This window comes from Saccopteryx leptura, chromosome 11 (genome assembly GCF_036850995.1).
Source record: "Saccopteryx leptura isolate mSacLep1 chromosome 11, mSacLep1_pri_phased_curated, whole genome shotgun sequence".
Taxonomy (NCBI): domain Eukaryota; kingdom Metazoa; phylum Chordata; class Mammalia; order Chiroptera; family Emballonuridae; genus Saccopteryx; species Saccopteryx leptura.
The window spans coordinates 5,730,616-5,869,959 of record NC_089513.1 but is presented as its reverse complement, the minus strand read 5'-3'; the positions used below and the strand labels follow the sequence as shown (position 1 = coordinate 5,869,959).

Here is a 139,344-nt window from a genome sequence, read left to right as displayed (position 1 = left end):
AATTCCTAATTGTGGGTGAGCTATTGATAATTCATTTTCTTGTTGTATGTGATAAAACTCTGACTTAAACCAAGTAAGCAGACACGAGTTACTTCTCATCTCACTCTAGAAAAGGATCTGGCCTCGGAGACTCAAAATACTTCAGCATTCTTGTTCTCAATGCCTTGGCTTTGCTGCTCTCCATATGTTTGTCTCATGCTCTTGTATTACTGGCAGGATTCCCCAACACGGAAAGGGAAGAGAGGACTGTGGTCCAGCTTCCACCCTTCTGTGTAGTGACCCAAGAAGAAAAAGAAAGCATCCCTCTCAATATCTGTATATTGAATCCATGGGGAAAAAAAAAAAAGCCCCATTGGAATCATCATTGTGAAGTTACCTGATCCTACATTGCTTATTCACGCTCTAAACAGGACAGCAGGATATTATAACCGTACCAGAGTTATAAGGGGTGATAGCAGGAAAAGGGGAAAGTACAACACTTTGGGTATGGGGGAGAGGGGAACCTGATGCCTCTATAGCAGGGATTGGGAACCTATGGCTCGCAAGCCAGATATGGCTCTTTTGATGGCTGCATCTGGTTTGCAGACAAATCTTTAGTAAAAAAAATAATAATGTTAAAAATATAAAACATTCTCATGTATTACAGTCCATTCATTTCCTACCGCTCATGTTCATGGTTGCGGGTGGCTAGAGCCAATCCCAGCTGTCCTCTAGGACAAGACAAATTTTTATTGGATAATGCGTAACATATATGGGTCGTTGTGAGGTCAGGAAGTAAACTTCCCTCCTTTTAATCAAGTAGTCAGCTAGCTAATTGCAGAAACCCTTTTGACAAAGAAGATGGCTAAAAGAAAAAAAGATGAGGAGTATCGTACTTTTCAGCAGGAATGGACAGAGGAATTCGCCTTCGTGGAGAGAGTAGGTTCTGCAGTGTGTCTCATATGCAATGATAAAATTGCATCGATGAAACAGTCAAATATAAAGAATATAAAGTGGCACTTCAACACACGCCGTACTACACTTGCATCAAAATGTCCAATGGGGGACAGCAGGAAGACAGCATGTCAAGAGCTACTGTGCAGAGTGCAAGCTAGTCAGCAGCAACTCTGTGTTTGGACCCAACAAGGTGACTGGAATTCAGCTAGCTTTGCTAGTGCTTTAGCAATTGTGAAAAACGGAAACCCATTCACAGATGGGGAGTATGCCAAAACATTCATGCTTGATGTTGTCAATGAACTTTTTGACGACTTTTCAGATAAAGACAAGATAATCAAATGAATAAAAGACATGCCTCTCTTGGCAAGAACTGTTCACGATCGGACCATCATGATGGCAAATCAAATTGAGGCAACACAAGTGAAGGACATAAATACAGCACCATTCTTTTCTCTTGCTTTGGATGAGTCAACAGATGAAAATCATTTATCCCAGTTGAGCGTGATTGCAAGGTATGCTGTCGGTGACACACTACATTAGGTAAATCTTGCTGGTTTGCCTATGAAAGAGACAAGAGGGGAGGATTTATTCAAGTCTTTCACTGAGTTTGCTAAAGAAAAAAAAAATCTACCAATGGATAAACTTATTTCGGTGTGTACTGATGTTGCTCCGTGCATGGTGGGAAAAAACAGAGGATTCGTAGTGCTTCTTCGTGAACATGAAAAGAGACCCATCCTAAGTTTTTACTGCATCCTACATCAGGAGGCACTTTGTGCTCAGATGTGTGGCGAGCAACTTGGTGAGATGATGTCACTGGTCATTTGGGTGGTCAACTTTATTGTTGCCCAAGCTTTAAATGATTGCCAGTTTAAAACACTGCTGGATGAAGTTGGAAATAATTATCCTGGTCTGCTTCTGCACAGCAATGTGCTTTGGTTGTCAAGAGGGAAGGTGCTCAGCCGTTTCGCAGCTTGTCTGAGTGAAATCTGGACTTGTCTTGACATGAAAAACATCGAGCATCCTGAGTTAGCTAACACTGAGTGGCTCCTGAAGTTCTACTATCTTGTGGACATGACTGAACATCTGAACCAGGTCAATGTGAAAATGCAAGGCATTAGAAATACAGTCTTATCCCTTCAACAAGCAGAGTTTGCATTCGAAAACAAGCTGGAACTCTTCATCGCCGACATTGAAACAGGTCATTTACTACACTTTGAAAATCTGGGAGAGTTTAAAGATGCATGCACAGCAAGTGACCCTGCTCAACATCTTGATCTCCAGCAGCTAGCGGGCATCACATCTAATCTTCTGCAGTCATTCAAAGCATGCTTTGGAGAATTTCGTGAGTGCACTTGTCTTTTTAAGTTCATCACCCATCCACACGAGTGTGCAGTGGATAGCGCCAACCTGAGTTATATTCCCGGTGTCTCCATCAGAGATTTTGAGCTACAAACTGGTGACCTGAAGGCCTCACAAATGTGGGTGAATTAGTACAAGTCACTGAATGAAGATTTGGAAAGACTTGCATGACAGCAAGCAGAGATGGCAAGCAAACACAAGTGGGGAGAAATGAAAAAACTTCAACCCACGGACCAGCTGATTATCAAAACTTGGAACACGCTTCCCGTCACATACCACACACTGCAGTGTGCAAGTATTGCTGTACTGACAAAGTTTGGCTCTAGGTATGCATGTGAGCAGTCTTTCTCACATCTAAAGAATGTTAAGACCAACCTACGATCACGTTTAGCGGATGGAAGTCTCAACGCCTGCATGAAGCTTAACCTCACCACCTATCAACCAGACTACAAAGCCACCAGCAAAACCATGCAGCACCAGAAGTCGCATTAATGGTAATAAGTACTTTAGTCAGCATTGGTTAGCAACAGCATAACAACGTTATTAAAAAGAATTCAGAGACTTATTGTACTTTAAAAGTGTTGGTCTTACATAAAATGCACACATTTACTTGTATTTAGTGTTAAACATATTGTATGGCTCTCATGGAATTACATTTTAAAATATGTGGCATTCATGGTTCTCTCAGCCAAAAAGGTTCCCGACCCCTGCTCTATAGCCTCTACGCCCTGGCTTCGACAAATAGAAGTTGCAAGTGATCATAACGGCTACGGATAACACTGTTTTCAGACCAAAGTAGACTACTTAGAAAAAGCACTGCCCCCTTCTCCCTGACAGGTAGTTACTATCAATATAAATAATCACTGCTTTACAGGCAGTTAAACATGAGGGTGCCTCTTTGGTATGGACTGAATGTCCTCGTCACCCCATAATTCATGTTAATATTGAATCCCCACCATGATGGGTAGTATTAGAGCTGGATCCTTTGGGAAATGAGATCCTAAGAGTAGAGCCCTCATGAATGGGATTAAGATTAAATAAAAAACAAACAAACAACCATCTAAGAGCTAGGAATGGGTCCTCCCCAGACACCCAATCTGCTGGCCCCTTGACGTGGGCCTTCCAGCCTCCAGAACTGAGAAATAAGTAACTGTTGTTTACACGCCTGCCAGTCTAGGGCATTTTGTTACCATAGCCCCAATGGGCTAAAATATTCCTTCTTCCAGGAATTAAGCGCATGTCAAGCCATATCCTATTCCTGCTTGCAATGTACCCACAAGGCGGCAGCTCCTCCCTCCATCATCAGGGGATCCCACAGCGCAGGAACAGCCTTGCACCCCAGAAGGGAGGCTTTGCCCATGCAGGTGCCTGCAGCCAGACAGCCGTCTGTGCAGCAAAACCCAGCAGTGCCTTGACCCTTTATTTCTCATTTTGCTGAAGGAAGAGGTTATTGGCCCAAGGGGAAATTTCTTTTATTGTTACAATTAATATAACAGCTACATGTACATTAATTGGGATACTAACTTTTCTTTTATGAAGACATTAAAAAGAAAAAAAGGCACAAACAAACAGGATTCCGAAAAAAGAGGGTTGGATCCCATAGATGTGTGGGAGGTATCCATGGCTCCCCCAGGGCAGGAAGACATTCTGTGTGCCTTACAGGAAAGTCACCTGCACCCCAGCCTGTCTTGTTTAAAAATGAAGATCATGATCTATTAATAATTCTGACCTCTAAGAAGGAAAAAGGAAAAATATTTGGAGCCTGAGGTTTCATTCCCCCACTTACAAATTTTTCTAATCCTGCCCCATAACTGTGTCCTGTAAATTTACATAATAGCTAATTATTAATGGAACTTTCAAATTCTAATTTATCTTCCCAATGCTAAAATAGAAAATTAATAAATAGTTCATACCATTTTAAAGCAAAAGGTTTTAAAGAAGGTGTATTCCTAGTGCATTTCAAATAGCAGAGCAACATGTATCTGAACTCAGCTTTCTCTGCACAGTTGAATAAATAGAGTCCGCCATCACCATCAGGCAGGAAAAAAGAAAGAAAAGTCATCTGGGTTAGAAAGGGAGAGGAAACCTATTTTCGTTTGCAGTTGAGATGACCTTATCTATAGACAATCCTAAAGACTCCACAGAGTAATCACTAGAGTAGAGGAAAGACTCTCACAAGGTTGCAGAATACAAAATCCATGTACAACATCAACTCTGTTTCTATACACTAGCAAATCAACCATCCAAAGTCAAGAAAAGCAATTTTATTTATGACAACAGCCAAAAGAATAAAATACTTAGGAATACAATTAACACAGTAAATGTAACACTTTTACACTGAAAACTACAAAATATCATTGAACGAGATTAAAGACCTCAATAATATAGACATCCTGCCTGACCAGGCGGTGGCACAGTGACTAGAGCATCAGCCTGGGACACCAAGGACCCAGGTTCAAACCTTAAGATCACTGGCTTGAGTGTGTGCTCACCAGCTTGAGCGTGGGATCATAGACATGACCTCATGGTTGCTGGCTTGAGCCCAAAGGTCACTGGTTTGAAGCCCAAAGTTGCTGGCTTGAGCAAGGGGTCACTGGCTGGGCTTGAGCCCCATCCCCACCCCCCAGGCAAGGCACAGATGAGAAAACTCAATGAACAACTAAAGAGCCACAACAAAGAATTGATGCTTCTTATCTCTCTCCCTTCCTGTCTGTCTGTCTGTCTCTCTCTCTCACATGCGCATGCTAAAAATATTTTTAAAATAGGGGAAATAACTTTGTGGAGAAACTTGGAAACCTCATACATCGCTGTTGGGAATGTAAATTGGTGCAGTCTCTGTGGAAAGCGTGTTGAAAATTCCTCAAAAAGTTCAACATAGGATTAACATACAACCCAGCAATTCTTAAATATATACCCCCAGATATATACCCAAAAGAACTGAAAACAGGTATACAGACACATGAATGTTCATAGCAGCACTATCTGTAACAGCCAAAGGTGGAAAAACCCAAGTGTCCCCCGGGGGAGGAGTGGATTACAAAGAGCAGTGAATCCATGCAATGGGATAGTATTCAGCCTTGAGAAGGCAGGAAGTAGTGGTGCCTGCTACAACCTGCAGGAACTTTGAAAACATGATATTAAGGAAAAGAATCCAGTCACAAAAAGCCAGGTCTTATATGATACCATGTATCTGTGTGTTCGTCTGCTCAGGCAGCGGTAACAGAATGCCACAGGCTGGGCGGGTTAGACAGCACAAGTTTATTTTTGCACAGTGCTGGAGGCTGGAAGTCTGAGATTAAGATGCCGGAAAATTTGTTTCTGGTGAGTGCTGCCTGCTTGCTGTAACCTCATGTGGCCTTTACTCTGTGTACTGGGACAGAGAGAGGACATGTCTGGTGACTCTTCCTCTTCTTATAGGGACACCCGCCCTATCAGATTAGAGTCCCGCCTTTTTTTTTTAACCTCCCCCTTAATGACTTCCTTAAAGGTACTCTCTCCAAATCTGTCATATTGGGAGTTAGGGTTTCAACATATGAATTTTTTTTGGTGGGAGGCGGGGTGGACAATTTAATCCATGACAATATGAAATATTCAAAGCAGGTAAAGACATGGAGCCCCACAGCACTGGTTGTCAGGTGTTAGGGGCACAGAGAGGGGGTATGGGGAACGAATGATACATGGGTCTGACGTCTCAACACGCAGAGTCGGAAAGGTTTTGGGTGGAGAGAAAAAGGATGGTTGTACAACACTGTCAGTACACGAAATGTTGCTGAACTCTATGTACACTTGACTCTTGAATAAAAGGCGATTGTATTGGCCAAGAAAATGCCCAGCAAAGTGGGAGCTGCAGATGCCTCAGTAGGAACCAGGTCTTGGAAGAAAGACGTGTCTTCTCACAGGAGGTACAAATATCTTTTTTAAATATTTTTCACTGAGCCTGAGCAGGCGGTGGCGCAGTGGATAGAGCATCGGACTGGGATGCAGAAGACCCAGGTTCAAGACCCTGAGGTCGCCGGCTTGAGCGTGGGCTCATCTGGTTTGAGCAAAGCTCATCTCACTCCATTCCTGTCTATTTCTTTCTCTGACTCTCTCTCTGTCCCTGTTAAAAAAAATTTTTTTTTCACTGAACTGTACATTTAAAATTTTTAATTTTCTGTTATGTCAATTTCTCTTTCATTAAAAATAAGGGAATTTTTTTTTTAAGTCAGAGAATAACATGTTTTGGCAAGCCTGTGGAGAAATTAAACCCTTATGCCCTGAAATGGAAAATGTTGCAACAACTTTGGAAAATAGTCAACAGTTCCTCAAAAAGGAAAACAGAGGGATTCTGTATGACTCAGCAATCCCATTTCTGGGTATATACCCCCCCCCCCATGAAAGCATAAGTATGCACAGAAACTTGGACGTGAATGTTTACAGCAGCATTCTTTATAACTCGACCAGCAGGGGTAACCCAAGCGTCCATCACCGTATGAGTAGGTAGACATCATGTGGCTCATATAGACAAGAAAATGTTATTCAGCCTTTAAAAAAGAATGAAATTCTAACACATGCTACAACATGCACGAATGCCTGAAAGACACTGTGGGCAGTAAAGCCAGATGCAGGACAGATCCTACGTGGTCCCACTTACCATAGTGGACATTCGAGTCAGTCCAGGGACCTGGATTAGGAGGTTAGAACCGCAGAATGTAAGACTCCCAAATGGATTTAAATTGCGGTCGTGGTGAGTGTGTGTATGTGTTTGTTTGTTTGCATCCAGGGGCCCTGGACGCCCAGAACGTCAGTCAACCCCGAGCTTGTGTGTACCATTTTTTATCTGCACACAGGCACTGTTCTGAGGAGAAAGTCCATGGTGTTCATCAGATTCCCCAAGCATCCTATCAACCCGCAGGAGTGTAAAGAGATGGATCCCGTCCACGCCCACCCTTTTCAGAGGTGGAAACAGATTCTGAGAAGCAAGGCCTCAACGCCAAGGTCAGGGAGTTCGCGAGAGTAGATTCTGCTGCTCTTCCCCACGAGGCTATTTTGAGTTTCAGGTGACTTTCCCTGTGGGAGTGCTTCTGACTGTCTTTAAGGGCACTGCTGGAGCTGGCTGTCTTTGGAACAAAGGGGTAGATTGTGGCACACCCCCTGGCTCTGCTGACCCTGCCTTTACAGAGTCCTTGAGTGAGGGAGGGAAGAGGGAGACCAGAACAGAAGCAGGGAAAGGGTGCAGTGTTTGCTGACAGCAACTGGGAGGGGGAGGTGCCCGCTGGAACTCTGTGGATGTCCTTTGGCCTAAATGACTCCCCTGAGACGGAGGCAGGAACTGGGACAATGGTCCTCATATCAGAGCAGAATCTAGATGCTGCAGGGCTGGGCACAGCCCGGTCCAGCTTCCGGGGAGAGGATGGAGACATTGGAGAGCGCTTCGCCCGGGACTGTCAGCCAACAAAAGGAGAAGGAAGAAACTTGGCTGAGCACAGAGACCAACGGGCTGGCTGACAAAGCTTCGCTCCGGCCCAGGAAACGTAAGCCCTCTTCTTGTTGACAGCTAGCTGTGTTTCAGTAAAACAATCCTTTCTCAGGAAGGCAGGTGCTTTGGTGGACAAATTCTTCTCAATGAGCACCCATCAATAGGTGTGGCTGGAAACGTCCCACTGCCAAAGCACAGAATAGTTCCTTCCCGTAAGGGAAGTGCCAACGTGATTCAGTGAGTAACGGCAGGCTGCCCGGAGGCGGTGCCCTTTGCCCATCAGCCTCAAAAGTGTTGTGCCAAGAGACACAGCACTCGAAAGAAGTGTGAGTTAAATTGGTAGAGGAGAACAAGCACCCGGTTACCCCGTGGGGCACAGAATCTCCGGCTCAGAGCAGCAGTGAGCACCCAGGGCCAGTTCCAGGATGCCGGGGAGCGGTGTCGTTCCTGGGACGGAAGGGGACCTTGAAACCTCACGTGCTCAACTCAGGGGACCCACTCGATGACATGGCCACGGATATGGAAGATCCCAGCCATGAGTCACTTTCTTGTACATGACTAAGCAGCTGCCTCTGTCGGGCAATGTGGACAGCAAATATACGAGATGTCGGTTTGCTTTTGCTCGGATCCCTGAAATAAGCCGTGGGAAAGTCTGGGGCAGGGGTCTCAAACTTGCGGCCCGCGGGCCACATGTGGCCCGCCGAACAATTTTGTGCGGCCTGCAGACTAATCCACGAAGTTCAAAATATTTTGGATAAAATTAAGTAAGCCTAAGGGCCTACTTGTATTTTTCATTTCTCTAGCATCCTAGCTAGATATTAGCTTAGTTAACAGCAGTTGTGATGCGAACTACAGTTTCTGGTCGTTTTGTGACACTGAGTAAACTGCATGTACGATTGTGCTTGTTGTACTGATTTTTTTTTTGTTTTCAACTGCAGTGAGAAAAGTGTTGCGTAACAGTTGCCTTTTGTAGACCTAGTGCGGCCCGCCGAATGGCTGTGATCTTGCTCTGCGGCCCACATGCTGAGTTGAGTTTGAGACCCCTGGTCTGGGGCATGTTAGGGAGACTGTCTGGACAATGGCCTGCGGACTGCAGCCAGAATTTGGATTATTTACTCTGTGAAAAAAAAATTTTTTAAATGATTATTCTGTGATGTCAAATGTACCGGTTTCTGGTGATACAACTTTTAAAAACCATATACTGACTATTGAGCTATCTAAGAATTATCTGTAATGTTTAGCATGGATAAATTTTAATGAAGAATAAAAAAGAAACTACAAATCTGTATGGCAAAAATAAGTCCTACGTAGATACAATTTGTATCTCAAAACCATATGAGTGAATGTTACACGAGCTGCTTAGCATTAGGAATTGCAAAAATATCTCACGTGATTGAGTGGTGTCGATTTGACAGCAAATGCAGCAATTTTATTTTTAGCATCAGAAGACTAAACACACAATAAACTCTCAAGAAGGGTGTATCACCAATAGTCCAGCCTGGTTATTTTAACCAACCAAATAATTCAAGATGATTAGATTTTTGTTAAATTATATATTTTGGAGTATGCACTACAAAAGTAATCATTGTCATTGAGGACATGTTTGAAATGACAAAAAGGTGAAAAAGAGAAAAATTGCATTTACTTTTACTTTAGAAATTCTTTAGATGGGTTTCTTTGCTTAGTTTGGTTACATAGGCACAATTTTACATTGCATATCATTTTTTGTTTACCTTAAATAAAGATCATTTTCCAATGTTATTATATTTTATTTCCAATAATAACTTCTGTTATGATACCATACTTTCTAAATTGCACTTTAATAGTTGCATAACATTCCATTGGTCATTTATTATCTATAATAGCATCAGAAAACAGATAGGAATAAATTTAACCAAAGAAGAATAAAACTGTACTGAAAGTTTCAAAATGTCATTGCAAAATTTTTTAAAGACCCCAATCAATGGAAGGACATCCTGTGTCCCAGGTTGGAAGACCCAACGTTGTTACAACAGCAGTGCTCCCAAATTGATCCATAGATATAATATAATCCCTAACAAAATCTCAAAGGCCCTTTCTACAAGGAATAAACAAGGTTCCTCCTAAAGTTCCAGGACTAGAGAGGCTCACAGACACCATGGAGAGATGCTCAGCTCACGTGGTTTGTGAATCAATTCAAAACACACAGTGGTGCACGAAGGGAGGGGTGGGGTGCAGCACAGCAGGGGAAGGAACCCACTCCCGTACTCACAAGTACTGCAGCTGAGGTTGAGAGGAAATGTCTGGGATGGTAACATGCGTCCTCTGTGAGGACGAAGGGTTGAGTCGCTCTGGATTCAGTTGTGTCTTCCCACCTGGCTTCCTACTGCACAACCTTGGTTCTGCCGGCATGTCTTAACTGGAGCACAGGTGGGGGGCCAGGCGGGGCCCAGATGAGCGGCCAATTTAGGGATGCTTACCCATCAACAGAGACGTGCCACCACCAGTGCCTAATGAGGTGGTCGACTCAAACCATTCTTTCCGCACACAAACACGTTTGCTGCTTCCCTCGCATTAATCAGACGCAGGGGGTCCTTGAGTTATGACAGTCTCAACATCCGGTGTTTCAAGAGTACGACGCTCACTCCCATAAAAACTTTAAGAAAATGAGAGGGGAGTGTGTCAGCCTAGGCCATTACCGTTGTACTTACAGACTACGTCGTCCTTACCGGCCAGCCTGGGACAATTCTTTAAGAAGGCAGAAGTGTGATCTAGGGGGACCCAACCCCCACATCACAAAGCCAAGCAGAAAGTGTGGTTTGCAGCCGAAAGACAATGACTTAGAAAACGTCATGACGACCCTGTCCAATGTGCCCGCCTCATTGGCTGTGCATCACTATTCCAGAAAAGCGGGTGGCAGTGTCTCACTGACACCACAGAGACCTGTGACCTGAAGCCCCCAGGCCCAATCTTTGTTGCTTATGTGTGATGAACCCATGTTCTCTTCTAGGTGAAGCTCAAGAGTAGATCCCCCCAAAGGAGTAACATACATTTTCTCTCTTGAATGGGGAAACTGTCCTAAAATTTTGTTACCAGCTAGTGGTCAATATTTCAATATTTTACCTGAATGTTCCATTTATAATCCATACCTCCTTCAGGATTTCAGAGAGGTTTATTTAGCGGTCCCAGCTAGGACAAAATGATGTGTCTAAGCATCAAACCTCTAGTAACCGCCCCATTTCCTACACATCTAAACAGGATCACTCTCAAACGCTATGTTAAATTTTCTCTCTCTCCCATGGGTTATAAATTTGGCTGAAAATTCTCTCCTCGATTCCATCCTCCAACTGAAAGACCTTCACTATGTTCCGAAATGAGCTCCATCTCAGGGATGTTATTATACGGCTGTGTTTAGTTTTTCTGTGGAGCAAAGCTCAGTTTATCATTCATCACAGATATACAGCTTAAATTGTTTTTGGAATACTAGCAGAAGTGAAGACTATATTGGAGTTTTAATAATTAATTAGGAATGTGCAATGTTAATGAAGCTCAATATACTTTGTATGATTTGTTATAGCACAACATGTGTATAGAAAAGCATACGTTACACTATTTAAATGAGGACACAGAGGTGGGGGAAAAAACCCACTACCCATTGATAACATCCTCCCTGTTTTAATTTAAAGCAAGTTCGTATCATACTATTGAAATCAAGCATAGGACTGCCCACATAGAGCTATTTACTACAGTACATACTCTACTTGTTATAAAATGTTTTCAAAGTAACATTTTGGCATCAACAATGATATTCTTTAATTTTCTGTATCTGTTAACTAAAATAATAACAACTTTCAAAGTGTGGTAATTATAAGAATATGCAATAATTCCTTACTATAGCAGGAGATATTGTTCTCATGGAGAATATACACTACTCACAAAGATTAGAGAATATTTTATTGCTTCATATATTCATTTTGAAATATGCCCTAATTTTTGTGAGCAATATAGTTTTATAATGATAGTTTTATTTCTGAAAATATTTTTGAAAGATACATGTCCAGATTATAACTACTTTATACGTTTTAATAACAATCATTGTGCATTTAGCAATTTGCCCTTTCAAAACATCTTTTTCAAAAGATAGGAAAAGAAGTTATTGCCCTCCCCCACCTCAGTGGAACTCAGAGTTCAGTGAAATCTAGGACTTTAGCTCGAACCCTCATACATCTTTACCTTTTTTAGGCAAACTTCAGTACAATTATTGGCCTGAGAAAGCACCTGATTTCAAATTTAGATGCAATGTTTGCAAATTTTGCACAATGGTACCCTCTGGTTTAGTCTCTGCATCCTTCTTAAGGAGCCTATTGTTTGTTATCTATTTAAATAACGTGTTCAAACACCGTTCACAGAGTCTACACAGGGTCCTATAACAGGGTAAAGCACTTTCCCAGATTAGGGAAGCCAAACCAGCCTCTGTCCCCATGCTGACCCTGCGCAGTCCAGCCTCAGGCTACACGGCTTGAGTAAGTGTCCCCCCTATACTGTCCAAATTCCCAGAGTAACCCTCCTATGCCCAATTTCCCTGGAGCTGCCGACTTAATCTCTGCTAAGGCTTCAACTACGGTTAGGGGTGGGCTATTATTACTCAGGAACTGAGCTCCCTTGGAGGCCAAGCAGGACTCGACGCTTCTAGACAAGCATTGGGTGTACTGCATCTCTGGTGTCAACCTGGCCCGGACACGCGGTACACACACTGTGGTGAATGACTGAGTAAGTGAATGAACGAAAGGATGTCACAATGATAAGAGAAGGCTCATTATTTGGAATTCCCTCTACTTTTGGCTCAGCCACCAAAGCTGGGGAGAAGAGCGCCATCTCTGTCACACTGCCACAGGCCGTCTCCTCTGGTCATCTCGTCTTTCCAGCTGGAGCACTCAGACAGACACCACTCCCAGCCATCTCTGCTGCCCTCCCCCCACAGACCTACCCTTTGACTGACTCGAGAGTTTGTAGGGGAACCAGTGCATCACCTCTAATGCATGGTGCGCAGGAAGAGGAGGAGCAAGAGGTAGGGGGGCGGGATGGGGGGGCGGCAACAAAAGGCACAGTGAGGGGCGGGCAGGCTGCTCCAGGCTCCTGGGAGAATTTCAGAGCCTTGACTTTCAGAACAAAACACCATGGGAAGCTATCTAATCCAATGCCCTTCCCCATTCACCAGAAAAAAACCTGAGATCGAGCAAGAAGTGACTCCCCAAGGTCACAGAGCTCGCGCTGGGAACCAGGTCCCGTGTTCCTCATCCTTAAGGGCGGTTCCCAAATGCAGCCCCACGGCTAGTGCACACTAGGGTCATCGTCCCGCGGCCCATCACGATGAAAGACATGGGTTCACTTACTTTTCCTGAAGATGTGGCACTTCTCTCCCTCGTGCCTAAGCTGACGCAGAGATGGCCCATCTTCTTCACGCCAGAGAATATTTTGATTCCAAGCCTATCATCTTTTTTTAAAATTAAAGCCAGTAGTAGCTCCGAAGTGAAAGTGACCAGGATGGAAAAGTCACCAGGATGGAAAGTAAACAGAAATATGCCAGTGTCGGGTCACAGCGTCTTTTCTTGACTTGAATCTAAGGCTCGGCCACCATGGTGTGTGTGTGTATATATATATATATATATATTTGTATTTTTCTGAAGTTGGAAACGGGGAGGCAGTCAGACAGACTCCCACATGCGGCCGACCGGGATCCACCCAGCACACCCACCAGGGGGCGATGTTCTGCCCATCTGGGGCGTTGCTCTGTTGCATCCAGAGCCATTCCAGGGCCTGGGGCAGAGGCCACAGAGCCATCCTCAGCGCCCGGGCCAACTTTGCTCCAATGGAGCCTCGGCTGCGGGAGGGGAGGAGAGAGACAGAGAGGAAGGAGAGGGGGAGGGGTGGAGAAGCAGATGGGCGCTTCTCCTGTGTGCCCTGGCTGAGAATCGAAGTCGGGACTCCTGCACACCAGGCCGACGCTCTACCACTGAGCCATCTGGCCAGGGCCCGCCCATAGTATTTTTTAAGACGCTAAGGTAGTCTTGCTGCCATCAGGGTCAAAGTCTGCCTGTCAAAGTAGGCATGAGAGTTCCACAGTGCCCCCCTGACCGTCCCTGTCACTCGTGTGCAGACTTAGGGTGGAAACTCACACATTCCCTCTGCTATCTATGTCAGCATTCCTCCTGGTCAGAAGCACATACACTTAGCCACTTATTCAAAAAGGACAGATTAGGAACCTGGCCTGTGGTGGCACAGTGGATGGAGCGTTGACCTGGAATGATGAGGTTACTGGTTTTAAACCCTGGGCTTGCTCAGTCAAGACACACACTTGACAAGCAACCAATGAACCACTAAAGTGAAGCAACTATGAGTTGATAATTCTCACTCACCCCTCTCCTCTCTCTGTAAAATCAGTAAATAAAATCTTAAAAAAAAGGAAAAGATTATGAAATCAGAGGGTTGAATTGAAGATCGAGCCAGGCCCTCTCTGGGCTGAGAATGTCAACATCGCTGGACCCCCATGTCTATCTGTAGAGCAGAAGTGATATTAACACGTTATTCTTCAGTATTATGGAAATCAACAGTGGTGATGCATGAGGAGAGGCCCGGTGAGTCTATGCTTTCGTGTGGACCGATGCCTGTCCCAGATAGGAGACGTAATGTGTTGAGAGTAGGCTTGCCTTCAGAGATACGGCAAGACACACAGGCTGATGACCTGCTCTGAGGCACCCTAGCTTCCCGTCTGGAAACTTGATCATCACAGAGAAGAGAAGCAAAATATATCTGTCTGGATCGAAGACCAGTTGTAGATCCATTCACCCTCCTCTTGTCAAGGCTAGGCAAGTAGTATTGATAGTAACTCCCTTCAGTGCTGCTGGATTTCAGAAAGCTCTTATGCAAGTAAGTTGAGGAAGCATTGGCATTTTTTTTTTTTTTACCATGACGGTTAATGAATTGCTCACTTCACATCTATTGTATTTCTTTTTTTTTTTTTTTGTGTGTGTGTGTGTGGTATTTTTCTGAAGTTGGAAACTGGGAGGCAGTCAGACAGACTCCCGCATGCGCCCGACTGGGATCCACCCGGCATGCCCACCAGGGGGCGATGTTCTGCCCATCTGGGGCGTCGCTCTGTTGCAACCAAAACCATTCTAGCGCCTGAGGCAGAGGCCACAGAGCCATCCTCAGCGCCCGGGCCAACTTTGCTCCAATGGAGCCTTGGCTGCGGGAGGGGAAGAGAGAGACAGAGAGGAAGGAGAGGGGAAGGGGTGGAGAAGCAGATGGGCGCCTCTTCTGTGTGCCCTGGCCGGGAATCGAATCCGGGACTCCTGCACGCCAGGCCGACGCTCTACCACTGAGCCAACCGACGAGGGCACATCTACTATATTTCTAGGTTTGGAAAAAAAAATTGCACAGAACACAGCCTCAGAAAGAAAAAAAATGTCATATTTTAAAAACTCGAAGTAAAAGTGTCCTGAATGGTGATGTGAGTTCCTCTGTGGCCTCATCTATAGTTTACTCGGTGTCACTTCACATTAAAGACCCAAACCTCCATGATTTCCCAATCACAGTCACTTAAACTCCGTGGTTTCTCGCAGGTAAGCTTCCCAGGACGAATTCACCTCTCTGCACCCGGGGTAACGGGTAGTGAGCAAGCGTCTTCTTCATGGAAAACCTGTCTCTCCAAAACAGTGTTGAAGTCAACGGCTAGTTAAGTGTCTGAGGAAGGATAACAATCTTCCTTTTTAGGTGTCCATAAGCCTATTTGTTTTATTAAACTAGGTTTTCCCACTTGAAAATATTTATCAGTTTGGTCAGAGAATCCTGGGGACCGGGAGAGGGGTTATTTTACTGCAAGAAAAAGACTACATTTCACTTGGAAACTATTAGCCTTTTTCCTGAAGCAAGGTAGGTTTGGGAAATGAAACAAGTTCATATTGTGGAGCGCCAGTTAGATAGGCATTGTGGGGGCAGGAGCAAACATTCCCCTACCCTCCAGTTTCTCACAGCTGGTCTAATAACCAGATAAATGTGAGGCAGATCAGCAAATAGCCAAATGTAATGCAAACCTATGTACAGGAGCCCTGCATACAGGAGAGAGTCAGGGACCCCATATGCAGGAGAGGTTCAGACAAAAAGGGGACACGAGGACATAAGACATCCTGAACTAAGGATGAGAGAAGGTGACTAGGGGGTTTCAAAGGGTCATTGCAGGATGACAAGAAGAACAGATGCTTAGTAATTAGAAAATTATCCTCTGTCCTACCAACAGGTCAAAAAATCACCTCTGATCATCTCCCAATGTGGGCACTGCCCTTAATCCAAGTTCTTGTGAGTCATCAAGGAAGGGGCAGAAGTTTCTCTTGAGCCTGTGGCTGACGTTGCCTTTAGCTTAAAACAATGTGCACAACACAGAGGCACGTTTTGGGGCGACTGGTTCTAAACCCCCATAGTATGATGTCTAATTAGACTTAATCACTGTATATTTTAACAGCCTGGCCGTATTTTCTCTACTCAGGGACCTAAGTGTCAAAGTGCCTGGCTAATAACTATCCCAATAATATTTGAATGAATATCAATGCTGATTAACTTTTATTTTATTTTATTTTTTGTATCTCTCTTGTGCTGTGTGTGTAACTGTTGGGAGAAATTAATAACAGGGTGGAGGAGGAGGGACAGAGGAACCCACTGTTCCTGGGTTCAGAGGCTGAAGGGTGCTGTGCTGGGTTGGTGTTCGTCAAATAAGTTTGTAAATATGATATATATGTTTACTCGCTTATAGTTTGCATTGGATGTGGGGGGACAGGCTGTAAGCAAGCAGGATTCTTAGAGCCTAAGGCTTAGTTTTAAGACTAAGCCTTTCCCACTCTTTTTGATGTAGGGTGGTACACTCTCATGAGGAATCCCATTATGCCTCAGATAAGTGACTTTGTATCAGAGACTTCCTTTTTGTATATTGGATTAAAGATTTTGATTTCTACACTGTAAAGTGGGGCAGACCGGGAGCTTGCTCTCTCTAGGTTCCTGAGATTAGCATTAGAGAGGAGAGCAGAAAGGAGAGCAGAGAAAGGCCACATGGAGGAGAGGAGAAGCAGCCAAGATGGCAGAATGCTGAAGGAGAAGCCAGTTTGTGCAGAGTTTGTGCAGGAGAAGGAGATGGGGAACAGAGGTGAATAAGTCTAGTGAGCTAGAAACCTTTGATTCTAGGAAACTCGGATAAGTCAGTAGCTTTGTGAGCACTGAATGGGTGGGTTTTGGAACCCAGTGTGTGTTTTTACTTGCCCACCAGTTGCAAGTTAGGATTAAAGGTAATGGCCCACCAGTTTTTGGCTCCATTGTTTCTTTACCGTCTGTCGGAATCAAATGTGAACCTGCACGGGCCAGGCAGCTGTGGTGATGGCCGTGGCTACTGGCTTTACAGTTGGGGAACCATCTGAATCCTGAGGGTATCGCCCCCTGGGTGCAGCATGCATCCTAACAGCCCTCTCTGGGTTAGAGGAACACTTGGGTAGTTCTTTCAGCAACATATGAAAAGAAAGAGCCCAACTCTGTAAATTCAGTTTGCCAACCATTCCTCTTGGCTATCCAAACTCCAACAGGATAGGAAATGAAATCGCATCTGAGTTAATGTTCTCTTCGAAGGGTGTGCTCAGTTTTTGGGCAGATAAAATATATTATGCTCATTTTGTTAAAGATGGTGCTGCCCACATGGAAGTCTGTCGCCCAGGTGATATTAATGTGTGTTGGGAGCGGGCTGTGGGCAGGCAGAATCCTTGTAGCGTGGGGCTTGGTTTTAGGACTAAGCCTTTCCCACCCTTTTTGATGTGGGGTGGTACAATCTCATCATGTCTATGATAAGTGACTTTGTATTAGAGACTTCCCTATTTTGTGTATTGGATTAAAGGTTTTGATTTCTGCACTATAAAATGGGGGCAGAATGGGAGCTTACTCTCTTAGTTCCTGAGATTAGCACTAGAGGAGACAGCAGAGAGCAGAGAACAAAGAAAGGCCACGTGGAGGAGGCCAAGAGAAGTAGCCAAGATGGTGGAGTGTTGAGTGAGAAGACAGTTTGTGCAGGGAAAAGAAAGGAGATGAGGAACAGAGGTGAATAAGGCTGGTGAGCTAGAAACCTTTGATTCTAGGAAACTCGGATAAGTCAGTAGCTTTGTGAGCACTGAATGTAAGTGGGTTTTGGAGCCCAGTGTGTGTTTTTACTTGCCCGCCAGATGCAAGCTAGGATTAAAGATGGTGGCCCACCAGTTTTTGGCTCTGTTGTTTCTTTACCGACTGTCCGAATCCAATGCGAACCTGCATGGGCCAGGCGGCTGTGATGGTGGCCTTGGCCACTGGCCATATATCAGTCAATGAATGAAGAAGGTATTTGGGAAAATGTCCAGGTCCTAGTTGAACATTCCCAGCCTTTTCCAACAACTGCTCTCTCGTAAAGACTCATTTCTGTATTCATTTCAGCTTCCTTTAATTGCTTTAATCGCCTGAGCAGTGGTGAGGTTTTATAGAAGGAAAAAGTGACAGTCCATCCCCACATTCTTTTCAAAGGTGTGTCTCCTGCTAGGAAAAACCAACTCGGGTGTGGCAGAGGCCACAGTGGGAGGTTACAGGCTTATCCAAAAAAAAGCATGAGAGGATTCCACATCCGCAGACAATGGAAAACTCACCATGTAGTGCACTGCTTACTAACTACCTCATTCAAATTGGAGCCAGAAACAGACAAAAAGTAGTCTGATGGGAAGTTTTGAAGTCATTATTTTTTGAAAGCTTTTCTTTTTTTCTGCATAACAATGACATCTTTTTTTTTTTTTTTTTTTACACAAATTTGTAGGGCATTACAATGCAAAGCAAAATACTGCCCGAATCTGAAGGAATTCCAAATAATACATGTTGGGCAGATAAAATGTATTATGCTCACTTTGTTAAAGAGGCCATCGCCCAGGTGATATTAATGTGTGTTGGAGATCGTTGTAACCTGGGGCTTGGTTTTGGGATTAAGCCTTTCCCACCCTTTTTGCTGTAGGGCGGTACAATCCAATCATGCCTCAGAGAAGTGACTTTGTATTAGAGACTACCCTATTTTGTATATTGGATTAAAGGTTGTGAAGCTACACTATAAAATAGGGGTAGAACGGGAACTTGCCGCTTGGTTCCTGAGATTAGCAAGAGAGAGCAGAGGAGAGCAGAAGGAGGCCACGTGGAGTAGGCCAGGAGAAGCAGCCAAGATGGCGGAGTACTGAGTGAGATGCCAGTCTGTGTAGAGTTTGTATCTGGGATAAGGAAGGAGATGGGGACTGAGGAGAATAAGGTTGGTGAGCTAGAAACCTTTGATTCTAGGAAACTCGGATAAGTCAGTGGCTTTGTGAGCACTGAGTGTGACTGGGTTTTGGAACCCAGTGTGTATTTTTACTTGCCCGCCGGGTGCAAGGTAGGATTAAAGGCTATGGCCCACCAGTTTTTGGCTCCATGGTTTCTTTACCGACTGTCCGAATCCAATGCGAACCTGCATGTGAATGGCCCCGATGGCGGCTCCTGGCCTTACAATACAACAGCTTGAGTTTGAGAGAAAACCAGTAATGGGGAGTGAATATCAGTAACGGACATTGTCCACTAACTTCAGCACGCAAGAAACTCCACGTAATCCACTCACTGTGAGGGGATTGCCCCATTTACCTTTCCCGTATCCAGAAACGAAGGATCACCCAGGACTTCACTGCGGTTACAAATAAAATGCTTGGTGCTTTATTTCTTTGTTTACTCAAAATTATTTTTTACAAAACTTAATTGCAATGACACATAAGACGAAGGTCTACTGCATAACATTCACTCCCTTATCCCCTAGTAAAGAATTTTTTTAATTCACAGGAATTTCTGACAATGTTTTGGAGAAAAAAAAATGTGACATATTTTGCGTAGCAATGGAATGTTGTTTTAGTGAGTGGGAACAATAACAAGACATACTCAGAAACAGAATAGGTTTTTTTTTTCATTTAATGGAAAATACTTTTCAAACATAGTGCAGTTTATCTACAGAAAGACCAGTAAATAGAAAAGTGAAATGCATTGCTCCTTTTCAGAACTGTAAGAGTCAGACAAACACCTAAGGCTTTATTTACATGGACAGTGTGTTAAAAACTCTAATGTAAAGCAGTATTATTTAACAGAGTGATTGTGTTAGCTGCTCTAGTAATTTGTGCTTTTCTCTGTTTTTACAAACATTATGATATGGATAGGTATAGATAGATAGATAGATACACAGATACATAGATACATAGATTAGATAAATAGATAATAGATATTTAGATAGGTGATAGAGAGATAGATAGACAGATAGATAATAGGTAGACAAAGAGGAAAAACAACCAATTTATAGCAATGGGTTTCCATATGTGTATTTTAAGAATGGGGCACATTTAATGCAGAACCATTTATTTCACTTAAAAAACTGTGTTGTATCATCTCCTGTACTGCATTGCTTAGGATTGCAGGTAGATTGTTGACATAATTATCAATATCTATTAATGTGCACAATATAAAACAAACAAGTACTTGGAACTTTTAGGCCCCCAAGTGCACTAAGTGAAAAACAAAACAAAAATAAAACATGAATTCCAAGCTTGCCATTTCCTTTGGCAACACCCACCTTCCCTGAAGGCCACACAGGGAGACTTCTGCAGAGCCCTTCTCATCTGGCCATGGAGCCTTTGCTGTATCATTTCTATCATCGTGAAGTTGCCAATACTCTGATGAGAGGAGAGGACAGAGATGAGAGAGTGGCCAGGGGTTCAAAGGCTAACTGGACATCAGCACTATTTTGGGAGCTGATAAAATGTGAGTATTTTCAGTATAAATGTGTCCCAAATATCATATGCATACTTACGTGCAACATTATTTATCGTTTTCCTGAAATTCAAAGTCAGTAGGGCCTTCTGTGTTTTATCTGGCAACCCAAGTTGCATGGCTCTTGGTAAAACCCGATCAACACACTAGCAATTTCTAGTTTTTAAAACTTTTGTGCCTTTGTAGAGATCACTTTGGAGAACTGTAAAATAAAGATAATTCCAATCTTACTACACATAAGCTTCTGCATAACCAGAGATCACCATTTGTATTATCAGATACCCCAGTATGTTAGCAATTAAAATGCAAATTGAGGCTATTTTTCCTGATGAACAGACTTCAGAGATGGATAAAACTCATGAATAACTGATTAATGGTGGAAAATGATAGGTGGGTTTTAAAGGCATTCTGAGATAAGTCAATCAGTGAAATTGGAAGCAGGAAAAGGAATAAATGGCCATATAATTATAAGATACTCTATGGATGACACAAGAGCAAGGCATCTCCTTAGGGGAATGTGGACACAGGGCTATTTCTAGAAAGAATTGAGGAACACATAATCTTATTATGTGCTTCCTTCTCTTCCTAACCATCAATTTCTGCCCAGCTGGAATCTAGTTAAATAAATTTCAAAGGCTCCCTGGAGGGAAAAAAGAAAGGCCACAGAAAGACAGAGGGTTTGTTCCTTCTTTTGCTTTAGAAATCGGGGGTGGAGGGAGAGAGAGTGTAGGGACCGATCAATGTCACAATAACCGATGGGGAGAAGAGGTGGGAGAAAATTGGATCAACCTTTTCATTTTCTCCTGCGCTTCTACAACAACAGGCCACTTGAGACAAAGACTGATCCCACGTATGGTCAAGAAACTCTAAAATATGGTCAGCTGTCATTTATAACAGATGCCAACGTTCCAGGAGTTATCGATTTGAAGAAGCAGGAGATAAGTCATCTGTTACTTAAAAGTAATAGAAATAGCCTGACTCTCAACAGTGTGCAAAAAAACTCATCCCCAAAGATATTTCCATGCGTCATCAGGTCAGTTCATGAATGCACTGGTTCTCACAGTCAGATGTGTCCCTGGTCATCCCTCCCCCCCCCCCCCCCCCCCCCCCGCCCGCCCTTCACTCCAACACCCTGGCCTCAGACACAGGGAGAACCAGGCGGCACTCAGAGCTCCCTTGGTCAGGACCGTCTCTGGAGTCTGCCCGGCTGAAACCAGGGATACTGCCCACACCTTCCTTCTAATTCACCACCAGCAGTCCCAGCAACTGAGAGCTGGCCCTCCTTCCCGGACTTCCCCTCTTCTTCTCCTTGAGGCTTCATGTCGCTCTGGCCTGTGACTCCCTGAGACAGAGGTCAAGTGCATGAGAGGGAAGTTTGGTTCTAAGTAAAAATCAGAGTGGAACGACGTGTCTGACAATTTTGATATTAGGGTCACCCGTTTTCAAGTTGGGGAGACCTTATGTTGACATGATCTCTGATGTATGTGAGTGGAATCGACTTTCTCCCCACACACGGAGAAAGTGCAACAGATGAACGATTAGAAGAGAAGCTATAGAGAAAGCCAAGCCATACAGTGATTCAGAGCTGCCGTGAAATCACGGGTGACAGGTAGCATGAGGTTTGATCACACATGGTCCAAAGCGAAAGCAAGGGTACAATCAGACTGATAACGGTGTTTTTCCTAGCTGACTGTATCTTTCTTTGCTAGTTCAAAAAAGAATCAATCACATTAAAAACCTGAAGTTGCTTTTCCTTACGACAAACAGGGCAGTAGCTTCTGCGACATGATCTCATTGGAGAAGGAGGTGACAGAGAGCAGGGCACTTCAGGGGCAAGATGGGTGTATTATCGCCCAGGAGAAGCCCAGCAAGGGGAGACTCCTCAATTGGGCTGTTAGAACTTGTATTTTGTACAAACATGTCCATAGGTTTTGTGTTTGCTTTCCTCTAACAGGGTGTTTCCAGCAGTATTTGCTCATTTCTCACACCAGTGCTAGCGTTCCTCAGCATAGCCTTCTCTTTCATTGTTTTCACATCCTGGGTTTCCCATGGAAAAATTATTTCTCTACATATTGTCTTCCAATATGATTTTCTGAAGCCCAATATTCAATGAAGAAGAGCTATAATTTTTAATACCAGGTGCTTTAATAGTGACTTGGCAGTAATTAGTCTGGTTTTTCATTTCCCCCCAAAATTTGGTGTTTATAAAATTTACACAGAAGTTTCAAATACTATATACAGTATAAGGTGCCATTTTCAACAATAGCTTCCAACCCTCTCATTCACTTTTTATGTTGTTTTATTATTTTTTCAACAATTATATTGTTAAAACTTCAAAACAAATTTGAAAGAACAGCACAAGGAACCACCACACTGCACACATTATGAAATTTTTACCTCAATTTCAACATGCAGCTCCTAAAAATATATATATTCTCCTTCATAAAACTATCATATAACACAAGGAACGATAATGCCCTGATACCCGGGCTATTTTCAAATTTCCCCCAATTTTCTGCAAATGCTTTTTATAGCTGGCTTTATTTTAGTGTTTGTTTATTTTCTTTTTCAAATGACAGGTACTATTTGTGCTAAGTGAAAATTCTGTGCCAATTGTGCATGCGAATAAATAAGCGTGTATTCCATTTTCTTGAGTTCTACAGGCTGGATTAGAGGCATTTACGTACGCCCAGCCATTTTACATGTGGTGTGTGTACGCCATGTAACATCCCATCACAAGTGTGTGATGTCAGATTCACATAAGACGTTGCCTACCAGGCAGAATCGCTTCTGGTGAGGCTGAGACAGTCAGATCACCTACGACAAGCAGTGTTGAATTTGGGATGAAGAAGTAAAGCGAGTCCTTTACAACTTGGCCAGTGTGCTCCTAGAAAACACAAGCTATGCAAAAGTATGAAATAAAACCCCCAGAGTGCATGAGGGAAATGGGGTAGAGGTACAAATTTCAAAAAGTCCATCAGTGTCTAACCTGAGGTGGTGCATGGGATTAAGGCTCGGCCTGGAATGCTGAGGTTGCAGGTTCAAAACCTTGGGCTTGCTTGCCTGGTGAAGGCACATACGAAAGCAACTATTACAAGTTGATGCTTTCTGCTGCTCTACCACCTCCCTTTTTTTCTCTCCCAATCCTCCTTCTAAAATCAATAAATAAAATCTTTTTTTAAAAAAAATATTCATCCATAACACACTTAAACAAACACACATGCACTGGAGAAAGGGAACCTGATGCCCTGGCCAGATGGCTCGACTGGTTGGAGCATCGTCCCAAAGCCTAGAGGTTGCCAGTTCAATCTCTGGTCAGGGCACATATGGAAACAGCTCGAAGTTCCTGTCTTTCTCCCTTCCTTCTCTTTAATTAATAAAATAAACATTAAAATAAAAGAAAAAAGAAAAGGAAACCCAATAAAAATGATAGCATAGTTTTACAAATATTAAATGGCTTAGAACTAGAGAAACGCTACATAAGCAGAGTATTTTCACTTGAAAAGATCTAAAGTCAGCCTGTGAGTGTCAGGAGGGTGACTCCGGGGGATAAAAACATGCTTCCACAGTGGGAAATCTGTGGTATGCTCACGCGGTTCCTGTGGATGTTAACTGAAGTGTGGTTTTAAAACAGGTGTCACAGCAGAATGTCATCTGTGGGTTGATGCTTTAAAACCAGGCGACTACCCTGCTCCACACCAACCTTCCTCTCCCTGGTCTTAGCCTCTATTGATTGTCTCTGCCTGAGTCATTAATTTCAATGGCAGCTGCGAAGCATTGACTTTCATATTCCGTCAACACTTCTCCGTTTATAAGCGAGCATCGATTTGCACAAAGACCTCCTTCTCTTCTCCTCTCCTCCTCCTGCTGAGGATGGTTTGTGTTCCCCATTGGGAATACACACAAGTCTAATCCTTCCATACCTGGCTATTTGTTCAGCATGTTAAAGCCATGATGTTAGATTCCCTCATTACTACTCCTGTCTCCCAATTAGACATTCCCGTTTCTTTAGATCTTTCTCAGATTACATGCTTTGGAACTCCTTCAACATTTTGGTCTTTTGAATGAGCTCCAATTTTTTTTTTTTTTGTATTTTTCTGAAGCCAGAAATGGGGAGGCAGTCAGATGGACTCCTGCATGCACCCGACTGGGATCCACCCGGCATGCCCACCAGGGGGCGATGCTCTGCCCATCTGGGGCTTCGCTGTGTTGCGACCAGAGCCACTCTAGCGCCTGAGGCAGAGGCCACAGAGCCATCCCCAGCGCCTGGACCAACTTTGCTCCAATGGAGCCTTGGCTGCGGGAGGGGAAGAGAGAGACAGAGAGGAAGGAGAGGAGAAGGGGTGGAGAAGCAAATGGGCGCTTCTCCTGTGTGCTCTGGCCAGGAATCGAACCCGGGACTCCCGCACGCCAGGCCGATGCTCTACCACTGAGCCAACTGGCCAGGGCCAAATGAGCTCCAATTTTTATACAGAGAATATAATTTCCAAGTGAGGTCTTCTGATTGAGTGGATTGAGACAATCGCTTTCTTCACTCTGGACATTAGAGTTCTAGTCATGCAGTCCAGGGTCACCATACTTTTCCTAAGGTCACATCTTACTGTTGATTGATGCATTTTCCCTGATATTGCTGAGCTAAATTTCCTTCAACCATATTGTTCAAGTATTTTAAGAGCAAATATCAGCCCTGGCTAGGTAATTCGGTTGGTTGGATCGTCACCCCAGTATGCTAAAGTTGTAGGTTTGATCCCCCACCAGGGCACATACAGAAATCAATCAACCAATGAATGCATGGATAAGTGGAACAATAAGTTGATGTTCCTCTCTCTTTCTCTCTTTCATATCAACCAATAAATAAAATTTTAAAAGACCAAATAGCAAGAATTTAATGTGTTAAATTCCTTCTTACTAGATTCAACCAAAATTTCCAGCTCTTTGTATTCCTTTTTTAAAATTTATTGGTTTGGTTGATATGGTTGATCAAACTATATATTTTTCATGTGTACAACTCAATATGACACCATCTACACCCTGCATCATGTCTCCCATCCCCCCAAATGTATTCAGTCTTTTATACTAGCTAGAAATCTAAGGGGCTTTGTATTCTTGTCCAAGTCATTAATAAATTTGATCGGCAAAGGACCAAGGACAAAGCTTGCATTTTTAAAATTATGGTCACTCATCCCGAGTTCAGTCTAACCGAGCGCTCTTGCCTCTAGCTAACATTTCCCCATTGAATCCTCAAAGATATCCTATGACAGATCTTGTCCAAAGCACTGCTCAACTCCAAATACCCTGGGTCTCCAGAACGCCCTTTAATTACCCCTTTGGTCACACTGTCTAAAAAAGAAGTAAGGTTAGTGATATCACTTGTTTTTAGTGAAACCATGCATGGTCTTATGATCTTGGCTTCCTTTCTAAAAAAGTTCACAAACTGCTGAATATCAAACAACTCATTCAACATTATAACAAGAGATCTTTTTGAGAAGTAAACACAAAATTCATTCAGGGAGAATTATCTTAAAATTCAGATAAAATAATAAGTTGTCATGCTTATTTACATTTTTCTAAATTTATACGGTGTTCTGATGATGGATGAATATTGCAGAATCATGAAAATTTAATAAATAGCAATGAGAATAATTAATTTCAAAAGAAAGCTTTTCCATTTGTGTTTTTGATGTACTGTATTATGCTTTATTGCTATAGATAGATAGATAGATAGATTTAACATGTTTTCATTATCTTCAAGAGTTTGTGATTTCCCAAAGGAAACAATGCTGAAGTCAGTCCTATTCTCCAAACCTGTTTTTAAAAGTTTTACATTATTAGTTTGCCAACACTGTGGTGCAACCACGTTAAATAATGTTTCTACAGCACCACTGTTATGTGATGTTTGATAGGTCTATACATCTATCTAAACAGAGTGAGGAGGAATCAGTTAACAGGCTCTAACCAAAGCGATCGTGGTAATTTCATGGCAGGCAATACAAAAAAAGACATTGGTCTGTGTTAAAACTTTAGTAGAGCAAGCTATATCCCAGAGTGGAAATGCATGCTGTAGAGCTGACATGACATTACTTTGTACAATAAGAATTTGACTGAGAAAACATCTAGTGGCTATTTTTTTGCATAGCCGCTGAAGACATGTTTCTGGCAAGAAAGTTTCCCCAATCTAAAAACAGCACAATCTACTGTCTTTGAATTCATGTAGGAAACCAGTCAGTAGTGAAACATCCAGAATCTCTTGTGAGTTAGTGCTTTTGCAAACCAGCAGAGTGAGGCTTGTTGGCATCGTAAAGACGTGTGAATATGCTGATGCACTTAAATGTTTGTTCTGTTTGTTTTAAAGAACTAATATCCAGCCTGACCAAGCGGTGTGCAATGGTTAGAGCATCGGATTGGGATGCAGAGGACCCAGGTTCGAGACCTCGAGGTTGCCAGCTTGAGTCGGGTTCATCTGGTTTGAGCAAGGCTCACCAGCTTGGACCCAAGGTCACTGTAGTCCCACAGTCAAGGCACATCTGAAAAATCAACCAGTGAACAACTAAGGTGCCACAATGAAGAATTGATGCTCCTCATCTCTCTCCCTTCCTGTCTGTCCCTCTCTCTGACTGTCTCTCTCTCTCTCTCTCTCTCTCTCTGTCAAAAAAAAAAAAAAAAAAAAAGAACTAATATCCATGCTTAAGGTTTAGGGAGCTGACCATGAATATACAAATAACTTGATATAGACTCAAATGCTAGGCATCAAATCCAAGAGAAATAATACATTTACTATTGTCACACTATCCAAAAGGGTTATTTCACTTACAAAATAGAAAACACTGAAGTCAAACAATATCAATTCAAAAGCAATTTTAAAAAATCCTATTTAAAGGAGGATAATTTCATTACTTTGTTTTCCTTGGAAGGAAATGAGCGTACTGCACTTATTGATGGAAATTCTGCTAGGAATCCTGGAGCTAAATATTACTTGGTGATTTCCATCGGCCATTGAAATATCAATCACCCCCCCCCCCAAGCGTCCAATAATTGTCACATTAAGCAAGGAATAACATTTATAAGGCAAATGCCCTCTTTCTTTCTTTCCTCACTGAAAACAGAACAGAAACTGTCTGCCTCTGTCTCAGTGAGGTGGTTTTTTTTTTTTTTTGTATTTTTATGAAGCTGGAAATGGGGATAGACAGTCAGACAGACTCCCGCATGTGCCCGACCGGGATCCACCCGGCACGCCCACCAGGGGGCGATGCTCTGCCCCTCCGGGGCGTCGCTCTGTCGCGACCAGAGCCACTCTAGCGCCTGGGGTAGAGGCCAAGGAGCCATCCCCAGCGCCTGGGCCATCTTTGCTCCAATGGAGCCTCGCTGCGGGAGGGGAAGAGAGAGACAGAGAGGAAGGAGAGGGGGAGGGGTGGAGAAGCAGATGGGTGCTTCTCCTGTGTGCCCCTGGCTGGGAATCGAACCCGGGACTTCTGCACGCCAGGCCGACGCTCTACCACTGAGCCAACCGGCCAGGGCCCAGTGCGGTGTTTTTTTTGTTTGTTTGTTTGTTTGTTTTTTGTATTTTTCTGAAGCTGGAAACGGGGAGGCAGTCAGACTCCCGCATGCGCCCGACCGGGATCCACCCGGCACACCCACCAGGGGGCGATGCTCTGCCCATCTGGGGCCTTGCTCTGTCGCGACCAGAGCCACTCTAGCGCCTGGGGCAGAGGCCAAGGAGCCATCCCCAGCGCCTGGGCCATCTTTGCTCCAATGGAGCCTCGCTGCGGGAGGGGAAGAGAGAGACAGAGAGGAAGGAAAAGGGGAGGGGTGGAGAAGCAAATGGGCGCTTCTCCTATGTGCCCTGGCCGGGAATCGAACCCCGGTCCCCCACACGCCAGGCCAACGCTCTACCGCTGTGCCAACTGGCCAGGGCAGTGAGATGTTTTTTAATCTAGGTAATTACTGTGGTTTTGGTCCTCTTGTTTATCTTGACAGCCGACCTTTTAGAAAATTATGGGGTATATATCCTACCAATGAAATCAATTTGTTACTACTAAGTTGTACACAGCATCTTTTCCTGTGGAAAAGTTTAATGTTCCTTTTTTATGACCTTCCTGTGAATTTATTTCTCTTCCCTGCCTTCACCCCATCTAAACAAACTGTATTAATTATAAATTAAGCTCTGGCTCAGGAAATGACTGACCATGCTTTTCATTGGTTTGTAGTGAGCTCCCCTGAACTATAAAATTAGTGGAATAGAACATTGTCCAGGTTCTGTACCAATTATTTTTAAAATAAACATTTTTCATCTAAAATGAACACCATACAAATATATGATTTAGAAAATAGTTTTTTTAAATTAGAAGGAAGTCTTGGCTAGTTTCTCTAATGGTGTAACATTGCCCAAGTCCATTACTGTCTTCAGATTGATGAGTCCCATTGTGGATGGCATTTCATTACATAAAATAATGCATACTCTTCTACATAGGAATGATCTTGTTTATCCTTAAGAGGGAGATCACATAGCAAAGAAAGTCATATTAAATAATTATTATATAATACTTTTCAGGCTGGTGAAGCTGAAAGGATTTTGATTTCTAGATATGTATTGTTATACTCAATAACTCTATATTATTGTAATTTCACACACTGACAAATTAAGATGCTATTTTCCCCCCTTCTAGTCTTTTTGGAACCAAAGGTCTTGTGATTCTTAGATATGCCGGTCATGTTTATGATACTTATTTTGACATGAATAAACTTTTTCCCTTTTCTTTTGTTTTTAAAAATTATTTTTATTTATTTATTCATTTTAGAGAAGAGAGAGAGAAGGGGGGAGGAGCAGGAAGCATCAACTCCCATATGTGCCTTGACCAGGCAAGCCCAGGGTTTTGAACCAGCGACCTCAGCATTCCAAGTTGATGCTTTATCCACTGCGCCACCACAGGTCAGGTTCCCTTTTCTAATATAAAAATGTTCAGATACGATTCATAGTCTTACCTGAGCCATAAAAACAAAAGCATTCATAGAAAAGAAAGCCCTGACATAATTTATTTTGAGAGTTACTGTCTAATATATCATGCCACATTTTCCATCCAATATGAATAGCAGACTGTGCATTAGAGTCTTAACTTGGAAGGAAATAATTCCAAAATAAGAAAGAAAATATAAATGTAGCCACTTCTAGACTACACAGACAAAAAGAAAAGACTAATTAGGACCCTTTGTTTCACACAGAAGACACAGTTGACATAATAATGAGTTCAAACATGTGAACAAATTCTACAGGAAGAATAGGGGAAATGTGTCTGCAACAAATGTCCCAATCAGAAATGAGCTCACGTGGAGGAATTTTTATTGGACCAAAGAAAGAAGGTCTTTACCTTCCATTTGTAAAACACTGGAATGGAAGCAGGGTGATTTATTCTTTTAGCAAAAGAATAAATAAAATTTCCAACCAATGTAGACATTTGTAAACTACAGAGAAAAAGGGAGAGAAAGAATGGGATTGATATGGATGACTGAAATGCACAGGTCATTTAAACTTTACAAGTTCATGACTTTTATAATTTTTTTTTTTTTTTTACAAAAACTAATAACTATCATACAATAGTTAGAGGAATTACAGAAATAGCTAAGTTGAATTTCAGTTTAATTTCCAAATCTCAGCCTTTGTGAGGATGCTAATGGCCTCAAAGCAGGCATCCCGGTTGACACTAATTAGTTAACTATGTTCTCAAAGAGAATACGATTTGAGTGTTATCTCTAAGATGTTTTAGAAGCTAATGAGACTGAACTATCTGTGAATAGTTTTTTTAAATCATCATTTGAAAATGCAACCAACTATTCTGAACTCTGATATCTGAAAAAAAAGAAAAGCGAGCGAGGCTCTGCAATTATAGTTGAAATAGTGTTAATGAAGAAGAGAGCCTGACCTGCGGTGGCTCAGTGGGTAAGCGTTGACCTGGAGTGCTGAGGTCATGGGTTCGACACCCTGGGCTTGCCCAGTCAAGGCACTTATGACAAGCAACTACTACAAGTTGATGCCCCTATCTCTCTCTTTCTCTCTCTCTTTCTCCTCTATCTCTAGACTCAATAAATAAAATTTTGAAAAAAAGAAAAAAGTTAAGTATTTTAATATATACACATAGGAGGATGAAAGAATGGTGGAATAACTACATGAGGGTTTTTACTAGGGACACAGAACCACTGTGGACATGCTTTATTCTACAGATATCGCTGTAGGCGTTGACCTTACCCAATCTTGGAAACTGGTTAGATAGTCTCTGGAAGGCTGTCATCTTCCTGTCCGGTGTTTGACTGTCAGTCTGCAGAGCCCCAACAGGAAGAGAAGACGGTGAGAAGTGGAGGAGAGGGACCTGGGGGACCTATGAGCGTGAGCAGCAGTCCCCAAAGATTGCCGGGAGCGTGAGCAGCAGTCCCCAAAGATTGCCGGGAGCCTGGTGCGTCTGGCACCGCTTTGGAGGTTGGTGCTGCCGCGTCCTGCAGGGGCTGCAGGCACCTTTGAGCTCAGAACTAAGTGCCTGGCCCAGGGGTTAGAAAGGAGATAGCAGGTGTGTGTGTGGGTGTATGTGTGTGTGAAGCAGCCATCCGTCCACCCCGGTCCTGCCCACGCAGGGGAGGTGGGCCAGCAGGAAAATGACCACACACGTGAGGTGCCAGCACACCTATATCTCTCCCTGGACTTCCTGAGCTACGAGTAACAGAGTAACAGGACAGTTACTTCACTCCCCTTCTCCAGTGTCTCTGTGACATTCTCTAACGACAGGTCTATGGGACGAGGACTCCGGGACACACTGTTCAGCCTCGACTCGTTAGCACAATGCCAGGCTGCCAGAATGTGCTAGGGATTATTCAGAAAATAAAAATGACAGCATGGTTCCAAACTGTCCACTCCAGTGACACTCCTCCAAGCAAGAGACCTGAATCACATCCATCAGCCTTCTGTGCCAAAGCGGGTCCCTGTCAATCAGAGCGCTGGCAGACGCAGGAGGCAGGCCCAGAGGGCTAAGCCACGGAGGACAGGCAGGAGAAAGGCGGCGGGCAGAGCTCAGGACTGGCAAGGGACAATGACACCCTGGAACGAGCAAGACTGGGAAGCCATGACCCCCGCCCAGTCCCCAGAGCGGCCTGATTGGGCAAGAAAAGGGGACAGCTCCAGTGGGTAAGGGGGGGCTGAGAGGCACCCTCACAAGCCCTGGAGCCCAGGAAGCCAGCCCTTGTCCGAACTGCAGCCCAGTGCGGGGGGGAGGCGGGGGGAGCAAGCACCCCAAGTGTTCTCTCTCTGCTCCAGGTCTCCACTCACACACGATCTCCTGACAGTGCTGGGCCCGCGTGGACACCAGCAGGCCTTCCGGCCCAGGCGATCTCTCGGTGGAGGGCAGCCTCCCCGGACAAGGCGCAGGGCAGAGAGGGGCGGGGAACGGGTTTGAGTGGAAGACAGGGTAAACAGCACAGTGATCAAGCTGAAGCAAAATGTCTTTTCATGAAGTTGTTTTTTTTTAAATTTTTTTATTTATTCATTTTAGAGAGGAGAGGGAGAGACAGAGAGAGAGAAGGGGGGGAGGAGCTGGAAGCATCAACTCCCATATGTGCCTTGACCAGGCAAGCCCAGGGTTTCGAACTGGCGACCTCAGCATTTCCAGGTCGACGCTTTATCCACTGCACCACCACAGGTCAGGCCAACAGTTTTTTTTTTTTTTTAAATGACATTTGCTGATCTTCCTGGGAAGTTACCAGTCCACAACAGAATCACATAGATGACTAAGGATAACGCATTTCTGAGAAATGCTAACATAACTCAGAGGGCCATTGTTCCTAAGGGTCCGTCTGTCTACCCATCAGGATGGTTTTTATTGGCTGTTTATGTCATGCTCCCTCAGGGGCCAGGACACTCGCAGAGCAGGGGCAGACCCTCCCAGGTGCCCCTACCCACTGCCTGATGTGTGTGCAGCTCGCCACCGGCTGGGTCCTGCTTGCTCCCCGGATCTCACACCCCACCGCACCTCAGTGTGGAGCCAGCACTCCTCGGCCTGAGCTGGGGACAGGCAAGTGGAGGCAGCGTCTCCCCTGCCCACGGGCCTGCTGCCCTACCTGAGGCACTGCAGCTTCAGCCAAGGGACACAGTGCGTACCTGGGATGAGGACAGGCAAGCACCTGGCCCTGCCAGTCACCCTGGATAAGCCATGGTGCTGCCAGCCCCAGGTGGAGACAGCTTCTGCCACGCCCCAGGCCAAGTTGCTGTGGTCCCTTACCCACAACAGAACCAAGGTGGGCCCTAGGCATCCAGGAGGGGGAGAGCAGGTGGGTCCTAGGGCAGGGGCCTGACTCTGTGGGAGCTGGACCATGTGAGCTGGGGCTCCAGGGCCCTAGGACATATGCCATTGCTCATGGGATTTCACTTAACAAATTCAGATTCAAGGAGAAGGCCATTCAGAATTCCACTACAGAACGTTAACCCACAATGGTGATCTCCTTCTGACTGTGGGCCTCCCGGGTAAGGGGCTGGTCCCAGGCCCATGAAGCCTGCCCTGGGTAGGGCTTAAGGGTAATTTTTTTTTTTTTCCTAGAAATTCTCTCAGGAATTTTAAGCATCATTAAAATAAAGCCAATTTCCTGTGTCTGGAACATCTTACAAATATTCATGAAACGAGACTCCATTGAGTAATTGTTGAATGTCTTGGACCTTGAAATAGAGATTTCTTTTTCTAATTTAGTGTAGGGGCTTTCTATTTATTAATCAGTCACTGAGTGATGTTTACTTATACTATGGCTATAGTACCATATTTCCAATAACAAGACATGGATAATACTGACCTAGGAGGAGAAGGAATTTTATTTTGAAAGACACTTGGGATTGTTGTGAACCTGAGGCAGCTGGAAGACATTTTATAAAGCTACAGTTTTAATTCTGACTCTAAAAATCCAGCTAATTACTTCTTTCCAGATGTTAAGGTTTTAACGTTTTATTCTCTCCCGTGTCACATAAAATTATAGTAAATAAATTTGTATGCATTTGGGGGGGGCGTGTAAAGTGAACCTCACTAGTCAGCTAGGGACAACATAGAAGGAGCATCAAAGATCTTCTAGATACGTTTTACAACCACCATGACTTTTATTTTGCTCATCAATTGTGTTCACCAATCAACTCTTTTTTCTTTTCTTTTCTTTCTTTTTTTTTGTATTTTTCTGAAGTGAGAAGCGGGAGGCAGAGAGACACAGTCCTGTATGAGCCTGACCGGGATCCACCCAGCATGCCCACCAGGGGGCGATGCTCTGCCCCTCAGGGCATCGCTCTGTTGTGACCAGAGCCATTCTAGCACCTGAGGCAGAAGCCATAAGAGCCATCCTCAGCGCCCGGGCCATCTTTGCTCCAATGGAGCCTTGGCTGCGGGAGGGGAAGAGAGAAATAGAAAGGAAGGAGAGAGAGAGGGTGGAGAAGCAGATGGGCACTTCTCCTGTGTGTCCTGATCGGAAACTGAACCCGGGACTTCCGCACGCCAGGCCAGTGCTCTATCACTGAGCCAACTGGCCAGGGCCTTCACCACTGAACTCTTAACTCCAACTAAACCCATTCACTGAACTTCCACGACCCCCATTCTAGTCCAAACTGCCGTCATGTCTTCCTGGGCTCTCTACTCCTCCTACTTTCCACTTGGTCCTGCTAAAATCCATTCTCCATTCAGACGAGAGGGGCCTTTTAAAAATGAAAACTAGTTTGCAACATCCCCTGATGAAAATGGTCGTTCCTTTCCATCGCTCTGAGACCAATGCTGGAGCTCTGTCCCCGTGAGGCGTGTCCAGGTTTGGCCGCAGCCTCCATTCTGACTTCATCGTCTTTCTCCCAAGTACCTTTCACCATGCTCCAGCCGGACCGGTCTTCTCTGTTCCGCGAATATACCAAGTTCTGTCACAGTGTGGAGATTTCCCAAGACGGCTTCTTTGCAACCATGCTTCCTCTTCCTCCTCCTTCAAGTCACTTCTTTGGAGTGGCCTTCCTGGAACAACTGTGTAAAGTGCCACCAATCCCTTCTCCAGTTACTGTTGACCCCATCATCCTTATTTTCTACATATCGTATCTGTAATTTTTTTGTTGTTCAATTGCTTAATAATTCGGTGTTGGCTCTTTCCTCCACCTCCTTTCACCCATTCCCACTAAATGCATCTCTTTAAGGTCAGGCTTGGGCTGCTCTGTCCACTCCCTTATGCCCTGCACCTAGAACAAATGCTTGGAACCTAGGAGATGTTCAGTAAATACTTGAATATTGAGTGGATGAAAGTTAACACCTTGCTCCATGGCTCTCAGCAGTCTACAGGATGCTGTTTCTGCTCCTTGAAGGAGATTAATACTCTAAGTCAGCGGTAGTCAACCTGGTCCCTACCGCCCCCTAGTGGGCATTCCAGCTGTCATGGTAGGTGGTAGCGGAGCAACCAAAGTATAAATAAAAAGATAGATTTAACTATACTAAGTTGTTTTATAAAGATTTATTCTGCCAAACTTAGCGAAAATCTGACATAAAGTACTTGGTAAGTAATTATTATTATATGCTTTAACCTGCTATAACTCTGCTTTATAAATTTTATAAAGTAAAGTTACTTCCCTACTTTATAAATCACCATTACTGTGGAACTGGTGGGTAGTTACTACCAATATTAACAGGGATACAATAAAGTGGGCAGTAGGTATAAAAAGGTTGACTGCCCCTGATCTAAGTTATTTGTGTAGCTTCCCTTGGCTCCTTTGGCCAGGAATAACCCACTGGGTGGCTTACGACAATAGACATGTTCCCTCACAGAGCTGGAGGCTGCAAGTCTGAGACCAGGGTGCTGGCAGGGGCCATGCCACTTGTGAAGGCACCGGAGGAGAATCCTTCCTGCCTCTTGGGTATAGTGGTTGGAAGTAATTCTCCTGCCTTTGCTTATAGGAGCAGCATGCCCATCTCCACCTGCGCCTTCGCAGGGTGTTGTCCTGGTGGGTCGTTGATGAATACTCCTCTCCTAAGGAGCCAGTTGGGGGTGGATACAGCCCACTCCCACCTGGCATTACCTCATATTAAATAGACCACATCTGCAAAGACCCTATTCCCAAATAAAGTCACATGGACAGGTATGAGGGATTGAGACTTCAACATATCTTTTGGGTGACACATTGAACCCACAGCAGTACCTAACACGGTAACGAAACCCAGGGCTCCGAAAAGGAAATTCCTTTCAACTGTTTTATTGGTGACCCCCTCCTTGAGATTCCCTGCTTAGATGGGAAGCCAGCCCCCAGCAGCCCAGTTCTCTGTGGCTCTGACTCCCTCTAAGCCTTCCTGCGCTCTTCCTTTCACAGGCTGAGACCTGGTGGATTCATCGTTCTGATGGGACCCGCTGGGCCACTTGCTACCCATCCCTCCAGAGCCAACCGTGACAGCCCCAGAACGGCTTTCGTAGCACATATACTATACTGGATCTCCAGACTGATTCAATATTGATTCTAGTTGTATCATTTAATTAAATCATAGGCATATATATATATATATATATATATATGAGCTAATCTGAGAATCTAATGACCATTTATAACATCGCATTTTTCCTTAGAAACAATGACTTGTAAATTGAATTTATAATCCAAATTACAAATAAACTTGTGGAATAGAATTGCATAGGTAACTTGGGGAACACTTAGCTATAAAAAAACACATTAAAGATAATGTGAGAATCAAATAACAGTATGAGAGTACCATACAATCACAGGGTAATAAACTACTAGTGACATTTAATTTCCTTACATTGATTGATTTTAGAGACAGAGAGAGGAAGAGGGGAAAGAGAGAGAGAGGCATTCATCGGTTGCTCCACTTAGATGTGCGTTCATTGTTCACTTCCCATATGTGCCTGGATCAGGGATCAAACCCTCAACCTCGGTGCTTTGGGACCCTGCTCTAACAGACTGTGCTAACCGGCCAGGGCCACAGCAAGTGACATTGACACGTGCTCTTGATGCCAGGGAGGTAAAACTCCAAATCTCCAAGTTCAAAGCTCTGACACAGAACTTCCTTGGTGACATAGGAAGGGCAGTGTGTTTTCCTTCCTCTGGATCGCCAGGCCACCCTGTTGCTCTAGAATGACAAACATGGATAAAAATTCATTTTATCTGAACGTGCTGACCATGCTACGGATTTCCAGCTTCTGAATTCAGTTTGCTAACAACTTCTCATCTTGCAGTAGAGAAGGGAACTTTCAGAAATGTGATTCCACCCAGGGTAGAGGTCTCACTGGGGAGAGATGGCAGTTCAAGGCCATGCTGAGCTGGTCATATGAGTTCTGGCTCTCTGCCTCTTGGAGGGAAGAATTACAGTACCTTCTTCCACTGTAGGGTGAATGGGGGGAGCGAATTTTATGTGATGTTATTCTCTACTCTAGGACATTCGCCCTCCTAAGCTTCCAGAAGAGACAAACACTAGCCATTCACTCCTTATGGGAGCAGGGGGTATTTGCTGGATTGCTTTGCCCTGAATCCATAATGTCCCCTTACGTAGTGAAAGACTCCTTAGCAGTCAGGGGGCCCTGAGTCCTGGAAAGACAGAGGGAAGACAGGAGTGAGAGATTTCTCTGAATTGTCTCCACATAGAAATCTTCGACCTGAAACAGAAGATAACGTGAAGCTGGGCCTGATGTACCAGGGACTCTTGTCACCTTCGAACACCATTTGGCCGAAGTGTTATTACCTTTCTGAGTAAGCCAACAGGTACCCACATCCCTTCCAGGTCTTAAAATCCTCAGTACCCCTTGTCCTGGGAGGTTGGCATCCTTCCTTTGATGTTGGCATGTTCCCAGAGATCAGAACCCAGTGGCCAATGGAGAGAGCACAGACATTGCCCCTTAATAATCATGCTCTGGAAGGCGGGGCTACTTCTCACTCCCCGAAGGTTAAACCAGCCGCCCCCATGCCTTAGAGCAGTGGTTCTCAACCTGTGGGTCACGACCCCGGCAGGGGTCGAACGACCAAAACACAGGGGTCGCCTAAAGCCATCGGAAAATACATATTTATTATACATTTTTTTTTTTTGTATATTTTTTCTGAAGTTGGAAACGGGGAGAGACAGACAGACTCCCGCATGCGCCCAACCGGGATCCACCCGGCACGCCCACCAAGGGCGACGCTCTGCCCACCAGGGGGCGATGCTCTGCCCCTCCGGGGCGTCGCTCTGCCACGACCAGAGCCACTCTAGCGCCTGGGGCAGAGGCCAAGGAGCCATCCCCAGCGCCTGGGCCATCTTTGCTCCAATGGAGCCTTGACTGCGGAAGGGGAAGAGAGAGACAGAGAGGAAGGAGGGGGGGGGGTGGAGAAGCAAATGGGCGCTTCTCCTATGTGCCCTGGCCGGGAATCGAACCCGGGTCCCCCGCACGCCAGGCCGACGCTCTACCGCTGAGCCAACCTGGCCAGGGCCATATTTATTATACATTTTTAAATTTATTATACATTTTAAAATTTATTATACAATACATTTTTAAATAAAATATGTATTTTATAATAACATTATAAACACAGGGGAAGGGCAGAGGGAACACAGAGTTCATTATAACCTGGCTCTGTTCTAGATAAACCAGGACCTATAGTGACACTAGTGATTGGGAAACTGCAAGAGCTTTGATTGGGAGGAGACTGCAGTGACTCTATGACAAAGAACAGAGGTGGGGCTGGGGGGGGAGGGGCGGGAAGGCCCAGGAATACCTTAATAGTGCCCTATGGCTGGCACCACAAAGTACCACAGACTGGGTGCTTACGTAATAGAAATACATTCTCTCATGGTTCTGGAGGCTAGCAGGTACAAGGTCAAGGTGTTGGCAGCGCTGTGCTCTCTCTCAAGGTTCTACGGGAGGATCCTTCTCCACCTCCTCCTAGCTTCCGGTGTTGACCACAGTCCTTGGCTTGTGGCCAAATCACCACAAGGTCTGCCTTGGGGGCATTGTCCACAGGTCTTCCTGCTGCATGTCTGTCTCTGTGTCTCTTCTCTCATAGAAACACCAATCGCATTGGATTGAGGCCCGACCCCACTAGTACGCCCTCATGCTAACTTCACTGCGTATGCAAAGATCTTCTCCTTCCAAGCAGGGGCACATGTGGAGGCTCTGGGAAGGATATGAATGTTGGGGACCATCCTTTACCCAGCACAAGTAGCAAACAGGGAAGCTGGAATGAGTGGAGGCTGCTTGTGACACTCAGGCAGTAGGGTAGAGGGACATGGGAGAGGAAGTCCAGAGTGTGGAACTGGGTTCACTTGGGCCCCGGGGGTGTACTTAGCACTGAAAGTGCACTTGGCATGTCAGGACGAGGCTGGAAGGCTACCCACTGTATTCCACCTGCGTCTGCCCAATTCTCTCAAGTCTGGCTTCCTTTTTTCCCCCTTCTGAAAGGAGGGGAAGCAGACAGACTCCTGCATGCGCCCCAACCAGGATCCACCCAGCATGTCCATGAGGGGGTGATACTGTTCATCTGGGGCGTTGCTCTGTTGCAATCAAAGCCATTTTTTAGCGCCTGAGGCAGAGGCCATGGTGCTGTCCTGAGCGTTCAGGCAAAACAGGGATGTATTCAAAGGCTGTCGGGGGCTGGCACCAAGGACAACCTGGCCCAGGGACCTGACTAGGGTGCATCTGGTTTCCTCTCCTGTCCCATGAACCTCCATGTTCACATCTCTTGCTCCAGGGTTAGTCCTGGGCGAGTCTCTCAGTCATGAGCACACCTTCCAGCTATATTGGGCGTGAGCCGGAAGAAGATAAGAATTCCCCCCAAACATCCACTTGGATTGTATATGGCATCTCAAAATCAGCATATCCAACATTCCTATATCTCTTATGTCAGTTTCTGTCCCTGCCTTCCAACCCTAAACCAAAAGTAATTCATCCTTGACTTCTTTTAACTCACCCATCCGTAGCCTCCCTAATCAACCACTAAATCCTGCTGAGAATAGCTTCTAAATATTTCTCAAAGACATCCTCTTAAATCTATCCCTAATACCATTGTTCTAGTGTAAGTGCTCATCATCTCTGCTGGGCTTCCTCCTAGTCTTTTCTTCCTCTTAATATCCACCTTCCTACCGCAGCCAAAATTATCTAATTTGAGGTTGATTATCAACCTAAAAACAAAAGCCAGAAGACAAGATGGCGCTGGAGTAGGCGGACGTACCAACATCCACCTCCCAGAACCAAAGTGGATTACAAACTAATTTTAAGAACTATCATCTGGAAAAGCCAACTTTGGACTAAACTAAGAGGACTCTTCAACCAAGGAACACTGAAGAAGCCACACCGAGACTGGTAGAAAAAGCAGAAATGCGGAGAGGGCTGCCTAGCTCCCCAGAGTGAACGGCAGCCGGGAGAGACTTGCATGGTGGGAAGTGAGTTTAGCAGAGAGGGGAGGGTCCTGAATCCCAGGAACAAAGCCCCAGCCTGCAGCCCCAGAGCCCAGAAAAGGCATAAGGACAGTATTTATCTGGAAACAAGTCAGGATACTGTTTGTGAGAAAGAGACTGATTTCTCAGACCCAGGATCTTTCTTAAAGGGACAGCGCAGAACACCTCTCTCACAACCACTCACCCGGGGCTCCGTGGGATGGGGAGAGAGGAGAGGACCGGATTGCAGGAAGAGAGTGTAATCTAGGAGGCACAGGTAGAAATATTTTGGGAGACAGCCACCCTAACCCCTGGGACGAGTCACTCCCCGAATCTGAAGTGAACATTTCCCCCGGAAACAGCAATACCAGCAAAGGGAAGCAGGACACCAGCCAAACAAGCTCCCCCGCAGCACTCAGAGCAGAGTCGCTTAGAAGGAGGGAGTTTTCGGGGCAACAGTAGTGAGTGTTAGGGTCTGAGCTACAGCGCCCCCACCCACACGGCTGAGGGCTCGCCAGAGAGCGGCGGCGGGATGTGGAAGTGCGGTGCTGTTGGCAAGGGTAGAAGCCGGGTGGCCACCACTGGGCTCACGTGTGAGCTCAGTCTTGCCCTGCTGGGGAGGAGGGGGGGTGCAAAAACAGTCAAGCCCAGCTGCCGGCAGCCTGTAATGCAGCCTGCGGGAGAAGGGCGGGAACCCCGGAAAGCGTGGAGACCCGCCCGTGAGCAAGGGCGCAGGAGCACAGCCTTGCCCCGCTTGTGCAACCCAGGCTTGTGGTCTGACTTGGGAGCCGGCTCCTCCTGCGGGGGTGGAGCCAAAAGCCCAGAACAGGAGAAGTTCTGCTACTGAGCTGAGCGTGGGCACACAGTCCTGCCCTGCTGGTAGAGCCAAGGCTAGCAGCCATTCCACGAACAGGCTCCTCCTGCAAGGGCGGGGCGAAAGCCCGGAAACAGGTGGAGACCCACAGCTGAGCAAAGGTGCTCGCCAGTGCCCTCAGGACCGAGCATAATGCCAAACACGGGGGCGGGGCAAAGGCCAAGGCCACCAAGGCTAGTGCACTCGAGTAAGTGATTCACAGCCACTCCCGTGAAGAGAAAATGCGGAGACAGAGAAATGCAACACAAATGAACCAAGAGAAATCCCCAGAAAAGGACCTAAATGAATCAGATAAAACCAAATTGCCAGATGCAGAGTTTAAAATAACGATTGTTAGGATGCTCAAAGATATTAGAACAACCATAGATGGCCATTACAAAAACCTAAATAAAGAGCAGATATAAAAAAGGACATTGAAATAATAAAGAATCAGTCAGAAATAACAAATGCAATATCTGAAATAAAGAATACAATGGAATTAAAAGCAGGATGGATGAAGCTGAGAATCGAATCAGTGAGTTAGAGGACACGATAAATAAAGGCACGGAAGCAGAGCAGAAAAAAGAAAAGAGACTCAAAAAGTCTGAGGAAACTCTAAGAGAGCTCTGTGACAACATGAAGAGAAATAACATCCGTATCATAGGGGTTCCTGAAGAAGAAGAGAAAGAACAAGGGATAGAGACTTTGTTCAATCATATCATAGCTGAAAACTTCCCTCAGTTAAGGCAGGAAAACATCTCACATGTTCAGGAAGCACAGAGAACTCCATTAAGGAGAAACTCAAAGAAATCAACACCAAGACACAGCATAATTAAAATACCAAAGCTCAGTGATAAAGAGAAAATATTAAAAGCTGCTAGAGAAAAAAAGACTATACCTACAAAGGAGCCCCCATAAGGATGACATCTGACTTCTCAACAGAAACACTTGAGGCCAGAAGGGAATGGCAAGAAATATTCAAAGTAATGCAGAACAAGAGCCTACAACCAAGACTACTTTATCCAGCAAGGCTATCGTTTAAAGTTGAAGGAGAAATAAAAAGCTTTACAGACAAAAAAACCTCAAGGAATTCACTACAACCAAACCAAGGCTGCAAGAAATGCTAAGGGACCTGTTGTAAACAGATCAAAGGAGAAAAAGAATATAGCAAAAGAGGAATACAGTTTTAAAGAATAAAATGGCAATAAGCAATTACATATCAATAATAACCTTAAATGTAAATGGATTAAATGATCCGATCAAAAGACATAGGGTAGCTGCGTGGATAAGAAAACAGGACCCATACATATGCTGTCTACAAGAGACACACCTTAAATCAAAAGTTGCACACAGACTGAAGATAAAAGGATGGAAAACAATATTTCACGCAAATGGAAATGAAAAAAAAGCTGGGGTAGCAATACTTATATCAGACAAAATGGACTTTAAAACAAAGACTATAGGTAGATATAAAGAAGGTCACTACATAATGATAAAGGGAGCAATCCAAAAGGAAGATATAACCGTTATAAACATCTACGCACCTAATATAGGAGCACCTAAATATATAAAGCAGACTTTGATGGACTTAAAGGGCGAGATCAACAGCAATACTATAATAGTAGGGGATTTCAATACCCCATTAACATCACTAGATAGATCCTCAAGAAAAAAAATTAACAGAAATAGACTTAAAGGGCATATTAGATCAACTCGATTTAATAGATATCTTCAGAACCTTTCACCCTAAAACAGCAGAATATACATTCTTTTCAAGCGCTCATGGTACATTCTCTAGGATAGAACACATGTTAGGGCACAAAAGCGGGCTCAACAAATTTAAGAAGATTGAAATCATATTGAGCACTTTCTCTGATCACAGTGGCATTAAACTAGAAATCAACCACAACAGAAAAACTGAAAAACACTCAAACACTTGGAAACTAAATAGCATGTTACTAAATAACGAATGGGTAAACAATGAGATCAAAAAAGAAATTAAAAAATTCCTGGAAACAAACGACAATGAGCATCATACATCAACTCAAAATTTATGGGACACAGCAAAAGCAGTACTGAGAGGGAACTTTATAGCATTATAGTCATACCTCAAGAAGCTAGAAAAAGCTCAAATAAACAACTTGACCCTACATCTAAAAGAACTAGAAAAAGAACAGCAGAAAAGCCCAGACCTAGTAGAAGGAAGGAAATAATAATGATCAGAGCAGAAATAAATGACATAGAGGCTAAAGAAACAATAGAGAGGATCAATGAAACCAGTAGCTGGTTCTTTGAAAAGGTAAACAAGATCAATGAACCTTTAACCAGACTCACCAAGAAAAAAAGAGAGAGGACTCAAGTAAATAAAATTAGAAATGAGAGTGGAGAAATAACAACTGACACAACAGAAATACAAAATATTGTAAGAAAATACTATGAAGAACTATACGCCAAAAAACTAGACAACCTAGATGAAATGGACAAATTCCTTGAAACATATAATCTTTTAAAAATCAATCTGGAAGAATCAGAAAACCTAAACAGACCAATTACAACAAATGAGATTGAAACAGCTATCAAAAAACTCCCAAAAAAGAAAAGTCCTGGGCCTGATGGCACAAGTGAATTCTACCAAATATTCAAAGAAGAACTAATTCCTATCCTTCTCAAACTATTTCAAAACATTCAAGAGGAAGGAAGACTTCCAAGCTCCTTTTATGAGGCGAGCATAATTCTGATTCTAAAACCAGGCAAAGACAACACAAAAAAAGAAAATTATAGGCCAATATCCCTGATGAATATAGATGCAAAAATCCTCAACAAAATATTAGCAAACCGCATCCAGCAATATATGAAAAAGTCATACACCATGATCAAGTGGGATTTATTCTTGGGAGGCAAGGCTGGTACAATATTCGCAAATCAATCAATGTGATTCATCACATAAACAAAAGGAAGGAGAAAAACCACATGATAATTTCAATAGATGCAGAAAAAGCATTTGATAAAATCCAGCACCCATTCAGGATCAAAACTCTCAGCAAAGTGAGAATACAGGGAACATACCTCAACATGATAAAGGCCATCTATGACAAACCCACAGCCAACATACTCAATGGGCAAAAATCAAAAGCAATCCCCTTAAGAGCAGGAACAAGGCAGGGGTGCCCCCTTTCACCACTCTTATTCAACATAGTTCTGGTAGTCCTAGCCACAGCAATCAGACAAGAAATAGAAATAAAAGGCATCCAAATTGGAAAAGAAGAAGTAAAACTATCATTATTTGCAGATGATATGATATTGTATATAGAAAACCCTAAAGTCTCAGTCAAAAAACTACTAGACCTGAATAATGAACTCGGCAAAGTGGCAGGATATAAAATCAATACTCAGAAATTAGAGGCATTTTTATACACTAACAATGAACTGTCAGAAAGAGAAATTAAGGAATCAATCCCCTTTACCATTACAACCAAAAAAATAAAGTACCTAGGAATAAATTTAACCAGGGAGATTCAAGACTTGTCTCGGAAAATTATAAAACATTGATAAAAGAAATCAGGGAAGATACAAACAAGTGGAGGCATATACAGTGCTCATGGTTAGGAAGAATAAACATCATTAAAATGTCTCTGTTACCCAAAGCAATTTATAAATTCAATGCAATACCGATTAAAATACCAATGACTTACTTCAAAGATATAGAACACATATTCCAAAACTTTATATGGAACCAAAAGAGAACACGAATATCCTCAGCAATCTTGAAAAGGAAGAATAAAGCGGGAGGTATCACACTTCCTGATATCAAGTTATATTATAAGGCCATTGTACTCAAAACAGCCTGATACTGGCATAGAAACAGGCATATAGATCAATGGAACAGAACAGAGAACCCAGAAATAAACCCAGAGCTCTATGGACAACTGATATTTGACAAAGGAGGTAAGAACATACATTGGAGTAAAGACAGTCTCCTCAACATGGTGTAGGGAAAATTGGACAGCTACCTGCAAAAAAATGAAACTAGACCACCAACTTACACCATTCACAAAAATAAACTCAAAATGGATAAAAGATTTAAATGTAAGCCGTGAAACCTTAAGCATCTTAGAAGAAAACATAGGTAGTAAGCTCTCTGACATCTCTCGCAGCAATATATTTGCCGATTTATCTCCACAGGCAAGTGAAATAAAAGACAGGATAAACAAATGGGACTTTATCAAACTAAAAAGTTTCTGCACAGCTAAAGACAATAAGAACAGAATAAAAAGACAAACTATACAATGGGAGAATATATTTGACATTGCGTCTGATAAGGGGTTAATAACCAAAATTTATAAAGAACTTGTAAAACTTAATACCAGGAAGACAAACAATCCAATCCAAAAATGGGCAAAAGAAATGAATAGTCACTTCTCCAAAGAGGACATACAGATGGCCAATAGGCATATGAAAAAATGCTCAACATCACTAATTATTAGAGAAATGCAAATTAAAACCATAATGAGACATCACCTCACACCAGTCAGAATGGCGCTCATCAACAAAACAACACAGAATAAGTGCTGGCGAGGATGTGGAGAAAAGGGAACCCTCCTGCACTGCTGGTGGGAATGCAGACTGGTGCAGCCACTGTGGAAAACAGTATGGAGATTCCTCAAGGAATTAAAAATCTAATGGCCTTTTGACCCAGCTATACCACTGTTAGGAATATACCCCAAGAACACCATAGCACTGTTTGAAAAGAAGAAATGCACCCCCATGTTTATGGCAGCATTGTTCACAATAGCAAAGATCTGGAAACAGCCCAAGTGTCCATCAGAGGACGAGTGGATTAAAAAGCTTTGGTACATATATACTATGGAATAGAATCAGCCATAAGAAATGATGACATCGGATCTTTTACAACAACATGGATGGACCTTGATAACATTATACGGAGTGAAATAAGTAAATCAGGTAAAACTAAGAACTATATGATTCCATACATAGGTGGGACATAAAAATGAGACTCGGAGACATGGACAACAGTGTTGGGGTTACAGGGTGGGGGGGAGCAGAGGGAGGGGGTTGGGGGAGGGAAGAGGCACAAAGAAAACCAGTTAGAATGTGACGGAAGACAATTTTATCAATGTCACCCCATCAAAATTAATAAAAAAAACCCTGCTCTGGAAGCAGTGATTCTGGCAGTCTTTCCATTTTGAAATACAAAAGCTGGTTTTTGTTTTGTTTTGTATAATGACAAAAATGAAAAAAAAATCACTGTAAAATTGAACATGAAAGAAACACTTACAATTTGGAATTATGATTTCATTATATCCTTCATTAACAGAATTTGACAACAAAAATTATATTTATTTTCACTTACATTTGATAATCAGTACTGTATACCAAGGATTCTATTTCACTGCACAAGTTGGTACACTGTAGCCTAATGCGTAATGGATATTTCATGGAGGATCCTGTACAGAGGATACATATTTGATAAAAATCAAATTTTCAGTGAACTAGGATTATTTATTCAGGGCAGCAAATCTGTAATTAATTTCTTCTAACTCCATGTGAGCAAATCTCATTTTCTACCCACTTAGACAGCCTAAACACTAATATATTCAAATTTATAGAGTAAGATACCAGAAATAATCTTGACTGATGTTTCAGATATGGCTAATGGTTTGTTGTCAGTTGTGAAAATTGCAAATAACAATGTTCATTTTTCTAAAAAAAACAAAAAACAAAACAAACCCCCCCCCAAAAAAAAACAAAACAAACAAACAAAAAAGCCAGAGAACATTTGAGATCTTGCTCCCTGGCATATGTCATCAGTTTGGCTCAAATAAACTCTTAACAAAAATTCAAAAAAAAAAAGAATTCCCCCCAAGGGGAACGAGGTGCTGATAAAGGGACAGGTGGGATGGTGTACAGCCAGCAGTGCTTGGGATTCAGCCAAGAATGGAGATTTTTTTTTTAATACATAGTATATTTAAACCACCCATTGCTCTACACTAAGACAGTTGCTGTATTATTGTACTGTTATCCCTATTATCTTAATTTAGCAGTTAGGAATCTCATGTTCTGGAGTCAGAGAGACCTAAGTCTTAATTCCAGCTTTGCCCCACAGTGGCAGTGTGACTTTCAGAATGTCATTTACTACTTACACTTGCCTACTAGGAGCCTGTTTCCTCATCTGTACAGTGGGATGATAATGCTGGCCTTGTAGATTGTTGTTAAAATGAAAGGAGATAATATACACCAAAGATCGTAATGGCCCAGAAAACATACATTCCCGCCTAACGGCAATCATTATGGGTCAGGCACCAGGTTAAGTGGTTTCTGTGCCCTGTCCCATGTAATCGTCACAACTGCTTGACACAGTTCATATCAAAGACCCCTCCCCTCTCACCATCCCCCTTCTACGGAAGTAGAAACTGAGGCTACAACTTGAACTGTCAAAGCCAAGATGCCAGACCGGCTCTGCCAGACTCAAAAGCCCAGGGTCCTGACTATGTGTCCCAAACCCAGCCCACTGCATGCTCAGTGCTCACCAGCCCTGCTGCACAATGTCCAGGCCCTAGTCTTGGGATCAGGGACGGAGGCTTGTGCCCCAGATGCTGCGATCCACCCTAAGCCTACTTTAGAACGGGCTTAAAACAAGAGGCAGTGCGGTGCAAGAGTTTGCTTCTCTTCTAAGTACTCCTTGTTATGACCACTTACCTCTCCGACAACTCTTTCAGCCTAAGTCCACTGTGATGAGATATTTGAGAATTGAGTTGCATTGAAATTTGGGAAAGAAGATGACAGTGGTCTGGTGAACCACACACAGCAGATGACATCAACCTTATTTATACCATTCGGTCACACAAACCGACTGAGTCACCTGACCAACCCAGTTTTTAAATATATTTTTTAAAGATTTGATTTATAGATTTTAGAGAGGGGGAGAGAGACGAAGGGAGGGAGTGAGATCATAGCGGCTTCACTGTAGCCGACCATTGCTTGCTTCTTGTATGCGCCCTGACCAGGCAAGCCCAGGGTTTCAAACCCACGACCTCAGCATTCCAGGTGGACTCTATCAGTGGATAATTTAAATTATCACCAACGTTTAAATTATTAATCTAGATATTGTGTTTAGATGAGTTTTGTACGTCATACATTTTTAGAAAGTAAGATCAATTAGTGGAACTTTTTCTTAAATAACAGCTTTATTGTGGTATAATTCAAATATAAATTCACACATGACCAACTTGAAGAATTTTTCCCCCTACCCTTTCTTTGTTTCCATTTTTAAAAATCCCTATTATTGCAGACACAGAACTTTCTAAAAAAAGTTTTGTTGTTCATTTTTTAGAGACAGAGAGGAAAGGGGAGAGATAGACAAATATTGATTTGTTGTCCCACTTATTCATGCCCTCATTGGTTGATTCTTGTATGTGCTCTGACCAGAGATCCAATCCCCACAACCTCACCAAGTCAGGAGGACGCCATAACCAACTGGGCAACCCCGCCGCCCGGCCCGGACACACACCACTTAAAGTCACCAAAAATTCAAGTTAGACTATATGGATACTTACCTGTAATGGCTTTTCATCAAAAGAGAAATAAAGTTTTTTCCTGTGGATTCCCATTGACAAAAATCAACTGTTGCTGTTGTTGCTACACATTAGTAGCACATTCGGCCAACTTCCAAAGAGCTGAGTCAGGGCACCGGCATCACAGCACCCTGGAACTCGGCGGCAGAAGCCGGAGCGAAGGCTTCCCTGTGGCCGACGCCACTAAGGAGGACCGCATGGCGAAGTGGGTGGCCTGAGACAGCGACCAAGCTTTCTACCAACGAGCACATTTCACGGTTAAGCCCGAGGGAGTGTGGGAAGGGCTTCCCCGCGGCGGCCCTGTCCCGGGTCCCTCCCCGCGGGGACCAGGCAGGTGACGGAGCCTCGGTCACAGGGGCCAGCAGGGTGAGGGGCGACCAGGAGGGCGGAGAGCGCTGCCCTTACCGCGTCGGCAGGCCCTTTGCGGGGAGCAGAGGGGAGGCCTGTAGCCAGAGGAGTGCCTCCCGGGGAAGCAAGGGGGTAGGCGCGGCTCGGACCCCAGTGCACCGCGGGACGTCCCCGGGGCCCCCACCGCTCGGCTCCCGCGTACACTCAACCCCGCGCCGCTCCTCGCGCACCCCGTGCTCCGCGCGGGACGCCCCTAGCGCGCTCCCGCCCCCCGCGCGCCCCCGCCCCCCAGCCGGACGCCCCTAGCGCGCCCCCGCCCCTTGCGCGCCGCCGCTCCTCGTGCGCCCCCGCCGGACGCTCCTAGCGCGCCCCTGGCCTCCGCGCGCCCCCGCCCCCCGCGCCGTACGCCCGCCTGCGCCACGGGCTAAGTGGAGGGCGCGGGGCAGCCCGCTCGGCGGCGGCGGTGGCGGAGGAGGAAGACGAGAGCAGGAGGAGAAGGAGGAGGAGGAGGAGGAGGAGGAGGAAGCGGAGGAGGGAGGCGGCGGGAGGAGGGCCGAGCGCGGCAGTCGCGCCGGCGCTGGGCGAGGAAGCGGAGCGGCCGCCTCCGGTGAGCGTCTGCGGGCTGGGCCGGGCCGGGGCCGGGCGCTGCGTCTGCTCCTGCTCGGTGGCCGCTCCCCGGGGCGGCTGGGCCCGGCGGGCGCTGCAGCCTCGGGGCCGGGCGGCGCGAGGCCTTGCGCGTCCGCGGCCGGCGGGCGGGGAGCGGCATCCGGGGAGCCGGCGGGAGGCCGAGGCCTGCTTCCGCCGCCCCAGGCCGCCCTGGCCCCGGCCTCCCGGGCTGCCGCGCGCCGCCCGGCCGCCGCCTTCGTGACCCCAGCCGGCCGCGAGAGGCCGGGGCTCGGCCCGGCCTGGGGCGGCGGCGCGGGGCCTGCGCGTTCCACCCCGCGTCGCACACCCCGCGCCCGGGCCGCTCGGACCCCGCGGACAGCTTGGCTTGGCCCGGCCGGGGGCCCGGGGCGGGGCGGCGGGGGGTGGGGGGCAGTTCACTTGCGGGGCAGCGAGGTGTCCAGCAGATGTCCTGGAAGCGAGGCAGGCCGCGGGGGCCAGTTTGCTCCAGGAGTCGGCAACTTCGGGGACACCGTGGTGGCTCGTCGCGGGGCAGCACTGTTTACATGCCCAGTGCGGGTCCTGGCACAGAACTTGGGCTGTGTGCAGGGATCTGTGTGCCAACGTCCGTGCAGTCAGAATGTGGAATTCGGGGCCTCATCCCCACAGCTGGGATTTAGGGCCAGGTGGGCACACGCGGGAGACCAGGCTTCCGGGAAGGAAACGGAAAATGGAATGAATTCAGAGCCACACACGTTCCCTAACCGTCTCTGCCCTGGACCAGGAGATGGGCATCACCATAATAACGTGAATGGGACGCGGAATGGTTCCCAAACACGTTTCTAACTGAACGTGTTCCTTGGGATAAAGACATATTTATCATCAAACAAAAGTGAGCTGTCATCTCCTTCTAGGTGAAATATCGGGAGTATTTGCAACCTCTGGAGGCTCTTTCTCCTGACGGTTTCTCTTAACCCTGCAAATACATGAAATACGCTTCACTTCCTTGAATGAATGGATTGTAAGTGGCATATTTAGCGCCATGGAGAGTCCAGCCTTGTTTTGAAAACATGAATGGCATGGTTGACCAAGTTTCACAGGTGCAGCCCCCAGACAGGGCCTGTGATAAAACTTTCCTCGGGTTGCTCAGGGCCGGGTCACCAGGGGCAGGTGGTGAGGTTTGGAATCTCTCCCGCAGTGATGGGAATGGGTGGTCTCCACCCTTAGGTTCCAGCACCTTTCCTGATGTTCTCTTATTGCCTCTGGGGAAGCTGACTCTGATGGGTGACTCTAAGGATTCTTAGAAGAACTTAACTTACTCTCTGGGGTTTGCCAAGTGCTTGCTACTGTGTGGTCTGGGTGAGGATCAGGCAGGTTATCCACCAGAACCTTGGTCTGTGTTAGGACCCTCTTCAGCATCACTTTGAAACACGTCCTCTTTCTTATGATCCTCAGGTATCTTCTGAGTTGGTAGGAAGTCCACAGGCCCTCCCCTCTTTGTTGGGGAGACTGGAAGGCCTTAAACAGTACTATGAAGGCTCGGGGACCCCCCCAGGGCTCCCCAGTGCCCTCCCCAGGCAGCACCTTGCAGGGAGTGGCTCAGAAAGGGTTCTGGTGAACCCACTGACCTGGTCTGTTCCATGACGTGGGAGGACAAGCCAGCTGTACGGGCTATATTCCTACTCACTTCTTGGTCCTGAGGGTTCCTTTCAATGGCCCTCTTGGTACAGAACGGAAACAAGAATCTCAAGACTGTCTTGTTTCGTATTATAATTTCACTCCTCACAGGTCATTCTGCAGCTTTCCCCGTGGTGGTCAGTTGTCAGAAAACTGTCCTGTTATTGATAGTAAGTATCTTTTATGTTGCTCATGGAAGTCATTTTGAGATCTCATGTAAAAGTTGTAATATACGCTGAAGAAAGGAAGTTTGTGGCAGTTAAACTGTTTGTTCTTCTCTCTGAAATAGGCAGCCCTGTGAGATGGGTTGGTAGGGAACAATGTTGCAGTATGGTCTTGATTTATTTACCGTCTGGTACAAGTAATGGGTGTGCGTGTGCAACTATATGTTAATACTTGGTACCGTGGACATGTAAGCGACCCGTTTGCTGTCGCATCTTGTGAGGCAGGTGAAGGTTGTCTCTTTCAGTTCTCTGTCCCTGTCCCTCCCCTCGTGGCCTCCAGTTGTGGCAGTGGTGTGTCCATGGTGTTTGAGCACTTTTGGACAATTTATTCCTTTTATGGGGGAGGAATATATCATCCTACCATATGCTATGGAAAGGAGAAACTTGCTTGTGTGACCAGATTGATCCAAAGGTGGTAAAGTAGGCACGGCAGTGGGGCAGTGATTTAAGTTGGACTGACAGTGAGCTCGGCCTTCCTGTGTTATGGCTAATCTATTATGCTGTAGAGCAGTGGTCCCCAACCCCCGGGCTGTGGACCAGTACCAGTCCATGGGCCATTTGGTACCGGTCTGCAGAGAAAGAATAAATAACTACATTATTTCCCTTTTTTTATATTTAAGTCTGAACGATGTTTTATTTTTAAAAAATGACCAGATTCCCTCTGTTACATCCATCTAAGACTCACTCTTGACACTTGTCTCGGTCACGTGATACATTTATCTGTCCCACCCTAAAGGCTGGTCTGTGAAAATATTTTCTGACATTAAACCGGTCCGTGGCCCAGAAAAGGTTGGGGACCACTGCTGTAGAGTGCAATAAGGAGTGAAGGCTTTAGGACCAAGGGCACGTTTTACTTTCCATTCAGGGTCGTTGATGATTCACACAAACATCACATTTTACTTAGTTGGAACAGCTGATTTTTAGGTGGCTGTTGGTCTTATTGATAGTTTGAGAATGGACCAGATAAAGCCATTTAAGATTTCAGTTCTCGCATTGCACCCAGAGGACATTCTGGAGGTGTTAGATACTTAGGAAAGAGTAAACATTACCAGCTTCATGACTTTGAACACATTTTATGCCCCCTTTGAGTCTTGTTCCTCTTACGGGGCTAATCATCCATTTGACACAGTTATTGTGAGCATATTTTGTTTAAAGCGAAATCTAAACTCTACTGTGGGTTACACGATTTCTGTCTGGTTCTGCAGAAATTCATAGGGGTCAGTTTTTAAAATAAACTTAAGTCTTGCCCCGGTTGGATAGCTTGGTTGGTTTGAGCATCATCCCGAAGCTGGTTCGATCCCAGGTCAGGACACATACAGGAACAGACTGATGTTTCTCTCTCTCTCTCTCTCTCTCTCTCTCTCTCTCTCAAATCATTCAATACAATTTAAAAAATAAAATAAACTTAAGTCTCACTTGCCTTACCTGTAAAATTGTGCCTTTCTCGGTATTGGTGTGAAAATGAAATGAGCTGACGCATGTGCAAGTTCAGTGCCTGGTGTATAACAAGCACGGGAAGTAATAATTAGTTTAAAATATACTGTGATTGATTAAAAGGAGTGTTCTGGTTTATCACCGAACGTCTCTGTCAGACTTTTCTTTTCCGGTTAAGGAAACCCTGGGTGGGGGAAAGGTGAGGGGCCACGGGGACCAGAAAAGTGGAAATAAGAGGCGAGAATGGGAGTCCACAGAACTGTGAGGGTGACAGGTACTTACAGGTGCCAGCAACCATTGGGTTACGTGGCCCTGGGTCATGGCAGTCAGCTGATGGGGGACCAAAACGAAAGGGTCCTACAGGTGGCCTTTTGCGGGGCCCATACTCATTTCATACTGTTTTATCACTCTTAGGAGCCATCACACTGAAAAAAATTTTTTTTAATTATTAAAAGGGCATCATCCTTGATGACTATGTTTGGGGAGTGGTGGCTGTCCTCTTGTCCTTGGGAGCAGACTGTTGAGTAGAGAAGAGGAAAGAGGAGAAGAAAGAAGGAAGACAAGACCGAATCTGAAGGCTGGGAGACGAACAGTTACCCGAGTGTCACCGAACCCCGAAGGTGTCACGATGCCATCCTGAAACTTCCCAGCAGGTAAATCTGGTTATCTGAATTGGCATCTATCAACAGTAGTTGAATGGCAAGATGAGATGATATTTAATACATACACTTGTGTTCAAAGTGTTTTTTTTTTAAAGAAAGCATACGGTTCCCATTAGATAAGATTTTCATCAGAAACAATTTTAAGTGTTGAATGCTGTTCTTTGGAACTCTGGACACAAGGTGTGTATTCGCTGGGTGGTCTAGAGAGACTCTTACTCCACGCTGCTTCCGGCTGTACTTGCAGCCACGGCCACACCAGAAACATGCTAGATGCCTGAAGCCAAAGCCACGCGCTTCTAAAAGTAAGACGAGTTCCTGCCATAGGCCTGTTACTCTGCATGGCTTCCCTTTTATGAGCTTTGTTGCGACATTTATGATAACGAGGGTGTCTGTTACTAAAGCTTAATTTGGGCCCTGGCCAGTTGGCTCAGTGGTAGAGTATTGGCCTGGTGTGCAGGAGTCCCGGGTTCGATTCCCAGCCAGGGCACACAGGAGAAGCGCCCATCTGCTTCTCCACCCCTCTCCCTCTCCTTCCTCTCTCTCTGTCTCTCTCTTTCCCTCCCACAGCCAAGGCTCCATTGGAGCAAAGTTTGCCAGGTGCTGAGGATGGCTCTGTGGCCTCTGCCTCAGGTGCTTGAATGGCTCTGGTTGCAACAGAGTAATGCCCCAGATGGGCAGAGCATCGCTCCCTGGTGGGCATGCTGGGTGGATCCCGGTTGGGTGCATGCGGGAGTCTGTCTGACTGCCTCCCCGTTTCCAGCTTCAGAAAAATACAAATAAATAAATAAATAAATAAATCTTAATTTCGGTTTTAAAGGAAATAATCCCCCTTTTCACAATAGTCATTTTTGTCTGTTGACACTGCTTTTAAGGTGAATGCACAAAAAAATAAAGTGCATGCACACACACAGGCTTAGGGAATACATTATTACCAAATGCCACAGACTGAGAGTGTGTAAGCATGGGCACCAAACAGAATTAAATGAGGGTTTTGGTGGTTTGGCCCACTTGCAGAATTACTTCATTGTAGTGTTAGAAGGACCCTTCTGATGATTGACCAGCTTCATTCTTACCCCGATGGTGAGGACATTGAGACCGGGAATGGTTACGTAATGCCCGAGTCCCATGCCACATGACAGACTTCACAGTGGCGGCTGGTGGAGGCTACCCTTCTTGCCGTTGATGCACGATGTGTATTTACTTGTGGGAGCAAGGGAAATGGGATCTGTGTCTTCATGGAAGATGTCACAGGAGAGCTGGCTCTGGGAGGGTGACCAGTGTCTGATCGGGAAGAGCTAAGGACAACAGGGACATTATCTCAGACAGGCCAGGTCAGTTGAGATTCGTGTCATCCATCCACCTGGAGTCTTTCTTTTCTTTTGCATGTGGGGTTGCCTGTTTTCTGGAGCTCATCCTCCTAGGGACTTCCTAGAGAGGTGATGAGGGGCGGGGGTTGTGTGTTTGAGTTTGACATCGTGCATGTCCAAAAATGTTTGTGTTCTACATATTTGACTTATAGTCCGGCTGCATACAGATTTCTAGGTGACATGAGTCAGCAGCCACCTCGCTCTGAATCTCAGGGCGTGAGGCAGGGCATGTTTCTCGCTTTCACCACACCTGCCTGTGGTGGGCCCGGGGCTCCTGGGGCTTCTTCCTTGTGGTTCAGGCTGGTCTTGCCTGCGTCCCCTCCTCGCACCCCAGGGTGCAGGGAGAGCTGACAGGGCGCAGGCTGGCACTGGAGTATTTGGCACAGAAGTGACACATGTCACGTTTGCTCATGCTCCACTGTCCAGAATGAGTCACGTGCCGCCACGGGGATGCACAGAGGAAGTCACAGATGGAATGTGTGACGTGTTGAAAGTCAGTTTCTCCTGGAGTTTTGAAGGTGCCACTCTGCCAGCCTCCAGTGCCACCCCTCAGTCAGCTGTCCCCCACGTCCTAGCCCTAGCCGTTTGACTGTAATTCTTCTCTCTTCTGAATGCTTTCTCATGCCTTTGGATTATCCTCCAAATTCTAAAATGTTACCGTGATGTGCCTGGTTGTTATTGTTTTCTCTTTTTGGACATGTGGGCACTCTGTGGATCCCTAGACTCTGGGAACTGCTATTCTTGGGTTCTGGGGAAAACGTTTAAAATTTATTTTATAATTTCTTCCTCTTGAATTTTTTTTTTCTTTTCCAGACTTCATCCCTTTGTTGGTTGTTAGACATCATGAATTATTATTTTATTTTTTTTTAGCTTTCTTTTCTCAATTTTTAAAAATCAGCCTTTTTTTGTTGTTTGTTTCCACTTTTCTTTTGAACTGTAACCTTGGCTATTGGAGTTTTTGGTTTCTAACTGTTCTCCTCATTTTAAAAATAAATAGCATATGACCTGTCTCAGAATCGATACCTTTTCTTCGATGTGTTTTTTGTTGCCTTCCCTTCAGCAGGCTTAGGCTTCAGCTCCCCCTCCGGGGTCTCGAGGTGGGGATCACTGCTTCTGCTTTCCATTTCTCAGTGTCCTGTGGTTTTCCGCGCGTGGAAGGGGGCGTGGATAATGGAGATAAAGAGATATATGTTTCATAACCTCGAGCAGAGGTTTTGTTTTTTTTTATAGTTTGTGTTTGTTTTCCTATGGTCAGTGAATAGTAAAACCTTTTACCTTGGGGGAAATGCACATAAAGTTTTTCTTTAAATAAAGGTTTTCAGTTAGCCCGTCAGTCAGGAGGTCACCACGATGTCCCCAGCTCTGTGTGACTTACATAGGAAAGTCCTGCTGAGGCACAGTGGGCCATTACAGATGATTTTAAGTCAATCATTTTAAAATCAAGAGATCCCACATTTGGCAACTGATGGTAAATGATTACGTTGGACAGTTATCACTTTACAGAGCATGTGAAATTTTCCATTTTGTGAGGTTTTTATATGGTTTGTTTAATAGGGCTGCGTAATGAATTTGAGTAATTCCTGCTGCCCAGGATCCCCTTTATTGCTAAAGATCAGTGAAGGGGGTTTACATTTGCTCCTGATACGCACATAGTATATCTCACATGGGATGGCTTTTTGTATCCTGAATCTTCTTCATTCCGGTGCACTGATAGAAAATGAAGGAAGATTATTTTAACTGAAAGCTCATAGTCTCTAATGCACGCTGAACGGAAAACTCACACATTTTATGCGAAAGCCTTTGACTGGCTGACAACTTGGTTTTAAAATTAGAGCTTTCTGTTCAGGTCTAAAGACCGACTGAGCACGTTCAAAGCGGTTTGTCACTTTCTGGTTATTTTCATGTGCACATTGCCTTCAGGGGTTAAAAACTTGTGCTTCAGTGGATGAAGATATTTAAGAGATTTCTGTGTGTAAATGAATAACTTGAGACTTTGAAGAATGAAAAGTGGTGAAAGCCCTGTTTCATTGTACTGTTTGGTGTGGCACCCTCGCTGCAGAATGAAAACAAACAGCAGACCCGTCGTTGGGCCCACGTCATTGTCGGGATGTATCAAAAATTCTCGAAAGATCCAACCTGACTGGGAGCGTACACCGTGAGGTCATTCCCTCCCAGAGGCAGTCAAAGTGGTGAGATTGTTTAGGGAATTTGTCATGTTTTTAGCTAAAATATTGGCAACTACCTAGAAAGGTATAAAAATATGGACATTAAAATTTAATATGCACATAACTGATGGATTGTTATGTAAGCGTACTGCTTTTTGAATCCAACATGTTAAAAACCCAAATTGGAAAATTGAGGAGTGAGTTTATTTCCTTAACTAATTCTTATCAACCCACTGCATTAATATTTTAAATGACTGAATTTATGAACATTTGTCTCATATTCAGTTTAATAGGAACGTGCTGAACATAGTTACAAGAAAAATGCTTAGAAATGCTCACATAAGAGTTCTCTGCAAGTTTAATATCAAAATATCTGCGTATTTTTCTTCTCGTTGAATCAGATACTTTAAGAACTGAGCGTGGTGTAGAGATCAACTTGTTTATATGGCTGACTTGGGGGACCCTCAGCGTCCCAGCATGGCGTTAACCTTCTATTGTTAAATCAGTCGACTACCCAGTGGGAGTGAATCACCTGAAAATTTATTAGGGCTTTTGCTGTAATTATAAATTCATTCTTAATTTATTAAACCTTAAATTATATGACAGCTTCAAGTCCATTTTCTGAATTTTACATTTATTTGTTTAACTTTTGTTGGGCCAATAAGTTGTAAAATTTGTGTTATTTGGTTTTGCTCACTTTGATTGTTAAAAATGGTGCTTCTGCCCATGTGAATGGGCGTCACCTAGGTGATAGGTGATAATAGTAATTACCTTCCTGCTTGGGCAGGGGCTTGGTTATGCTAATGTGTGCTGGGGGAGGGATTGTCCTGTGGAAAGGTTTAAAAGGAGGAGCCAGGAGGCCATTTTTGGAGGAGGACACTGTGTTGTTCCAAGGCAGAGAGGCCAGGGGGTTGGGAGGGAGGAGGCAGCCAAAATGGCCGTGAACAGAGTTGGGAGCCTTTGATTCAAGGAAAAAACCAGAAAGAATGGGTTTTGGTGCCCGTGTGTTTGTTTTTACTCATTGGCCAGTATGAGTCTAGAATAAAGGAAAATGGTCCACCAGTTCTTGGCTCTGTTGTTTCTCTTTTTTTTTTTTTTTTGGTATTTTTCCGAAGTGAGAAGCGGGAGGCAGACAGACAGACTCCTGCATGCACCTGACCAGGATCCACCCAGCATGCCCACCACGGGGTGATGCTCTGCCCATCCGGGCTGTTGCTCTGTGGCAACTGGAGCCATTCTAGTGCCTGAGGCAGAGGCCATGGAGCCATCCTCAGCACCTGGGCCAACTTTGCTCCCATGGAGCCTTGGCTGCAGGAGGGGAAGAGAGAGATAGAGAAAAGGAGAGGGGAAAGGGTGGATTAGCAGATGAATGCTTCTCTTGTGTGCCCTGGCTGGGAATTGAACCTGGGACTTCCACATGCCAGGCTGACGCTCTACTGCTGAGCCAAAGGCCAGGGCCTTTTCCATTGTTTCTCTACGATCAGCCCGAATCTAATGTGGAAAACTGGCCCGGGCCGGGCGGTTGTGATGGTGGCCGCAGTTACTGGCCTTAAAACTCTGAATTTCCTTACCCACCTTTGTCGCCATGCTGTCTTCATGTTGCTTTTTAAGATAAAGCTCATTGTGGTAAGAGCTGGAGGCCCTAAAGCAGGGGTCTCAAACTCGTGGCCCGCAGGCCGCATGGGCCGGAGTTTGAGACCCCTGCCCTAAAGGAAGGCAGAGCAGTTCTGTCACGTTGACTGTGTCTCAGCTCCTGTTATTCGCTTGCCGCTTGGAGCCTGTGAAGAGTTGGAGATTCCACCCCCTGTGCACACTGACAGGTTAGCCTGCAGCCCTTACCTGGTTGCTGCCTCAGGCGTGAGACTCCTGGGCCGGACATGAAGGCCTTTGTGGAGGAGAGTGTCTGTCGCCTGGGGGTCAGCACGTGTGCCACCTCCCGGGCACCAGCACCATGCTCAGAAAAGAATGGAGGGGCCCAGGGTGGGGAGCAGAGATGCCAGCGGGACAGGACCACAGTGTGGCCCAGCGCGGCGGTCGACAGGGACAGGGAGCCGCAGGCGTGCTGACGGCGGAGAGCAGGCCTTGGTGACACACTGGGTGTGGAGTGTGAGGGGGAGGCAGGGGCCCCGGCTGGTTGCTGACAGTGTGGTCAGAGCAGCTGGCAGAGTGGAGTAGCTGGGACTGAAGGTGGGAAGAGTTGCAAGGGGAGCAGGCTGGGGTTAGGGGGGTGCGGGGGTCCAGAGTGCCGTGTGGAACACATGACATGTCAGGAGTCTCTGAGACAGGGAAGGGGTGAAATTTGGGGAGATGGCTGAACGAGCAAAGTTGCTAAAGGCCTGAGTGTTGGAGGAGAAATGACCAATGTCGGTGCCGGGGAGTTCTGAAGTCAGAAGGCTGGACGCAGTCCACGCGGGACCAGCCGTGTGGGGTGTGGTGGACAGCACCCGTGAGCCCAGGGCTGAGAGCTGGGGCGGCATCCGCGGGTGGGGGAGGGGATGTCAGCAGCGCCCCGACCAGAGCGGCTTCTGAGTGGCGGTGGTGGGGTCGGCGTCCCGCGTGGGCTAAGAGAGCCTGGGAGCTGGGAGAGGAGGCTGTGGGTCTGCACGGGTCCCCAAGGCGTTTGCTGCAGAGGGCATTAAAAGACAGAGCCTCTTTCTGCACCCATAGCTGGTGGGGAAGGTGGGGCAGATCTGTTTATTATCCGTGTGAGAACTGACCTTCTGAAGGGTGATCCCGCCGTCGTGGGATTGGGCTGTGAAGGAGGTCACAGGGCCAGTGGGGGGACCTTTAGAGAGGTGCGTGCACCTGCTCAGTCACAGGAAGGAAGGAGAGAAGGAAGCCCGTGTGCCCAGCTCAGGAGAAGTGTGCTGGAGTGGGAAGTGTTCCTGTGACGTGTGTCATTTTCTCAGTGGAACAAGACGTGGGGCCGTCAGCAGAGATCCACGATAGGGGTGGGGGTGGGGGTGGGGTAAGTGAGCTAGGTGCGGGAAAGCTGTGTCGTGGTCTGCGAGCAAAGGGAGGGAGTGAGGGGACCAGGGCAGTGCAGTTGGGTTTCCAGGCAGCGTGGAGCCCCCCCCCCCCAAAGGTCGTGGTCCTGACTGTGCACTGAGACCAGTCTGAGTGGTTATTGGTTTCTCCTGCCACGTGGCCCTGTAAGGGTGGAGTTGTAGTCTGGGCAGAGCTGCAGTTAACCCATGTTGCAGATTTGCAGAGAGAGTTTTTCTGAGCGAGAGTGGGGGAGGGAGTCGAGGTCTGGGCGGGGGGAGGGGTTATAATGGATCCTGGGGATAAGGAGGAAGCTGAGCAAGGAGGGAGAGGGGCACTGAGAATGGGCGCTCTTACTCCCGTCCTCTAGACTGGGACTATTTCAGGGCATTCCTTGAGTCTGTATCCACCAAACAAAATGTGAAAATTTGCAAAAACTTATTTTGGGTGCTGTGAGTGGAAGGAGGAGGCCGCCTCGGTTCTGATGAGAGAAATGTAATAATACAGTGTCCTTACCTGCAGACGCATAGTTCTGTTTGACCCTCCTGGTGTCGGGTTGTGCTTGAACCTGGGGGCTTTCCCCCGCCATTCCCTTTCAACCAAGTGCCAACGAGCTCACGGACTTTGTTCTTATAAATAAGAGCCCCCGGGTTTGTAAGAGAAGAATTTAAAAAGAAAGTACTGAAAATAATATTTACCAGGACTCCTGCGACCCAGCGGATAGTTCTGCTGGATTTCTTGCTGGTCCGGTTTTCCTCCCTATTCTTTCCACATAATTGAGACCACGCTTTACATACGATTTTGTTTCCTGTGTTTTTGCACTTACCAAGCGAACAATATGAACTTTTTCTCCCATGTTATTTATAACTCTGTATAAATATCAGTTTTAGTGGTTCCCTACTAAAGTCCCATTGTGTAGTAGACGTGCAGAATTGTGTTTACCGTGCCCGTACCGCTGGAGATCAGAATGCTTCTGATAGTTAAGATTTAAATTTTCTTTTTATCGCGTATACTAATGAAGGGGACATAATGCATTGGTCTCATATTCTTTAAGATTTATAAAAATAGCATTGGGTCATAGAGTATGATTTTTTGTGTGTGTGTGTGTGACAGAGACAGAGAGAGACAGAGAGAGGGACAGATAAGGACAGACAGACCAGAAGGGAGAGAGATGAGAAGCATCAATTCTTTGTTGTGGCTCCATAGTTTCTCATTGATTGCTTTCTCATATGTGCCTTGACCGGGGGGGGGGGGGGGGGGGGGGGCTACAACAGCAGAGCGAGTGACCCCTTGCTCAAGCCAGCGACCTTGGGCTCAAGCTGATGAGCTTTGCTTAAACCAGATGAACCTGTGCTCAAGCTGGTGACCTCGAGGTTTTGAACCTGGGTCCTCTGCATCCCAGTTCGACGCTCTATCCACTGCACCACCGCCTGGTCAAGAGTATTAATATTTTTAAGAGTTAGAGATCGCCAAGCTATATTTTTGTAACTATATTAAGGTGTCTTCATGAAATGAATAGCATTTAGAAAAATCTTTGCTGATTTCACTTGTGAAAAATCATTACTGTTTTAGTTTGCATGCCTTTGATACTTAGGAGGGTCAGTATTTTTCTGGGATTGTGTTGAGCCTGTAGGTTACTTATATGGAAAAATGCTTATTATCCCCTGCTTCACCGTAAATCAATACTAGGTTAACCAAGGACTTACATTTGAAAAGCACCATTTCAGTACTTTTATAGGAAGTACAGGAGAATTGAATGCTTTCAAGTGTCAGAGGATTTATTAAGATAAAGAGGGGCAAACAGTAGAGGAGGATGGACAAAGTGGACTGAATAAAATGCCAAACTTCATCGTTCGAGGAACCACAAGAAAACAGAAAGTCAGGATGCAGGTAGGACAGGGCTGCCCAGGAGAGAGAGCTGACTCTGCGTGAACCGACGGGGGTGATGTCTAGCGTCTGCAACGTGTTGTTCTCTGTAGTTCACCGTGCATTTAAAATTTTTTCCCCTCAGATAATAAAAAGAGGTGTTTATAAGCCAGCCAATTTTATACTCCCACCATGAAGGTTCCAGTTTTCCTACATTCATGCCAACACGAAGCTTGGCATTCTCGCGGTGTGCGGTGGTGTCTGGTGTGGCTTTCATTTACAGCAGGGGTCAGGAACCTATGACCCGCGAGCCAGATGTGGCTCTTTTGATGGCTGCATCCGGCTCGCAGACAAATCTTTAATAAAAAAAATAATAACGTTAAAAATATAAAACATTCTCATGTATTACAATCCATTCATTTCCTACCGCTCATGTTCATGGTTGCGGGTGGCAGGAGCCAATCACAGCTGTTCTCCGGGACAACAGCAAATTTTTATTGGATAATGCATAATGTACATGGGTCATTGTATGGCTCTCACGGAATTACATTTTAAAATATGTGGCGTTCATGACTCTCTCAGCCAAAAAGTTTCCTGACCCCTGATTTACAGTGTCCCAGTGACCAGCGCTGTGAAGCACCTTTGCATATGGTTATTAGTCATGTGTCTGTCTTCTTTACTGAGAGGTCTACTCTAGTCTTGTGCTCATTTTAAAAATCGGGTTATTTGTTCTAAATATGTGTTCTGGGTGCTACAAATCCTTATCAGATATAGGATAGGCAAATATTTCCTCTCTGTCTGTGGCTTGTCTTTCTGTCAACAGTGCGTTTTGGATCTCAAAAGTTTGGAATTTTAATGACGTCCCGAAGTTGAGTGGTTTTCACGGGTAAATGTCTCAGTCGGTGCTGTCTGTCTTCCAGGTGCTGGAAGGGTTGCTTCGGACGGTGTGGTCCAGCTTGAGGGGCCGTGTGCTGAGAGTTTATCAGCGTCTTCGTCCCATCGTGCCAGAATTGAGTCCCCCTGGGTGGGTGCTGTTGTTATTCCCATTTTCAGATGACGAAACTGAGATGTGGGTGCCTCAGAGTCTTAGGAGGTGGTGGCCTCAGCACTGGGCTCTTAATCACTAGGCTCTGTCCTCCCGTGCCCTGTGTTTGGTAACACAGATAAAGGAGGAGTTTCTGATCATGGTCCAAGAGGATCAGCACTTGTGTCTGTTTCTTGGTGGCTTCCTTTGTGGCTGTGAGCCCGTCATTGAAGTTTTGAAGGTTGAGTGTGCTCTTCTCAAAAATGGAGATACAGTACTTTCCAAATAGAGTTCCTGGGAGGATTCAAGCAGATGAAGGCACATTTTTGTAGTATGGACATTGTAACTTTGGGTGGTGTGTTAGTAACAGAAGGAGTAGTGTGTTGAGGGGAAACTTCCCTTCCTCCTCCTGGTATATGAGTTGGGCATCTCTCAGTGATGGTAGTATCCTAAACACTTTTCTCTTACAGCCCTTCTCAGCGTCTTCTGCACCTGTTTGCTTGTTCATATTCTGTGCTGGTGCCTAAGGAAGGTCCTTGCGGGTGTAAGGACTTGATGTTTCACTCTGGGGTGGGGTTTTACTGTGGTTTGCAGCTTCTCCTTATGCTTTTTGAGGGAGTGCCGTGTTTTATCGTGTCAAGACCAGGATGTGACCTACAGTGGTGAAATAGGCAGGTGAGGGAGGCAAGGAGGTGGGCTTACATGATGGAAATCTATAGAATCGTAGTGGATGGTGAGGACCACTTGCTGTATGGGTGACTGCGGGTGCCAAGGTTGGTAGATGGCAGGTGTTTGGCTGGATACAATGTTCATTCCTGGTATTCATAGGAGCAGGGTCACCAGAGGATCTGAGTTGTAAAGAGGGAAGCTAAAGACTGAAATGTGAGTATGAGGTCCAGGAATGAGGCAGGGCGTGGTGGGGAGGACAGCCTCATGGGTTAGATGGCAGGAAGAACCAGGAATGGTTTGGGAAGGGTTAGGAAGAGGATTGAGGACAGCTGTTGAGACCTTTGACCCAAGGGCATCAGAGTCCTGCTTCTCCTGACTCCAGGTGGCTGAGACACACGGACACACATTCTTTCACCTGGACGACCTGTTTTCTTTTGTAAGTGTGGATGGCGTGGTTATTTTGTAGTATAATAAAATCTGCCCAATGGTTACAAAAAGAACTAATATGGAAAATATGTGACTGCTTGGCCTCCTACTCCCCTTTCCTGTTCACTGGAGGCAGTCACCAATTTTTGGATATTCTCTTATACACTTACTGTACATACTTAGGCAAATAAATATAGGCACACATGGGGTCGTATTTGCGTTGTGTTTTGTAGCTTGCCTTCTTCCAACAATGTCTCTTGGATCTCTTTTTTTATCTGCATAATATTTCATTGTTGGATGATAACTTACTAAAACAAGTCTACTGACTTTTGATGTGTATTATTATTATTGTTGTTTCTTAGAAAATATTTAGGTTAAGCCCATGTTTTTACCAAAATGAATCAGGCAGTCCAATTCTGTGTAGAATCAATTGGGTGATTTTAGACCAGAGCCTTAATCTCTGCCTCAACTTCCCCATCTAGCAGTGGGAACATACCCTTGTTACTACTGCTGTTAGCCACAAGCGCCTCTCACTAGCCTCATTTAAAGGACCTCACATGTATGAGCGCATTTAAACCTCACAGCTGACTTGAGTGGTACTAAACAGTGGAGCTGGACTATACATGCATGGATTTACGCATTCTGTTTCCAGACCAGCGCGTCCACTATGTTAGCCCTCTGCGTGCACAGTTCCGAATTTATCGGGTTGTGAGGTTTACATGAGACACAGCATATTCAAATGGTTTCAACCAAGGCCCAGCGCCTGTTAGGTTGACATAGGGCCTTTTTTTTTGTTTTAACAACAATAGGCCAATACTAGGAAAATGATCAAGTAGTATTATCCTTTTTTCAATTCATGTTGTGAGAACATCGTTTTCCATATGCCCTTGTTTTTGGCATGAGTATACAGTGTGTCCATAAAGTCATGGTGCACTTTTGACCAGTCACAGGAAAGCAACAAAAGATGATAGAAATGTGAAATCTGCACCAAATAAAAGGAAAACTCTCCCAGTTTCATACCTATTCAGTGCAGTTTGATGTGGGCTCACGCACAGATTTTTTAGGGCTCCTTAGGTAGCTATCCCGTATAGCCTCTACAGACTCGTCACTGACTGATGGCCTACCAGAATGGGGTTTCTCCACCAAACTTGCCGGTTTCCTTCAACTGCTTATCCCACTGAGTAATGTTATCCTATGTGGTGGCGCTTCGTTATAAATGCGCCGATATTCATGTTGCACTTTGGTCATGGATTTGAATTTAGCAAGCCACAGAACACACTGAACTTTCCTCTGTACCGTTCACATCTCAACTGGCATGGCCGTGGGCTGCTCCGCTGTATACATGGTGTTATGTCATCATCTGCACATGCGCACATGCTGCCACATCATCCTACAGAAACTGGGAGGGTTTTCCTTTTATTTGGTGCAGATTTCACATTTCTATCGTCTTTTGTTGCTTTCCTGTGACCGGTGAAAAGTGCACCATGACTTTACGGACACACTGTACATCCAAAAGACAAATTCCTAGTAGCATAATTACTTGGCGAAAACACATGTGAATTGAAAGTTGTGATCAGTATTTCAAATAATCCTCCACAAATTGTACCATTTACACTTAAACAGCCTCTCCAACATGGTTAGTGACTTAACTTTTCCGACTCAAAGGTGAAAGACAGCTTGCTTTGGACTGACTTTCCTTTCTGGGGGATTTTTGGAGCTGAGGTCCAGTTCCCATGCAGTGAGCTTGGTGCTGTACAGCGCCATCTGCTGTTTACACAGGTGCATTCGGTCATATAACCGCCCCCACACCAAGGCTTAGGACAGTCCCCGTCACCCCAGATTTCTTTGGTTCCCTTGTGATAAATGTGCTGAGAATGTTCTAGGTTCGTGGTCAGCAAACTCATTCATCAACAGAGTCAAATAACCAAGAGTACAACGATTGAAATTTCTTTTGAGAGCCAAGTTTTTTAAACTTAACCTATATAGGTAGGTACAGTCCTTATCAACATAGCGCCCGCACATGGTCTTTTGTGGAAGAGCCACACTCAAGGGGCCGAAGAGCCGCATGTGGCTTGCGAGCCGCGGTTTGCCAACCATGGTTCTGTTGATCAGCCCCTTCGGAGGAGTTCACCCCTCTCTGGCTTGTTTTCCTACGTGTCCTCCTCCTTTCTTTCCTTGTGTCATTCTTGCGCAGGCGCTGTCCATTGGGGTGCTTTGCCATTTGCTTTATGGGATTGTGTAACTTGCCCTCAAGGATTCCGAGAGCACCGTCTACAAGACAGAAACCAAGCTTTTGTTATGAGTGTTGGTAGTTTTCCTCCCATTTATCTTCACGCTTACACCGTTTTTCCTTGGCAGTCCAGACACTTATAAATTTGCTTTACTGGATGTATTGATCTTTTCCTTCATGCATTCAAGGTTTTGCGTAATGCACAGAAAGGCTTTCTGCCGTGCAGTTTTATTGGAATATTTCCAACTTTTATGTTTAATGATTGCATATTTGATGATCCTGGGATTTATTTTTATGTAAGTAATACAGGAGAAAGCCTTGCTTTCCCCCTCCACTCCAAAGTGGTTCTCCAGTCAGCTCATCCTCGTTTTTGGAACAGGCTGTGCCCCCCGTAGTTGAACGTGTACTCTTAGTCACATACTCTTGATTACGTGTCTTGCTTTGTTTCTTGACATTCTAGCCTTCTTTCTCTGCCCGTTTTACGCTGTTGCAGTGTGTTTTTAAACCATCGCATGCAGGTCATTCTCCCTCAGTTGACCTTTAGAAAACTCTTTTCATTGTTTATTTGTCAAAGCTAGCTTCTCTATCATTTTGTCAGGTTTCTTGCAAAATTGCTGTTGATGTGTTCTTGGGGTCGTGACTTCATACTTTGGCTGGAGTGAGTTGATTTATCTGAGAGCAAGGTGTGTTTCTATGCATCTGCAGAACAAGGGTTATCCCTGGAGTCACATTCTTTTTTTTCAAAGACAGAGAAAGGGATAGACAGGGACAGACAGGAACGAAGAGATGAGAAGCATCAATCAGTTTTTCGTTGTGTATTGCAACACCTTAATTGTTCAATGATTGCTTTCTCATATGTGCCTTGACCACGGACCTTCAGCAGACCGAGTAACCCCTTGCTCGAGCCAGCGACCTTGGGTCCAAGCTGATGAGCTTTTGCTCAAACCAGATGAGCCCACGCTCAAGCTGGCGACCTCGGGGTCTCGAACCTGGGTCCTTGGCATCCGAGTCCGATGCTCTATCCACTGCGCCACCGCCTGGTCAAGCTGGAGTTACATTCTTGATACGGTTTCCGGTTTCACAGTGTGGCTGACTTCAGACACCATCGCTGGATGAAGTTCGGTATAGTGTCACAGAAGACTGTCCACAGTTCAATGAAATGGTAGTTAAACAAAACACTCCTCCCCCTTCCTGCTATGTCTGTGAGGGAGGCTGGATTTTCTTCTTACACTTGAATGGAGACAATGTATCAGAACAGAGTGCAGTCCTGACGAGGGTCCCGCCCTCTAAAGGCAGACAGCAGGAGGATTTCCAGTCAATGGAAAACTGCCATGCAGGCTGAGTCCTCACTGTTTGAAAAACAGTGTATTTTTGGTGAAAATATTTATGTTAACATCAGTGCATGTATTGTCATTTTTAAAATGAATGAATAATGAAGTATGTTTGAATCTTCTCAGATTTGATTTCTGAGGGGGCACCCTTCACTAGGTATATCCCACTCAGACAGAGCTTGTCCTGTGGGCCTCACTCAGGTTTTGAAAAGGTGGGGGACTGCGCCAGCCCAGGTGTGGGCAGCTGGGCACAGATGCTGGGCGGGCTCTCCTACTGGAGACGTATTGAACTTCACCGGGGAAATTCTCCTCTTTCTGAGGCCGTTTCCTCCCTTGTAAAATGACAGTAAAAATGCTGTTTCCTTCTCAAAGATTGTTGTTTTTACGTTTTTAAAAATTACTATTGTCCCAATGACAGGCACTATGATCTCTGATCGTTTTTTAAAAAAGAGATGGTGACATTTCCCCAAAATATGTTATTTTCTGCCCGTCTGTGTAAAATATTCACGTCTGAAACCCTCTCCCTTGCAACCTGATACACATTTTCTTTTTTTTTTTTTTTTTTTTTTGTATTTTTTTGAAGCTGGAAACGGGGAGGCAGTCAGACAGACTCCCACATGCACCTGACTGGGATCCACCCAGCATGCTCACCAGGGGGCGATACTCTGCCCATCTTGGGGTGTCACTCTGCCACAATCAGAGCCATTTTAGCGCCTAAGGCAGAGGCCACAGAGCCATCCTCAGTGCCCGGGCAAACTTTGCTCCAGTGGAGCCTTGGCTGCGGGGGGGGGGGGGGGGGGGGGGGAGACAGAGAGGAAGGAAAGGGGAGGGGTGGAGAAGCAGATGGGCGCTTCTCCTGTGAGCCGGGAATTGAACCTGGGACTCCTGCAAGCCAGGCCGATGCTCTACCACTGAGCCAACTGGCCAGGGCCCTGATACACATTTTCAAGTATACGTGTAAACTTAAATTTTTACGATTAGAAAAGCGGTAACACTAATTCAGAACATTGACTTAGGCGTGATGAGACAGATGGTAATCCTATAAAAAGATGGCATATATTTTTAGAAGTTCAAACAGAAAAACAGATATTCTTAAAAAATTGTAGAGTGATCTTTGCCTAGAAAATGAAGGGGAGAGATAAAAGGCCAGGTGGCCTCAGATAGCTTGTGATAGTGTCTGATCCCTAGAAGGAAAGTTTGTGTATTTAATGTCAGTATTGAGTTCATATGGATTGGTGGTTGAAAAAGGAATAACTAATCAAGTAGAAAATTACCAAGTATTCTCCGCTGGTTATCAGTCTCTTGCTTTGTATGAAATGGATACAGTGCCTGACCAGGCCATGGCACAGTGGATAGAGTGTCAGCCTGGGATTATGAGGACCCAGGTTCAAAACCCCAACATCACCAGCTTGAGCACAGGCTCATCTGGTTTAAGCCGCGGGGTAACCAGCTTGAGTGCAGGATCGCCAGCTTGAACGTGGGATCATAGACATGACCCCATGGTCGTTGGCTTGAGCCCCAAGGTTGCTGGCTTGAACCCTAATGTCATGCTGGCTTGAGCAAGGGGTCACTGGCTGATCTGGAGCCCCCTGGTTAAGGCACGTCTGAGAAAGCAATCAATGAACAATTAAGGTGCCACAACTATGAGTTGATGCTTCTCATACTTCTCTCTTCGAGTCTGCCTGACCCTGTCTGTTCCCCCTCCTCTAAAAGAAAGAAAGAAGGGGGGGGGGGAGGGAGGGAAAAAATGGCTGCAGTAGTGGGAAGCCGAATGATGTGATCCCAGATTTAGTGAGGTTAATTTAAATGTGGATACTTGACACATGGGAACAGTTACATACGTCAGCGTCAAGTTGCCTGTCCTTGCAGAGCAGTGTTATTCAGAGCACTCCACTGTTCACTCAGCACTTACTTAGTGAGTTCCTTCTTTGGGCCAGGTGTGAGCTAGGTGCTGAGGATAAAATTTTGAGAGAAGGAAGTTGACCTCCTCCCTGCTTTCATGTAGATAATAATCTGCCAGGAAGATAGGCATCAGTCCAGTGATTATACAGCAGTCTAAGCACACGTAGTGGATGAAAAGTATGGGCAGAGAGGTAGGCAGTTCCCTTAGAGCCCAGGGCTGGGGCTTTCACGTGGTAGGAGAGTGCAAGGTGTGGTTCTTGAGGAATGGAGACGTGAGCAGATTAATCAAAGAGGGGAATGAAAGAAAAATTTCAACTCAAAGAGCTGGTAGCTTAAAAAAGTTCTGTATTGAGAGAATTGGTGACTATGAATGTGTTCAGTGTGAGCGGAGCAGAAACCAAGTCAGGAATGGACCGTGTAAGATCTTATAGCCTGCGTTAAGGAGTGTTATAACTTTATCTTAAATAGTGATCAGTTATCCCTCAGGCCTGACCAGGTGGTGGCACAGTGTATAGAGCATTGGCTGGGTTCAAAAGCCCGCTGTCACTGGTTTGAGTGCAGGCTCACCAGCTTGAGTGTGGGGTTGCCAACTTGAGCATGGGATCATAGACATGACCCCATGGTCGCTGGCTTGAGCCGAAGGTCACTGACTTAAACCCAAGGTCGCAGTCTTGAACGCAAGGTCGCTGGCTTGAGCCCAAGGTCATTGGCTCGGCTGGAGCCACCTCAATCAAGGAACATATGAAAAAGCAATCAATGAACAACTAAGGAGCCGCAACTATGAGTTGATGCTTCTCATACTTCTCCTTTCCTGTCTGCCTGTCCCTGTCTGCCTGTCTGTCTCTCTCGCTTAAAAAATAAAAAAAGATCCTTTCAGGCAAGGAGTAAGAGAGATGGAGGTGGCCAATCCTTCTTTAAAATGTGGCAATCTGATATCCCTGGATTGTTTTGTTATTTATTTGTCATCAGAGTTACATTCCTGGTTGGTTTGTGTGTGTGTGATTTGAAGAGTGTGATGTGTGGGCTCAACACTTGGAAGTATACCTATAAACTAGACCATGTTGATATTTGAAACCCTTTACTAGTTCTCATTGCACTTTGAATCAGACCCAAATACCTTAAACTTGGCCAGGTGTGCCCCATGCATTCACGCCCTAGGCGTTAGACACACTGGGCTTCTCGGTGTCTGTATCTGCTGGTTCCTACCTCAGGCCCTTTGCATATGCCCTTCCTTCAATGTTGAAAGTTGTTCCTTCCACCTCAATCTTCCCTTTGCATGACTTGCTCCTTCTCATCATTCCAGCATTGGCCTAAATATTGGCTCATCAAGGAGGCCTTGGACGGCCTTGGGTGTTCACGGAATCTGGAGTAAGAACCTCGTCGTCCTCTCTGATCACCTCCTGCGTTAGGGTACCTGCCACAGTTACCGGTTATCATGTCCTCCTTGGCTGACTTGCTTTGTGTCTGTACGGCCCAGACGTCCCTGGGTCCTTTTGTGCTCTCCTTTGAACTTGTTTTGTTGTTTATCGTTTCTGTACCTTGTTTAAAAAAGTGTTTAAATGTATTTTATATTTTATTCTAACTCAGCTTAGATTTTTAATATAATCTATTGTGGTGTGAGGTATGGAATGCATTATTTTTCCGGATCTGTAACCGCTTGTCTTGGTACTGTCGGTGGAATAGCATCCTTTCTTTCCCCTTGGTTTGCCTTCCGTTCTCATGTCAAGTTTCTGTGTGCACACAGGTCTGCTTCCCTGCATGATAGCATTTCTTTGTTTACGAAAGAGTTCTTCAAATATTCCCATGGTATATATATTTGTAACGTTATAAAATTACTTTATATTAGTTTAGAATATCAGTTAGTTGCAGCAGAACTTGTAACTGACTTTCAAACATTTTAAAAACTTCATACTACTGTATTATGAAGGAGTCATATTATAAAGGATTCATAATACATACAGTGTGAGGATTTTCATGAAGATATTTTTGCCTTTCTAAAATACTTCTGCAGAAAGGCAAATTGATGAAGTCAGTATATAGATGCTGAGCATGGTAGGTTATGGTGAGTCATTGACTGACAGCCTCAGGGCTAGCCACAGGGGTGCGCTACAGAGCTTGTGGGGGTGTGGATGCAGCAAGGAGTGGTCAGAGTGAGGGGCTCACCCATCTGCAGGCTTGTAGACCCGACTCACGTGATACAAACATGTTATGTGTACTTTTTACTAGAGAGACATTCATTTTTGCTTACTATTTATTTATTTGTGTTTTACTATTTCTATTGATATTTTTCCTTGTTTTTTTAATTTCAAAATAATTTTATATATATTGTTATTCCCAAAAGAACAAATTATTTTACTTACATTTTATATAAGCTGTTTTCTAGTGGCAGGTAGTCATTCATCTTAATCATGTATCAATAAAATATCTAAATTCCATTACATAATGGTTTTATATTGACAGTAGCACAGTACATGGCGTCTTATTCTTGTCAAAAGAGATTAGATATTGAGATATGTCTTTGAGTACAAAACCTATACTGTCTTGCCAGCTAAAGTACACTGTCATCTGATTTTTATGAATGGCCATATTTTTGTCAAAAATGATAAATGTTGATAAATGTTCTGTCAATGCATGGATAGAAGATGGGGGTACTTGGATAGTGAGTTCATCTAATATACAGTAACATTTTTTTTGTTATGTATACAACAAACATTTATTTTTTAAAATTAATTTTAATGGGGAGACATTGATAATCAGGGTACATATGTTCAGAGAAAACATCTCTACGTTATTTTAACATTTGATTATGCTGCATTCCCATCACCCAAAGTCCAATTGTCTTCTGTCACCTTCTAACTGGTTTTCTTTGTGCCCCTCCCCTCTCCCAACCCCCTGCCTCTCCTCCACCCACCCCGTAACCTCCACACTCTTGTCATGTCTCTGAGTCTCATTTTTATGTCCCACCTATGTATGGAATCATATAGTTCTTAGTTTTTTCTGGTTTACTTATTTCACTCCATATAATGTTATCAAGGTCCATCCATGTTGTTGTAAAAGATCCGATGTCATCATTTCTTATGGCTGATTGTATTCCATAGTATCTATTTACCAAAGCTTTTTAATCCACTCGTCCTCTGACGGACTCTTGGGCTGTTTCCAGATCTTGGCTATTGTGAACAATGCTGCCATAAACATGGAGGTGCATTTCTTCTTTTCAAACAGTGCTATGGTATTCTTGGGGTATATTCCCTAACAGTGGTATAGCTGGGTCAAAAGGCCATTCGATTTTTAATTTCTTGAGGAATCTCCATACTGTTTTCCACAGTGGCTGCACCAGTCTGCATTCCCACCAGCAGTGCAGGAGGGTTCCTTTTTCTTCACATTCTCGCCAGCACTTATTCTGTGTTGTTTTATTGATGAGCGCCATTCTGACTGGTGTGAAGTGTTATCTCATTGTGGTTTTAATTTGCATTTCTCTAATGATTAGAGATGTTGAGCATTTTTTCATATGCCTGTTGGCCATCTGTATGTCCTCTTTGGAGAAGTGTCTATTCATTTGTTTCGCCCATTTTTTGATTGGATTGTTTGTCTTCCTGATGTTGAGTTTTACAAGTTCTTTATACATTTTGGTTATTAACCCCTTATCAGACATATTGTCAAATATGTTCTATTGTGTAGTTTATCTTTTTATTCTGTTCTTATTGTCTTTAGCTGTGCAAAAGCTTTTTAGTTTGATGTAGTGCCATTTGTTTATCCTGTCTTTTATTTCACTTGCCCATGGAGATAAATCAGCAGATATATTGCTGCGAGAGATGTCAGAGAGCTTACTGCCTATGTTTTCTTCTAAGATACTTATGGTTTCACAGCTTACATTTAAGTCTTTTATCCATTTTGAGTTTATTTTTGTGAATGGTGTAAGTTGGTGGTCTGGTTTCATTTTTTTTGCAGGTAGATGTCCAATTTTCCCAACACCATTTGTTGAAGAGGCTGTCATTACTCCATTGTATGCTCTTACCTCCTTTGTCAAATATCAGTTGTCCATAGAGCTGTGGGTTTATTTCTGGGTTCTTAGTTCTGTTCCATTGATCTATATGCCTGTTCTTATGCCAATATCAGGCTGTTTTGAGTACAATGGCCTTGTATACTAGTATAACTTGATATACGGAAGTGTGATACCTCCCACTTTTTTCTTCCTTTTCAAGATTGCTGAGGCTATTCGTGTTCTCTTTTGGTTCCATATAAAGTTTGGAATATGTGTTCTATGTCTTTGAAGTAAGTCATTGGTATTTTAATCGGTATTGCATTGAATTTATAAATTGCTTTGGGTAACAGAGACATTTTAATGATATTTATTCTTCCTAACCATGAGCACTGTATATGCCTCCACTTGTTCATATCTACCCTGATTTCTTTTATCAATGTTTTATAATTTTCCGAGACAAGTCTTGAATCTCCCTGGTTAAATTTATTCCTAGGTACTTTATTTTTTTGGTTGTAATGGTAAAGAGGATTGATTCCTTAATTTCTCTTTCTGACAGTTCATTGTTAGTGTATAAAAATGCCTCTAATTTCTGAGTATTGATTTTATATCCTGCCACTTTGCCGAATTCATTATTCAGGTCTAGTAGTTTTTTGACTGAGACTTTAGGGTTTTCTATATACAATATCATATCATCTGCAAATAATGATAGTTTTACTTCTTCTTTTCCAATTTGGATGCCTTTTATTTCTATTTCTTGTCTGATTGCTGTGGCTAGGACTACCAGAACTATGTTGAATAAGAGTGGTGAAAGGGGGCACCCCTGCCTTGTTCCTGCTCTTAAGGGGATTGCTTTTGATTTTTGCCCATTGAGTATGATGTTGGCTGTGGGTTTGTCATAGATGGCCTTTATCATGTTGAGGTGTGTTCCCTGTATTCTCACTTTGCTGAGAGTTTTGATCATGAATGGGTGCTGGATTTTATCAAATGCTTTTTCTGCATCTATTGAAATTATCATGTGGTTTTTCTCCTTCCTTTTGTTTATGTGATGAATCACATTGATTGATTTGCGAATATTGTACCAGCCTTGCCTCCCAAGAATAAATCCCACCTGATCATGGTGTATGACTTTTTCATATATTGCTGGATGCGGTTTGCTAATATTTTGCTGAGGATTTTTGCATCTAAATTCATCAGGGATATTGGCCTATAATTTTCTTTCTTTGTGTTGTCTTTGCCTGGTTTTGGAATCAGAATTATACTCGCCTCATAAAAGGAGTTTGGAAGTCTTCCTTCCTCTTGAATTTTTTGAAATAGCTTGAGAAGAATAGGAGTTAGTTCTTCTTTGAATATTTGGTAGAATTCACTTGTGAAGCCATCAGGCCCAGGACTTTTCTTTTTTGGGAGTTTTTTGATAGCTGTTTGAATCTCATTTGTTGTAATTGGTCTCTTTAGGTTTTCTGATTCTTCCAGATTAATTTTTGGAAGATTATATGTTTCAAGGAATTTGTCCATTTCATCTGGGTTGTCCAGTTTTTTGGCGTACAGTTCTTCATAGTATTTTCTTACAATATTTTGTATTTCTGCTGTGTCAGTTGTTATTTCTCCACTCTCATTTCTAATTTCATTTGAGTCCTCTCTCTTTTTTTCTTGGTGAGTCTGGTTAAAGGTTCATTGATCTTGTTTACCTTTTCAAAGAACCAGCTTCTGGTTTCATTGATCCTCTCTATTGTTTCTTTAGCCTCTATGTCATTTCTATCTGCTCTGATCTTTATTATTTCCTTCCTTCTACTAGCTCTGGGCTTTACTTGCTGTTCTTGTTCTAGTTTTTTTAGATGCAGGGTCAAGTTGTTTATTTGAGCTTTTTCTAGCTTCTTGAGATATGCCTGCAGGGCTATGAACTTCCCTCTCAGGACTGCTTTTGCTGTGTCCCATAAATTTTGAGTTGATGTATACTTATCGTTTGTTTCTAGGAATTTTTAAATTTCTTCTTTGATCTCATTTTTAACCCATTCATTATTTAATAACATGCTATTTAGTTTCCAAGTGTTTGAGTATTTTTCAGTTTTTCTGTTGTGGTTGATTTCTAGTTTCGTGCCATTGTGATCAGAGAAAGTGCTGATATGATTTCAATCTTCTTAAATTTGTTGAGATCGCTTTTGTGCCCTCACATGTGGTCTATCCTAGAGAATGTCGCATGAGCACTTGAAAAGAATGTATATTCTGCTGCTTTAGGGTGAAAGGTTCTGAAGATATCTATTAAATCGAGTTGATCTAGTATGTCCTTTAAGTCTTTTGTTCTTTGTTAATTTTCTTTCTTGAGGATTTATCTAGTGATGTTAGTGGGGTATTGAAATCTAGTACTATTATAGTATTTCTGTTGATCTCGCCCATTAAATCCATCAAAGTCTGCTTTATATAATTAGGTGCTTCTATATAAGGTGCGTAGATATTTATAATGGTTATTTCTTCCTGTTGGATTGCTCCCTTTATCATTATGTAGTGACTTTCTTTATCTCTAACTATAGTCTTTGTTTTAAAGTCCATTTTGTCTGATATAAGTATTGCTACCCCAGCTTTTTTTTCATTTCCATTTGAGTAAAATGGGTTTTTCCATCCTTTTATCTTCAGTCTATGTGCATCTTTTTTTTTAAGGTGTGTCTCTTGTAGACAGCATATGTATGGGTCCTGTTTTCTTATCCACACAGCTACCCTATGTCTCTTGATGGGATCATTTAATCCATTTACATTTAAGGTTATTATTGATATGTAATTGTTTATTGCCATTTTATTCTTTAAAACTGTATTTCTCTTTTGCTATATTCTTTTTCTACTTTGATCTGTTAATAACAGGCCCCTTAGCATTTTTTGTAGCCTTGGTTTGGTTGTAGTGAATTCCTTGATGTTTTTTTTTTGTTGTTTGGAAAGCTTTTTATTTCTCCTTCAATTTTGAACAATAGCGTTGCTAGATAAAGTAGTCCTGGTTGTAGGCTCTTGTTCTGCACTGCTTTTAATATTTCTTGTCATTCCCTTCTGGCCTCAAGTGTTTCTGTTGAGAAGTCTGATGTCATCCTTATGGGGGCTCCTTTTTAGGTGATAGCCTTTTTTCCCTCGCAGCTTTTAATATTTTCTCTTTATCACTTAGCTTTGGTATTTTAATTTTGATGTGTCTTGGTGTATGTTTCTTTGGGTTTCTCTTTAATAGAGTTCTCTGTGCTTGAACTTGTGAGATGTTTTCCTGCCTTAATTGAGGGAAGTTTTCAGCTATGATATGTTTGAACAAAGTCTGTATCCCTTGTTCTTTCTCGGTACCCCTATGATGCAGATGTTATTTCTCTTCATGTTGTCACAGAGCTCTCTTAGAGTTTCCTCAGACTTTTTGAGTCTCTTCTTTTTCTGCTCTGCTTCCGTGCCTTTATTCATCGTGTCCTCTAACTCACTGATTCGATTCTCAGCTTCATCCATCCTGCTTTTAATTCCTTCCATTGTGTTCTTCATTTCTGATATTGTATTTGTCATCTGACTGATTCTTTTTTATTATTTCAATGTCCTTTTTAAATATTTGCTATCTCTTTATTTAGGTGTTCATAATGACTATCTATTGTTGTTCTAATATCTTTGAGCATCCTAACAATTGTTATTTTAAACTCTGCATCTGGTAATTTGGTTATATCTGATTCATTCAGGTCCTTTTCTGGGTATTTCTCTGGATTCATTTGTGTTGCATTTCTCTGCTTTTTCATTTTGTCTGTGTAAAAGAAGGTTTTGGCCACTGGAGTCCACTGGGTTTGTCCTCTGTGTTCCCTAGGTGTGGTCTGTCTGCAGGCCCTCCACCCCTTCTGCTGTTTCTGCCTAGGGCGTTCATGTATGGGCATTGCCGGTGCCTGCCCACTGGGCTGTTGCTGTGGTTTCTGCCTCTCCTTCACGGGAGTGGCTGTGATCACATGCTTGTGTGTACAAGCCTCGGTGGCCTTGGCCTTCGCACTGCCCCCGCGGGTGGCGTTATGCCCGGCCCTGAGGGTAGGGGTGAGCACCTTTGCTTAGCTGCAGGTCTCCGCCTAATTCTGGGAAGCCCACCCTTGCAGGAGGAGCCGGCTCGTGGGACGGCTGCAAGCCTTGGCTCCACAGGCTGGGTGGGACTGCGTGCCCACTCTCAGTAATGAGACTCTGCCTGTTCTAGGCTTTTGGCTCCACCCCCGTGGGATGTGCCAGCTTCCAAGTCAGGCCACAAGCCTCGGTTCCTGGGCAGGGAAGGGCTGTTCTTCTTGCTCAAGGGCAGGTCTCTGCCCCTTCCGGATTTCTGCCCTTCCCCTGCAGGCTGGATTGCAGGCGACCCACAGCTGGGCTTGACCACTTTTGCACGTCCCCTCCTCCCCAGCCGGGCAAGACTTAGCGCACACCTGGGCCTCAGTGGTGGCCAGCCGGCTTCCGCCCTTGTCGAGGTAACCATGCTTCTGTGTTCCGCCCCAGCCCTCTGGCAAGCCCTCAGCCGTGTGGGAGGGGGCGCTGCAGCTCAGAACCTAACACTCACTACTATAGTCCCAAAAGCTCCCTCCTTCTAAGCGACTCTGCTCTGAGTGCCGTGGGAGAGCTTGTTTGGCTGGTATCCTGCTTCCCTTTGCTGGTATTGCTGTTTCCAGGGGAAATATTCACTTCAGGTTTGGGGAGTGACTCATCCCAGAGGTTAGGGTGGCTGTCTCTCAAAATGTTTTTCCCTGTGCCTCCTAGATTACAGTCTCTTCCTGCTACTCCGGTCCTCTCCTCTCTCCCCGTCCCCCGGAGTCCCGGTTGAGTGGTTGTGAGAGAGGTGTTCTGTGCGGTCCCTTTAAGAAGGATCCTGGGTCTGAGAAATCAGTCTCTTTCTTGCAAACAGTATCCTGACTTGTTTCCAGCTAATACTGTCCATATGCCTCTTCTGGGCTCTGGGCTGCAGGCTGGGGCTTTGTTCCTGGGACTCAGTACCTTCCCCTCTCTGCTAAACTCACTTCCCGCCATGCAAATCTCTCCGGGCTGCCTTTCACTCCAAGGAGCTGGGCAGCCCTCTCCGCATTTCCGCTTTTCCTACCAGTCTCGGTGTGGCTTCTTCAGTGTTCCTTGGTTGAAGAGTCCTCTTAGTTTAGTCCAAAGTTGTTTTTTCCAGATGATGGTTCTTAAAATTAGTTTGTAATCCACTTTGTTTCTGGGAGGTGGAAGTTGGTACGTCTGCCTACTCGATCACCATCTTGTCTCTCCTAATATACAGTAACATTTAAGAGTAACTGCTTGGCCCTGTGGCCGGTGGCTCAGTGAATAGATCATCAGCCTGGTGTATGGACATCCAGTTTTGATTCCTGGTCAGGGCACACAGAAGAGGTGACCATCTGCTTCTCCACCTCTCCCCCTCTCCCTTCTCTCCCTTCTCTCCCTTCTCTCCCTCTTTCTCTCCTGGAGCCAGCTGGTCAGTTGGTTTGATTGTGGCCCTCGGTGCTGAGATTAGGTCAGTTGGTCCGAGCAAGTCAGCTTAAGGTGCTAAAATGAACTCAGTATTCGAACATTGCTGCAGGCCAGGTTGCCAGGTGGATCCCCAGTCGGGGCACATGCAGGAGGAGTCTGTCTCACTACCTTCCCTCCTTTCACCTAAAATACTTATATGTATTTTATTTTTTCCCTAATGTGCTCAATAACATAGGGACATGAGAGAAAGACTTTTTATAACTACCTCTTCCTTTCTAGGGGTGAGCCTGCGCTGCCACCGGTTGCCCGATCTGAGTGGTCTTTACTGTAAGGGTGTCACGTAGGCTCCACCTGCGCAGCAGGGAAGCTGCGTTCAGCTGAAGCACGTGTGCAAGGTGCAGCTCCCTTCTGCCTCCACGGTGCACCCTCCTCGCTGCCTTACTGACGGGCTCCCGTTATCACTTGCCATCGGTCAGCCTCTCTCACAGATGATGAGACCGTGACCCGTGTGTCCGCCTGCATTTCAGCACACAGCGGGGGGTGCGTGGCAGGCTCCCCGGGAGCGCAGTGAACTGACGGCCGCCTTGGGGTGGCCCGGAGGTCTTTTACCCACTCAAGTGAGTGGTGCTGAGCCGATGGGTTGGGGGGGGGGTTGTATCCTTTGTTCTGCGAGCCATTTGCTCAAGTCCAGGTAATCCCCTCGTTGTACCTTGTGCCCTGATGGTCATGCAGACGGCAGAACACGTCCACCGCAGAGATGAAACACGCATAAACACAGAATGGTTCCCATGATCGGTTTATAGGACTGATGAGGTCCAAACGTTTTCATCTGAAAAGACTTTCAGAAAGTCTACAGATTTGAAATCCTATCATTTCAGTGATGGAGCAGTGTACAAAACAAAGTTTAGGAATTACATTTCTGGATGCAAAAATAAAATGTTGACTTTGAAAATTATAAAAAAAAAAAGGAAGAGGAAGACATGGTTCTGAACTGTGCTTATGATCTTGCAGACAGACCCATGCCAGACACGCCCGGTTGCTCCAGTTTGGGGGGGGGCCAGGGTGCTGGGGTGAGTGGGTGCTGGGTTGAGCCCCGGGGTGCTGGGGTGAGCCCTGGGGTGTGGGGGTGAGCGGGTGCCGGGGCTGAGCCCCAAGGTGCGGGGGTGAGCCCCGGGGTGCGGGGGTGAGTGGGTGCTAGGGTGAGCCCTGGGGTGCGGGGGTGAGCGGGTGCTGGGGTGAGTGGGTTCTGGGGTGAGCCCTGGGGTGCGGGGGTGAGTGGGTTCTGGGGTGAGCCCTGGGGTGCGGGGGTGAGTGGGTACTGGGGTGAGCCCCGGGGTGTGGGGGTGAGTGGGTGCTAGGGTGAGCCCTGGGGTGCAGGGGTGAGCGGGTGCTGGGGTGAGTGGGTTCTGGGGTGAGCCCAGGGTGCGGGGGTGAGCGGGTGCTGGAGTGAGTGGGTTCTGGGGTGAGCCCGGGGTGCTGTGGTGAGCTCCGGGGTGGGGGGGGTGAGCGGGTGCAGGGGTGAGCCCCGGGGTGGGGGGGGTGAGCGGGTGCTGGGGTGAGCCCCGGGGTGGGGGGGTGAGTGGGTGCAGGGGTGAGCCCCGGGGTGGGGGGGTGAGCGGGTGCTGGGGTGAGCTCCGGGGTGGGGGGGTGAGCGGGTGCAGGGGTGAGCCCCGGGGTGGGGGGGTGAGCGGGTGCAGGGGTGAGCTCCGGGGTGGGGGGGGTGAGCGGGTGCTGGGGTGAGCCCCGGGGTGGGGGGGTGGGGGGGTGAGCGGGTGCTGTGGTGAGCCCTGGGGTGGGGGGGTGAGCGGGTGCAGGGGTGAGCCCCGGGGTGGGGGGGTGAGCGGGTGCTGGGGTGAGCTCCGGGGTGGGGGGGGTGGGGGGGGTGAGCGGGTGCTGTGGTGAGCCCCGGGGTGGGGGGGTGAGCGGGTGCAGGGGTGAGCCCCGGGGTGGGGGGGTGAGCGGGTGCTGGGGTGAGCTCCGGGGTGGGGGGGTGGGGGGGTGAGCGGGTGCTGGGGTGAGCCCCGGGGTGGGGGGGTGAGCGGGTGCTGGGGTGAGCCCCGGGGTGGGGGGGTAGGGGGGTGAGCGGGTGCTGTGGTGAGCCCCGGGGTGGGGGGGTGAGCGGGTGCAGGGGTGAGCCCCGGGGTGGGGGGGTGAGCGGGTGCTGGGGTGAGGTCCGGGGTGGGGGGGTGGGGGGGTGAGCGGGTGCTGTGGTGAGCCCCGGGGTGGGGGGGTGAGCGGGTGCAGGGGTGAGCCCCGGGGTGGGGGGGTGAGCGGGTGCTGGGGTGAGCCCCGGGGTGGGGGGGTGGGCGGGTGCTGTGGTGAGCCCCGGGGTGGGGGGGTGAGCGGGTGCTGTGGTGAGCCCCGGGGTGGGGGGGGTGAGCGGGTGCTGTGGTGAGCCCCGGGGTGGGGGGGTGAGCGGGTGCTGGGGTGAGCCCCGGGGTGGGGGGGTGGGGGGGTGAGCCCCGGGGTGGGGGGGTGCGGGGGTGAGCGGGTGCTGTGGTGAGCTCCGGGGTGGGGGTGTGAGCGGGTGCTGGGGTGAGCCCCGGGGTGCGGGGGCGAGCGGGTGCTGGGGTGAGCTCCGGGGTGGGGGCGTGAGCGGGTGCTGGGGTGAGCCCCGGGGTGCGGGGGCGAGCGGGTGCTGGGGTGAGCCCCCGGGTGCGGGGGCGAGTGGGTGCTGGGGTGAGCCCCGGGGTGGGGGGGCGAGCGGGTGCTGGGGTGAGCCCCAGGGTGCGGGGGTGAGCGGGTGCTGGGGTGAGCTCCGGGGTGGGGGGGTGAGCGGGTGCTGGGGTGAGCCCCCGGGTGCGGGGGTGAGCGGGTGCTGGGGTGAGCCCCCGGGTGCGGGGGTGAGTGGGCTCACGGGGAGAGAGCCACGCCGCGCAGGGCTCCCCCCAGGTAACATCGCAGCCATTGGGGTGCTTTTTGTTCATTGTTACTGATGTTTTACATTTTTTAAACTACGTCTGAGTCCTTGAGGGTCCAATAGGCTTGTTTCTCCTCCATTGTAACATGGTGCCCTTCCTCTGGGTGCGTGCTGGCCATGGGGCCCAGCGGGAGTCTGTGCCGACGATGAGGACCCTGGCCGGCGGTTCAGGAAAAGTGAGGTCACGAGGAAGCAGGTGGACCAGGGTCTGTGCTGTCAGCGTTAAGGAGCCCTTGTCCAACGCCAGCTGCCTGGTTGGCGTGGAGCTGCCCGGGGGGCGGGACGGGAGCCGTCCTTGTCCGGCGGCCCTGACCTTCTTACCAAGTGTGCGGGGTGTCCCTGTGCCAGAGCTAAGGCAGTGCAGCTGAGTAAGATAAATGTTCTGTGGGAAATGCTTCCATGAGACCTTTAAAACTTTTTTCAATTTCTTTTTCTTTTAGAAGATGGCACCGAAGGGCAAATGATGCTGGAGAGACACTCAGACGCAGCCCGGCCGACAGCCCGCCCAGATGTGCGCGGGTGACATTCCGGAGAGAAAGTGAGCCCCGCGGAGTAGGTCCGACGTCAGAATGAAGAAGATTAGTCTGAAAACCTTCCGGAAATCTTTCAACTTGAATAAAAGCAAAGAAGAAACGGATTTCATGGTCGTGCAACCCCCGTCCCTGGCCAGCGACTTGGGGAAGGAGGACTCCCTGTTCGGGAGCTGCTACGGGAAGGATGTGGCCAGCTGCGAGATCCATGGGGAGGTCGAGAAGGTGGGGGGCAAGGGCAGGGTCAAGAGCGAGAGCCTCATGGGCACGTTGAAGCGGCGACTCTCCGCCAAGCAGAAGCCCAAGGCCAAGGGTGGCACCCCTGCTGGAGGCTCCGCCGACGATGATGCCTTCTCCTCCTCCTCGGCGCCCATCTTCAAGGACGTGCGAGCCCAGCGGCCCATCCGGTCCACATCCCTCCGCAGTCACCACTACAGCCCGACGCCGTGGCCCCTGCGGCCCACGAACTCCGAGGAGACGTGCATTAAGATGGAGGTGCGAGTCAAGGCCCTGGTCCACTCGTCCAGTCCCAGCCCGGTGCTGAATGGCGTCCGGAAGGACTTCCATGACCTGCCGTCGGACACCGTGTGCCAAGAACCAAACAGTTCCCTGAAGGGTTCCGAGTCCTCGAACGGGGACTTGCACCTGCACCTCGATGAGCATGTGCCTGTCGTTATCGGACTTATGCCTCAGGACTACATCCAGTATACTGTGCCTTTAGAGGAGGGGATGTACCCCCTGGCGGGGCCGCGTGGCTACTGTCTGGACGGCCCTTCGCCCATGGAGGTCTCAGCTGTCCCCGCTCTGGGCGGAGGGAGCGCCTTCGCCGAGGATGAGCCCCCGGGCGCCCCGGAGCTGGTCGTGGCCCCGGAGATCTTCGTGGACCAGTCGGTGAACGGCTTGCTGATCGGCACCACGGGTGTCTTGCTGCAGAGCCCCGGCGCAAGTCACGAAGACATGCCCCCGCTCTCACCGTTGCTACCTCCTATGCAGACGAGTCAAATCCAAAGGAACTTCGGCGGGCTGGCGGGCACGGATGCCCAGGTGGCGGAGAGCGTGCGCTGCCACTTGAACTTCGATCCGAACTCTGCCCCGGGGGTGGCCCGCGTCTACGACTCGGTGCAGAGCAGCGGGCCCATGGTGGTGACGAGCCTGACGGAGGAGCTGAAGAAACTGGCCAAACAAGGGTGGTACTGGGGACCAATCACGCGCTGGGAGGCAGAAGGAAAGCTGGCCAACGTGCCCGACGGCTCTTTCCTGGTCCGGGACAGCTCCGACGACCGGTACCTCCTCAGCCTGAGCTTCCGCTCCCACGGCAAGACCCTTCACACCAGGATCGAACACTCCAACGGGAGGTTCAGCTTCTACGAGCAGCCAGATGTGGAGGGGCACACGTCGATAGTGGACCTGATCGAGCATTCCATCAGGGACTCGGAAAACGGGGCTTTCTGTTACTCGAGGTCGCGGTTGCCTGGGTCTGCCACGTACCCGGTCAGGCTGACCAACCCGGTGTCGCGGTTCATGCAGGTGCGCTCTCTGCAGTACCTGTGCCGTTTCGTCATACGTCAGTACACCCGGATAGACCTGATTCAGAAACTGCCTTTGCCAAACAAAATGAAGGACTATTTACAGGAGAAGCACTACTGAAGTTAGGGGAGCCCTATGTCCTGCACTTTGGGAGGAAGAGAAAGAGATGGGAATACCGTTTACAAGACATTCGTTGCTATCGGAATCTTTGCTGCCATACTCTTTCAGTCCTTTGCATAAAAGGGTAATCCGTGCGTTTCCCGGTGGGGGAGTGTCTGTCGGCAAGGTGTTCTGGGTTTATTTTGCTTCTTTAAAAAGGGAAGTCTTGAGGTTTTAGAAGTGTGAATTCTCTTTTATCAATGTGCAGAAGAATCACAATGTGAATGATCAGATTCTCCCCCCTCCCCGTCCTTTGCTGCTAGCCACTGTGATTTTTATGCATTAAAAGCACATTTCATGTGTATCCAACCCTAAGTAAAGTCGAATGAAACTTACAGAATGAAAATTGTTATGTCTCTTTTAATGGCCCATTTTGAAAGATACTGTTGAGTCAGCATACCCGTTTGACAAAACAGAATTTATGCATACACTGAAAATGAGTTTTTGATCTCATACTTAAGAAAGATTTATTTAGAATTATGAATTGATGTAATCTTGGGTACTGGAGCGCATACCTGCAACATATCTTTTACAACACTCATTTCTAAATTATTTTTAAGGTTGGGCTGGGGCTGTTTTGTTTTGGTTTGGTTGTGGAAATTTGAATTTTCTGTTGCCTTCATTTTCATCTTGTGGTTTGTCTATTTTATTAAATGGCCTTACATGAAAAAATCATAAAGAAATGTATACCACCAAGTTAGAAGTTGTTGCCTTTTCTGTCGTTAAGCTCTGGTACAAATTGGTGTAACATATAAAGACATATGGAACTAGAACTATTAAAGAAATACTAGATGGTCATAGTTTCCTGTGATAGCAGTTTGTTTGTTTTTTTGTGTTACCTGTATTTTCCTTTGCTAAAATATTTGTGATTCCTTTAGTTTAGTCAACATTTTCTTTGGTGAACTTGATGTATAACTGATTTCGTGAACGGGCTAGATTCTATTGGAACATTCAAGTTATATAGAGTTTTAAATTGATTTGACTAAAGAGAAAATTGTTTTTTAAAGCTGGGTTTTTCTTTTTCTTTTATGTAGTCACTCTTAAGATTTGCTAGATTTGACCCTTTATATATCCCACTAGAACACACAACAAACCCCAGTGACTTTAGTTGAAATATTGTGGAAATTGTGGAACACCAAGAAAATTATTGAAACTATGTCATATATATGGAAGTCTTTATTGGTTACCATATAGACTGCCAATTAAAAACAGGTTTTCTATTTGTTTCTTTTTAAGTTTTAGGTAAATTGGCATCATTAGTTACTTTATCTCTGATTTAGTTTTTGTTTGTTTGTTTGTTTTGGGGGGAGGGGGGAAGGTGATATACCCAACACTTTTTAGTTATTTTGAAGTGTAGTGTTTACTCACTGCATGAGTCTTAAGTGTAGTATTTGGGGATGACCTCCAAACAATGTTTCCATCTCAGATGAAACACGTCATTGAAAACATTTTTGCCTTTGTCACTGTTTTCCTAGCTCTTACCCCCATTTAAGAACAGGATAAAGGTATTAGGTCGAACTTACTGGCTTGGTCGTTCAGACATATCAGTGTCCCCATTTTTCCCTCTATTTGTCTTTTAGGGTCAGAACTAACAATTAACAGGAGAAGACACAATGCTGTAATATCACATTTATGGTATTTTGACTTAAAGGAGAAGAGGTACTTAATTTTTGTAGAATATTGATTGTACCTTGTTACAAAGACTCGTTTTTTCTGATATTCTCACCTAATAAGATGGAATATTGAGTATACTGTAATAATATAATTTAAGTGTTCACTATAAGCTATTTGGATTAAGAACTATTACAGAGTTGTAATCTTATCAAATTAATGCAAGACATTTAAACTATTTTTTTGCAAAACTATTTATTTTTAAACAATTTAAAATATATCTAGGGTGAGTTACAAGTCCCTGTGCATCTATATTAGATGGCAGGTATTGTCACAGAGTCACTATGTGTTAGTAATAGATGTTGAGATGGCTTCTCTATGTTTCTAGAAGCATTTACTGTACTCTTCTGGAGCTCACGGTGCACAGAGGCCTTTGGACTGCCCTGAACCTTGTCTTAGCCTGTGGGCATAGCCTGTCTCCATGTTTTCCTCATGGGATGTGTTTAAGATCTAGCTGTTTAGTTTCAAGTTAAGCTTACTCTGATTTGCATCTGAATGTTTTGAAAATTATATTTTGTGTTTTTATGGTGGGCAAATCTTGATAACTATTTTAATTTAGAAAGCCAATTCTTACGTGCTTTTGTATATTTGGAACATCAAATGCTTTAAAGTAAAATGCCCTGTTCTAATCCAGTTTGAAATTCCTAGGGTCTGATACCATGTCAATAAAAATGAAAACATTTTCCAAGAAATTATTTACAAACAAGGAAGTATTGCAGTATTTTCTACTTTTGCATTAGAACCATTTGGTGTAGGCAGACAGCATGATATAAAAGGTTGGCTTTATAGGATCCTAACATAGTCTAGTTAAGAGTGAAAGGGGAAAAAGAGAGAAATCTTCAACCAGTTGTTCGGTTATTTTCATTTTGGATAAATTTCTGGATTATCTTGAATGGCAGCTAGATGATGTGGACACAAGCAATGGATGATTTTAAACGTGATTCCAGAACTCTGAGCTCAAGGCATGCAAAAGAAAACAGGAAGGCTGTCTCTCTTTGACACAGTAAATGAATGAGCTGTTTTTAGCAAATATTTCACCACAAAATATAGAGGCCAAAAGCTATTTCCAGGCTTATTTAGGACACTATTATGCATTTTTATAAAAAGCAAGCATAGAAAGTACTTGAAAAATATCTCACTCTCTTTCTAAGGAAAACTGTTCTCTTTCTACTTGGTGCAATAATCTGAAGACTTAGAAGATCCAAAAAATCTTATATCACAGGAAAGGATCATTGAGCTAAAAATAGTACTTAAGGAAACCAGCTACACAGGGCAACCGTCTTGCTATTGAAGGAAATTGCGTGCCAAAGGTTACATCATGGGCACATAGGAAATAAAACAAGTATCGTCATTATTTCTGAGCCAGTATTATCGAAGCAGGATACAAGTTACATCTTAACAGAGATTATATGCAGCGACTAGACTTGTGCTAAAAGTCGACGTATCTTTCTTAACCATGCTTACAGAAATGCGGGTTTAATCATTGAATACTTCACATGTATACAAGAGGGATCTGCTTTCTGAGTGATGCCGATAGTGTATTTTCAGTCTTAGTGGGTTTTCATCGAACATGAATTCTTAATTTGAAATTTAAATCGCTACCAGCAATAGACAACTTTGTTGAAAACTGTATAAGGAATAATCTCCAGTTCCATAAATAACTTAAAAATTCTAAAATAAAGGTATGGGTACGCTAGTAATTGCAGATTCGGTTTCTTCGAATACTTTTTTAATCCTGCAGAGAAGGGTTTTTTGTCACGAATATCCTTTATATAAATCAGTCACGACATGGCCAGTGCGTCGTTGCTGTTTCTGAAAAGCAAGCCAAACATCCTATCCAGAGATGATGGAGAAGTTCTTAGGGAATTTTGTAATAAGTATCCATGTTGGGTTAAAGAAATTTTATAGTCTTTGGCAGTGCCATTGGAATTAATCCTTGCAATCCAGATTGCTGTAGTTTACACTTTTCTCTATGTTTCAAATCAGGTGAATTTGATCCAAAGCCCATTGATTTTAATATGTGTTTTTGGTTTGTACACAAATTATAGTAATTTCTTGCACATTTTTGGAAATTGATTGTATAAGAATTTATGTATCTGCTTCTAGATACAGTGTGTAAATAAAAAATTTCGTTCACAGGATCTGCCTTGTCGTCTGTTTAGTGCCCAGACAGAGGTTTGAACTTGTATCGGGTGGAGGAGATACATCCTGGGTGTGCCGGAAACTGGGTACAGACTGGAGGCTGAGGGACCAGCAGATTTTAGTCAAGAGGGAAAGTGGAGTAGTGTTGTTCATGGGGGACGTCCAGTGAGGAGTTGTACAGTTTTGCTAATGTCCTTAGCCTTCAACACAAAGACTGGAGTGAATGGGCAGAACAATTAAACAATGAGTAGTTACAATTCATAGTAAGAATATGTTGCATTGTGACATTGAGAAAAGCATGCCTCCTGTTACTTAGTAGCCTTTCATAGACCCAGAGCCAGGTTCCCCAAGCACATTGTATAGAAGTCCTTTAGAAGTTCAGAGCTCAGAATGGTTCCTTGTAGCTACTGAAATGAATGATACACTGTTGAAGTTATTAAACTCCAAATTGGCTTCAAGATTCACTTTAAAATTTTGTTGCTCTAGTGTTCTTGCACAAGGCTTTAAAAAAAAATATTCTAGCTAATTCAAAGATAAGTTTTTAAATGGTTGGAAGCATCACCCATTGTGACTTTAATAAAACCCAAGTTACCCGACATGCTCACATGCCAGAGGTGGTCTTAGTCAATAGTGCTGACCCTAACTTCAATGTTGCATTTCATCTGTCGGCGAGGGATTGTGCTGAAATACAGAATTAGGCAAGGAGCATGGTCCGACCTCTGGAGCCGTGTGGAAGACTGGACTCGGCAGGCTCCCTCCATGCCATAAACAGGTGGATTCTCATTTGCCCCTTCTTGGGTTCCTTCAATCTAATAGAGCAATGGGGGGTGGGGGCCGTGCTGCTAGCGGGCTGGGGTCCCGGCAGGTACCTGGAGCAGGGCAGGGGTTGGAGTACAAACACACGCATACCTACGCACACGCACTGTGCCCTGTGTGAAGACTACAGCCCTTTGCCACAGTAGGTGATTTACTGAGAACATGAGGTCAGCCTCTGAACTTATGTAAGTTTTCGTTATGGTGACGGTAGCCAAGTCCTTTTATCCCCTGCCACCCCACCTTTAAATTCTCAACTGTGTTTTAACCTCACCGGTTCTACTTAACCCTTTACTAGGCTTTCAACTTTCTGTATCAGAAATATTTAACCTTTCTTTCCCTTGGATTTAGCAACTACCATCTATGACCTTTGTAAATCTGTTGATTATATCAGTTGGTGCACATCACGTTTTGATAGAGATCAAGGAAAAAAGGTAAAAATCATGTCAGAATAAAAGCCTTTTTAAAAAAAAAAAAAAAATTGTTCTGGACAAGGGATAATAGAAACCAAGAAAAAATAACATGTATTGGGAATTCTTATTTTAAGTCAGTTTTCAAGAAGCACTGGGGTGGGGAATAGAGGGGAGGTTTTCTGAATTTTACTACTGCTTTGACTCCGTTTTAATTTTAATACATAGAGCCTAAACTGAAACACTTTTAAAAATTCAAAAGTATCTTAAGAATCACTCTGACTAATAATCTTCCAACAGCTAATAATTTTCAGATATGTGAATTGCAGAATCAACACCAGATTTCCTCAGCGCAAAATTTCCTACATCCTCTTCATTTTCTATTCTTTTCCCCTTAAAAAAACGTGCCTGCAGTGGTATAAAGACTCTGCTGCACCCAGAACATGTGCTTCGTAGAACAGTCTCAGATACCGAATGTACAGTTGACCCATATATGGACTAAAGACTGAATTATTTAAAGAGACAGCTTTTATAATAAAGTTGAGAATTTAATATGCCTAATGGGCAGGACTTAAATGTTTTCCCCATTGAAAAAATTTACGTTTACTTGTGAGGATATTTCTCATCATACCTAGGATTCTATCGTGGTATTTTGGTTGTTGAACAGCTAGACCAGCCCAAGCCATCACCAAGAGAACTTTTTCCCCTCGTATTTTCAGTTGGATCCACTCTGGACAGAAAACATTCTGTAAATGGCTCCCCCTCTGCCCTGCACCCCGTGCCAGGCGTCTTCCAACACTAAGCCAGCCTCTTTTGCTTTCCAGAAACGGTGTTTTTATAATTCTGTATCCCACTTATATGTTATGTTACAGGATCTAACAAAATTCCCTGTTCAAAACCAAGCATTGATTTCTTTTGTGTCGGGATTCAGTTCTAAAATATTTCATCTGGTCTTCACATGTGAATCAATTAAAGGTGAAGGAATTTATATTTTTAATGGCAAAAGGAAATTTAAGTGGCAGAAAACTGTTCTATTAAAGGTAAAAACCTACAACCTCTCTTTCCTTTGCTACAAACCTCTTCTTGATGCATTTCCAAGGGAAGCCATTTTAATGGAAAACAAAATAGGACAAAGCATAAGATGAACATAGAAATCAATACTTTTTTTCAGCAGTGACTTTGGGGCTTTCAATAAAATGTTTCTAAAGTATGCCTGCGTGCCCCTCAGTAATTTGCGGAACAATTTTTTTCATGGCTTTGATCACTTTCTAAGCTGGGGGGGGGGGGGTCTTCATCTACCCAGGCAATGGCCTCATTTTCATATGGGAATGCCTCTAGAGGAAGCAATGATATTGGGAAACCAAACTTTGATCTATAGCCTTTGATTATGGGAAAAATATGAATGTAATTCACTTACTAGACACCGTGCGATCTGGGGAGCCTTTGGTTGGCAAGTAACAGCTCAAGTGTGGTATAGGGAAGTTTATATATACTGCTCACAAAAATTAGGAAAGATTTCAAAATTAATATGACGTGATAAAACATCCCCTAATTCTTGTGAGAAGTATATTTATATCTTTGAGGGCTCACTCAAATACGGACAACTCATTTCTCTAGTAATGATGGCTGATGGTTGGTTTAGATAGCTTTAAAAAGTGGCTCTGTGTGTGTGTGTGTGTGTGTGTGTGTGTGTGTGTGTGTGTTTTATGACGTCTGAGGAAGTAGTTTTTCACTGTTTAGAATTTGAAGACAATTGGTGGAATCCAGAAATTCAGCCAATACCAACTAGAAAAGGAAATCTGAGCTTGAGTTTTTAGAGCAATTAGCACAAGATGCTGATTTCTTTTTCCTGTCCTGCTTTATATTTTAAAATACCTACACATTTATATGATTTCTACTCATTTGTGGCTTTTAAGCCATCTACGTTGGCTGTGTGAAAAGAAGAGTTGATGTAAATTCTACATTTAAGTAAGTTAATAATTTGAGTTGCTAATTATACCTCCGGGGTACGAAAGAGCTCATCTAAGTACATTAAATATGTAACAGCTATCAACTACTAAATGCTAAACCTCGCCGATTGATAGAACCTCAGATTTTAACCTTGCTGTTGAACCGTTTCTGTGGAAAGGGTCTCTGTGGGAGCTGAGTAATAAGGCTTAATAGGGTGGGAGTATATTTCTATTGTTTTCAGAGGAAGTTCAGATGCAAGTGTAAACGTTCAGCTCACTAAAAACTCTTGAGTGAAGCTCAGAGTAAAAGACACACATGTACTTCCTATTTTTTTATTTTTCAGATTTCATTTCCACGTTAGCCTTAGGGTAAAACTTCACTTTTAATATCATTGTGCTCATTACTCTTCAGAACGTGTGGTGGAAATGAATGTGCTGGGCCCAGAGGTGGAACAGATATTAAGGGAATCTGTTTGCATTTTAGCATGAAGTTTTCAGCTGCATATCTTAAAACTGTACAGCTTAGTGATTTTTATTTTTCATCTAAATAGATTATAGGATAGAGTTCTGGAGCAAACTCCATAATTGCCTAGGTCTTTCACAATGCTGAATCTTATTCTAGGTCCATGATCGGCAAACTCCTTAGTCAACAGAGCCAAATATCAACAGTACAATGATTGAAATTTCTTTTGAGAGCCAATTTTTTCTTTTTTCTTTTTTTTTTTTTTTTACAGAGACAGAGAGAGAGTCAGAGAGAGGGATAGATAGGGACAGATAGACAGGAACAGAGCGATATGAGAAGCATCAATCATCAGTTTTTCATTGTGACACCTTAGTTGTTCATTGATTGCTTTCTCATATGTGCCTTGACTGGGGGGCTACAGCAGACTGAGTAACCCCCTGCTCAAGCCAGTGACCTTGGATCCAAGCTGGTGAGTTTTTTGCTCAAACCAGATGAACCCACGCTCAAACTGGTGACCTCGGGGTCTCGAACCTGGGTCCTCCGCATCCCAGTTTGATGCTCTATCCACTGCGCCACTGCCTGGTCAGGCGAGAGCCAAATATTTTAAACTTAAACTAGATAGGTAGGTACATTCCTTATTGAGGTAGCACCTGCATGTGGCATTTTGTGGAAGAGCCACACTCAAAGGGCCAAAGAGCCGCATGTGGCTTGTGAGCTGCAGTTTGCTGACCAGGGTTCTAGGTCTCATGTGGCTTGCGAGCTGCAGTTTGCTGACCAGGGTTCTAGGTCTCATGTGGCTTGCGAGCTGCAGTTTGCTGACCAGGGTTCTAGGTCTCATGTGGCTTGCGAGCTGCAGTTTGCTGACCAGGGCTCTAGGTGTGTAGCTCTCACGTTAGCAGTTAGTCATTGACTGTGTAACTGTTCACTGTGTAGCTCTCACGTTAGCAGTTAGTCATTGACTGTGTAACTGTTCACTGTGTAGCTCTCAAGTCCAGTGGCGTAGCGAACATAGCTGGCGCCCGGGGCACGACTCTATTGGCGCCCCCGCCCCTTCTACTGTGCTTTTCTTGTTTGTCTTGGAGACCATTTGGTGCCCGAGGCATGATAGACCCCTTTGCCCCCCCTCGCTACGCTACTGCTCTGGTCTCTACACAGAGGGGATAAAAACCTGGAAAGTAGGGTTATAACTCTGCCATAATATCCAGTATCTAGGACTTGATTATTTTCTTTAAAATTTTGCTAAAGTTAATAATAATTTTCATTAGCGGGCACATTGCCAAAATTGTTCACAAGAGACATAAGGGGGGTTAGAAGTCTGTCTTTTCTCTCTTATTTTGAATCCTTAAATGTCATGAGTCTTTTTTTATTTTTTATTTAGTGAGAGGTGGGGAGGCAGAGAGACAGACTCCCACAGGCGCCCTGACCAGGATCTACCCGGTAAGCCCCCTACGGGGCGATGCTCTGCCCATCTGGGGCCTTGCTCCTTTGGTAACTGAACTATCTTCATGCCTGAGGTGAGTCCATGGAGCCATCCTCACCATCTGGGGCCAACTTGCTTCAATTGAGCCATGGCTGCAGGAGGGGAAGAGAGAGAGAGAGAGAGAGAGAGAGAGAGAGAGAGAGAAAGGAAGAAGTGAGAGGGGGAGAAGTGGAGAAGCAGATGGGTGCTTCTCCTGTGTGCCCTGACTGGGAACTGAACCTGGGACTTCCGCATGCAAGGCTGATGCCCCACCACTGAGCAAACCGGCCAGGGCTAGAGTTGCCTTTTCGCTCTCTTCTTCCTTCATGGGTACTGAGGGGAAGGCAGAGTGATTGTTATCCCTCTATAAGTAAGCTGTTCTCCCTCCCCCCTCTCCCTGTCTGCTTTCAGGATTTTCTATCTGTGATTCTCTGTAGTTTGAAAATGATACGCCTAGGTGTGGACTTTTATTTTTTTCTTTGTTTGCATTTATCCTGCTTGGTGTACTCTAAGCTTCCTCAGGAAAACTCACCTTAAATGAGGTAAGAGCCCTTGGAGGCCAGTGCTGTCCTTGCTCCTACAGTAAACGTGATCCTCAAGCTCGTGGCAGTGAGAGGGTCAGTCACAGGGCGAGTGTGTCACAGGGCCGGGCAAGGGGTTTTATTTCTGCTCTAAAGGCTCTATGGTTTGTGTAGACTTGATTGCAAGCCACCTCACATTATTTTGAAAGGGTTGTCATGTGACATACTAACAACTGAAAATAAAATGCTGACTCTACCTCAGGTGAACCTGCTACTTAACATTTCTGAAGTACTTCTTCCCTCTCTGCTGCCCCTGTCACCTCATTCTTGCTTACTTTGTAGACATTCTTTGAGCATGTCTCTGACTGTTAAGTATTCTTGTGTATTTATTCTTTTGTGTTGGTGCTGGCCTTAGAGTTTTCTCCTTTTCTGTTTCTATTTATCTGTTTTTGGTTTTTTATTTTTTCCCCTTTTTTTTGTATTTTTTCTGAAGCTGGAAACGGAGAGAGACAGTCAGACAGACTCCCGCATGCGCCTGACTGGGATCCACCCGGCACGCCCACCAGGGGCGATGCTCTGCCCACCAGGGGGTGATGCTCTGCCCCTCCGGGGCGTCACTCTGTTGCAACCAGAGCCACTCTAGCTCCTGAGGCAGAAGCCAAGGAGCCATCCCCAGCGCCTGGGCCATCTTTACTCCAACGGAGACTTGGCTGCGGGAGGGGAAGAGAGAGACAGAGAGGAAGGAGAGAGGGAGGGGTGGAGAAGCAGATGGGCGCTTCTCCTGTGTGCCCTGGCCGGGAATCGAACCTGGGACTTCTGAACACCAGGCCGACGCTCTACCACTGAGCAACCGGCCAGGGCCAGTTTTTTGATTTTTTATTCCAAATGTTTGGGAGTCAAAACATGACTCGGGCGCCATCACTACAATGGTTTGAATGAGCTGGTTTGGTTTGCCTTTTCGATCTGTGTTCTCTCTGCATCCAGCAGAGTTTCTGGGAGGTGCAAAGGGCTGAGTGATTCATTTGGGTCATCCGTGCGTCAGCAGGAGAGTGCCCGAGGGACAGAGGCTGGACTGGATTTAAGGTATCTGGAATCTAACCTCTGCTGGTTTACTGGCCGTCTCTGCATGGGGCAACGTTTTGACTATGGCTTAAAAGTAATAACTTAATTTTACATTCTTTGTATCTTTCCCCCTTTAAAATGGTAGCAATTACCCTTGATCCCTCCTGCTCTCCACCAGGATATTGCAGAGATGAAATATTATTAAAACAAAATGAAATGACTAGTCTCTTCAGAGATGTCTTCTCTACAAGTACACAAGAAACGATTCTCATGAACCCTGTGGTCTTCTCAGCCATGCCTGTAAGGTGAGAAAGAGCAAAGCCATTGAATAGGCTGTGTTGAAATTCCTTCCAGAGATGCCTGGCATTTATTCAAAATGGACCCAGCAGCTGAGGACACCTGGAATTGTTCCAGCAGATTCTTACTCTGCAGGTAAATGTTTCCATGAACTGATGAGCCGTTTCAGATGGGTTGCTCGTGAGCTGTTGCATTGTTCTGGAGTTGCTTTTGTCTCATGTTTGGGGAACCCCTGTAATCTTGTAGGTCCTAGTGCTTAACTTGGGTCAGCACTTGTTCTTGAGTCAGCTGCAGAAATCTAGAGCTGGGAGCAATGATCTCCCTGTTAAGTAAGCAAGGACCCTTGGTGTCAACTGTGTATGATGTTTAGAGGTGGGTGTTTCCAGATTAGTTGGACACAATGTCACGGAGCCTGTTTTAATTTGGTCTTCAGTTTTGTTTGTTTGTTTGTTTTGTATTTTCTGAAGTGAGAAGCAGGGAGGCAGAGAGACAGACTCCCGCATGCGCCTGACTGGGATCCACCCGGCATGCCCACCAGGGGGCGATGCTCTGTCCATCTGGGGCGTTGCTCCATTGCAACCAGAGCCATTCTACCGCCTGAGGCGGAGGCCATGGAGCCATCCTGAGCACCCGGGCCAACTTTGCTCCAATGGAGCCTTGACTGCGGGAGAGGAAGAGAGAGATAGAGAAGAAGGAGAGGAGGAAGGGTGGAGAAGCAGATGGGTGCTTCTCCTGTGTGCCCTGACTGGGAATCAAACCCAAGACTTCCACATGCTGGGCCGATGCTCTACTGCTGAGCCAACCAGCCAGGGCTTGGTCTTCAGTTTTGATGCTTCCTGGTTACCAAACGATGGCCCCGTCTGCAGAAAGCAGGTCTCACGTAGCCTTGTGCCAGTGTAGAAACAGAGGTCTGTCAAGGTGGCACGAGGGAAGAACATGCCTTTCTTCCACTTGTATCCAGGAGCAAAAGCCTTTCCCAATAGTCCCTCCACCTTTCATGCGTTGGGGCAGAAGAGGTACTCTTGCATTTTCAGTGTTTGCACTGAGAGACAGGTAGTCAAAGAAGAGAAGGAGGCATCAGGGACCAGCGTTCTTGTCACAGCTAACCAGGTCTGTTTCCTTCTTTTCCTTCTGTGATGCTTCTTTCACTTAGCCTCATGGTTTCAAGTTTCATCCATCTTATAGCATGTATCAGTCTGTCGTTCCTTTTCATGGCTGAGTAATATTTCATTGCACGGATATACAACACTTTGTTTACCAGTTCCTTGACTAATGGATATTTGAGTTACTCCCACTTTTTAACTATTAGTGGATAATTTTGCTATGAACATTCACATATAAATTTTTGTGTGGACACATGTTTTTAGTTTTCTTAGGTATGTGCCTATAAGCGGAGTTGTTGCATCATAAGGCAACCCTATGTTTAACTTTTTGCGTAACTAGTAGACTGTTTTCCAAAGTGGCTGCACTGGACAAGAAAATATGACTTCTGTTCTCATGAAGTTTATAGCCACCAGTGTTTCATCGACTGCGAACATCAGCTTTGAAAGACTAGACCAGAAAGAAGTCTTGCAGCATCCAGTACACAGTGGCAGCCTTTAGTGTAACACAAACTCCCTCTGAATCCCTTACTATAGGACAGAAACTTGGTCCCCCAGTAGTAACCCCTAGGAAAATAGTGATGTGTATTGTGTTTTTCCCATTCTGACACTAGCAGCCTTTAAACTGGGTGTTCCTCTTCTATCCCAACTGAGCCGTTAGTCATTTATAAATCCTGGGCAGCCCCTGATTGGGGATTTATTATTACCGTCGGAACTGCCAAGGAGCTGTTGGGTCAACAGACGTCTTTAAAATTCTTTTAAAAATGTTAGAGCATTGGGAATGAAAACTATTAGCAACATTATCTGGATTCAGAAATTGTCACGAGCTGTAAAAGACACCAAATGCTTGAGGTGACTGTGACCGTTCGGGAAGAACAGGAACCGAGAGGGCCCAGCAAGCATATCCGACGCAGGGCACGCCTGCTTTTTCCACATTATTCTGTTGCAGGCGCTAGGATGTGTCAGCTCACCTGCGGTGCTGTGTGCACAGACCTAATGGCAAGGGGGGTGTTGAAAATGCGACAGAGCCTGTCTTTCCTTCCTCTTAGCTGCCTCACGGATTGCCGTGATTTGCCAACACGCCATTGGAAATCGTCTTATGATGATTAACTGGTGAAATTAGAAAAAAGACTTGAGGAAGATGCTAAGGGAAAGTCTGCATGGTCTCCAGACTCCTCTGGGCTCCCAGTGGCCCACGGAGAGGTCAGACAGAGGGGTCCAACATGGCTCCCGTCTTACAGGAGCTAGGAGTTTCCTCAGATGAACTGCACATCATGTCCTAACGAGGTAAATCAGAGGCAGTGATTACACGAAGTAATGCTTCAGTTAGGCAAAGATGGGTCCCCTCACTGGGCTGTACCAATCGGGAAGGCTTCCTGGAGAAGGTGGGGGGAGGTGAGCCAGACCTGGGACAGTGGCGGGTTTGGGGAAAGGCATGGAGCAGTGGAGAGGCAGGGAGGTCAAGGCACAGAGTGAACGGAAGTGGGAGGGAGCGGACCTTGGAGAGACGGTGCACTGATTTCCTTCCCTGGGTAGACGACAATCTGGGTTGGAGGTAGAAGTAAATGAGGAACAAGAAATCAGGTTTAAAACTGAAGTCAAGGCCAGTCCTCTGCTCAGAACTGTATGACCACTGATGCCCGTTTAAGACAAATTAGAAGTCAAGTTCTTCCAGGGCTTGTGAGGTCCTGCTCCCCTTGGTCCTTCCATAGCCCAAGGCCCTTCTCTGTCCCTCGAGGGTATTTGTGTGACCAGCTCCCTGTCCCCTGCAACTCATGCTCAGGTCTCACCTTCTCAGAGGCCCACCTGGCCCCTTGCTTAAAACTGCGAGCCTTCTGGCATTCCTGCCCCCAGCCCGGGTTTACTGTCTCCATAGCCCTTTGGGCAAGCCCGTTACATGGCTTACACATCACTGTTCCTATCTGACTTTCCTTGCTACCTGTGGGCTCTAAGTTTCCATCTGTGTGATCACAACATATCCTCTGGGCCAGGGTAGCAGGTGGGACATAGTCGGCCCCCAGTGTGTGTCCGAGGGCAGAGAGGGTCTGAGAGGAGGGACTCCTCCCACTATGATGAGCAGGGGACAGCTGGGACAGGCAAGGCCCCAGGGGCAGAGCAAGGGGCGGCGGGGGCATGCAAAGAGAGCTGGCTGGCAGCGGGCTCTGAGCACCAGTGCTCCCGTTTCTGGGAAGACCGCGGGATACTGGGCGGTACGGTGAAATGCCGAGTGACTAGAATATCTGGTGCAGGAGGAAGTCACTCTTAGCCGAAACTGTATCTGTGGACATTTGAGACTGTCTTATGATTTTACATATAAAAAAAGAAGAATGTACATGTGCACTTATGCTTAAAACTAACTAATAAGATGATGGAATGGCATTATACAAAGTAAAAACAAGTGTTCATGCTTCAGCCGTGAGGGTCATTGTTCTTATTTATTTATTTATTTATTTATTTTTACGTGAGAGGTGAGGAGGTAGAGAGACAGACTCCCGCATGAACCCCGACCAAGATCCACACATCAAGCCCACTAGGGGGCGATGCTCTGCCCATCTGAGGCGTTGCTTCGTTGCTCAGTAACCAAGCTATCTTTGTGATGCTTGAGGTGAGGCCATGGAGCCATCCTCAGTCCTTGGGGGCCAACTTGCCCGAACCATTTGAGCCATGGCTGCAGGAGGAGAAAGAAGAGAGAGAGAAGTGAGAGGGGGAGGGTTGGAGAAGCAGATGGTCATCTCTCCTGTGTATCCTGACCGGGAATCAAATCCAAAACATCCACACTCCAGGCTGATGCTCTACCATAGAGCCAATCAGCTAGGGCCAATTTTTCTTTTCTTTTAAACATGTATAAATATTATATAATTTCTACTTATTTGGTGTCCTTGTATCAAATTAATAAAAATAAGAAACTGGTTTTCCATTGTTTTCTCTTTTCCTGCTGAGATCAGATAAAATAAAAAGGAGGCTAATATTTATTGTGAAAATAACAATTTTACAATGATACCCTCCAGGGGTCAGAGGCAAAGGATCCAAAAATAAATAAAATAAATAAAGTTTTAGTTTATTTGGTAAAGCAAGCAAATATTCCATACCACACACTCCTTTTTAAAACTACCGTGGCTGCTTGTGGAATTTTTATGAGTTTGCAGTTTGATATGAGCCAACTTGATATTAAAAATGGAACAGTTTTTAGTCAGCCATAACACAAGAGAACAACTTGAGCCAATTCTTGGAACAAACCTCATTACATATTCACATGCATCCTGAGTGAAAGGTGTCTCCTATATCATATTGCGCCGTGCAGCTGAGTGGTAGTCTCCCTCCTGAGAGAATTACTTGGGCTGTTTTGATATAATTTTGTTACTTAGCCTCACGCAGGTTTGTGTTTAGGTGCAGCGGTGCAAGGTCTTCCCTGTTGGGTCTTCTGCTGTCCGGAGACCTTTTACTCTGGTGTTGACAGGGTCAGCATTTTATTCTTATTATTTGCCCAAGCCATTTAATCATCTGACTGGTGCTGGTGCATTACAGCGTTTCATAAAAGATAACGTCTTTTTTTGTGGGATGCAGATGTCCAGAATTGAGAAGAGTCTCAGGTTATTGGACAGAAGAAGGTGACCAACAGCAAACTCGGTTTGAAATAGCAGCTTTAAAATACTGCCGTCGTGGGGAACGACAGGAGGATAAGAGCCAGTTTATTTTAGCTTCCTGGAAAACTTATGAAAATTAATACTGAAGTTTGAAAACTAGCTTCACCATCATAGGAGCTTTTACAGATATGAGAACACTGTCTTTACGTGTACACACGTGTGTGAGGTTTTATCATGTATATTTCCTGCTGTGATTTAGCAGCTGAAGATTCATGGCGATCTTTTTTTGTCATAGCTTTTTCTATCATTACCAAATAACCCTTTGACGCATTCTATTACATTTTATATGACCTTTTATTAATATTGCTATTCTTGTATCTTTTTTGTATTTACCTGATACATTACTGCCCATCCTTTGTAGTTGACCCATTTATATTATTCCTATTTCAACATTTCTACAACTACCACCACACAGGGCTGAAAACCATGCTGATCTGGTTCCTGAATTCACCTTGATCCTACTTGTCTCCAGAGCAAAGAAGGTGTTGCCCTGTTGGTAGACAAGGACACTCTCTCAGCATTACGTGTCCGTGTTCTGGAAGAATTTGAGGGTCCCGAATCCCACGATTTTCTGTGCTCTGGTGATGCACTTGTTGGACGATCATCAGAAGAACACATAAAGTGTAGTACCTTTCCAGTTGAATCCTTTGCAAAGTTTGCTGCAGCTAAGGGAAAAGAAAATAGTAATTTCATGACCTGGACACTTCATTTCCGAGTCAATGTGTCAGGGGAACCAGAATGGACACAGTGTGCCCACGCGGGCTCCTGCTTGCTCCTAATTTTGTGATGTTGGATTCTAGAAATAAGCAGAGCCTCCTGATCCTGCAAATACTTCTCAAAAGCTCCTTTTGTGTCCAGAATGCACTGGCTAGGATGTTCTCTGTCAACAAACATTCCAAGTCCTTGCACAGAGAGCTGTAAATTCCCACGGCACATTCTTTAATCTCCAGCACCAGTTCCTGAGGCTTGGAACTTAGAGACGGGTGGCAAACGTCGCGTTAATTTAATACCGGGTAATGAATTGGAGGTGCCTTTCCTGCTTCCACCAAAGGGTCCATCCCCTCCACCAGGACTGGTTACCACCCACCCCTGGGTCATCTTGCTCAATTGTCACCTACACAAAGCCTTTCTTTCTTCTCCTCGGACAGTGCCACTGGCTGCCTCCTCTGGGTCCTCGGGCCCTTTGTGTGTGATATATTGAGAACTAAACTGATTGTCCTGTAAGGACTTGTTTATACTTGTGCGTCTTCCAGGAGGTGATGAGCTCTGTGGAGCCAGAGAGCTATGTCCTCATTGTTTTTATACACCTGTCCCCTCGTGCTGAATAAACCTCAGAGTCCATTTTCAACCCTTTCTGAACTCCTTTCCATGATTCCCACCGTCACCAGCCCAGGCGCCCAAGTCCATTTCTGTCTGGTGCCTCCACACCGTCAGGGTGTCCTGAGCACGTTGGGTTCTCTCTCCCCTCTCTTGACCCATAATGTGAACCCAGAACCGGAACCGGTCTCGCCAACATCCCCACTCTGGGTTCACTCCTCCTCTCTCTCCGGCCCATTAGGAACGCACGCTGGGTGCTCCTACAGCATTCGGTCCTTTTCCCAACACGTGGGTAACACCTGCTGCTGTGGGTACCTGCTTGGTGGCTGCTTTACCCCTAGAGGGAAAGCTCCCTGAGCTGGGAGCCTGGTCCGCAATAAATATTTGTGGATTATGTTTCTTACCAAATCGCTGTCATGGACCTTGCACTTTCTAATACAGTAGAATGAGCACGTAACCAGAAAGTAGAAAACCTGCGTCCGTATCTAGGTTCTGCTGTTTGCAGCGGGGAGGAAAACGAACCATCAAAGCTTGCCTCTGTGTAGGAGCGCTTCAGCACAAAGTAGACACAAGCAAAGAAAAACAGGGGCTGCCAGGAAGTCACACCCAAAGTACAAGGACAGAGAGAAAACAGACAGGTCCACTTAGCAGCACCTGAGGTCAACTCTTGATGGCACAACAGCCCGGCAATGCAAGAAGCAGGGCAGGCCTGTGCCCAGCCGGATGGCCCCAAGACTGCCCCAGTGACCAAAGGAAAGAATCAGTCATTGGTTTTGGGTAAAAATGGGACATCAGACCTGAGGTTTATTTATTTATGTGCACGTCTGTCCTGTATTCGCTGGGGGAAGCCATTGGGACAGATCCACCAGCCATGTGGCCTTGCTGCACGGAAGGGACATGGCCATGCTCCACTTTGGCAAGGTTTGTGACATGATTGGCATGTGACAGCCGCTTGAACTGCTTGTCCTGGTGTTGTCAACATGGACTCTCTGTGTGAGTGATGGCCGTTTCTGTTCGTGGTCACTCAGGGCATTGAGTTCCAGGCGGGCAGATAGGTGTCTTGTGTCCCTCTGTGCCACAGCTGAGCTATCCAACTCAGCTGTCACACAGGGCAGCTATTTTAAAACGCAGTTCACTCTGATGAATGGAAACCCATCTCTCTCCGGTGGGTCAGCGACCTCAAGCCTCTGTATTGTACCGTATCTGCCATTTCTTTCCAGCGTCTTCACTGCGCAGGGATTTGTGACATGCCCCTCGTCTGTGTCAGGACCGAGGGCGGGAGATCCCAGATGCAGGGAATGGCGATGCTGTCTTGCTCCTGCCAGCCGCGACGATTCAGGGTGGCGTATTGTGGTTGAGATCAGCCGGTCAGCGTATTTTGAGAACTTGGTACTCTGAAGGCAGAGCGGTGGCGGCTGGCTGACATTACACGGGCTAAGATTCGGACTACCTTCTGTCCCTCTCCCCGCCTCCCACCATCGCGTGCCTTTGGCCAGTTACTGCCTTCTCCAGACCTCAATTCACCACTTGTGGGGTGACAGTAACAGGTTCCTGCCTCATCAGATTTACACGGGGCGTCCGTGGGGCCATGCGCGCAAGCCCAGATGCGCTCCACTGTTACTTGTTCCTTACTGAGTTCTGACCTGTCTTGTCAAGTGGGTGTCGCTGTCCCTGCAGAACAGATGAAGGGCAGGAACTTGAGTCAGCGTAAGTAAGTTAAGATGACACTTCCATGAAGTGGCCGATTGCTGTTTTGAAGCGGTTTTGTCAGATACCTAAAGAGGAGCTCTTTCCATGTGCCGCGCTGACTTAGAGGTGGTCCTTATAAACTGAGGGAACTTTCTTTTGGTCCTTTTCTGGTTCCTCGCCTGCAAATCAACGTGTCTTCTGGCCCCTTTGTCCTTTCTTATATAGCAGCAGTTCTCAACCTGTGGGTTGCGACCCCGGCGGGGGTCGAACGACCAAAACATCCCCTGTGTTTTGGTCGTTCGACCCCCGCCGGGGTCGCGACCTACAGGTTGAGAATCGCTGTTATATAGTTAGAAGCTGTCCTTTCCAATAGGGTTTCCTCCTGCCCATGGCCAGGTGCTCAGGGAAGGGACCCTATTTTCCTGAGCATCTGGGGCACTCACAGTTACCACCTCCTTTCTGGGGGACCAGGCTCATGCATGCTGTGTGGGGGGAGGCTGGGGAGGAGGAGTCTTCTGCAGGAAGCCCAGACCTCTAAGAAAGGAATGCAGAAGATGGGAGGGCCCGACAGGGATGGAGAGAATCAGCGTCCCTCTTGTTGCTCACGTGTGATTGAAGCCGCCCGACCTGTGATCGCATGGAATGAGGCTTTCTGCTATGAGACATGATAACACTGACTTGCTTCAGAGTTATTCAGAGAGAAAGGCAGAGAGAGGGACAGACAGACAAGAAGGGAGAGAGATGAGAAGCATCAATTCTTCATTGCAGCACCTTAGTTTCTCATTGATTGCTTTCTTATATATGCCTTGACTGGGAGGCTACAGCAGAATGAGTGACCCCTTGCTCAAGCTGTTGAGCTTTGCTCAAACCAGATGAGCCCATGCTCAAGCTGGCAACCTCAGGGTTTCAAACCTGGGTACTCTGAGTCCCGGTCCAACGCTCTATCCACTGTGCCACCGCCTGGTCAGGCCAGAGTTATTTCTAATAGGAACTTTTGTTCCCTGTTGCTGAAGAATCGAAGGGGTCTTATTTGTGTGTGCCTGAATCATGGCAGCGATCCGCCCAGCTGCTTTGACCACTGCACAAGTGGCTGCCAGCCTCTTCCCCAGTCATTAATGTAGACTGTGAGAAAATGGGTTTAGCTGAATCTTATTGCTGTTGGTGTAAGAAACATCCAACTCTGTAGAAAAATTTTATAGGGAGGATTTGAGCCAAGCTGACCACATGTGCCAGGAAGCAATCTGGACACACACGAAGGGCTGTTTTCATCACCCACCTGTGCTCCTGGAACCCCTGAGTCTCTTTGGGGGGCTTTCGATTCCAATTCTCTACCTCAATCTGATAGCCTCTCATCAGCATTGCACCACTGTTGGACTTATGGAAGTTTAAAACTGTCATGTCAAGCCTCATTGGGCAAGTAGGTGATCAGGGTTGCCTTTATTACTAAATTAATAGCAGTCAGGATCAATGAGTTGGATAAACGTGAATACAGGTTCTGACTAGTAGATGTAAAAAGTGACTCCGACTACTTAACTCGGTATTCCCACTGGAAGCATTTGCCATTGGTTTTCTTGCTGTGGATTGGCTTCCGATGTCCAATTTCTTTCTTTCTTTCTTGTATTTTTATTGAAAAAATGTTCTTTTCATTGATAAGAGAGAGAGAAAGGAGTGAAGGGAGAGGTAGAGAGAGAAGCATCAACTTCTTGTTCCACATTGTTGTTCCATTTACTTGTGCACTCATTGATTGCTCCTCCTATGTGCCCTGACTGGGGATCGAACCCATGAACATGGTGTGTTGGGAGGGTACTTCACTCACGGAGCCACCCAGCCAGGACCCACGACCAATTTCTTTTGCCTGAGAAAAATAACATGAGGGGAGTCATCTCCTTATCTCTGCCATCCCGAATATCTTTTGTCATCTGAAGAAAGTGTGGCATTACTATGTAAACTTCATTCACATATATGTGAATGTCCCTTTTCCTGTGGAAAAGTGTCACTTTTTTTTTTTTTTTTCATTTTTCTGAAGCTGGAAACATGGAGAGACAGTCAGACAGACTCCCGCATGCGCCCGACCGGGATCCACCCGGCACGCCCACCACGGGCGATGCTCTGCCCACCAGGGGGCGATGCTCTGCCCATCCTGGGCGTCGCCATGTTGCGACCAGAGCCACTCTAGCGCCTGAGGCAGAGGCCACAGAGCCATCCCCAGTGCCCGGGCCATCTTTGCTCCAATGGAGCCTTGGCTGCGGGAGGGGAAGAGAGAGACAGAGAGGAAAGCGCGGCGGAGGGGTGGAGAAGCAAATGAGCGCTTCTCCTGTGTGCCCTGGCCGGGAATCGAACCCGGGTCCTCCGCACGCTAGGCCAACGCTCTACCGCTGAGCCAACCGGCCAGGGCAAAGTGTCACCTTTTGAACTTGTGTGCACACAAATTTGAACAGAAAAAGGAATACCTATGGGAATCGTGTCTGTGGGTTACTCAAAGGTGTGCTTGCCAGGATCAGTTCAGTTTATCACCATGTTCAGAAAAGCCTTTTTCTTTCTTTCTTTCTTTTTTCTTTACAGAGACAGGGATAGATAGGGACAGACAGACAGGAACGGAGAGAGATGAAAAGCATCAATCATCAGTTTTTCGTTGCGACATCTTAGTTGTTCATTGATTGCTTTCTCATATGTGCCTTGACCGTGGGGCTACAGCAGACCGAGTGACCCCTTGCTCAAGCCAGCGACCTTGGGTCCAAGCCAGTGAGCTTTTGCTCAAGCCAGATGAGCCTGTGCTCAAACTGGCGACCTCGGGGTCTCGAACCTGGGTCCTCCGCATCCCAGTTCGACGCTCTATCCACTGTGCCACCGCCTGGTCAGGTGGAAAAGCCTTTTATTTAAATTTTTTTTTATTTTTGTCACTATTAAAATTTGAAATAATCATAGTTTCACAGGAAGTTGCAAAGAAATGGGGTCCTGTGTACATTCTCCCCTATTAACATTTCATAGGACCAGAGAGCACAGTGTCTACACCACTGGTACAGCCCATGGCCCGGCCCTGAGTTCACCATGATATACAACTCATTTGTGTGTGCATCTCTGTGCAATTTTTAACACGTGTGTGGCTCTGCATAATCATCACTACAGTTAAGGTCCTTGGTATGGTCCCTATGGATTCCCTCATGTTACTTCTTTAAAAAAATTTTTTTTTTTGTATTTTTCTGAAGTTAGAAGTGGGGAGGCAGTCAGACAGACTCCCGCATGCGTCCAACCAGGATCCACCCGATATGCCCACCAGGGGGCAATGCTCTGTCCATCTGGGGTGTTGCTCCATTGCAACCGGGCTATTCTAGCATCTGAGGAGGAGGCCATGGAGCTGTCCTCAGCGCCCGGGCCAACTTTGCTCCAATGGAGCCTTGGCTGCGGGAGGGGAAGAGAGAGATAGAGAGGAAGGAGAGGAGGAAAGATGGAGAAGCAGATGGGCACTTCTCCTGTGTGCCCTGACCAGGAATCGAACCCAGAACATCCACATACCAGGCCGATGCTCTACTATAGAGCCAACCAGCCAGGGCCTCATGTTACTTCTTCATGGCCATCCTTGTCCTCTTCCCCATCCCTAACCCTCGTCAACTACTAATCTCTTCTCATTTCTGTGATTTTTGTCATTTCAAACATGATGTATAAATGGAATCATATGGGAAACAGCCTTTCCCGATGGGCCATTTCCACCCAGCACGATTCCCTGGCTATTCATCCAGAAAACGTTTGTTCCTTTCTATTGCTGAGTTGTTTTCCAGGGTAGGAATGTACCAGTTTGATAAACCATTCACCCATCAAAGGACATGTGAGTAGTTTCCAGTTTGGGTCTCTTATGATGGAAGCAGCTATGGGCATTTATAGACAAGTTTCTGTGTGAAAACAAGTCTTGATTTTTCTGGGATAAGTGTCCAGATTGCAATTGTTGGGTTATGTGTTTAAGACCACTTTTTGGTTTTGAGAGGGACTGCCAACTCATTCTCCAGAGTGGCTTGCAGAAAGCCATTTATTTAAAATAATCATAGTCTGACATTTTCATTCCCGTAGAGCATCTTTATTTGTTCCCTGCTTAAAAAATCACCTGTGTCTAAGATGTGACACACATAACAAATTTGATAATATTCCTTTTCTATTTTGTAACTTCTTTGCAATTTTATCTTCTTTTTTTTATTGCTCTGTTGATAGGTTTTAGCATTTATTTTCTCAGGTGTTTATCTGTTCCTGCTTTAATCAGGACCCCCCCCCCCCCTCCCTGGTTTCCCTGGAAAATCAGGAACCTTAAAAATAGATCCTGACATGTAAGTAATTTCTAGGGTTTGGCTACCATGAATAAAGCTGTTGTGGACATTTGTGTACACATCGTTGTCCAGGTATGTGCCTTCCTTCCTCTTGGGCAGATGCTTCGAAGAGGAGGTGCGAAGTGCGTGGTTCACTTTACAAGAAACAGCAAACAGTTTTCCGGAGTCGCAGGGCCATTTCCCCTTCTCACTAGCAGCAGGGGAGAGATCCCGTTGCTCTGTGTCCCCCACGGCACTTGGAATTGTCGGGGTTCTTTCTTCACCTTCTAATAGATGTGTGCTGGTGTCTCCTTGTCATTTAATTGGCATATCTCTAGTAGCTAATGATGTGAGAATTTTTTAGTGTACTTATCACCATCCGTGTAACCTCTTTGGTGGACTGTCAGTTCACCTATTTTGATGGCTTGTAAAATAGAGTTAGTAAAACTGAAGAGGCCATTAGGCACTGCATACCTGTAGGAAGTACCAGCCCCACCTGCGTGTCCTCGGGAAGGAGGACAGAGTAGGAAGGACCATCTTTTCTCTTTAAGGACCTCTCCCAGGATTAGACAGTCCACTTATACGCATCCCCGTGGATGGGCTGGGCATTTAGCCAAATGGTCATACTTACTACAGGCAAGGTTGTAAGACAGAGTTTTTATTCTGAATGGCTGTGTCCCCAGTTGAGACCGAGGGTCTGCATTTCTGAGGAGGAAGTGGGAAATGAACAGGTCGCAGTCTTCGTAATGATAGCACTCAAGTTAAAAAAAGAACTGGCCTCGTGTGTACCTTACTCTGTTTCTCATCAGCTATTTCCTTCTTCGGGTTGGTATTGCAGAAGTGGGTTTCCTTTCCAACACATTTTCTAATTTGGGATTGGTTTTTGTTTATTAGTTCCATGTGGTTTTTTTTATTGCTTCTAATAATTTTAAGTCACTTCTTTTTTCTCTGTATTCAAGTCCATCATCAGAAATGAATTCCAAATACCATTATTTTATAGTTTTGTATATTTTTTCCTTTAATTTAATTTCATTGGCTAATACCTCCAGGACAATTTTAATAATAATCATGATGCTGGTATCTTTGTTTTTCATTTTAAAGGGACTGCATCTAGTACTTTTTCACTAATAATGTGTGTATACTTACAGAGCTTTAGTTTTCTATGTGCTAGGCTTAGGTATTGAGGTTTTTTGAAATGTAAGAATGTCCAGTTTTAACAATGCCTGATAGCATCTATAAAGATCATTATTTAATTTTCTCTTAATATGGCAAAATGTATTAATATCCTAATAGTAAATCATTTCTTCATTTAGCAATGAAGAAATAGATTATTTTTTTTAATGTGCTGCTGGATTCTGTTCACTATATTTTAGGCTTTTGCACACATGTTCAGGATTGAAGTGTGTCTGTAATGTGTACACATGGGTTTTATCTGTGTCAGATCCTTGGAATCAAGAATTGAGTCTTCCTGAAAAGAATTTTTGACTTTTTGATTGTTTCAGCCTAAATAACATTGGAATTATATTTTTCCTTACCAGTTTGGTAAACTTTTCTTTTGAAAATGCCCAGATTTGGTAGTTTTTTTGGGGGAGATAATATATTGACAATTATAATAACTATTCTATTTCAATCTTGTGTTTCCTTTGAGATCCAGTTTGGTAATTTGTACTTATATTTTGATAATTTATATTTATTCTTTTGGGAAAGTCAATTTTTATACCTAGATATTCCAAATTATTTGGCTAGAGTTGAGCAGGGAATTCCTTCTGATGATGCCTTTTATTGAAAAAGATATAAAATAGTATTCAGGAAACACTAACGGATCTGTACCATGAAAGGCTCCCCCACCTCCTGAATCCTATCCTTCCTATTTTTTCAAAAACTAACTTTCCTCCACATCTTCAGCTAGTTTGATAATTCTGTCAGCTTTATTATTTACTATTGATTTGTATTTGAATCTCAATTTCACTTTGATTCCTGTGATCTACATTTACTATTCCTCTCTCCTTGATGACTTCAGCCTTTAAATATTTGTACTACCTGCTGCAGATGCCTACTTAGTTAATGTTTGCCTAAGTTAAGACCATTTCGTTAGACTTTGGTCCTAGTTGTGTAACACTTTTGCCATTCCTCTTCATGTCCTCCTGGACTTCTGGTCATTGGAGAACATCACAATCAAAAAATCATGAAGAAATACAGGGGGGACCACTTTGTAAAGTATGTGCTTGTCTAACCACTAGGCTGCACGCTGAAACCAATGCAGAAGGAAAATGTAGATTTCCACTGGAAAAAAAACTATGATGAAAACCAGCGATCTGTAAAGTAACAAAAGCTGTTAGTAAAAATCGACAGTAAAAATTTAGTTACCAAGTCCCTCTGAGCAAGACGACAGAGAAGAACAAAACAGCTTCAGGCACTGGGAGGGAGATCCCAGCCTAGGCTCAGAAAGCCCCCACCCCAATTTACAAGGAAAAAGTTGAAAGTCTGGGTGAGATAGAAACCCAGAGCTCCTTCTCTGAGTCATTGAATTCAATAAAAATCAATGGGACAGATTCAGTTTCCTGATCACTTCAAATATATTAAAAATCTAATTATGTGTCATTACTTATGCTTTAAATGATTAATCTATGGAGAAAATCCTGAAGCACCCCCACTTATTAGCCACTGAAGGGGATGCTTCTGAATATCCCTGGAGTAAGAAGACTCCTGTAGGACAGGCAGGGACCCGTGGAGGGCAAGGGGCATCCCGGACTGTTCACAACCAGAAAACCAACACAAAGGCTGGGTCTGGGAACAACATTCTGGCTAATGTTTGAAAGTTATGAAGAAAGGACCCTACTGCTAACTCAACATAAGATTATAAATACTAAGCTATTAATACCATGTGATTAAATAACTTTAAAGAACTTCAACTGCTGTTTCTGTAGTAACATCTTAATTACTCCATCAGGAGGGGTCATTAGGAACATGTGAGGTGCTCCTCACAGAAGTGACGGCCAGTGTTTGAAGGACAGGTGCATGCCACACTGGGGTGTGGCTGGGAGAAGCCCCCAGCTGACCCAATGCTTCACATTTCGTGTCTTAGACTGCTGGGATACGACCGTTGCCCTAGTGATCACACGGATGAACTACAAACAGTTACAGCGTAAGTTAGTCTCAATGGCTGGGCGTACCTGCTTTCTGAGATGGGGAGTTAGCTGGTCCTAAGGTCAAAGAAAGAATGTCCTCGATGACTAGACACAAAAGCGGTGGTGAAGTCAGGGAACTGGATGAACTCATTTAACACTTATGAAACTTTTGGGGAAACTGAGGCCAAGGTCACATAGCTAGTGGAGGAGCGCTCGATGTGAATGCACACTCCTTCACAGCTTTATTGCTGACTCCCCTTGCCTCGCTACAAAGACCTGGAGCGTAAAGGCATATGCTAAGTACTCATTCTTTTTCTTTTTTTTTTTTGTATGTTTCTGAAGTGAGAAGCGGGGAGGCAGAAAGACAGACTCCCGCATGCGCCCGACTGGGATCCACCCGCCATGCCCACCAGGGGGCGATGCTCTGCCCATCTGGGCTGTTGCCCCATTGTGGCTGGAGCCATTCTGGTGCCTGAGACGGAAGCCATAGTGCCGGCCTCAGCGCCTGGGCCAACTTTGCTCTAGTGGAGCCTTGGCTGTGGGAGGAGAAAAGAGGGCTAGAGAGAAAGGAGATGGGGAAGGGTGGAGAAGCAGATGGGTGCTTCTCCTGTGTGCCCTGACTGGGAATCAAACCCGGGACTTCCACACGCTGGGCCGATGCTCTACTGCTGAGCCAACTGGCCAGAGCTAGTACTCATTCATTTTGACTGCCATTTTTATAGTCTTGATCTTAAGAAGTAGCTCCTTGAAGTAGAAACAGCTTGAGCTTCTCCTCTTGGCGATGAGGATCAGCTGTACAAAGGGACCGATTCTGCCTCGCAGACACTGCATCTTGGTGCTGGCCTTTTTCTAAGGCAGCAGGTTGCCCCAACGGTCATTATTTCTGGCCAGGATACTGCAATAGCCTCTGCCTCTCCTTCCTGCCCCCAGTCCTTCCCCATTCCCACCCCGCTCCCAGGGGGCAACCAGTCACCTTCCTAAATGTCACCCTGCTTTCCTTTGTGTACTTCATCAGGCACTAGCCATCAATGGATATTCTAGAATGGATGAATGCAATGAATCAAATAGAAGACGTCATTGGCTATAGTTCTCTCTCCATTAGGGAATGCGTAAACAGTAGAAGGTCTCATCTATTTCTAGTGTCCTTTACTAACAATTTCCTCTTCCAGGGAATTAATCCTCTCAACATTTTATTCAGTCCACCAGGTGATGTTGTGGGGACTGAACAGGTAATATGAACAGCAGTGTTATTGTGTTTTATACACTAAGGCAGTGGTTCTCAAAGTGTGCACCAGGGTGCACTGGTGTACCCTAGAAGATTTCCAGGTGTGCCCTATGGTATTCCAGAGAAATATGTGCCTGTTGGGGACCAAAACACCAACAGGGTTTTTGGAGTTTAAATTTTGGGGGGACAGAGGTGTGGGGGATCAGCTATAAGCTGACAGTCTGCCCAACCCCCCACCTCACTTGCCTGATTAGGTTGCAAAAGGCTGTTAAGCTGTGGTGCTGGATTGTTACACTACCCCCATGTTCCCTGGAAATACTGGAGGCAAGTTTCCTCTATCCTTTGTTTGGTGTAAAGTTAAGATGATATGTATGGTGGGGGTTTTCTGCACTTGGTAAAATTCTTGGGTTGCCTTGGAAATATGATCAAAGATCTCACTGATTTGCTAATGGCCCACTTTGCCCTATAAATAAAGCAAGATGCGGTTTTTGGGCATGCTTTGTTCTTGCCAGCAGCAATTACAGGGCCCTCTGGACCCTGTATTTTTTTAATTCTGCACTGTTCCCACTCGGGACCTGGAATTACTAGCTGCGCTGGTTTGTGGCATGTGCCCAGATATAATAATAAATATAGTTACTCTATTATACCATTTCATTATGGAAATACCACTCTTTTTGTTAACACATCATTATTATATTTATTATTAACACATCATTATATTATTTTTAGATAAATACACCCAAATAAAATGGATAGATTTCTCAAAAAGAAGCATGATATTGAAGAATCTGATTCTGGAAGTGAGCATAAGTTAAGTGTAAATAAAATAGGACTTGAAGGCTGATGAGCAGAATTTAATTTATAGCATTTTCCATCACTTAACACTGAACAATATGATTGGATTAGAAAACCATTTATAGAAGCTTCAAGTGATTTTAGTTTAACATTAACAGAAGAAGACCTAGCAGCTATATCCACTGATCGTGGATTGATGATTAAACATAAGGAATTGTCTCTTGCAGCCTTTTGAATTTCTATAAGAGAAGAATATGTGGCAATATCTAAAAAAAGCTTTGAACATTTTACTACAATTTTCAACATCCTATTTATGTGAATTACGATATTCTACCCTCAACACAATTAAGAGTAAAAAAAGGAATACCTCAATGTATTGATGAGGAAATGAGAGTTTGCCTTTCAAATATATGCCCAAACATGGAAGAAATCACTAGGACACATCAGGCTCATGTTTCTGATAAACACAAGTGTAAAGCCAGTGGCCACTGCCAACATCACAGCAGCCTGGCCCATGCAGGTTCGCATTGGATTCAGACAGTCGGTAATGAAACAACAGAGCCAGAAACTGGTGGGCCATTATCTTTAATCCTAGCTTGCACCCAGCTGGCAAGTAAAAACACACACTGGGCTCCAAAATCCACTTATTCAGCACTCACAAAGCTACTGACTTATCTGAGTTTCCTAGAATCAAAGGTGTCTACCTCACCAGCCTCATTCTCCTTTGTTCCCCATCTCCTTCTCTCTGCACTAACTGGCTTCTCACTCAGCACTCCACCATCTTGGCTGCTTCTCCTGGCCTCCTCCACGTGGCCCTTCTCTGCTCTCCTCTCTAATGCTAATCTCAGGAACCGAGAGAGCAAGCTCCCGGTCTGCCCCACTTTATAGTGCAGAAATCAAAACCTTTAATCCAATATACAAAATAGGGAAGTCTCTAATATATATATAAGTCATTTATCTGAGGCATGATGGGATTGCACCACCCCACATCAAAAAGGGTGGGAAAGGCTTAGTTCTAAAACCAAGCCCTAGGCTACAAGGATCCTGCCTGCCCAAAGCCCGCCCCCAACACACATTAATATCACCTGGGCGACAGGCTTTCATGTGGGCAGTGCCATCTTTAATAAAGTGAGCATAATATATTTTATCTGCCCAACAATCCACCCCTATGCTCACTTTACTACCCACAATCTATACCACCGGCATCCCTGTGCAAGGTAATTAGGCACATTACACAAATTACAAATACAATTTCAACAATTACAAAGGTACATTTCACCAGTCTCTGAGCACTTTGCCAAAAGTGCAAAATGTCCTCGGCCTTCTTTCTAGCCATGGGAAAAGCTTCCTGGGGCAGGGGAGTGCTTCCAGCAAAGCCACCCCCACCCCCATTAGGGTATTTCACATTGTCCAAAATCCGTAAGTCCATCCAACAAAGGAGCCAGTGCCCACTCCGGTCTTAGTCCAGGAATCAGTCCATGCACATGAGACCTCAGCCACCCTCCTCATCCCTGCCGTCCTGGCAGATCTTACACTGTCCCAAAGAGGAGCACGTGGCAATGGCAGTCAGCATTTCCATCTCTGCTCCGGAAAGCATGATGGCATTCACCCCTATGTCCCAAAATCGTAGACCTACCAGGAATGTAGCAGGTATTTCTTCCAGCTGGACTTTCACCATCTGGAGACTGCGGATTGCAACTCGAGCCCAATTTTCCTCATCCTCCAAAGAAGAACTGGAAACATCAGCTCCCACCACCGGGCTCGAGCCCCGGGCTGCCGCCGCCTTCTGCTCCGCAGACCTTGCAGCTCCGGCCCCGGCCTCCTGCCGCTGCTGGCTCTCCTCAATGTCCAGGGCAATCTGCAACTCACGAACCTGTGAATCCTCCTCCAGTGGCTGCTTCATTTCCAGGCGAATCTCGCAAACCTGGTCGGCCTCCTCCTCCAGCACTTCCTCCAGCTCCAGGGTCGGCATCTCTTTATCCCACGTTTGCTCCAGCTCCTTCCACTGCTCGGTTTGCAGGTCCCGGGCAATCTCTTCCACAGAGCTCTCGGTTTCCTCTCGCATGGCTGTAAAAGTCAGCCAGCCTGCGGTTCCCCACAAGAACAGCCATGGGGAACCATAAAAGCAGCCAGTCCTCTACTCCGCCACTCAAAGGTGGTGGCGGCTCCATACTCATCTGTATCGAATCCTGCCACAGACTACGCCAAATGTATGGCCAGTAGCCAAGGCCACCATCACAGCCGCCTGGCCCATGCAGGTTTGCATTGGATTCAGACAGACGGTAATGAAACAACAGAGCCAGAAACTGGTGGGCCATTAACTTTAATCCTAGCTTGCACCCGGCCGGCAAGTGAAAACACACACTGGGCTCCAAAACCCACTCTTTCAGCACTCACAAAGCTACTGACTTATCCGAGTTTCCTAGAATCAAAGGTTTTTAGTTCACCAGACTTATTCACCTCTGTTCCCCATCTCCTTCTCCCTGCACAATCTCTGCACAAACTGGCTTCTCACTCAGCACTCCACCATCTTGGGTGCTTCTCCTGGCCTCCTCCACGTGGCATTTCTCTGCTCTGTACTCTAATGCTAATCTCAGGAACTGAGAGAGCAAGCTCTCGTTCTGCCCCCCATTTTATAGTGAAGAAATCAAAACCTTTAATCCAATATACAAAATAGGGAAGTCTCTAATACAAAGTCACTTATCTGAGGCATAATGGGATTGCACCACCCCACATCAAAAAGGGTGGGAAAGGCTTAGTCCTAAAACCAAGTCCCAGGCTACAAGGATCCTGCCTGCCCACAGCCCACCCCCAACACACATTAATATCACCTGGGCGACAGGCTTCCACGTGGGCAGCGCTATCTTTAACAAAGTGAGCATAATATATTTTATCTGCCCAACAACAAGAATGAAAAAACTTAACACATTTGCACCAGGACCTGCCGAATTTACTAAGTCTTACTAAGAATGTATCTATATATATAAAAAGATAACTTTTTTGTCATTTTTTAATTTTTTAACCCCTTTTTTATGAATTTTATTTTTTTTATTTTTTTCATTTTTCTGAAGCTGAAAACAGGGAGAGACAGTCAGACAGACTCCCGCATGCGCCCGACCGGGATCCACCCGGCACGCCCACCACGGGCGAAGCTCTGCCCACTAGGGGGCGATGCTCTGCCCATCCTGGGCGTCACCATGTTGCGACCAGAGCCACTCTAGCGCCTGGGGCAGAGGCCACAGAGCCATCCCCAGCGCCCGGGCCATCTTTGCTCCAATGGAGCCTTGGCTGCGGGAGGGGAAGAGAGAGACAGAGAGGAAAGCGCGGCGGAGGGGTGGAGAAGCAAATGGGCACTTCTCCTGTGTGCCCTGGCCGGGAATCGAACCCGGGTCCTCCGCACGCTAGGCCGACGCTCTACCGCTGAGCCAACCGGCCAGGGCCTTTATGAATTTTAAAAAGCATAACTCAAAAAATGTAACAAAAAATGTTTTTTAATGTCAGAATGTTGTAAAGTAGCGTTCTGTGGGTTTACATAGAGACACCAAAGCAGGATACAGAAGAATTTTTAAGAGATTTATTGATTAAGCCAGCGGCATATGACATACACAGGGTATAGCTGACCCAAATCGTGTAGTGTTAAATATAGCTCTGAGGCTGGTTATATACCCTTGACCACATACAGGAGGGGGAGCGTGACACAATCATTAACAAGCTTATAACATTTGTCTAGAGGAGCTACAAAAAACATTAAAACTTTCAAGGTAACACAATAGTGATGTCATTTTACATATCAAAGACATTCACAAATTTTTTAGTGTCTATCTCCCCTCCTTTGCCTAGAGGTATGTTACTCTCAGGATTCCAGGAAGGGAGGGAGAGTTAAAATCAGTGTAGGGTATGTAAATATTGTCTCTTATTGAAAGGGAAAGGAAGTTCTTCAGATAACCTTTATTCTATAGTTAAACTAAATGACCCAGTTGTCCTTGCAAGCCAGAAAGCTTCTGCATTCTTCTCCCTCCATTCTCCAAAGAAAGGACGGGGCAAGAAGCCTTTATTAATTTTCCTCCAAAAAATTAATATTAATATTTACATTTGCAATTTTTTGGTACCTTACCACAAGAATAAATTTAATTTTGTTGTATTTATTTCACTTAATTACCATATGTTGGGCGGATAAAATGTATTATGCTCACTTTGTTAAAGATAACACGAGGAGGCAGTCGCCCAGGTGATATTAATGTGTGTTGGAGATCGTTGAACCTGGGGCTTGGTTTTGGGATTAAGCCTTTCCCACCCTTTTTGCTGTAGGGCGGTACAATCCAATCATGCCTCAGAGAAGTGACTTTGTATTAGAGACTACCCTATTTTGTATATTGGATTAAGCTACACTATAAAATGGGGGCAGAACGGGACTTGATTCTTGGTTCCTGAGGTTAGCATGAGAGAGCGGAGAGAGTAGAGCCAGCAGCTAAAGGAGGCCACGTGGAGGAGGCCAGGAGAAGCAGCCAAGATGGCGGAGTGCTGAGTGAGATGCCAGTTTGTACAGAGTTTGTATCTGGGATAAGGAAGATGGGGAACTGAGGGAAATAAGGCTGGTGAGCTAGAAACCTTTGATTCTAGGAAACTCGGATAAATCAGTAGCTTTGTGAGCACTGAGTGTGACTGGGTTTTGGAGCCCAGTGTGTATTTTTACTTGCCCGCCGGGTGCAAGGTAGGACTAAAGGCTATGGCCCACCAGTTTTTGGCTCCATGGTTTCTTTACCGACTGTCCGAATCCAATGCGAACCTGCATGGGCCAGGCGGCTGTGATAGTGGCCCTGGCCCTGCTTACTGGCTTTACACCATAAAAGCACGCTTGGACTTTATATTTTTTTCTTTAATGTTTGACTTAATTATTATAACATTTCTCAGAAATTTGTATATAGTGCACCTACAAATATCTGTAGGATTTTAAATGCAGCCACTTCCCTAAGGTCTCTTTACAGCCTCCATTTTCTAATTGCTCTGCAATTTTAAGTAAATGACTGTAATTCATATTGGTCTCATGCTCATGAGGCTAGATCTCAGTTATTTTTTTCTCTTCATTTTGTTACTTATCTAGTATCTATAAACTGTCACCACACCCATCACTGTCATCTCCACAGCGTCCTTCCTATTAGTCAGCCACCATGTGACCCTTGAACCCTCTCCCCTTCCCCACTTCAGTCACTGTTACGGACTGAATTGTGCCCCCACCCCCTAAGTCCTATGTTGAAGCCCTAAACCCCATGTGATTGTACTTGGAATTGTAGGGAGGTAATTAAGGTTAATTGAGGTCATAAGGGTGGGCCATAAGCTGACCAGACCATAGCCTGATAAGAAGAAAAAGAGACACCAGAAAAAATCCAGCTTTACCAGAAACCAACCCCAGCTCCTTGACCTTGGACTTCCAGCCCCCAGAAGTGCGATTCAAGTCCACGGTCTGGGGTCTTTGCTGCAGCCGCCGGAGCTGACGGGGATGCTCGCGTAGCCATGAGTATCAGTGTCACACCAGCTGTCCCCTCTCTCCTCTCCCTTCCCAGGACCCCAGGTGGGGCTGAGTTCTGCAGGGAGCCCAGCATCCTTACCTTGAGCGTGCAGGGCAAGGGGGTGGGCACCCCACGGGCGAGGGCACAGGACAGGAGGGAATAATGCCTCTCGGGTTTCAAGCACCTGGAAGTTGTGGGGTGTTCATGCTGGAACGAGCGGAAGTTGTTGGAGGAAGAAAGTGAAGGAGGAAGGCCACCATCCTTCCATGTGGACATCCGGGCGAGGCGCCCCTGCCAGCGAATGGTTCGCTCTAACCTGGGCTTTCTGAGACCTTGGCTCAGAGTCGGGGGGGGGGGGGTCGTGAGTAAAGCGGGGAGCTGCTGCCCTCTCTCTGGGTGTGTCTGATCACCTTAAAACACACCCGGATTTACCTTCAGAACTGCCGTGGGCCCAAGTCAGTGTCAGCTATAGCCTCCCTTTAAGTGTATTTGACTTTTCATGTTACCACTTAGAGGCAAAGGGAAAGTCTCTTGTACAACTATGTTTCATTCATGAATATAAACTATGTGTCCCGTCCCCGCCCCCCGACCCCGGGGAGGGGTTGAGGAAGTCCTGGGTGAGGAAGTTACGTGGAAAAGGGAAGGGGACGTGAGGATCCGCGGGCGGGGTGAACGTCAGGAGACAGACGCTCCTGCTTCGGGGGTCAGTAAGGTCATCGGACCTGGAGAAATACAACCGGGTCATCACTTACTCCCGGTTCTTCTGGGCCAAACGTGACCTCAGCAGGCACTGCGGTAGGGAGCAGGGGAGAGAAGAGAGAATAAGCGTCCGCGTTTCATCCACGCTTCACGTTCTCCGCCATTCGGTCAGTGATTCTCCCCGGGGGCAGCCGCGTGGGCTCCCCTGCGGGGTGCCAGGGTCACGCCGGCTTCCACCCTCAGTCCCCTTGAACCTCCGTGTCAGATAATAACTGTGTATATAGTGTCACGGGGTGGGGACTCAACTTGTGGGGAGGTCACTTGGAAGTGGTATCAATGTCTAACCACTCTGCTGCACACCTGAACAATATTGAATGTCAACTGTAATTGAAAACAAACAAATCTAAACCGTCATCTGAAAGGGTTCCCGCACTGGCAGCGGCTACGTCGCACAGGCTGTCACGGAAACTTGTCATGACAGGCGGGGAGAGGTGTCCGTAAATGAAACGTCTGCCCCCGACCTCACTTTGGGTTTCCGCCGGCGCAGCTGGGCTGGCCCCCAGTCTTGGGACAGCATGGACTGCATGCGTGGATGCCACTCGGTGCAGGTGGCTGCTGCCTAGCCTCCTGTGGCTGGCTCCTCCCGGGGCACAGCAGGTCGGCCACACCGATGGGAGCTTGCGGTGTGGCCCTCCCAGCCCTCCGCAGGGCTGGAGAAAGAGTCCATCCCGGTTCCAAGGAAGCAAAGCACTTGTTTTTCTCTGGACACAGTGTCCCCATCCGCCTTAGGGTGCTTAGGATCCCGCGTTCTGAATAAACGTAACTCCCTGGCTGGGGCTTTGCTCTGGGAACCGGGACGAAGGTTCTTGCAGCCTCGCAGAGCCAGCCCTCAACAGAGCCACTCATCCATCAGACCCGGGCGCGGAGCGCTCGGGTGGCCTGTGACTCCGTCCTGCAGGGCAGGGGTGCCACGGCAGAGGGAGAAATGTCCCCCCAGGGCCGGGGCATCGCACGGGGTGGCCAAGAGAAGGCTGTGGTGGTGGCGTGTGTCACTGCAAATGGTGCTTCATTCCACTCCGGATGTGACCACACTGCACCGTTCGTGGCAGGGGACCAAGGTCAGGGAGGCTAGGGCACCAGACGCCAGCCGGGCAGACGAGAAAGGGCCAAGACTGCAGCTGGAAGGGACAGTCCTGGGCGGGGCCCAGCAACGTAACCATGACGACGCAGTGATGGGCAGGCCTTTCTACAATGGTCTGGATGCTGAGATAGGCGTGGCTTAACTCCTGATTCTTTTATTCAATTAATATTTCATTAGTGTGCGGCGTCAGGTAGGCAAAAATATGTATGTGTATTACCCATTCACGGAGAGACTGTCAAAGTGCTTGCTTTGTAGAAAACAAAAACTTAGCCAGTTTTCAACCTGTGACGGATTACCTTTTCCAATTGCAAAAAAATACACGTGTATCTTGAAAAAGTATATTTGCTCTGTAAGAAATTCAAAATATAGAAAATAAAAAGAGTGGAACTACCCCCTAATTCCTCCCCTCAGATATGACCACAGTTCATGGAGTCTATCTTTACAACCTCCTTAATATACTTTGAAACACCAATTTGGGAGTTTTTAAAAAATGAAGAAAGATAATATTAAAAATTCAGGGGATGGGAAGGGATTGAAGTATCAGTTAAACAAAAACAATCACAAACACCTCCCCCGGTCTTATGTTCACGTGTCACTAGACGTGCTGTATGTCACCAGAAGGATGTTCTTGGTTAATTCGTAGCTGGGACTTGCATCAAGGGCGTCTCTCCAGGGATCAGGCATGGACCCCATGCCATTAGCTGGTCTGAGCTGCGTCCATGGAGCCTGTGTCCATATCCCTACCTCTGTGACCGCTCACTCAGGGAGCGCCCCACGGCGCAAATGCAATTGATCTTCTGAAACGCAGCTGCCCCAGGACCCTCAGGCTTGACATTGAACAGCTCATTGCCCTTGACCAATACAGTGCACACTTGATGGGATGGTGTCTAGTTTTCTGAAGGTCTAAGAGATGGCTTACCATGCTGACCCTAAGCTGTGACACTCTTTTTTTTTTTAGTTTTAAACTTTTTAAAAAAATTATTTTTATTTATTTATTTATTCATTTTAAAGGGGAGAGAGAGAGTGAGAGAGAGGAGGGGGAGGGAGGAGCAGGAAGCTTCAACTCCCATATGTGCCTTGACCAGGCAAGGCCAGGGTTTTGAACCGGCAACCTCAGCATTCCAGGTCGACGCTTTATCCACTGCGCCACCACAGGTCAGGCTAAGCGGTGACACTCTTATCTGGAGAGACAGTAGGTTCCCTCGTCCATGGAGCTGGCCCAAAAGGAGGTAAAGACGCCACAGGTGTGTTTGGGGGCCTTCCCCCCTGCTAAAGGTACTGCCTCAATAACTGGGGGCCGGCTGTGTCAGCTGAGATCACGTTAGGAAGAATTCTGTAAACCACTGTAAAGGAATGCCTTTGCTCTCTCTGTTCATCTCCCCAGAATGCTTTTCGTCTCAATTTGCCTGTCCAAATCTTCTCCTCCATTCTTTAGACCTGGGCTTTACTCTCATGTTTGGTGTGTGGCCAAGAATGTTTCCCATTGTCATTTTTATTTATACTTTTAAAAATGTATCCTTCACTTTAATGATAGAGAATTGTCATTAGCCGTTTCCTTCACCTGATAGAAAACTCCTTAAAGGCAACAGTGATTTATCTCCATGGAAACTAAGTTAGCTCCATTCAGTATAAGTAGATGTTCAGTGAACGTATATTGGAGGAACATATGCAGTGGTCCGTACTGGGTGTGAAGGTGACTATGCTGAGTGATTACGAGGGTGGACACTCCCACAGGGACAGACGTGACAGCGCTCGGGTGTCTAGCCGAGAGGGAGAACACATGGTCCGTGTGTCCGAAGGCTCACTGCTTCTGCTACCACCTGCTCTCCCGCGCTGTCGAGTCACGGAGCAAACCCTCCTACACTACTCCTGCCTTTACCTTTCTCAGGACTAGTAATCGTCGGCCAAGGTGAATTGAATGTCACTTGTCTTCTCTTTTGCTTTTGATTTTTTTCCTTCACCTCCTACTTGTACCACCATGCACTCCAAGTTTGGTTTCCTTAGGCGTGATGTATGCTTCCAACCGTAGGTCATTCCTTCCCTGCTGCTTTGTACAAAGGCTTCTCTGAACAAGGGTCCTCCTCCTTTGTAGCTTTGTTACAGTTTCGACAGAACACCCGGGTGTCTGTTTTCCTCTTGGAAAAACGGCGTGGTCAAGGCATTCTGTTCTGAGTTCCGTATTTATAATGAGCAAAGAAGGTATTCATCGGAAAGAGCACCTGTTCCAAACCCGGGATTTTTACCTGTGAGCCGCCCCCAATGTTAATCCAAATTCGGAGGGACCCAAAACATGAAAGACAGAAATAAGGTCCGTAGTTTACACACCAAAGCTTTATCGTTTAGCTTGGCCAAGCAGCGGCAGCTCCGACAGAAATCTGAGGGAGAGCGTGCCAGCCCTTTTTTCTACTTAGGTTTTATAGTTTTGTAAGTGGGAGGTACAGAAGCAAAAATTGCAATTAGGAGCCCCTTACCACTATTGGTTATAGTCATATGTCCTTTAACATGATAGGACCACATTCAATTTGCAAGCTATACATTATTTTGGGGAAAACAAAGTTTACAAGCCAACACAATGGTAGAAAGATGTCTCTTTACATATTAAAGGCATTCCTATATTATCTAGTGTTTATCTGCTATCTCTCTGTCCAGAGTCACACACACATTTACATAGGAGAGGTAGTTTCTGTGGGGACAAATGCCCGCAAATGACTCATTGCTATAAGAAAAGGTTTATTTTGGCTTTTCTCTTCCTGCACCTGGCTAGCCATTCACCCCTTTCCCCACAGGTGTGGTGGAATGTCTGGGAATCCATGTTTTCCTCCCCTCGCATTTACAATACAATGCCAAGGGCCATCCTGGTTATGCCAATCACACAGTACAGAGACTATTCTCACAATTTCTCTGCACACCTTAACACAAATTAATAAAATGTTCTCCAAGCCTCCCAAAACATTAATATTAATTCTGTAGTCTTTGGTACCCCACAACACCTGCGGGTGAAATGGCTCAGTGGCTCCTCACCCAAGAGCCCCCCTGGGGTGAGAGGTCAGGCCAGCGACCTGCAGGGCTGGCCAGCAAAGCACCCCCCCCTCTCCAGGTGCACAGTTCTCCCTCCAGAAGATTCCATCTTCCACTCTTCACTCCTACTTGCCTATCAGACAGCCATCGGCCTTATCAGTGCTTCTTCATCTGGAGACAGAACAAGTCACTCTTGGTCAAGCCCTGTGATTCATTTCCTTACTTCCAAGCAAAGGTCACCACAGTTCCGCGTCCAGAGCTCTGCCCAGAGCTCCCCTTGGGGGCGGGGCGCAGCTTGTGACCTCTTGACCCAACAGAGCTCTGGTGGGCCGGTGAGTCATGAATTCCCCAGCGTCTTCTCCAAGCGCAGATAAAACCTGCGGTCCATTAAACGATGGGGCAAGGTGTGGGATGAAGTTTGGCTCTGCTCTTGGGAAAAACAACAACAACCACAAAAGAAAACACATTTTCTTTTCCAAAGTGAACTACATATTTATTTTCATTGGCTCACAATAAATAGTAGAGGTAATAGCAACTCACAAAAGAGAAGTGCGCTTTGGAGAGCTGGCCTAGTGTAAAAAAGAGAAAAAATAGGACACAGAGAAGGGGACGTTTTGCATCCATCTTCTTTGTGACTTAGAGCCATTTCATAGGATGATGCACTCTGCTGGCATGAGTAGCTCTGTCGCGCCATTTAGAACCCCAGAGTTTCAGAGCTGGGAGACACATTAGGAATCACTGATTTGACCACCTTTGTATTGCAGATGAAAACAAATGAACAAAGCCAGCGTGGTCACAGACCAGACGGATTTCCCTGTTCTCGAGCACCGCCCATCGAAAAGTTCAGATGAATCACAAACCTCCATTGCCGTCGACATCCAGATGTTCAGAAATGCCGCCGCCACAGGCTGTCACCTCTCCCGTGTTCCCAGGGTATCCAGGCTGGGGTAAGGGGGTCGCCCTCCTTGAGGTGCTCTGTGCGCCCGAGTCTCAGCTGGTTTGCCAGGGCTCCTAGCTGGGTGGGGGTGCAGGCTCCCCAGGCCTCTGTGTGTCTCTCAGACGTTCAGGTCAGTGGTAGGCTCCCCCGGGCTCTGCGGCTGTCCGGGTGTTTGGAATGTGGCATGCAGGTGATCCTGAAGACGGAGTATTTCTGTTCTGTTGTTCAAATAAGTTTGTAAATTGATATATATGTTTGCTCGCTTATAGTTTGTATTGTGTGTCAGGGACAGGTTGTAAGTAGGCTGGGTTGTTATAGCTTGAGGCTTAGTTTTAAGACTAAGCTTTTCCCCACACCCTTGACTATTGCATGATGTGGGTGGTGCACTCTTATGAGACATCCCATCATGCCTCTGATAAGTGACTTTGTATCAGAGACTTCCTTGTTTGTATATTGAATTAAAGGTTTTGACTTCTATACTATAAAGTGGGGCAGACCGGGAGCTTGCTCTCTCTCGGTTCCTGCTATCACCATTGCAGGGGCCTCCCTGATCCGTTGCCCTTCATGAGAAAAACAGGTTTTCTGCTTTTCCCTTGTCTTCTCTTGTGGTTTGCCTGTCTTGGTGAGACACCAATAAACAGAATGGCCCACCATCCTCCAACTCTGCCATTTCTTTACCATCTGCCTGAATCCAATGGGAACCTGCATGTGAATGGGCACAATGGCGGCTCCTGGCCTTACATTTTCCCTCGTATGTTAGTTACTCTTCTGCTTAGAAGTTTTCAAAAGCCCTTCATGGCCAACACCGATGTTTTAAAATGTGGGTTTTGTTTTTATTTGGGCATGGTGATCAGCAGTTGCCATTGGAAAGATGTGTTTGTACCATTGCCAGAGGCAGGGGCACGCCACGCAGGGCAGCCTGGGGCGGGTCAGGGCACCGAGGAGCCCTTTGTGTGGTTTCCTCAGGAAAAGAAAGGCCAGGCAGGGTAAGCAGCCTTAGAGCTGGCTTGTTAAACACTCTCGGGGCTCTCTGGGGAGCAGAGGCCCCTCTCGCTGGCTGAGGCTGGCCCTGGGACAATGAGGACAGAGGGACGCAGGGCTCCTGCCTGGGCTGTCAGAGCCAGCGGAGGAGGGGCGGGGGCTCTGCTCCCTGGGGCAGGCAAGTGAGCTCCCAGGTGAGCTCCCAGGTGAGCTCCCAGGTGAGCGCCCAGGTGAACAGTCTGCTGTCTTGAAGGGCCAGCCGGCCCTGGGGGTGAGCACGACCTCAGATGCCAGAGTACCAAGAATTCGGAAAATGCAGTTCACACAGCTGCTCTCTGCAGAAGTGTGCACCTCGGGACGGCATTCCTGGGGCAGGGGGTCCCGTCGCCCACGGGCACGGCTGCGCACGGCGCCTCGTTGGCAGACGCTGATAGATGCAGTATGACTCTGATTGGGGGATGGCGCTGTGAGGAACCTGTTTGTCCTCACTGGGCACTGCTGTGCAGGCTGGTGCAACCACAACGTCCTTCTGGAAAACGTTCCGTGCAGTTTTAAAGCTCCCTGGGTGTGGGGTGTCAGACACGAGGCTGGATGTTGCTTTGACCGCAACCCAGCATTTAGGTCCTCCCCTGGGGCTGCTCGTGAGAACCGGGCACAGCAGGCAGGCGGGTTTCACCAGGGTCCCTGCTGTCCGGGCTCTGTGGTGCCTCGTGCTCTGTACTGAACCCAAGTCTTTCTAGAACCACCTCCTCTGGGAAGCCCTTGCCAGCTTCCTGAACCCACAAGTACATGTCGTGTATGACGCGTCAGCCACGCTTCTCAGCATGTCACAATTTTCCCACCTTCATTGTCGCAAGAGCCTATGAGGCAAGCACTGGATCCCTGTTTTATAGACGAGGCACTTGAGATACAGAGATGCCGAGTGACTTGTCCAAGGTCACAGAGCTAAGAGATGTTTGGGTTGTCCTTGGCAACGATGCTCTTCGATGAAATGCAAACGTTTGTCGGGTTCAGGCAGGTTACCTCTGATAGACATGTGCCTGTTTCTATATGTTTTAAATCAGAGGGCATCTCTCTTCTCTTTCTCCCTCCCCCCTCCCCTCCCTCAACATTCTAGAACTTTATTAAGACTCAACCCATTCAGGATTCGCACCTGGAATTTTAAAGCTTAGCTTGACTTAGCAAGATGTCTTTTAAGTTCTTCCTCTGAGAGAAAATTCTACGTTCTTTAGGAAACTAGAACGCAGGGGAAATGTTACACCACTTAAACCTACCCTGACCCAAATATAGCATCTTCTTTTATTTTAAAATTGTATTCCCCTGACCTGTGGTGGAGGAGGGGTTAGAGCGTCCATCTGAAACGCTGAGGTCGCAGGTTAGAAAGCCTGGGCTTGCTCGGTCAAAGTACATACAACAAGCAGTCAATGAACAACTAAAGTGAAGCAACTATGAGTTGATACTTCTTGCTCTCCTCTACTCTCTCCTCTCTCTGTAAAATCAATAAATAAAATCTTTTAACAAATTGTATCTGTTTTATTTAACATTAACATTGTTTTCATTTTAAATGTACCAGATAGTGATTTGATAGACTGTAAAGTGATCATTTTCAAAGACCTGTGTTCCATCAGCATCTTTCCAGGGGGTTCTCCCAGATGAGTTTGGGACAAGTCCCTGAAACTTTCCCGACAGGCCAGGCAATGGCCTTTCACAGGGAGGGTCCTCGCGCTGGACGCAACGTGGCCACGCTGCTTGTAAGACCTGAGCATGTTTAGAGACCTTTCTAGGCACTAAGCCAGTCTTCCAGGTCGCTTTCTCTGGACGCCAACAAGTGTGTTTTATCATCTTCTTGTTATGAAAAAGGACGCTGAGGCAGGGAAGGCGTTTTCCCAGCTGCCATTCTAGAATTGGTGACGTTGACCCCCACCTTGGGGCTCGGGATGAAACTGAGCACTAAACTCGCTCTTCTTGCTGGGTGGGCTCCAACACCCACGCCTAGGTGGGGTGCCCAGGAAAAAAAAATCTCTGATTCTCTCCCCCAAAGCTTCTTCCCTGGCCCTCCTGGCAATGGCAGGAAACCCAGCCTCATTTGCCAGCAGTGATATACATATATATATATATATATATATATATATATATATATATATATATTTTTTTTTTTTTTTTTTTTTTTTTTTTTTTCATTTGCTTTGGCAAGAGAGCAGCACACGGTCTCCTGGGGAGGAGAGTGACAGTTGCCGCCTCTGCGCCCGCGACAAGGGTGTCACCAGAGACACCTCCTCGCCGCCGGGCTCCCGGCTGCTCCAGGCTCAGGAGGGGGTGTGACGAGCGGCACGGAGGATGTTTTCCCCGCATGTCCACGGCTCTCTGGTGGAGACCGCATGCTTGTCCTCCCCGTGGGGAGGCTGCGCTCCCGTGTCAGGAAGTCTGGATGGAGAAGTTCCTGCTGACTGTGCACAGGGAACCAGCACAGCACCTGGTCTGCGTCCTTTCCCCCAGCTCAGCTTTGTGCCGCACCTGGGACACGGTGACACCCTCCGAGGGAGGGGTCTTGCTTCGTGTCCACCTCGCTTCCCGGCAGAGAGCTGCAGATGCAGCAGGGGCCCAGCAGACGCTGGTTCCGCAAACGCATTAATGGATGTGCTGAAGGTTGTCTAGGTTGACCCAAAGGGATGGGTGGTTTCTCAGAGTCCAAAGCTCCTAGGGACAAGAATTCAGAAGGGGTTGTCCTGGGTGAAGTGCCCCATAATGTAGGGCACCTCTGACTTCTATAAAAGGGTTCAGATGAGTCCAAGTACCCAGGAGCAACATCCATGTCTTAAGACTCCCCTTTGGTGAGTTGGGTTGTAGGGACTTTGGTACCATTATCACTGCATGGTTTGTGTTTTGAGAGACTATTTACTCCTGCTGTTGATTTAAAGGCTATTACTTAGGTTAGGGAGAGCCTCAGCGTGGTAAGCAGGTCTAGGAAAGGGGATTCAGGGTGGAGTAAATGTTGTTGCGATAGGAGTTGAGTGAATAATCATGAAATTGAATCAATAAAAGCTACTCTGTTTAGTTCTAATCCGAACAATCTACCATATTTTTCACTCCATGAGGTGCATGTTTTCTCCCCAAAGTGGAGGGGGAAATGCCCGTGCGTCTTGTGAAGTGAAAAATACAATATTTTATAAAATATTTTAACACATCGTTTGGTTCAGAATATTTTTTTTTTCCTCCTTAAAACTCTAGGTGTGTCTAATGGCCAGGTGCGTCTTCAGGGACATGGTGAAAGTCAGTGCTGGCTGACATTCAGATATTGGTAGGGTGTCATCGGCAAACAGAACTGGGGCAGGCTGGGCTCATTTCAACTCTTGAAATCTACCTACAGGAATGGTCAAAATGTGGGGAGAGGTGGCTTCTGAAGCGAACCTCTAACAGTGGAGAAATGATGGGATTTTTCGCAGTGTGGGGACCGATGAACCTTGACATGGAGGGCTGGGGTTCCAGCCTGTCCCTGGTCCCCAGCGGCAGCCTGACTTTCTCCCTCCTCGAGTCGGGATGCCAGCGTGTTGGAATCTTTTGCTCTCTGTTCAAACTCAGCCAGGCATTCATTGACATTTTCCAAGAAATTAGCACAATATTCTTTTATTTTATTTATTATTTTCTTCTTATTATTTTTTTACTACTGGGATGCATGCCAAATGAGAGGAATCACCGTGTTTTGTTTTTGTTTTTTTTGCGTTTCTGTCACACAACACCATTTAGATGAATACATGTCGGAGGGAGAGATGAGAGACTAGCAAGCCCAGAGAAAAGCATGGACGTCTTCATCACGCCCAAGTTTACAGCCCGAGCACCTGGAGTCCCTCCCTCTGTTCTCACTGATCTGTGTCACCTTCGCGTGGTGCTGCCGCAGAGCGACTGGGGTTTTGTGTGGAAGAGCAGTCAACCAAGGGCGTTACGTAAAAACAGCGACTATAAGGATAAAAACAGCTTCTAAAATGAGGGTGGGGGGTAACAGGCTGGATGGAGTTCCAGGACATCCAGACTTCGGGCCACAAGAATTCTTCACCAGTTTAGAAATCCAGTCCTGACACATCAACCAACACACCAGGAGAAGGGCTCTGGGTGCAAAGGACACATGATGCAAGAGGAAGGGGAGTCTCCAGAGTGTGCCAGCACTCAGTCAATCAGCAGTCTCACTGCCTGCTATTAAATGATCTCACGGCCCAGTGACAGGGCACAGAAATTGCACCACCCCCGAGTGTGCAGGCAGAGTGTTCTCAGAGTGTCACCGTGCAGGAGCAGTGTGCATGTTGAAGGAAGGCGTGACCGGGACAAGAGCCAAGTGGAGGGCTTGTGATGAGAGTGAACATCCCTCCCACAAAGTGTCGTAGTCAATGTTGCTACACCGCTGTGTTCTCAGCAAGGGTTCACTGATCAGGGACACGGCTCACACGAGTGAAGACCCCAGGGTGGCCGACAGTGGTACTAGAACATACTCAACCTTGATGGAAACCAAAGAGGCAAATACAGACAGAAAGGGATGTTCCATTTGGCAGAGACTATAAAGGGAAGGTAACGGTCACTGTCTGTGAGGGCATCAGGAAATGGTGGCTCCGATCAGACCCACATGGAAAAAGTGTGAACCGATACAAACCTCATTCATTGCCTTCTTAGAAATATTAATATAAAAACATATTTCACTGCCTGGGAACTACAAATTGTAGCAACTTAGACTATCTTCACAGTAGGAAAATGATACAATGACTTATGGTATTAACATATCCATACAATAAAATACACTGTAGCAATGAAAAAGAAAAACCTACATAGAGAATATTTAAGAACCAGAAGGATACTCAGAATAGATTTGTGGTAGGCTGAATAACAGCCCCTTTCCCAAAGGTGTCCATACCTGTCCCTGAAACTTGTGAATACATTCTGTGGCATGGTAAAGGGGAATTAAGGTTAAAGATGGAACTAAGGTTCTAATGAGTTGACTGTGAGATGGGAGATCATCCTGGGTTATCCAGATGGACCCAGTGTAACACTGGGTCTTCCTGCAAGAAAGAGAGAGGCAGGAGAGTCCATCTGAATGTGGCGATGCCATGTGTGAGCGAGACCCAGCCCACCCTTGCTGGCTTTAGCCATTACAATGACATCTCAGTGACTTTTCTTGATTTTAAATGGCTGGATATAGAAAGAACAGAGACTCCATGTGGGAGGTGGCAGTGGCCAGCAAAATCATGTTCCCCATCATTTTGGGGTAGGGATATCATTGAAAGGGGACCTGAAGAAAAATCAGGGTTTTAGAGGAGGAGATTGTGCTAATAATTCTGCCATTGCCTGGTGCCCCCAGGGAAATGACTAGGCCCATCACTGTGGGCCACAACGTTGTTCTTAACGGAAAAAATTGAGATTTGGAAGATTTGTGAGCAGGTTGTTGGTTAGAAAAGCACACCATCGTCACAAAGAAGCCTTTTTTATTTGCAGATTTGGCCTGTGTGTTTTGATGTTTGATTCGTGTCCGATACTTGGAGAGCATGTCATCATTATCAGAGTGGGAGTGTTGCTAACAAGAAGAAAACATCTAAGGTGAGTGTTGAGTGGGGCCGGAAAGCTGCCAATCTTAAGGGGGTGTGAGGTCAGTGAGGAAGAGCCCACCCCCTGGCTAAAGAAGGCTGGGCATCGTCATGTGTTATATGAGAGACATTTCATAAAGCTTGAATGCTATAATATTTATAACATGGCTGGGCGAGGACTTGTCAGAAGTAACTTCTCCAAATACTGTGACAGAACCAAGGAGAGAGAACATCTTTGCGTTGTTCAATTTTTTAAAAATTATGAAATATGTCATCATTATAGAAAAGTACAGAGAAAACACAACATGTGCTCCTGCCTCTCCTCGTGACCAAAGCTCAACGTTCGGCGGTATTTGCTTCAGATGGCTTCCCATGAGGACTCGGAACAGACACACCTGATTCCCCTTGGTGAGGTCTCTCTCTCCTACACCCTCCCCCACTCCATTTCAGACAAGGGGGCGGTGGTGGTGTTTAAACTCCCATGAGTGCTTTTTTAAAAATCACCTTCTCACTTCAGTATGCAACTCTGAATTATTGATAAAATGTTTTTTTTTAAAAAGACTTTATTCATTTTATAGAGAAGAGAGACAGTGATATCAAGAGAAAGAGAGAGAAGAGGAGAGGAGCAGGAAGCATCAACTCCTATGTGTGCCTTGACCAGGCAAGCCCAGGGTTTCAAACCAGTGACCTCAGCGTTTCAAGTCAACGCTTTATCCACTGCGCCACCACACGTCAGGCATCCATACAGGTCTTGCCCATATTTTAAAGGATTTATTTCTTTGCATCTTGTAGTTTAGTACAACGTTTTTAGCCTCATTTTTTCTTTCCTATTAAATTCTGTACTTGGGGTGATGGGCACACAACACAATAACAGTTCATCAGAAACCTATATATTCTTATTGATCAATGTTACCCCATGAAATTTAATTTCAAAATAAAAAAATTGCACTTGGTTATTACTTGTTTATTCAGCTAATGCTGAATTCTTTAAGGGTCTTGCTTGCTTTTTTACTACAAAGCAGGAACTGGTAGACACACTGCCCTGTGATTCTGCCCCCACTCATTTCCCTTCACTGCCTCGTACAGCGCTTATTTTTAAAAACGTTTTTGTATTTTTTACCAAGAGGTGTCGTGAATGTGTGTGTCTGACCTCATCAGTTACAGAGTGTGTAGAGATTTTATTTTTATTTTTTCTTAGTACTGAGGTCTGAGTGGAATTGAACTCACACACACACACGTATATATATCAGAGAGGACACACATGTTACACATGTGCAAATAAATTCCCCCATCCGTTTCTCTTCCTGCTTTTGAATGGTGGAGCCAAGTTCATTTTTTTCCTGAAATATATATTTTTAACAAGTTTATTTTTTTAACAAGTTGGTATTTTATGGTGTGCTGCAACCATCTGTCCTCAGTGAGTCTAAGAATCAGCTACATTGAACTAAATTTTTTTTTTTTTAAGAAGAAAATGTAATCATGGCTTTAGGACCTTTCTATCCCCAAACGGATTTAGGGTAATTTTGCTTTAAAGCAACAATGATGCCCTGTGGCCAGTAGGGTATTTTTTTTTGTATTTTTCCAAAGTTAGAAGCAGGGAGGCAGAGAGACAGACTCCTGCATGTACCCGACTGGAATACACCAGGCAAGCCCACCAGGGGGCGATGCTCTGCTCATCTGAGCCCTTGCTCCGTTGTAACTGGAGCCATTCTAGTGCCTGAGGCAGAGGCCATGGAGCCATCCTCAGTGCCTGGGGCCAACTTTGCTTCAATGGAGCCTTGGCTGTGGGAGAGGAAGACAGAGACAGAGAGGAAAGGGAGGGGGAAGGATGGAGAAGGAGATGGGCTCTTCTCCTGTATGCCCTGGCCTGGAATTGAACCAAGACTTCCACACGCTGGCCAATGCTCTACCGCTGAGCCAACTGGCCAGGGCAGGAGGGTCTTAAATATATATATATTTTTTGTTTCCTTTTCACTAAGAGTTTTCTTTCTAATAATGTCTCTGTCCTACAAATAGTTGTTTTCAGTCCAGAAAATTTATTTTAACTTAACCATGGTTCGATCTATAATTCTTGCGGACCAAAGGCCACCCGTAAGAAAGGATCCTCCGCTCTTTGTCCAACGTGAGGGAACCCTCTTGCGTGTGGGGGCCTCACGGAGCAGGAGGCGCTGTGTTCGAACAGGGGGTCCCTAAGTACGTGGCTATTTCCTGCATTGGTAGCACGTACCCCTTTCCTTCCATTTCTGCAAAGGAGTCTGTTCTGTTAAGCGAGTCTCAGGACAGCCTCGGAGTCAGCGGGTCCCGGTTCGGCTGCAGCTCCTTCTTCTCACTCCGCCCATTTCTCCTTTCCCACATCCTGAGTCCCGTCCCTTTCCACACTCTCCGCCTTTGTCTCCAGCTGCTTGGAAGATAGATGACAGTGGGCTCCGCCACCCCTGAGGTGCCTTCCCTAATTTCACTCCTACCTTTTTCTTTAAATTGAGGTATAACTGACACATAACATCGTCTTTGTTTCAGGGGTCCCACTTAGATATTCAAGTATTTGCATGCATTGTGAAATGATCACCGCCATAAGCCCGGTGACGTGCCATCACTGCGTCAGAGTTACAGAATTTTTAATCTCGTGATGAGAACGTGGGACGTCTACCCTCCCAGCAGCATCCGGTACGCAGCACAGTATCCTTAGCTGTAGTCACTGGCTAGACCTCCCATCTTCAGGACGTCTTCATTTCTCTGGCTTTTATTTTATTTATTTTGTTAAATGGAATTTATTGTGGTGACATTGGTTCAAATTATACAGGTTTTAGGTGCACAATTCCTCCACACATCTCTGTACGCTGTACTGTGTGTTCACGACACCCAAGTCATCTCTGTCCATCACCATTTATCCCCCACATACCTCTTCCCCTCCCTGCCCTCAGCAATCACCACACTATCTGTGTTCATCAGTTTTTTTCTCTTTTTTGTCTTTCCCTTCTCAATCCGTCCACCCCCACCGCTCAGCCGTGCTCCCCACGGCTGTCAGCCTGCTCTCTGTGAGTCTCTCTCTATTTTTCTGGTGGGTTCATTTTGTGCCTTGGAGTCCACAGATAAGTGAAATCATCCCCCGACTCACAAAAATTAGGGGATCAGGGAACATGCAGATACTCCAGTACTTTCAGCCTTTTGTCTAGTGCGTTTTCACCAGTTAAATAAAAGTTGGTTTTGCATCTCATTTGCATAATTGAACAACTTTCTTTGACTTGTCGTTTGCTTTTCTGATGTTCTTATTTAATAAAAGAAAATAAAATGCTGCTTTTTTTTTTTTATCGCTTCGTATCCATTTTGGAACATTTTTGTGAGCAGTATATCTTTTGACCCCCTGGGCCTGTCGCAGCCACCCCAGCCTGTTGCCTGTCCCTCCATGTGTCCTCGACTCCTCAGGAGTCCCCTCCGGGGCCTGTCCTGGGACCGGCTCACCCTCCTGGGTCTGTGATAAGACAAGGCGCTAAGTTCCCATAGTCTATGACAATTGGACAGTCGTTATGCGTCTGTCTGGATCGAATGAGAGAATGTGGATACTTGGGTCGTCACTGTCTTTTCTATGTCGCGGTCCAGACCTCTGCTGCTATTGCATTTCATTGTCTAGTGACCTCGAGCTTCAGCTCAGCCGCCCCTCCTCTTCCTCACATCAGCCCCGTTGGGGTCCCGGGACCTCGGCCTGCATCCCCCAACCCCGCTTTCCCTTTGCTTAGGTTTCTGGGCCGACCGCACCTCGGCTCTAACTGAGATGCCCACCCAGGTGGGACCGCGGCGTCCAGGTCCGCGTCACATTTGCTTCCTCTTCGGATTTTCCTGGCTGTTGGACACCTTACACATTTCCCTCTCCACTCGTCCCTGTGCTGATCACCATGACCACAGGTCCAGCACAGGTGGCCTCCTGCAACTCCGCCCCTTGCTCCATCGCCATCGTATGGCAGAGGAGACTGAGACACGGGGTGTTCATCCCATAGTCATGGCCACAAGGGTTGTCAGAGGTGGAGAGTAGATCATAGGCTGTCAATCTTGTCTTTGGATTTTTCTGTGAGATAAACATCATGAAGTCTAGAGAGGGAGAGATTGACGTTCAATGTCCTGGGCCACAGAGCCAGTGGAGGATTGATCTGAACACGTCAGTTAATGTCGGTTTCCTTGGGCCACCGAAATAAATCACTACAAGCGGACAACTTAAAACAACGAATTTATTATCTCACAGTGTGGGAGGCGACAAGTCTGAAATCAAGGTTTTGGAAGGCTTGCTTCCTTTTCAGGACGAAAGGGGAGTCAGCTCCCTGCCTTTCTCTGTCCTCGCTTCTTGCGGTGGCCGGCGAGTGGTCCTCAGCGTTCCTTGCCTGTCGCTGCATCACTGTCCACCTCCAGTGATCCACGGCCTTCTCTTCTCTGCATCTCTGGGTCAAGTTCCCTTCCTTTTCTCTTGTAAGGACACCCATCATAGGTTAGGGCCACCTCCCCATCTTAAGATCCTTCCTTAACCATTGCATCTGTGAAGACCCTACTTCTAAGTAACATCGTGTCCATAGGTTTCCGGGGTTAGGACATGAACATATCTTTCTGGAGGACACTATGCAACCCACCAGGGGTTCTTTAACTCCACAAGCCAGCCCCTGTCTGTTGTCAATCACTCTGTGCTGTGCAATTTTGTATTTGATGCTCTAGCTTAGTAGTCCCCAACCCCCAGGCCGCGGACCAAAAAACGTTGGGGACCACTGCTCTAGCTCGCTGGACTGGTAGCTTGTTGTTTCACAAGGCTGAGTTTTCTTAAGCTGCTGGTGCCCAAGGACCGCGCATTAGCCAGCACCCTCAGGCCCGGCGCCTCTCAGGGAGCACGTAATGGAAACGGCGGGTGTCCGGGGAGGAGACAGGCTTGGATGGTAGAGCCTTCCCGAATTCCACATCACGGCATATACGAAGAGCGTTGACAGCTATAGATAAAACTATTTTTGTGTGTAAGTCAAGAGAGGGATGTCCCCACCAACAAAAACAAAAAGTGTGGTTTAAGTCCCAGGAGAGAGCTAATAATGATTTAGCTTCTAACTACATGCTCACTATCACCCATTTAATTGTGCTATTTAATTCATGCTTTGTCCACTAGATCAGAGCAGCATGTGGTGGGGTAGCTAAAACAGCTGAGTCGCAGTCGATGTGGGGGTAGTACGTTAGGTTAACAAGATGGAATAAAAATGATGTTTTTGTGGTTTGTTCTGAAAATGATTCCTGACGCATATCACGAGTCTTATCCATCACATAAATGCTTTTATTAAAAAGGCAGCAACCGAGCACTGGGAGAGAGACTCTGTTTTTGTATTGTCACTCATGGGTAGGCTTTTGCAGCGGAATAATAAAACCAGTGACGTCGGGTCCTCGTGTGTCAGCGGTTCTGTGGCGACCCCATCCAGGGGAAATTAAGAACAGTGGCTTCCGTTCTGGGCATGACAAAGCCTGACACAGAATTTCAGAGGTCGGTTTTTCATCTGAAACATTCAGGAGTTAGGTTTTATTTTGGTTTGTTTGCCTTATTATTATTATTTTTTTCACTTGGCCCTTGAGAAGGTAACATAAAAGCCAGCATTTTGAACTGATGTCATATGCAGAGTAACTGGAGGCTGGTTGGTGACTGGTGGTGGTAGTGGGGGGTGTCACATGAAAGACCTCCCCCTGCCCTCAGGGTACTCAGCGTTGAGATGTTTGATAAACGGAGACTGTTAACCAAGTAGAGTGAAGAGTAACTATATCTCCAGTCTAATGCTCTATTGAAAAGAAGCCCGGACCGGACCGTCACTAGGAAGTCAGATAAGGGAAGCTAGGCTCTGGGAGTCCCTTGTGTTTGCCTTTTGATACAGGGTCTTTACATGTGACGCTCTATTTCTGGATACGTGTCCTCAAATGTGTTCTTGTTCTCAAACCTCTCCCCTTCTTTTGTGAATCGTGGGAGTTTATCTCCCTCTCCCAGGAGGGTGGAAATTGCAAGATGATTGAACTGTGTTTTGTCGCTGTGGCTGAAGGGAGGGAGCCCGTTGGTTTATCAGCAGCGCCCCCTAGTGACATTTATAAGGCATTTCTCAATTCTAAACTGGAAAATTTTTTTCCTGGACAAGAAGAGGCTCAGTTTGATTTATAAACAATATTTTTGTTTTTCAGGTTGTTGCTGTTATTATTATTATTTTTTCTCTTGCCATACCTGTTTATTCAGGCTAAAATTTATTCTTCCGGCATGGAGAACTGGTCTACTGAGACTAGCTTTAGGATGGAGCCTGTGGTTCTGGGCGGACTGAGCCGGAGTGTCGTGTATGGTTTGAAGACGTTGCACTCACAGTGAACACTAAGTCCCTGTCAGAAATTCTTGTCAAATTCTTGCACTTCACTTGCTTTTAAACACTTGAATGCTTTAATTTTAAAAATATACTTTTCTCAAGACTGAGGTATTTTTGTTACTATTGTTATTTCATTCCTTTTATCTTTATTTGAACCCAGGATATAAATTCTGAAGGCTTTCTTTCCCCACTGACTACTAAAATGTATATCTTGTGCAACACTTTATAAGCTCCTACTCAACGTAAATGCTGTGTGAAATTATTTGGAAATTGTTGAATGAGAATTTCACATGTGAGAGGTATAAACTCAGCAAATTAGGACTACCTTAGGCTTTTGAATTTCTAAAAGAAAAACCCTTCATGTTTCAAATCATAGAATTAAAACTTAGAATTAATGTGGTTCCCACGAGCTGAATATCTGTCTATGAGCTTTGCTCTAACTCTAGAGTTGAAACATGTTAAAACTTCTTCTTGACAATGTTTTTTTTTAGTTCATCAAGTTTCCTGTCGCTAGAACTACTTTTCCTTCTGTTCTTCAAGTTCTGGTCTTGTTTGAGTAATTTAGATTAGACTCGCAGGGGTCTCAAACTCAACTCAGCATGTGGGCCGCAGAGCAAGATCACAGCCGTTCGGTGGGCCGCACTAGGTCTACAAAAGGCAACTGTTACGCAACACTTTTCAGTGTCACAAAATGACCAGAAACTGTAGTTCGTGGATTAGTCTGCGGGCCGCAAAAAATTGTTCGGCGGGCCGCATGCGGCCCACGGGCCGCGAGTTTGAGACCTCTGGTAGAGGGTCATTCAGAGATGATTTCAAATACAATTGTGCCGAGACCGTATTGCATACTATGTTTGAGGGGGATTAATGAAGGCTTAGCTGTAAAAACAATCAGATCTAGGGCAACTGGGTGAGAGGCCAGGACTTTTCTTGTATGTGTATCTGTTTCTCTGTGTTGATTAGCATGCTGTGTGTATTTAAAAATTGCACTGGGTTTACATGTGTTTTGAGTGTATGTTTTGGGGGAAAATTAGAACCCTTTCTTGAAGGGTTTGGTGTCAGCTTCTTTACTTAGACTCATACCTTCAGTTTCTTCAGCTGTCATCTGGGCTATAGCTTTTTAAGTAAAATCACACCTTGTGTTATCTAACTCATTACCCTGAGAAGTGCTTTGGGTTTGCCTCATGAAAACTGTGCTAGGATAATTAAACTACAAGTATAAGTCCTACAGTGACCTGTGTCTCTCACAGCATATGTGGCATACTTTCTGTGACCTGCTGACTTTTGAACCTGTAAGATCATTCACCTCTGACTTGTAGTAGGTGGTGGCTGCATTCTTTTATGAGGAAAAAAATCTTTTAAAGAGATTTCTAGAACTTTATGAAAATGTTGGGTCTTCTTATTAATACGAGCTTTCCTTTGCATGCTAGCTAGTTTATTCATTTATTTCAATTGTGGTAATATTCACATAATATAAAATTTACCATCTGAATCATTTTTTTAAAAAGTATACAACAGTTCAGTAGTGCTAACTATTCACATACTTGTGCAACAGATGGCTAGTAATTTTTCATCTGGCAAAACTGAAACTCTTCAGTCTTTGGAACAACTTCCTCCTTCCGTGCCCCCTGCAGGGCCTTTTTCTTCAGATGTCTGGGACCAGTGGTGACAAAGCAAGGCAGAGACTCAGGAAGGTGGCAGTGCAGGGAGAAAGGCAGTTGGGTGGTGCTAAAAAATAAAAAAGAAAGCTGATTTTTATGATAATCAGCTCATTGTGCTCACCCATTTTTCATGGAAAGTAAATTACTCTTCTCCCCACCCCCTTACGTTTTATCAAAATGCTTCACGATATAATTTCTTTTAAAGGACACCATCTCATCTCACTGATTAATAGAGCTTTATTTTTATGAATTCTCCTCCCCTTATGTTTTCTTAAGGCCAGTTTTGTTGATTTTTTGAAAATCCAATTTCATGTATGGGGCAAGAACCCATGGCATGATTTGTGCTAGACAGCTTTGATATTTTTTTATAAATTAAATTGATTGGGGTGACGTTGGTCAATAAGACTACGATAGGTTTCCAGTGTACATGTCTATACTATCTCCTCTGTCCACTGCCTGTGTGCCCAGCACCCAGAGTTAAATTCTCTTCTGTCACTATTACTGGGCCCCCGCTCCCTCTTACTACCCTACGCCCCACCCCTCCCCTCTGGTAACCACCATGCTGATGTCTGTGTTGATGAATTTTGCTTTCACATCCCACACGTGAGTGAAATCTTGTGGTTTTCAGCTTTCTTTCTGGCTGGCTTACTGCGCTCAGCATGATATTGTCAAGGTCTGTCCCTGTTGTCACGAAAAGCAGAATTTCTGAGAAGACATTTCTGATTTGAGGTCATTAGGTTTTTCGTATGCTTCTTGGATTGAAGGATCTAGCTCTTTCTACAAGATTGGGATGTTCTCATCAACTATTTGTGTGAACAGGCACCTGTCGCACAGACAACAGGTACTGTATCTGTTAGGTAATTAAGTAAAATGAAAAGGATGAGTGATGACACTTCAGCAAAATGCTATGGTACAGGCCCCCATGTCTCCTCCTGGCCCCACTTTACAGGAGTAGCTCCAAACAGCCTGACCAGGCGGTGGCACAGCGGGTAGAGCATTGGACTGGGAAGCGGAGGACACAGGTTTGAGATCCCGAGGTCGCCGGCTTGAGCGCGGGCACATCTGGCTTGAGGAAGGGCTCACCAGCTTGAGCCCAAGGTCGCTGGCTTGAGCAAGGGGTCACTCAGTCTGCTCTAGCCCCCCAGTCAAGGCACATATGAGAAAGTAATCAATGAACAACTAAGGTGCCGCAACGAAGAGTTGATGCTTCTCATCTCTCTCCCTTCCTGTCTGTCCCTGTCTCTCTCTCTGTCTCTCTCTGTCTCTGTTACCAAAAAAGAGTAGCCCCAAACAGCATGTGCTGGTATGCCACTGAAGACATGACAAGAGATGGGGGTCTTGCAGAGGAGTAACAAAGTATTGGACGGCGGAAAACCAGCAGTGGAAGGGAAGGTATGTCCCACCAGTAAATTCCACCAGCAGTGGGAGGAGGTGGTGAGTGGGGGGGGGGGGGGACAGGTGACATGAATGTGAGAGACAGACGGGGCTTATCCTGATCTCAGAGCCGTCGATTATGGAATCAACGCACAGAGCCACATGAAAAACAACAGGTTGCCCCATATTGCTACTGTAAAAAGAAGAGTAAATGACTTCATTCAAGAAAGGTGCTTTAACTGTTGAAA

At 45.7% G+C, this 139,344-nt stretch overlaps 1 protein-coding gene and 1 long non-coding RNA gene across 11 annotated transcripts; one reads left to right on the top strand and one right to left on the bottom strand.

The window, feature by feature from the left end:
- Positions 1–30,842: 30,842 nt before the first annotated feature.
- On the bottom strand, positions 30,843–48,545 carry LOC136382837 (uncharacterized). Its single transcript, XR_010747350.1, has 3 exons — positions 48,412–48,545; positions 31,528–31,682; positions 30,843–30,912 (listed from the first exon to the last, which is right to left on the bottom strand). It is a non-coding gene; the product is annotated as an uncharacterized lncRNA (long non-coding RNA).
- On the top strand, positions 48,528–87,702 carry SOCS6 (suppressor of cytokine signaling 6). 10 transcript variants are annotated; one of them, XM_066352186.1, is made up of 4 exons: positions 49,195–49,384; positions 53,171–53,368; positions 79,034–79,294; positions 82,115–87,702. In XM_066352186.1, exon 4 carries the CDS (start codon positions 82,244–82,246, stop codon positions 83,849–83,851), a length of 1,608 nt encoding a protein of 535 aa, XP_066208283.1. In that variant the 5' UTR covers positions 49,195–49,384; positions 53,171–53,368; positions 79,034–79,294; positions 82,115–82,243; the 3' UTR covers positions 83,852–87,702. The 10 variants fall into 10 exon arrangements, with proteins under 10 accessions (XP_066208281.1, XP_066208275.1, XP_066208280.1 ...); XM_066352184.1 differs by lacking the exons at positions 49,195–49,384; positions 79,034–79,294 and adding an exon at positions 48,528–48,634; XM_066352178.1 differs by lacking the exons at positions 49,195–49,384; positions 79,034–79,294 and adding an exon at positions 48,574–48,686.
- Positions 87,703–139,344: the final 51,642 nt, after the last annotated feature.

What these genes read in the sequence shown, in the direction of transcription:
- SOCS6 (XM_066352184.1), top strand. Translation starts at nt 82,244, where the DNA reads ATGAAGAAGATTAGTCTGAAAACCTTCCGGAAATCTTTCAACTTGAAT.